General features: G+C 36.2%; 3 protein-coding genes across 4 annotated transcripts in view; 2 read left to right on the top strand and 1 right to left on the bottom strand.

Moving 5' to 3' along the window:
• Positions 1 to 39,604: 39,604 nt before the first annotated feature.
• On the top strand, positions 39,605 to 108,135 carry LOC112054611 (zinc finger protein 287). 2 transcript variants are annotated; one of them, XM_052885726.1, is made up of 3 exons: positions 39,605 to 40,143; positions 103,864 to 104,697; positions 105,097 to 108,135. In XM_052885726.1, exons 1-3 carry the CDS (start codon positions 40,059 to 40,061, stop codon positions 105,990 to 105,992), a joined length of 1,815 nt encoding a protein of 604 aa, XP_052741686.1. In that variant the 5' UTR covers positions 39,605 to 40,058; the 3' UTR covers positions 105,993 to 108,135. The 2 variants fall into 2 exon arrangements, with proteins under 2 accessions (XP_052741686.1, XP_023950224.2); XM_024094456.2 differs by having other exon boundaries at positions 103,864 to 104,781.
• A 13,246-nt stretch (positions 108,136 to 121,381) lies between these two features.
• LOC112054613 (uncharacterized) lies at positions 121,382 to 127,697 on the bottom strand. The gene is made up of 7 exons (XM_024094457.2): positions 127,534 to 127,697; positions 127,333 to 127,457; positions 126,377 to 126,602; positions 125,166 to 125,318; positions 124,178 to 124,365; positions 123,328 to 123,399; positions 121,382 to 122,176 (listed from the first exon to the last, which is right to left on the bottom strand). The coding sequence occupies exons 1-7, from the start codon at positions 127,561 to 127,563 to the stop codon at positions 121,921 to 121,923; spliced, it is 1,050 nt and encodes a 349-aa protein (XP_023950225.2). The 5' UTR covers positions 127,564 to 127,697; the 3' UTR covers positions 121,382 to 121,920.
• A 7,037-nt stretch (positions 127,698 to 134,734) lies between these two features.
• The window catches only part of LOC112054614 (protein PFC0760c), a 13,169-nt gene continuing 3,724 nt past the window's right edge, over positions 134,735 to 144,179 (top strand). Inside the window, exons 1-2 of the mRNA XM_024094458.2 lie at positions 134,735 to 134,892; positions 140,789 to 143,898. Coding sequence (XP_023950226.2) covers positions 140,826 to 143,898 — 3,073 coding nt within the window. The 5' untranslated portion in view covers positions 134,735 to 134,892; positions 140,789 to 140,825. The remainder of the gene's footprint in view (positions 134,893 to 140,788; positions 143,899 to 144,179) is intronic.

Below are 144,179 nucleotides of genomic sequence, written 5' to 3'. Positions count from 1 at the left end.
TAGTTTTCAGTTTTTCCACCCCCGCGCAAACACTTATCGCTTTTCTTAGGTTTTAAAAGGCGACCTAGATGTTTTATAACGACCTAGAACGTTAACAAGTACACGCGGCGGCGTATTAAAGTTTTTAATATTATCTATATTGCTTTTTTAATATTTTTTCTTTTTTCTTTTTACCATTGACTTTATAAGCTATCACGTTCAGACAAATATTTTATACTGTTAGACATGTTATGTGCCTACAAAATCACCGCAAAAAGTAATCCAAATTTAACTTCTGCACCTAGCGCACACACGCACAATTTTGTATTTAATTACATTATATATTTATGAATAAATAGTTTTTACACTTCCTGAACACACAACTCGACATTGTGGTCAAAATTTACTTATTATTTGTTTAAATAACTTTCGTTGTTTACTATGTGACTAAATGAAATTAAGACAATTAGCCGCTTTTTTTCGCCTCAGTTTCGACCCGCTAGTGACATATCTAATAGTATAAAATCTTCGTATTATCCGAGACAGCAGGCTAATTCACTATCTTTGGCGTATGCTAGTTGACATATAGGTACGAAATTGAGATTCCATGTAACAAATGTCATCCGGTGCTTACTGGTGGATATCACACTGTAAGTAAATGACATTTTGACAAAAGATTTGATGTCTATTTTAATAAGTTGATAATAAAGACCAAAATAGTGAATTAACGTGCTTTACGAGGCACGGGGGATGTTGGTAATAAAATTAACATCAGATTGTGATCGTGACTTAAAAATAATAATCACCCCTAAATATTTTACCCGCATTCTCATTAAAGAATGTTTGCTATAACTTTGTAAACATGACCAATATTCCCCTTCTCCTCCAGTTAGTCGGGAAAGACTGTGTTAAGAGTAGGTACGACCATAATGCAGTGGGCGGGGATCGAACCCACGACCTCTCGGTGTTGAGTCAGGCCTTTTTACCGTTGAGCTATTGAAACTTCTAACGAAGCAGCATTGTTGGTGTAAGCACCATATAAGAATATAGATCGTTAAATATAATAAATGAATCAAAATTTGTAGCTAACTGTACGTAATTTAAGCCAGTAAAAATTTTAGAAATGTAAAACTGAAAGGGTTTTGAAACCTTATACTCATATGTAGGTATAATGCTAAGACGATGCTTAACCTAAAATTGTAGGTTTTCTTATAAATATTTAACTTTAATTAGTGTAATTATTATCTGGAAATTGAACCGAAGATTGAAATTCAAGATTTAGGTGTAGTACATACCTACCATCATGGATGACCTTAGTACCATGCTGAACCACCTCAGCAGAGCTTCTCAACGTGTGGGCCTAAAAATGAACATGAGTAAGACGTGGGGTCTCAAATGAAAGCCTACTGAAAGAGAATTTTGATGACTTGATCGATAGTGTAATTAATAATTTCATGACCTTCAGGGGTTTTAAAATTTTTCAATTTTATGTTATAAGTAGGTAATGTTACTAAATTTTAAAACAGTACATATTTTTATTCTTTTTACAAGTTAGGCCTTGACTACAATCTCACCTGATGGTAAGTGATGATGCAGTCTAAGATGGAAGCGGGCTAACTTGTTAGGAGAAGGTTGAAAATCCACACCACTTTCGGTTTCTACACGACATCGTACCGGAACGCTAAATCGCTTGGCGGTACGTCTTTGCCGGTAGGGTGGTAACTAGCCACGGCCAAAGCCTCCCACCAGCCAGACCTGGACAAATTAAGAAAATCTCAATCGGCCCAGCCGGGGATCGAACCCAGGACCTCCGTCTTGTATATCACCGCGCATACCACTGCGCCACGGAGGCCGTCAAAATACATACATAAAATATATATGTACTGTTTTAAGATAAATTTTAACCTTATTACCTCATACTTAATTATCCACGGCCTACCCACATCTTCGGCTGTCCGAAAATTCAAATTTCGAATAGGAAAAAATTATGAATATCTTAGCGGGGGTATTCTACACTCGAATCATTTGGAATCGGTCGCGAACCGACCACGCAACCGGTCGGACGGCTTTTTGTGAGATTCCACCCTCATCTGAAGACCTGGCTTCATCTCAACAACACAAACAAAAACCAACCTTAAATCACTTTACTTTAGAGTCTAATTTCCAATGAGAGAATTTCGTTTTGACAGCCACAACCTGCGAAGAAGGATAATGTTAGGATGGATAAGTGTTATTGGATTTTGTGTTCAGTGGTAATGTAATTATGATTGTTTTTTGTGTGAATTGAGTCAAATGAATAACTCCTTTGATTTTTATCGTTCACTTGACCCGTCATGTCGAATGTCCTGGGAATGCTTGGATGGCGATTAATAATAATAATAGTTATTCGGGATCATAACTATATACCTGTGCATTTTGGTTTTAAACCCCATTGGCTCAGTGGTGTAAGTGCAAGAGGTCCTACGTTCGATTAACAGCGTTTGAAAAAAAACTTTAAATTTAATTATTTTTACATTCAGGTAAATTTTTGTATTCGTTGTCAACCCATATTCGCCTCACTGCTGAGATCAAGTCTCCTCTCAGAATATGAGGTTAGGCCAATAGTCCACCAAGCTAGCCCAATGCGGATTGACAGACTTCACACACGCATATAATTAAAAAAATTCTCAGGTATGCAGGTTTCCTCACGATGTTTTTCCTTCACCGTTTGAGACACGTTATATTTAAATTCTTAAAATGCACACAACTGAAAAGTTGGAGGTGCATGCCCCGGATCGGATTCGAAGCCACACCCTCCAAAATCCGAGGCAGAGGTCATATCCACTGGGCTAAAAAAAACCTACAACAAAATACACTATATATAATTTAAGTAAACACAAAATTGGCCATGTGTGCGCTCAGTGCGCACTGCGCGTAAATTCCGATTAGTTTTTGCGGTGATTATGTAGGCACATAACATATCTAATAGTATAAAATTTTCACACACATTGCATAAACGAAAATATGTTGAAAAACGTTGTAGAGACTCACTATTTGAGTGGTACACCGAAATACATAATAACCCTGCAGATTTGTGTACAGAAAGACAGTGGCGCAGTGGTATGCGCGGTGGATTTACTAGACGGAGGGTTCGATCTCCGGCTGGGTCGATTGAGGTTTTCTTAATTGGTACAGGTCTGGCTGGTGGGAGGCTTCGGCCGTGGCTAGTTACCACCCTACTGACAAAGGCGTACCGCCAAGCGATTTAGCGTTCCGGTACGATGTCGTGTAGAAACCGAAATAGGTGTGGATTTACATCCTCATCCTAAAAAATTAGCCCGTTTCCATCTTAGATTGCATCATCACTTACCATCAGGTGAGATTGTAGTAAAGAATAAAAAAAAACAGTGCAGCAGCAAAACCTACAATAATGTGGTAAAGTGCACTTTGCAAGCTAGACTTACGCAAGAACGGGTTCCATATCCGCGCGACGCTGGGTTGAACGGAGTACCTCGCTATTGACCTGACGAAGGTCGCACGCTCGACCTAGCGAAGTCTGTGGCCAATTTACCAATATATCCATGCCTATATTAGCGTGTACAGGGATTTTAATTTTTAACCCATATTACCCCACCCAAAATTAACCCATAATCGAGTCACTGTTGAGCACGAATATCCTCTCTGAATGAAAGTTGCTGATTGACAGACTTTACACATGTAGAGAATTAAGAAAACTCTCAGGTTTCCTCACGATTTTTCCTTCACCGTTTGAGATACGTCATATTTAATTTCTTAAAACGAAATTAATAAATACATGGAACTCGCTTTTAGGATTCCGTAGTCCACAAGGAACCCTTATAGTTTCGCCATGTCCGTCTAATTTTCCAAAGTCGTAAAATAAAATCTCGGAATTTTTTTTTTCCTTTTTCAGCAGGATGAGCGAGCGATATGAAATACGCCAGGACGAGACGAAGATTAACAAATTTTATTTATTGCAAAAAAAACTAATAAATAACAGACGAAGGTAAATATTCTAACAGATTGTAGACCATTATACGACACTATTTCGAATCTATTCTAGTCTGATCTAGTCTGAATGCAAATTAGACATGTAACCGGACTATCGGAGTCAGCTAATCATGCATGTAATGTCCGGCCGGCGGTCGGTCGGGTCGTGTTGTGGCAGGTCGCGCACAAGGTGACGCGCGAGTCGCTCTACGACTTAAATTAGGAACTTAGCATTCTAGAGGTTTTATTTATTCCTAATTTGAATGTGTCTATTTTGTCATTGGTATTATTTTTGGATTCAATCAATATTTTCATCATCATTATCCAGGGCCAGGCCTTTATAGCTTTTTTATTCTTCACTAGCGGACTTCGTCCGCGTGAAACTCGATGTAAACTTTCAACTACCCCTATCCTACCCCTACCCTACCCCTAGCCTACCCCTAGCCTACCCCTAGCCTACCCTTACCCCTACCCTACTCCTACCTACCCCTACCCTACTTTTCTGGTTGATTTTTTACAACTTGTGTCCGAAAAACCCAAATATCTTACGGAACCCTATTTTTTTTCAAAATAAAATTTAGCCTATGTTACTTGTGGATAATATAGCTTTCGAATAGTGAAAGAATTTTTAAAATCGGTCCAGTAGTTCTTGAGCCTATTCATTACAATCAAACAAACAAACAAACAAACATACAAACGAAGTTTTCCTCTTTATAATATTAGTATAGACAAGTTAGCTCTTGACTACAATCTCACCTGATGGAAAGTGATGATCCAGTCTAAAATGGAAGCGGGCTAACTTGTTAGGAGGATGAAAATCCACACACCTTTCGGTTTCTACACGACATCGTACCGGAACGCTAAATTGCTTGGCGGTACGTCTTTATCTGTAGGGTGGTAACTAGCCACGGCCGAAGCCTCTCACCACCAGACCTGGACCAATTAAGAAAACCTCAATCGGCCCAGTCGGGGATCGAGCCCAGGACCTCCGTCTTGTAAATCAACCGCGCTTACCACTGCGCCACGGAGGTCGTCAACAAAAACTCTGGAACTACAAAGCCGATTTGAAAAATTTTTTCACTGTTGGGATCCTACACTATCCGCGAATGCTGTAGGCTGTATTTTATCCCCGTATTCCTACGGGAACGGGAACCACGCGGGTGAAACCACGCGTCGTCTGCTAGTAATCAATATTTTCATCATCATTATTTGCTTGTTTTTAACGGCCCACGCCAGGTCTCCCTCTATAAAGGAGAGGGGATATGGAACTTGGACCCACCACGCTGCTCTAATGCGGATTGGCGGGCTTAGTGATAATATTAAATTCACGACTACTATTAGATATTACTATAGATTATTATTTAATTGAATAATACTTGTAATGTAACGTCTTAATTTTAAAAAGTAACACTAATGGGAATTCACTGGCTCCCAAGATAAGGATCTACTCTATTATTGTATTAGAAATTTGTTACTGTGTGATAAATAAATATATTTTTTTTATTTTATTAAATGGAAGGCACTAGAGGCAAGTAAGCAGGTACTGTAAACGTTGTAGTGAAACCAGACGGCGGCTTTTGGAGATCTACATACATTAGCGGACTGCAGTGCGCGTCGGTACACTGCCTGACAAAAATAGTTGCCCACCGAATATATGTCATATTATGTCATTTTGTTCTTATTTACAAGCTATGAAACAATAACAAACTGAAATCCCATTTAAAGATTTGTAATACTGTAATAATAAAATAACCCTCCACCTTAATTGATTATTGTTATAATCAATTTAATAATGTAATATTAATAAACTTGTTACAATCAATGTATTCATGAATACAGTAATTGTACCAAGTATCAAGAATAATTATGTTTTTTCTTTTGTTTTTAATCTTTTAGTCGTTTCTTTTAAATAGGTTTGTTTTTCAAGCAGTTTTCAACAGTAGTTCTAGTCTCTGTTCAGAGTTTCTGTTCATGAGTCATACGTATTTAAATAAGCAATTTCACAGCTCATTTTGTGATACAACCTAGTTGAATTATGGGTGGGTTCCATGTCTTGTCTTTTTCGTAGAATAAAGTCAAGCCTGTTTGTTAATTTCACTTTGCTGCAATAGTATATTCTTGTAATATTGTATAAAATATTATCTTTTACTCGAAAGTCATTTAATATTATGATTATAAATATATAGTGGTCTTAATTATTGGAAACGAATTAGCTAAAACCTAAATTTGCATTAAGTATTAAAATATTTCAACATACTGCCAAATTTTGTGTCTCGTGGTGTAATAATCCATCACAAACTTTTCCCATGCATCCTACGAAGACTGATGACGTAACTTGCAAGTTTCGAGAACGTACAAAAACTTAACCACAAATATATTGGTACTATCAACTACTGGGGATAGCTAAGGGAGTAACCACATTCATCCGTGATCGTTCGCGTTTCGCTGATGTATACATTAAATGAGATATTATTTTCAGCGTGCATTATTGTAAGTTTGTGAAAGGTCATTATAACATACTAACCACGCTTCAAACGCTTCTATCTATGAAATGATTAAGATTTTTTTGTGCAAAGAAGAAGAACGTGAATTTTTCCAGACCTATAACTTATAAGGTGAGGAAAGTCGTGTACGTGGGGCATAGTCTATGGTAAAAGAGATACGAACAATAAAAATCTGTTGTCTGTAAAATCGGTTAATTGACGATAGTTGAACGTGACAACGTCATGAGAAAATACTGTTGGAATGGTTCCATTTTTTAAAAGAAAATGTTCGTTTTCTAAAATACTGTTTAATAATCTATATAGACCAGAATGTACTTTATTTCTTGTAAAAAAAGTTGGCAACCCTAGAGCGAGGGAACGACGATTGACGTCATCTTTTTCGAGTGTGCAGCCGGCTCCATCAAATTATAAGACGTTGTCACGTCAAAAAAAATCATAATATCCGAGAATGGACTGAATATATGAGTGCCGCAAAGTTCTTTCGCCTCGCCAAAGAATATATAAAGGTATCCTTCGAAGCTGAACTCAAAGAAGAAGAAGAGGAAAATTGTACTCACAAGTTCCCCTCATTGAAGCACCATGGATCAAAGCTACAAACTCTCTCTCACAAGGATAGCTCTACTGTCGACCATTAAAAATTTGTTTATAACAATGGACAGTTGCACGCACGACATTTTTAACCGACTTCAAAAAAAAGGAGGAGGTTTCTCAATTCGACCGTATATAGTTTTACTGAGCTGAACTTTTATAACAGCATTGAACTTTGTTAGCACGCATGTGGTAAACACACTTGTCTTCATTTTAACCGCGAAATCTGAATAGACACGAGCTTTTGAATATGTTTACGCATATTCAAAGAGAACATCCATGTTATATAAACAGAGGTTGAATAGAGCCGAATAAATGTAGTTACTCCCTGTAGGTGACTTGTGAAAATATCTTAACTTTAAAAAATATTTTCTTTGAAATAAATACTCACGAAATAAAAGGATAAACAGATTTAATTTTTGTACTTGGTTTATATTTACAAATACAATTAAGTGAATTAATTAAAAAGTGCTGATTTTTTTTAGCTCCATTGGCATGATACCTCTTGTGCAAACGCCATGAATTTAAATCTATTTACTTAATCGAACCTTTGTAGCATTTGCAGTAAATCAGATTGCAGGGCAAACCTACTCGCGGTGCTATTCTAAACGCTTTGTTCGTCGTCGAATTCATCATCGAATACAATAAGATATTTCACCTCTTTTAAGTTTCTCTCATTTATTTATTTTTTCTTTATTTTAAAATTATTAACAATGTTACAAATACAAAATACTATTAAAAATTAAAAAAAAAAAAATTAACCCTCCTGTTCCGGGACATTTGAGTGGCCACCCAAGCAACCAGTGTTCAGGGTTTCAGAGTGAGTGATCACTGCCTTCTGTATCCGACTCTTGATCCAACAGTTAAGCGAAAGCTTCTTATGGTGTATGTATTAGACCATTGACTGAAACAAATATCGGACCAATAACATTCCACATGGCAGTAATCTCGTGAACTATTAAGTATTTTATGTATTATTATTTAATCATAAAGTGGTAGGTAACTATCTTAGTCTTCCAATCCCCATTGGGCCAGCGTGGTGGACTATTGGCCTAACCCCTCTCATTCTGAGAGGAGACTCGAGCTCAGCATTGAGCCGAATATGATTTGATAACGAACGAAAGTGGTAAGTAACTATACCCAGGATATAAAGATGCTATTGACTAAGTACTACAAAATCTACTAAAATATTATTAAATTGGCCAGTGCAATTAAAATGCATTTTATTTTTATTTTATTTTTCTTAAAACAGGCCTAGATAACATTATGCTTAAGAATTAAATCGCATAGCGCGTCCTTGAGTAAACACGACGATGCATTTGTAAGAGGATATTATTGTAATTACAAATTAATTATATACCTACAACTAATATTATATACTAAAATTATCTTATTAATACATTTTTGTAGATTATTTCTCATGTATAGATAAAATAGTTGAAACATAAAATACAATACATTACACACATACTACATAAAATAGTTGAAAACAAAGTAAACATTAAAAAATATATATATTTAAATAAATGGCAACAGTTATGAATAGGTACGATACGGATACAAATTTAAAAATTACTCGAAATGTTATAATACTTCGTATGTTTAATTACTGTTGATTCATGTTAAGCTCCGAAACTAATAAGCAAACTTTAGTGCACTTTATGCAAACACACACAATACACATCTATTTATGTAATTACGTAGGAGAAAAGAAGTGAACCTAGTGTTTAGTTTGTATAATTAGGTAACAATTATTTAGTTTATCTATCAAAATATTAATATTAGATTAGCTCGTCGTTGCGTCAGCGTTGACATCGTGGTTGTGCACAATTTTGAATAGCGATGCAGTATGAGCATAAATAAATTGGTGAGGGCTCATCGCGAATTCAATCGGACTTCATTTGCTCTGTTTGCGGAAGCCAATCAATTGACGAAAAAAATTACCGAACGTCAAGCGTGAACTACTGTTAACAGGTTCCGTAGCTTCCTCGCCAACTGAAAAAAAGATTGTTTGTCAACATACAAATTACTTTTGTATGTTGAAAAATAAAATAAAAGATTCCCACGCTTTTTACAAAAAAAAATTGTAATGAATAACTTTACAGAGTAGGTACGCTTATTTCTATATTACTGAAAATTATTTTCTACTTTAAATTATTTGTTTTTAATTTTTTTTTTTTCACCAAATTCATATTAAAAACGCGACTTCGTCCGGCAGGACCATAGAGCAGATAAGGTGCTACAGCTAAACGAGGACATCTTCACCACAAAGTGAATGGGTAGAATTTCCAAACTTCTTGGAAAGGAAAGTAATTTATGGTATAGTATAATTTACGTGAGTATAATTGGGAAGAAAGTTTATCAAAATCTTCCAAAAATAGGAATGTGTGTGGTTTGAATTTGCCATGGAATGTGATTTGTTTTTTATTAAATTTTCAAAATTGAAAATTTTCACACAATCTTTCATCCCCAATTTAACCTATTTAGTGGAAATTTCACATTGATGCTTAACATTTCAAGAGCGGAAAGGATTTTCTCATCCTCTTTTAATAGGATATTTTAAATGGCTGAAAATCATGTACAAAGATTTCGCTCCATATACGACATAGGTTGATAGAAAGATACAAATGAAACAATTAAATGCGTGTTAAAAATAAATACTATCAAAATTTCTCTACGGAACCCTCCTCAGTACCGCATTGCGCTTAATCGGCAAAATCAACACGACGCCGATTTCCAATCGACACAACTATACAACTAGCTATTATACAGCGTATGTCTATACAGTCACCCCTAGAGCTTACAATCCGCAAGTCCTGTCATCAGGGGTAGCCTGCTAGAGATTGTATATAGCAATAAGGCCGCCTATGCATGCTAATTTTTAGTTTCAATTATTATTTTTTATTAGTTAATTTGTTCAGTACTTTGTGAGCAATGAAGTATGTTTAATATTATAAAGTTGAAGAGTTTGTTTGTTTGTTTGAACGCACTAATTTCGGGTTCGAATTGAAAAATTGTTTTAGTGTTGAATAACCCTTTAATTGAAAAAGACTATAGGCTATAATTACCTGCATGACCCAGTGGTCTGCCTAAATGACTTTACACATCAGATTATGAGGCTATACAAATACTAAATTATTTTTTGTTCAGTTCAATAATTGTTTATTTACTGAGAACACATACATTCAAATGTATTCGGCCATTTCTGGCAAACAATTTATATTTATTTTATCCAATAGCAAATCTGAATATATAAAACTCAAAGGTGACTGACTGACATAGTGATTACTTTATTTAGCCCAAACCACTGGACGGATCGGGCTGAAATTTGGCATATAGGTAGATGTTATGATGTAGGCACTCGCTAACAAAGGATTATGATCAATTCTACCCCCTCTCTAAAGGGGATAATATAGGGGATGAAAGTTTGTATGAAATTTTGTCAATTTTAAACCGATTTGGCTGAAATTTAGAATGGAAATAGATTTTACTCTGTTTTAACATATAGGCTGCTTTTCATCCCAAAAAATCTACGGTTCTCGAGGGATTTGTGAAAAACTAAATTTCTCGCGGACAAAGACGCGGGCGTCCGCTGGTAATCAAATAAAATTAAATTTAAAAAGACTAACAGGTCTGTGTAGGTTGGTGTTAGTTACGAACGAAATTTCCCACAAGATTCTCCACCTCCATGCTTAGTATTGTATAAGCCAACCCAAGATTTGAACCCAGGGCCTCGTAATCCTAAGCCACATAAGCTCACCACTATAATCAACGAGCGAAGTAATTATAATATAATAATATGAAATGTTGATAAACAAAAAACAAGTCCCCGCGATGTCCATTCGCGGAGGCTACGAATAATCTCAATATGACGCACTAGTCGCACCGGAGCGGAGTCACCAAACTCATAGCGAGTTGTAAATATCACAGGGATTGCCAACTGTTTGAACTTGAGGCAATTACTACTTGCTCCAATCGAATAAATATATTTTTCACAAAACTTTTTTTTTTTTCAAAAACACTGTCATATTACCACTCCACAGCGGGGCTAAACAAGCATTTCAGCCTCTAGGGGCTAAACTAATTTTGTTTTTTTTAATTTTTGTCTGTTACGAGTACTAGCCAAGTACTAGCCTACTATAAAACGGAGGAGGTTTTATTCGAAAATAGAATCATCTTATTAGATAAAGCCCTGATTGTTTTGAAAAATAAATAAAAAACTTTAAATTGGAATGAAATGCAGCGTTCTTGTCTGTGGAATGCGTTCATTTTTTTATTTAATTTTTATTGAGTTGCGAAAAGAGCGAGATTTGAAGACATGGGACATCCTTTACGGTGTAATACCTTTGCCTTTTTCTCATGTGAAAAAAATAAAATTAAATAAAGTGAATAATACACACTTGATTTTTTTTCAGAAAATAATTGTAAATATGTGACCGTAACTTACATATTTTTCAACAATAAATGTTATTGTTGTCTTCATCTACTGAGAATGGTGATCCTAATTTGGAGATGGATGAAATTTTCAATCTGTTACCATCAAAGTCCAGACGCATTTACTTTTTTATTTAGAGTGTAAATATCACAGGGATTGCCAACTGTTTAATTTTTCTTTCTTTCTTTATCCAATGGTCTTCAAGCAGGATTACAAGTATAACTTTGTATACTTACTCGTAGTAGCTTTTGCGTCGAAATAGAAAGTAGGAGGTCTATAGTATCAGTAGTAACACGATACATATTCATTAGCCACGGAACGAAAGATCAACGCCGGTCATAAGGACGCAACAAGGTCGATGCAAATCTATGCGTTGCATCCCGAGCGATCTGTGGACATTCTGTACACATAAGTATAGAATAGTACCTAGAACAGTAGTTAGTAGGAGTAGAAAAAATGGATGTCCTCCGTGGCGCTGTGGTATGTGCGCTGGATTTACAAGACGGAGGTCCTGGGTTCGATCCCCGGCTGGGCAAATTGAACCTTTCTTAATTGAATGTATAATAATTTATTTATTTTGCTATCATCCGCAAAAACGCCGACCAAATACTCTACATCTATACCATAATAATAAACATCTCCTGAAGATGCTCCGGTTTCGGGGTGAAACGTACATATAGAGTATTTTGTCGGACCTGGGTGTCGCATGGGTTCGTCGGCTTTTCGCGGACGATAGCAAGATAAATAAAATATTATCTATTCATGATGAACTTCCACGAAGTAAAGCTTGCTTCTATCCAATATTTTATTAATTGGTACAAGTCTGGCTGGTGCGGAGGCTTCGGCCACCAGTTACCAGCCTACCAGCTAAGACGTACCGCCAAGGGATTTAGCGTTCCGGCACGGATAATTAACTTGATAGTTATTAATTGTAAAAATGCTCCGCGGATCCTAGTCTGGACTTTGGTACAGCGGCGAACTTTTTGAACAAGGAGAAACAAAAAAATATTTTCTTTAAGAATCATACCTAATAAAAAAAATAATGAAATACTTTTATTCGAAAATTATTTAACCATATCCTTATTTATACATAATATTTTATCAACTCCATATACTTTTATACAGGGGTAAACCAGGGTTCCCGGGGTTGTAGTGGCCGTTGGGCTTTCCCCTTTATGTGTTCAGCCTATCGCAGTACAGTAGTTGTCATAAGTCCGAAATAATTCTATCCTTTGATAGCGCTAAAGGTGATTATTAGGTATGTCTTGTAAATGAGTCACCAGGAGATGAGTTGCAACTCGCCTCCACAACACGAAGGTACATAAGGTATACACAGCAATGTCCTCACATACGCCTCCACAGCACGAAGGTATATAAGGTATACACAGCAATGTCCTCACATAAAAAGGTACAAAGTATAAATCCTTGGTCATATAACATTTTATACCTTCGCAAAAACGGTGTTCACTTTTGCAAAGGTGACCCAATTTTTTACGTACAAACACTTGACTTCCGTGCTTTAGATATTTTATGTGGAAATTAAGATATTTCCTCACTACTCCATCGCTGCCTTTTGAAATATATCTCCGCCGGAAAATGGAAATTAAATTTTCGAGTTTTCGCCAACTAATTTTGTTATATTTTGTAGCTACTTATTATATATTTTTTTAAGCTTGGAAACATACTCGTGTTATACAATAATACTAATATTAGGTTCATGTTTTTCTTTACATAATAATTATGTCCTATTGTATATAAACATGCCTCCTGTTTTGTTATGAGGAGATAAACCTGGCTTTAAGTCCGCAAGTTGTTTAGATATATCATTATAATGTATAGTCACCAAAGGATGTATAGAACAGGCGTAACGAATCCTAAAGTCCTAAGCTTACAGGAGTGTTCCTGTTGTTCAAGATTTAGCCCACACATACACACTGACAGGGCAAGTCCGGACGGAGGGAAATACCTGACTAATGAAAAATATTCTGGACAACAGTCTAGTCCTACTAATATTATAAACAAGAAAGTTTGTATGGATGTTTATTTTGATGTTTGTTACTCTTTAACGCCGCTACTACTGAAGGGATTTGGCTGAAATTTGGAAATTAGATTTTACTCTGGATTAACACATAGGCATTTTTATGCCGAATAAATCCATGGTTCCTGCGGAATTTGTTGGTTTGGATTGAAAAACTGAATTCCATGCGGACGAAGTCGCGGGCGTTCGCTAGTTTATATTATTAGGACACCCAGACCTTTTTGCTGCGTTATTTCGCCGGTGTAGGACAATGTTACGGTAAGGTCACAGCGCTTATAACAATATCGCTCCTCAGTCGTACCGAGCCGCGACCGAGTCGAACCGAGCTCATATATTAACGTTTCACGCTGGAACAGGGATTAATGCATCATTCTAAGCGCGTGCCGCTACTTACAGCGGGATGGGATTTTTTTTGATTTCTTAGGCTGCTCTGGTGGACAGAGCGGAGCGAAGGAGCGTGGCGGAGACACGGACTAATGTGCAGCGGAGTTGCGTACTGTGTCTGTCCACCTGAGCCGAGTTGCAGACTATGTTAAATAAATAAATGTTGATTTTTTTTATTTTTCCCGCTCCGTTTACCGGTTTCATATGAATTTTGAAACTAGCTCGCAAGTCCCTCTCCACTTAAGAAGAGCGGAGATTTTGTGCAAACCTATTGGTTAATATTTCTCCGTTTCTCGGATTCGTTGCCTCGCTCAGCTTCACTGCCCCACGGTTTTACCCGCGTAGTTGTCGCTCCCGTGGGAATACGAAGAAAAAATATAGTCTCTGATACTTGCAAATAACGTAACTTTCTATTGGCAAAACATTTTTCAAAATCCAGAAATGTAAATCCAGAGATTACCCCTACAGCCTCACAAACTTTCCCTCTTTTAATATTAGATGCTAAGCGAGTACTTACGCGAGTATCGCGGGAATCTAATAGATTTGGTTGATTAGTTGATTTGAATAAATGGAACAGCGGTGGGGAAAAAGCTCTTATTGTGGTTTCTGTATCAGGTAAATAGATATAGATGAAAAATCCTCTCTTTTGCTGCTTTAACAACAAAACAACAAAACAGAGTTGTGATACTCTTAGAAGCTATCGTGACTTTTTAAATTATAGTGTCTATCTTATTGTAGGAGTGTAGGTGTACGTATGTAAAAATGTAAGCCTCTCATAACATTTAAACGGGCCAACCGATATGAACGTAATGCGCAGTATTTAAAAAGATGTCACATTAATTACAATTGAATAGATTAGGCCCAGTAGATTTTAAGAAATATCATAAAGAAAATCTTTTTTTTACTCATTTTTAAACGGCGCTACCGAATAATGCTAAAAACTAATCATCTCTTTTAAGAGAACTTTAAAGATCTCTAGCGAAAGTTGCCACGAACCTCCTCATTACATTATGATAAAATTTTATCGAAAGTTCGCATTGGTAGTTTTGTGAAAATTCCGCGGTCACTACGGCCCCGCCCCAAGTGCAGGCGTCCCTCCCGGCGCGTCGCTGTGAAGTAGATGGATTACAGTCTTGAACATCGCCTCTATAACCATATTACACTTGTTGTAAACCAACACTAATACATTGGGTACCACTCTAGCTATGCAATAGATCTATATACTAGTTTTTCCGACAATATATCCATATGATAGTTGTTGTAAATGACTACTAATACATTGGGTACCACTCTAGCTATGTAGTACATCTATATAGTAGCTTTTTCCAACAATATATCCATATTACAGTTTTTATAAACATGTACTACTACTATAATTGGTACTACAGTTGTGTAGTAGATCTATATATTAGCTTTTGCCGAGAATATAACCAACCATATTACAGTTGGTCCACCAGGTGGACTGACGACATCAAGCGAGTCGCAGGGATTCGCTGGATGCAGGCGGCTCAGTATCGTGACGTTTGGAAGTCCCTACAAAAGTCCTATGTCCTGCAGTGGACGTCCATCGGCTGATATGATGATGATGATATTACAGTTGTCATAAACGACCACCAATACATTGGGTAGCACACTAGATGGAAGCTTTTGTCAGAGATATAACTTACTTAATGTTTTATAATTAGCCGTAATAGCCCAGTGGATATGACCTCTGCCTCCGATTCCGGAGGGCGTAGAATTGAATTCGGTCCGGGGCATGCACCTCTAACTTTTCAGTTATGTGCATTTTATGAAATTAAATATCGCGTGTCTCAAACGGTGAAGAAAAAACATCGTAAGGAAACCTGCATACATTGAGAATTTTCTAAAATCTCTACTTGTGTGAAGTCTGCCAGTCCGCATTGGACCATCGTGGTAATGGCCTAACCCCTTTCATTCTTAGAGGAGACTAGTGCTCAGCAGTGAGCCATAAATGGGTTGGTAATGATGAATGTTTCATTTTAAGTGAACACAATATGTTGTTAAGGTCAAATAAACTAAGGTCATGTGCCTGTACCTAAATTTCTCCACAGACCACTGCTTCCCAACTTTCTTCCCCAGAATAGAACTATGAGAAAAAGCTTTACTAACTACTGATAATCTAATTCATCATTAAAAATCCATTTTCGGCTCACTGTTGAGCACGAGTCTCCTCTCATGAGAGGGGTTAGGTTAGGTAGAGAATTAAGTAAATTTCCTCACAATGTTTTTCCTTCACCGTTTCGAGATATGTGATATTTAATTTCTTAAAATGTTCATCCAACTGAAAAGTTGGATATGGACTCGAACGGATCGGACGGATTCGAACCTACGCCCTCCGAATCGAAGGCAAAGCTCATATCCACTGGGCTATCATGAAATCTAATTGGCATAGGTTAAATACTTAACGTTATCTTTCCTCTGAGTATAGGTACACTTAGAAAATATATCTTAAATCTACCTTCCATTGATTTAGCTATCTTAAAATCTAGATTCTAGGTACAGATTCGATTCTTAGGTCTAATTTCAAAGTTAATTACCCTTTATCCTTTCTCAGTCATCTCATTCAGCTGCTAAGGAGAAGCCATCCATCTTCGTCAGAGGCAAGACACAGCTTGCATTAGCCAGGCGTTCGCAGCGGCAACAAAAAAAGACATAGCCGTCTCGCTTGTATCTATGTGAAATATGGTGGTTTATACCTCCGTCCCTGTCTACCACTGAAATGATTCAGCGGGTTGCAAAGAATGCATGTTGGTTACGCTGAAAGAAAATACACCTTGTGTGTTGGTAATAAAGTTGAAATTCATTTGTGGTGGTAAGTCTGAATTGAATTTCCTAAGCTTTAACGCTGAGTGCAACAATCTTTTTCTTATGAGTTAGGTTTCTGAAATTTGTGGTGTAGTTATAATTACTAGTATCTGTGGTCGAAAATTAAAACAGAATAGATAGAAGATTTTGACGGCCTCCGTGGCGCAGTGGAATACGCGGTGGATTTACAAGACAGAAGTCCTGGGTTCGATTCCCGGCAAGGCTGATTGAGGTTTTCTTAATTGGCACTGGTCTGGCTGGTGGGAGGTCGGCCGTGGCTAGTTACCACCCTACCATGTGATGATGCAATCTAAGATGGAAGCGGGTTAACTTGTTAGGAAGAGGATGAAAATCCGTACTCCTATCGGTTTCTACACGACATCGTACCGTAACGCTAAATCGTTTAGCGGTACGTCTTTGCCAGTAGGGTGAGTAGGGTAACTAGCCACGGCCGAAGCCTCCAACCAGTCACACCTGGACCGATTAAGAAAACTTCAGTCAGCCCAGCCGGGGATCGAACCCAGGACCTCCGTCTTGTAAATCCACCGCGCATATCACTTAATAAATTGGGCTCACGTTTAGATTTCCTCTTGTGATTGGTGATTATTTATTTCTCTATCAGTATCAGACTGATAGCTAAGTAACAGTGGAAATCATAGACGTTATGAGGGCGCTCAGGGGATCGCTAGGGGATCCCCTAGGGGATCTCCTAGATCGTTCACCCGCTGAGTGTCGAATATAAGTTCAATGCGTTTGAGATTTTAACACTCAGCGGGTGAATGGTCCCCTGGGGGTGCCCCTGTAACGCCTATGAACACGGTAAGATAGTGATCGGGATCAATAGCCGTGCTCTCTGAAGCACGGGGGTGTAACACCACCAACTCCCCAACTCCGGACTGAGAATATTTGGAATCTTTTTTCTTGGAAAGTTTCTTGGAATCAAGAAAAGCTCAATATTTTATAACCCAGACTCGAACCCAGGACCTTGTCATCTTTATCCAGAGACTCTAACCACTGAATCTACGAGGCAGTTCAATGTAGAAAAAGTGGTTTAAGTCTAACAGTTTTATTGCAGTTAAAAAAAAGTGTTAAAAAAACGAAAAAAAAAATATGATTTACAAGAAGAACAGAATATGTTCTCAAACAATACATTAACACATCCATTATGTAGATTAAAATTCATAATCCCCAATTACAAAAGTTGATTAAGACGCTGCATGCTAATGGGAAATATGCTAATAACACACTCGATGTGTGTGTGTGTGTGTGTGGACGATGCAAAAAGTCGAAAGAAAGTGAGACACACTCTCGTACACTTTGTGTTTTGGTCCAAACTGTAAGAATTCCGCGAGTATGTTGTATAAATTTTCTAAATTAGTTCAGGGTCTACTAGTAAACATCAGCCGTGGCTAGTTACCACTCCAAAGACAAACACGTACGTAAGTTATTTTTAACCGACTTCAAAAAGGAGGAGGTTCTCAATTCGGTCGGTATTTTTTTTTTTTATGTATGTACACCGATTACTCAAAGACGCCTGGACCGATTTCAAAAATTCTTTTTTTGTTTGAAACGGTATAGTCCCCATTTGGTCCCATTGCCATCATGTCAAGATCTGATTATGGAATCCTGGAGAAATTGAGGGGAACTTTCGAAAATTATATGGGTATCTATTGTGTTCGTAAACTTTTCCATTTAGTACTTTTAAGCACTACAATTTCATGAAGGTTTAAAATCGATCTGATGATGGAGTCATAAAACAGACGAGGGAACTCCTCGGCGATTTACAGGAGTTACCTTGTGTTTGGGCTTGATTAATTTGTATTAATGAGAACTTTCCACATAGATAGGTTGTGACTGTCATTTTGGGGTTTGGTGATGCAGACCAAGGACAATTAAGAGAACTCCTTAACAGTTTACAGTAACTACCTTGTGTTTGGCCTTGATTAATTCGTATTGCTGAGAACTTTCTACCTAGATGAGTTGTGTCTGTTATTAGGGGTCTGATGATGAAGACCAAGGTCAATTAAGGGCACCCCTTAACGGTTTACGGTAGCTACCTTGTGCTTGGGATTGATTAATTTGTATTGCTGAGAATTTTGTACCAAGATGGGTTGTGACTGTCATAAGGGGTCTGATGTATTTGTTTGAGATGAAATTTTACACTAAAAATGGAAAAATAATGAAAATTTTAATAAAAAAAATACAACCGACTTCAAAACCTAAAAACGTACCCACTAAACTAAAAAGCGAAAAATAACATCATAATATGTTCTACCTGCTGATCAGTATGAAGTCGGTGCTAAGCCGGTGTTGACTTAATTTAAGCCATTTCTGACAGGACCACATGAAACAACACTGTCTGCAAAATTTAAATCTATAACATGGCTTGAATTAATACATCACCGGCTTAGCACCGCCTTCATACTGATCAGCAGGTAGAACATATTATGATGTTATTTTTCGCTTTTTAGTTTAGTGGGTACGTTTTTAGGTTTTGAAGTCGGTTATATTTTTTTTATTAAAATTTTTTATAAAATCTGAAAGCTTAGACTAATCTACACTAATATTATAAAGCTGAAAAGTTTGTTTGATTGAACGCGCTAATCTCAGGAACTACTGGTTCGATTTGAATAATTCTTGTAGTGTTAGATAGCCCATTTATCGAGGAAGGCTATAGATGGTATATTATCCCCGTACTCCTACGGGAACGTGAACCACGCGCGTGAAACCGCACGGCGTCAGCTAGTAACCCATAAACCAGCACCTAACAATTTTTCACTCCAAACGTAAGTTACTTCTGTGACTATGTTTGCGTAAGAGTTAAGCAATTAGCTTAGTTAGCGCTTATTATATTTTTATTATTTATTATTATAGATTAACAACTCTTAATATGTTTTCTTTTCTACTGTGTAACTTTTAACTTCGAATATTTTTTCCCTCGCCGACACCCTCAGACCAATTATAGAAGGACCTGTATCGCACTCATTGTTACGAACAAAATTGTCTGTCATTTTCTGAGGAAAACGAGCTTAGATTTGGTATATATCTTACACTAAACTAGAAGTTTCTACCCGTTTTTTACACAATTCAATTACACAAAAAGGTATTTTTACAGAGCTCTTTAACCGACGAACACGATTACAACTATTTAACATCGATTCTATAGAGACAGTTTTTATAATCGCATTAGATCGTTGATCATATACTTTGACAGAAAAGTAACGTCTAGCGAGGCAGGTCCTATACAATAATTGGTCTGAGCCGACACCGGACACGCACACAAGCGTAATTATCGTAGCGTAGCGGTGCGTCAAGGGCTCCCATTTCGGGACACATAAAACAGCTTACGAATCCGGCGACTACACACTATCTAGGTATATTAAATGTATGGGTAATAAAAACGTTATAATATTTTAATTTGATACTGTTTAGTACGGAGAAAGACTTAAAATGCAGGCCGGGTTACCTTTTAAAAATCCTTACATATATATTCATTACTGTAATTAATAATTATGTAGGGATGTCTCAGACCAATTATAGAAGGACCTGTATCGCACTCATAGTCACGAACAAAATTGTCTGTCATTTTCTGAGGAAAACGAGCTTAGATTTGGTATATATCTTATACTAAACTAGAAGTTTTTGCCCGTTTTTTACACCATTCAATTACACAGAAAGGTTTTTTTACGGTACTATAGATACGGTTTTTATAATCGGATTAGATCGTTGATCATATACATTGACAGAAAAGTAACGTCAAGCGAGGCAGGTCCTATACAATAATTGGTCTGAGAGGGATGTGAATGACACAGAATTATTGTAAGTGGTATCAATTTCCTTTTATTTGGGACGGCTTACCTTCGTCAAAATTCCATCCTTCGCCACTGGTACCTACAATCAGTGTACACAAAGCCTCCAAGTTTCACACCCAACAGTGATCTGTATCACTGGGAGCTGCTAAACGGTAACCTTCACACTGTCTCGGGGACGTTTGTCACTTTTGTTGACTTTTGTTGACTTTTGTTCATTTTTCTCGGAAAATGTGTAACTTGTCTGCGATTTGCATTGGTAGATAAACAATACATTTTTTTACTAATATACCTGCCTACTTACTTGACGAAGCAAGACGGTTCAACTTACGTTAATGGGTAAAACGTCGCTTAAACTTAATTTCTTCTTTGACGGTAAAAAAATTTGGTGGTATAAGAGCACCATTTATATATAAATCAAGTTATTGCATGGCACCTTAAATCTATATTTATACTTCTATACTAATATATAAAGCTGAAGAGTTTGTTTGTTTGATTGATTGAACGCGCTAATCTCAGGAACTACTGATCCGATTTGAAAAATTCTTTCAGTGTTAGATAGCCCATTTATCGAAAAAGGCTAAAGGCTATATATTATCCCCGTACTCCATCAAAATCCGTTGCGTAGTTTTAAAGATTTAATCATACATAGGGATATAGGGACAAAGAAAGCGACTTTGGTACCCGTGCGAAGACGGGGCGGGTCGCTAGTTATACATATAAACCTTCCTCTACAATCACGCTATATAATAAAAAAAACCGCATCAAAATCCGTAGCGTAGTTTGAAAGATTTAAGGGATATAGGGATATAGTGACTGAGAGAGAGAAAGCGACTTTGTTTTATACAATGTAGTGATAAACAAACATAAAGCCGAATATAGAACCTCCTCTATTTTGGGCGTCTATTAAAAACTTGTAAGTGATGTCATTTCAAGGTCATCACTTACACTATGCATAGATAAGCGCTAGAGGACAGTCGTCCTTGCACGTCCACTCTCAGTTTCTACGCCCCCGTGGCCTATCGTACCAGTCCGACCGGATCGCTATCTGCATTTCTTATTAGAATAAATTATATTAATAAGTAAAGTTACATTATATTAATAATAAACGTGACGCATAGTGTGTGAATCAGGTGTCCACTTTTAGTTTCTATAGCATTTCTGTTAGAACCGAAAAATCACCTCCAGAGCACAGATTAAAGAATTAATACAGAATGAGTCTTTACAAGCAGAAAAGCCAGAGAAACCTATAAAAAAACGTCACGCGTCTCCTTGACAACAGCAATATGCAAACTTTTTTCATAATTTGTGTTTCAAAATTTAACACTAACAACACTTACGTAAATTAATATAATAATCAACCATCATTATCAACCCATATTCAGCTCTGAAATGAGAGGGATTAGGCCAATAGTCCACCACGCTGGCGCAACGCGGATTGGCAGACTTCACACACGCAGAGAATTAAGAAAATTCTCTGGTATGCAGGTCTCCTCACGATTTTTTTCCTTCACCGTTTGAGACACGTGATATTTAATTTCTTAAAATGCACACAATTGAAAAGTTGAAGGTGCACACCCTGGACTGGATTCGAACCCACATTCTCCGGAATCGGAGGCATAATAATCAATTATACCAATAAAAAAAATACTCTTTCTTATTTCTTTAGTTTTTGTGAAAAGTTTTTAAAATATTTAAAACGAAGACGACGCCATTCTTGAATAATATTGAAAATTACTGATGCGACGGTTCGTGTCGTACTGACTCGAGAATGTATTCGTTTTTGAATTTCGTATTTGGAGCGGCTACGACATTGTCGTATTCCGTACGCTCAAAATTCAAAATTCATTTATTTCAAGTAAGCTCAGTTTACAAGCACCTTTGATACGTCAGTTGACTATTTGTAAAGATTCTACCACCAGTTCGGAAGGCAGGTTTTGCTGAGAAGAAACCGGCAAGAAACTCAACAGTTGCTCTGTTAAAAAAACATATAATAATAAAATTTACAATTGATGACAACATTACAATATTTAAACCATTACATTACAATAGCTCCATCTGTATATTATTGATTAAATAATAAAATAAAAAAAAGCCTTTTATTTCTTGCATAATTTTTTACAGAATTTATGTTAGTAATCTAGATTAATTTGGTTATTAAAAACTTAAATTATGTTAGTACATTAATAGTTTATTTTTATTACGCAAGAACCCCAGAATGGGTGAAGGCCTCCTCCAAAGATGTCCAATTTTTCCCTGTCCTGCGCTATTTGATATGGGCCAGCTGTTTTTTTTAATTTCGTCTTTCCACCTTGTCAATGGTCTTCCTGTGTTTCTTTTGCCTAGTGGGCCTCTCCAGAAGGAAACTTTAAAAGTCCACCTTTGATCCTTCAGCCTAGCTATGATTGATTAATCAGTGTTTATAACTTACTGTACAAGTGAGAATAAATCGTCTGCGCATAAGCCAATCATGCATGTCTTGCACCACGCACGGCTCAGGAGCGGGCGTCCTTGCAGGACCACTCTCGGTTTCTACGGCCGAGTAGCCTAGCGAGCTCTAGCCTTATACCGGTAGGCTGAGATTTGTTTGGATTCTTATTTACTTCTTAAGAGCTTTGAGCCCAGCTGAATCATTGGGAAAAACCCGCCTAAATAGGCTAGTTTACATCTTTTTTTAATGGTCCTAAATTGTTCATTATCGTTCTACTACATTGAAAAAATAATCATACTTTTTGAGATGTGATTACATGAAATTTTAGTTTTTAAATATTTTTTGACAATAGTAGCCAAAACGCCTGTCGGTCATGAAGATATTTTAACTGTTAACGTGATGTATGACGTCACTATAACAAATCCCTTACAAACGGAGCGTTTGACAAAAATATTAGTTAATAATTAGTTTGACGTTTAGTACATCAAGTAACATTGTGACGTCATAAAATTAACGACAGTATTTTTGACGTTTGGAAAATTTGAAAATCTACATGGTTCTTAAATTAAGTCTTATAAGAAATCCTTAACTTTCATTAATTAATATCGATGTATTTCAAACCTTTATGGCATGTACTACTTGAAATTATTATTGTTTAGATTTAGTTTATTATGAGTCAACTACCCTGTTTAATTCATTGGTTTATACATGCAGAGCCAGGCGTCCATATAGGAGAGTGGATATGGGGCTTATTACCACTACGCTACTCCAGTGCAGGTTGGTGGGCTTACAATGATAATGATCAACTTTTTTACATCGACTATTCAGATGTTAATGACAACGCAAGGCTTCGAATTTTTCCTGAGAATTTATTTCGGGACATGAACCCCGGACCTGGTGTTCCGAAGCCACATAAGCTGTAATGTTTATTTCAAGCCTGTATTATCATTCAAAATAGGTTTAATTGTGATCATCATTATGACTTTTGCTTAAAATTGCTATTGGTAATCCACAGATTAAGAATAATAGGCAGATAGAGCGCACGGAACACGTCGGTGTCGTAGCCGTTCCAAATACAAAATTAAATTTTTAGACTAATTGTTGTTAGTGTTAAATTTTGAAATACAAATTATGATGACAAGGAAACGCGTGACGTTTGGTGTTTATGGGTTTCACCACGCTGCTTGTCAAGACTCATTCTGGATCATCTTTATACTGTGGTAATATAATGAAAAAATACGCCAGCACAACAATGCCGCCTTCATATTGGTACAAGCAATTTATTTCAGGAAACCTTATCTAATCTTTCTTATATTGCACTAGAGAATGTTCGCAACTTAGCTTAGTTTGTTAATAGTTTTTACAACAAATAAGACGTGCTTGAAGTTCCGAACAAGGATCAGTTTCCCGTCTATTTAACTTGCGAGTAGAATATTATTAATGCAAATGTAAGTTTTTCACGCTCAACTACGCGTCTCAATAACTCAAGCGATAGCTATAAAGATTTGCATACTGTTTGTCACGATCAACGATTTTCTACTATTATAGATATGTTACATGCCTAAACAAAATCGCCGCAAAAAGTGATCCGAATTTATCTACTCTACTTACTTTTACTTACATTAGGTATTTATTTTTGTAAAGAAATATAATTTTTACACTGATTCCTGAACACTCATTTCGACATTGTAGACAATATTTAGTTAGTATTGATTTAAATAACTTTTGTTGTTTACTATACGACTAAATGAAATTAAGATAATTAGCCACCTTTGTTTGCTTCAGTTTTGACGCGCTAGGAACATTCTTTGGTGTACTACTAGTTTTTTTATATTTTAATAATTATATAATGACATTTAATTTATGACGACATGTATTAGCTATATAAATAATTATGGTATTTATATAATTAATACATGTCGTCATAAATTAAATGAATAAATGAAATGAAATACAGCAATATTTCAACACGTCTATCTGAACTATAACTTTTGGATCTTTTAACCGTGGAGATTAGACTTAACTTAATTTACAAAACCTAACATTACTCTTTGCTTGCCTAATATAAAACGGTTTTTAACGAGTTTGTTCTTTTAAAACTTTTTTGGCAAATTTTTTCAAGCAGGTTTCTCTAGACATCGACTAGACATGCTTATCTGTTAAGTAACTTGTACACACTAAAGATTTGCTAGTCTTACAAAAAAATACGAATAGTTAACGCATATGGAATGACAGAAAATCACCTCATAGCACACATCCTGCAATTTATTGCCCTGTTTGAAGATCTTAAAGCGTATAATGTTAAACTTTACTTGCCTGTACGTATGGGTTGGTAACGTAACGCGTGATAGCTGAAATTGGCACGTTTGACATTTGCACTTGACCTAGGCAACTTTGGACTGATAAAAACAGAACGATTATAAATAGCATAGCAGAAATACGCATGGCACACTATGGAGTTGAGTATTCTTTTTGGAACTTATTTTATTTATTTTATAATAACTTCATTGCACAAAAAAGAAAATAAAAAAAACACATCAATTATTTACTTTTACACCGGCCAAAAGCTTAGGCAATGTGTTAAAGTCATGGGTTACTATAACTGTCTTTTTTCGGAGGAAGAAAACATCTCTTCGAACTCCTGACTCATGTCCGACGAAAACGACCTCCTCTGACAAGGTTGGGACGAAATCTCGATGCATTTCTTAATGACATCCTCTTGAAAAATGTCTATTCCTTTTCCTCTATCGTGAGAAAACCGGCATACCAGAGAATTTTCTTAATTCTCTGTGAAGTCTGCCAATACGCATTGGGCCAGCGTGGTGGACTATTGGCCTAACCCCTCTCATTCTGAAAGGAGATTGAGCAGTGAGCCGAATATAAGTTGATAATGATGATGATGTTGACCAACTGGATTCACCGTCAAAAATGCTTGTATAAAAAGTTTACTTTTAATATATTTTTTTTAATGTCTTGCTTCTGCAAGTGTGCACACTCACTAAGTGCAAGTTTTAGTTCCGTGTGCACAATTATCCCGCGAGTGCGCGCGGTCGTTAGGCGGAGTTTTGTTTAGTCACTAAGCCGGGCCTTAGTCTAGTGATCTACAATCAACACCGTGACGGGGTAATTCGTGTTTACTTTAAGTATTCGCTGTCTTTCAAACGTTTGATTCTAATCTTGCTATACCTAACTAACTCTACTAAAATTCTTATAAGTACTTACCTATATAATTTTTGTTAAACCTATATTCCGCTCACTGTTGAGAGAGTCTTCTCTCAGTATGAGAGGAGTTAGGCTTTAGTTCACCACACTGGCTAAGATTGGCAGACTTCACACACCGAGAGAATTAATGTGTGCACTCATTTCCTCACGATGTTTTTCCTTCACCGTGATATTTAATTTCTTAAAATGCACATAACTAAAAAGTTGGAGGAGCATGCTCGGACCGGATTCGAACCTACACCCTCCGAATCGAAGGCAGATGTTAAATCCACTGGGCTATTAAACTACACATATAGGTAATTAAAAATGTAATAAACGGGATATTCATGCAATTTTTACAGATGAAGCCAAAATGTAAGCTTTGTTTTACTAAAATGGGATGTAGGAAAAAAATAACCATGCAAATGGTGATTTGTTACTAAATATGAAAAGTGCATAGTACTTTGACACTACCCGAAATGGATGTGGAAAATACCTATTCCAGGAAAAGCACTGACAAGATACTTGTTAACGTAATAGGTTTCCCCGCAGTTTTGTAAAAGTATGACGGATCGTAGAGATGATTAAAAAGCCAATAATATCCGAAACTACTCTACCTAATAGGAAACAAAACTCAAAATAAACATAGACTACCTATTTGAATACATTCAAAAATTGAAGACTGATTCTTTTCGTATTTTTTCTATTATCAAGTAGCCCTTTACAAGTTAGCCCTTGACTACAATCACACCTGATAGTAAGTGATGATGCAGTCTAAGATGGACGCGGGCTAACTTGTTAAGAGGAGGATGAAAATCCACACCCCTTTCGGTTTCTATACGACATCGTACCGAAACGCTAAATCGCTTGGCGGTAGGTACGTCTTTGTCGGTAGGGTGGTAACTAGCCACGGCCGAAGCCTCCCACCAGCCAGACCTGGAGCAATTAAGAAAACCTCAATCGGCCCAGCCGGGGATCGAACCCAGGACCTCCATCTTGTAAATCCACCGCGCATACCACTGCTCCACGGAGGCCGTCAAAATGTTGGTATGTTTTTGGTCAAATCTGTAACTTAGTTTAAAAATAGATAATCTCAACCGATTTATATGAATAAGTTATTTTTGCTCGTTTAAGTATATGCCAATAAATTTATTATTGGTTGCAATGCAGAATACATCTAGTAATTTTCTTAGATTTTTGGTCTACAGGAATATTCTGAAAAATAAGACGTTTTCAAATTATTGCGTGACCAAGGTACAAATAAAGGATTTGATTTTAATAAAAAAAGAAAAAATGTTTCCAAAAAAAGAAGGAAGCTCTCAATTCAACGCGTATGTTTTTTTTAATGTTTTTTACCTCTTAACTTCGTTATTTATTAACCAATTTAGGTGTTCGAGCCTTCAGCTTGATCCACTTACGAGATTACCCTCCAAATTTTGCCCGTTTGCAGTGTTCCTACCCTACATTTCATTGGGTAAATGAGGTTTTGACATAACATCACGCCGTCATCCGCCGGCATGTCGCTTGACAGTTGTCAATTCAATCAGTACGTCTTCAAATTTTGTTAAGTGAGCAGTGTTAAATGTGAATATTAATAAATAGTGATAGTGCATAGTGAAATTTGTTGGAGAATATTTTTGTCAACGGTCTAGTTAGATGAGAGATTATTCTCAATTCTAAGCGAATACCCGCTCTCCGGACGGTAGACTCGCTGGATAGACCTAGTTACCAAATGAAGACAGTAACGAAAAAATCGTAGCCATCTTGTACGACCGATGTGTATTATTCGCTGTCGAGTGTCCACGTGACTCCCGACAAGCTTTTTCATCTTAGCGAATGCCCGCTCTTCGGACGGCAGACTTGCTATGTAGATCTATACTGAATGAGAGTTTTTCTCTTTTTCATCTTAGCGAATGCCCGCTCTTCGGACGGCAGACTCGCTGTATAGTCCTACTGAATGATGAGCAGATGACGTCCCACCTGGGACGTCGTCTGAGACGTCGGCTGCTCAGACGTCGGCTGAGACGTCAGCCGAGATGTCGGCTGAGACGTCGGCTGCTCAGACGTCGGCTGATCAGACGTCGGCTGAGACGTCGGCTGCTCAGACGTCGGCTGTGACGTCGGCTGTACAGACGTCGGCTGAGACGTCGGGTGTACAGACGTCGGCTGTACAGACGTCGGCTGAGACGTCGGCTGTACAGACGTCGGCTGAGACGTCGGCTGTGCAGACGTCGGCTGAGACGTCGGCTCTGCAGACGTCGGCCGCAAAGACGTCGGCTGCTCAGACGTTGGCTGAGGTGTCGTTTAATGGGACTTCATCTGAGATGTCGGCTGACGTGTTGTCTGAGATGTCGGCTGATTCGCTGATTGAGACGTTGTCTAAAATATCGGCTGACGCGTCGTCTGGGATGTTGACCAACGCGTCGCCTGGAATGTCGGCTGCACGGCTGATTCGCTAACTGAGACGTCATCTGAGTTGTCCGTCGATGATTTGGCTGAGACGGCCGGCGTTTACGATGCCTATTTGTCAGCTATTTGCTATTTGCTTGTCCTTTAAGTAACCTCTGACAGCTGCCTTGTCGGCTGCGCGCCTGAAGTCTAAGGCGCGTATTTGGGTACTTTTCAATTACCAGGGTCCCTGAACGTCAGTAATCAGCTTAATGACGATCTTTATAGATCATGGAATACATAACGTATGTAAACTCAAGTTAATTGGGAGTCTTTAAGAAAGTTATAAATGCTTGATGAATTTTTATTATCAATATTGAAGCTCCTTGGTAACACATCAAACCTGGATGTGTTCGAAGAAAAGATTTCAGTGGAATATGAAAATTACGCGTTTACTGCGTTTCACTATACCTACTCTCCATCTACCGCATGTTTATAGTGTCTAAAGCTCGCATGGGCTTAGAGAACGCAAAAGCATACTTATCATTTGAAGCTAACATAATTATTTAACTACTGCTGTGAGTCCTGATTTATTTCCTACTTTCAACAATGAAACAAATCTTTCTGATCGATGCATACGATAATAGGTTCTTTAAAACGGATGTTCTTTGTCCTTACTGCCCTTCCTCTATTTTGAGAGGCTTTGTATATTTTAAGAGATCCAGTTGATGGCCTTCCTTATGGACGAAGTTGCCTCGTCTTGACTGTATCGGAAGAAAAATTTACTTTGCACAGAAAGTTTATTGGAGCAACGTAATAAAATCTTAGAACCAAGCATCATACGATGTTATTAGAGTATATAAATACTGAATGTTGTTGGATTGCTCCCGTTCAGTTAGAAGATTATCTTAGCAAGACAAGCAAGACCAGGAAACTAATCTTTTTATTTTGATAAATACTTTATCTTAAAGCAAAATGGGACATGCAGTAAAAATTCCTAGCCAAGCAAGGATATCATTCCCAGAAGCTTCGCGAATATTCGAATATACAACAACAGTCCAGTCTTCACTTGACTGAAGATAATACTAAATAGTGCATTAGCAAAGATGACCCCGCGTTCACAGACAATCACTTCATAATGCAGTGACAGTGACAGTAAATGTTGCACTTCAGATACTCGTGATACATGACTGCACTTTAGATACAAAAAGGGTGGAAATCATACAATGCCTGAGACCTATATATAAAGCCTCAAATAAGAGATTCCACAATCTTTTGCAATGTATTTCACTGTACAACACCCATTTAGCCACCGAAAGTCAACTGGCTTTATCATATTAAAATGCAAGATGTAATAAATAAATATTTTCCGGTATGGGTTAGTCATTATTGGCTAGATACTTGGCTCACACATAAAGGCTCGGGTTCGATTCCCGGTACCAGACCCAATTAAAACAGGTCACTCCATAGAAGCTCTGGCTCGAGAAAATGTCCACGAACTAAATATGAGAAGGAAAAATAAATAAATTATATTTGAAGTCAGAAAAGATCTTAGTGCTCAAAATATTCATGCACTTAATTAAGTGTGTCTGGATCTAAAATTACACTTTGTTTGCATTTCTTCTCTAAGTTTGTCAATCTGTCATATATGATAGATTTAAAATTAATCTATGGAAATTTTTTCATATAATACATATATTGTGGGGAAATTAAGAGAGTTAGGAACGAATAAATATTTCCCTCTTCAAGGGGAAAATATGGCCGTATTAATTAATTACTCTTGCCCACAAAAGCTTATTTGATTTGCCGATACAATCATTCCGTCGCTTTATATATCTTGAATGTACAGGCAAAGGTATCACAAGCCACATCTTTCCCTGCCTCATAGACGGTTTCTGTTCTTAAACTTTTGAAAAATGTCTACTTTGTAGAATGATAACTCTGTATAGATTTGTTAATGGATATATATTTAGCTAAGTAATTCAGATTTCATCCTACTTATACTTAGTTACTTTACTTATAGATGATATTCTTTTTAACAACGATTCAAGCATACTGCCTCTATTCATCATATAGGTGGTAGATACAGCTACCCAATATTGGGTGGTATCTATATAAACTATCGAAAACTCAATCTCATGTCAACACAAATAGGAAAATCGCCTGTATGTCGCCAAAGACAGTACAAAAGAACAGTCAAGAAATGCTACTTACTCATAAAGAAATTTCGCTGGTGGGCATGGTGGCTTGCAACTGTTATAGCAGTGTATAATATTTATAAATTATGCATGCTCCTCGCCTCATTCAGTATACATTATACAATATATCTACATACGTATTAGAGAAGACCATCTACTTGAAATTTTATAACATCAGATGCAGTAGGATTCAGTAGAGAACTATAAGAAACTTAATTTTTATAAACAGTTTCTAAAATGAACGGCAACATGTTTGACACAAGCTTAAAGAGATATTATAGATTGTATTGGATTTTCTGTGAGAGAGAGAGTGAGAAAGGACCTTAGATAGAAAAAACTGTATGCAATATTTCAAGAAGATAACAAATATATAAATCTATACCTCTTTGCATTAAGCAGTAAATTCTAGATTTAGCTAACCAGCTTCAAATATACCTAAGCCAGGTACTTTTCTGGGATTATAGACGGGTCTATACCGATTATTAGAATTGCTAGATTAAATTCTAAAGTTACGAAGCTCTTCAGACAACATTCAAGGTGATGGAAAAACCAGAAGTAGACTTGTTACCAGTACAAGGGCAGTGATCTAACCAATCTAAAATATGATTGCTTTTCTAGTATTGCCCATTCGTCGACGTCTTCAGCAAAGACTTAAACTAAAGGCTGTGGTGGCCCTAGCTTATTTCCATCTTCAACGCTAGTACCTTCAATTCGAGACATCTTAATCACTGCTTGAGAACCTATCTTCTGGTAGCTCCAGATAGGAGAGAAAGTTTATGATATTCCTCTTCTCCAGGTCTCCATTGTACCAGAGAACCAAGAGCCAACCATTTACAATTAACAATCTAACATTTCTTTCGCGAGTACCAACAGGTCACATTCAGTAACATATTGTATGTGCTTGCTGTACTATTAAGGTCCTTGGCAACAGAGGACAGAATATTTTAGAAACAGCTTGGCGTAAATTCACAATTAATACGTGTAATCAAGCCTGGATATGTTGGAATGGGTTAACAGTTAGATCCTACTTCGGTAGGACTTCATTTTAGCAAATACTTAATAAATAAATCAGAACTCGTACTCAGAACTATTGATCTTTAGAAATCCTTAGTCAAATAGGTTTATAAACCCAAAAATTATCGAGTAGATAATTACCTAGGTACTTGATCAACCTAAAGTTAGACTAGCATTGAAACCAATTTTAAAACCAAAACCTCTAACATGGTTGGTCACCTATGAGTCTATTTAAATACTCAACTGATAGCTTATTTTAAGTAGCATGTCATGACTCCTTGTTTTTATCTTGAGTGGAGAGTTCATGTTTTGACTATACACAGTACGGTTCTGACAAAATACAGATCAAACATTGGTTTGGTTAACTTTATGTAGTCAGAGGGCTATATCTATTAGTACAAACTGATATTACAAATTTGTTATATTTGGGTAAAGAAATTATTGGACATGTCAATGAATCTGGTTTGTTTGTTATGTCTAGCAGAAGACAAAGATTAAAGTAGCTGCTCGCAGTTATTTCGGTATAACTGCGAAGCTTATTGAAATTAGCACGTTTTCAGCTTTCTCAGATAATTTTAAAAGCATCTGTAAATACAGATTTAATAAAATACAATAGAAATTTAAAGTAGGTAGTCAATACGCTGTCTTGAAGAAGTTCCTCAGATGTTTTGAGGTTTACTTTACTACTTTACAGCATTAAGTGCAGCATATTTACACCAATTTAAATGAATATATGGGTTGTATAGGTTTTGTTTTTACCATTAAATAAAATATCAATTAATAAAAATATGTGTGTTACTTTTGGGTGAAATCTACATTAATAACTGTGATTAATTAAATGACAATAATTTTAATATCAATTAAATTTGATATCTAGTTAATTACTTCAGAGATGAGAAAAATATTTTGTCTCTATGATAATTACTGATAATATACTGATTTATATACTGATAATTTAAACGTCGTTGATCATTAATTTACATGTATAATGATTATCATTTCTTTTACTATCATAAAAATGGTCATCACAGTACGCCTTGCCATCGCCGGCAGAATATAAACACATCTCGTAAGTGGATCAAGCTGAAGGCTCGAACACCTAAATATAACCGTTTTCCCCCCAAAGGGCAGAAAACGATTATTTAGGTTTCAGCCGAAGCTTGATCCACTAAAATTTTATGCCTTGCCGGCTTACGAGAGTACTGATTGACATTGACAACTGTCAAGCGACATGCCGGCGGATGACGGCGTGATGTTATGTCAAAACCTCATTTACCCAATGAAATGTAGGGTAGGAACACTGCAAACGGGCAAAATTTGGAGGGTAATCTCGTAAGTGGATCAAGCTTCGGCTGAAACCTAAATAATCGTTTTCTGCCCTTTGGGGGGAAAACGGTTATATTTTGAAAATTCTTTATTTGTTTCAAAGAGGAGGTACACTTCCAGATTGATCCTATTTATTTTTTTATGAAAATCGGTTAAGTAATTTTGTGTTAAAATCAAAATAACTGAAATACTTCTTTGAAGTCGGTTCAATTTTTATGTTAAAAAGATTATCTTATTAGAAGTAGTACTAATTTTTTTTAATGTATAAAATTTAAGTTATTCTGTAGGTCACATCTTCACTTAGGTACCATCAGGTGATGTCAAGGTCAAAGGCGAACGTGAAAAAATTTGCAGTGTTGTGTTAATAAATATTTATTTCTATTCTATTTTAATTTGTCGATACATTCTGGAATTACACGCTAAGCAACACATTTCGTAATTAAATTTTATATATACAAAGATATGCATCATTAACAACCCATATTCGACTCACTGGTGAGCTCAAGTCTCCTCTCAGTATGAGAGGAGGTTATGACTTGGCAGACTTCACACACGTAGAGAATTAAGAAAATTCTCAGGTATGCAGGTTTCCTCATGATGTTTTTCCTTCACCGTTTGAGACACGTGATATTTAATTTCTTAAAATGCACATAACTAAAGGAAGGCATGGCAAAGATTATTCATATAATTTTATTGTTTCTTGCCCAAGGGGAATTATTTAAACAGTGGCTACTATAAGCTCGCTACCGAACTTTCGGCTCACTTGGCCTCTTTTTTTTTTGTTTCACCGTAATAACATAGCATTTGGAAGATTAATACACCAAGACTAATGCATATCATTAGTTAGAGTGGGCCCTCTTAACCGAGGCGATATGTGACGTGGCCAGTGTCTTTTGACACGTTATGTTAGAACCTCTTTGGCATAGTAATTCAAATTGCCAGTACTATTGGCATGGTTTAAGTTTTTGACTATTTTTTAATCAACGACAAGTGTTTTATATACTTAAACAATACACATATCTAGCTCTAAAGTAAGCGTACCAGCTTAGCCAGTGTTATCGGTAGGTATTAAGATATTTTTTCATTCTTTACAAGTTAGCCTTTGACTACAATCTCACCTTATGGTAAGTGATGATGCAATCTAAGATGGAAGCGGGCTAACTTGTTAGGAGTAGCAAAAATCCACACCCCTTTCGGTTTCTACACGACATCGTACCGGAACGCTAAATCGCTTGGCGGTACGTCTTTGCTGGTAGGGTGGTAACTAGCCACGGCCGATGCCGATGGTAAGTGACGATTGGCGATGTGATTTCTCATATTATGCCGAGAAAATTATTAAAAAAAATAAGGTTTACGACAGATGGTTGAGGGTCTAGACCCTTGAAACCTGCTATCTTCCAAAACCATTAATTGGCTATCTTACTATGGTTCTAGTATGGGGTAACAACTTTTTTTACAGAATATTTATTATTGCCATATCTTTTAAATATGACCAATATTCCCATTCTCCTCCAAGTAGTCAGAAAAAACTGTGTTAGAATTGGGTACGACAAATAAACCAGCAGGCGGGGATCGAACCACCACCCCTCGGCATTGAGTCTGGCACCTTTACACTGAGCTATTGAGGCTTATTTTCCTTCCTAAAATAAGGTAAGTCTGGCTTATACAGGCTCTCGATCAAGTAGTTTCAGTTCAAGCGTGTAAGAGCATTAGCATTACATTCCCAAGTGTCAAGTTACGCTGGTCAATAAAAGTGAAAAGTAAATAATGTGGTCGAATGTAGAGCCATGGTGATTTGCCCGAATCTGTCTGTGGTCGCCATAGATTGTGGCTTGTGACGTTTACATAACGCGAGCTAAAGGTGCGCACGCATTTGGTAGCACCGCACGCACCGAACGAGCTGTTCTATTATTTTACACTCTGTGTAATATGTTGCAAAATTTTCGCATGTTTTTTGTAAACTAAAACTAACTAACTTATCCTTTCAGTCTCAGCTGAAAATTAGCGCCCTTGTTGTGCATAATTATGTTAACAGTTTTTCACCCACACCTTTTCTTTTTAATGCTGTGCCGTGGCCTTACACACTGTAGATAATATATATTATCTATTATAATGTACTGTTTGTTTCTCATCGAAACGAATTAACGAATATTCTTTCTTTCATTGTTTTTTTCCTAGCTAGGTTAGGATATTTAATTAACTGTGAAGTCATGTAGCCAGCGAACAACGACGAAATTTGCAACGATACTTTTTTGTTAAATTTTGTTAAGTAGTTATAAGCAAACAGCTGAATAAACATACATATTTATCAAAATCATATACCCACTGTCAGTAGAATAATAAAAAAAATATTGAAATAGGTCCAGGCGTCTTTGGGTAATCTTGAATTGAGATCCTCCTCCTTTTTTTGAAATCAGTTACAAATAAAAAATTTTTCTTTTCTTACGTTACGTTCGGTGCGTGCCATGCGGTCGCTCTAGTGTGCGATCAACTGCAACTTTGCCAAAGAGAGCGAAGAGAATTGAGGAAGTGCATTCGAAGGTTGTGCTATCCAATTTAAATTAAACTGGACATGTAGTGTTCGCAAAACACACTAAAAAAAAATTAAAATACATCGCTTACAAAACTTGGAGTTATTTTTTTTAATGCGGTCTATGTTATGTCTGCGGTATTATGAAAGTGACGCTTTAATCTAATACATTTCTAAAATTTCATCCAAGACTTATCAAAGATTTATGGATTTCATTCAGATTTTTTTATTGTTCTTTTTAAATTATTTTTGATAAGAACATAAGAATTTTGAGCTGACTTATCCCATTAGCTATCAGTGGCGAAGAATGGAATCAAGATGACGGTAAGCTGTCCCAAAAAAATGAAGAAATTCATACATCGCGATACAAACTCCGGATTTTCATATATCTAGATACAATAGGTACAACAATATGCATGAATTTTAAGAGGTAACCCGGTGGGAATCGTCTTGCATAAACTCTTCGCCGCTGGACAAATCAATCAAAAATTCGCAATAGACAGCCAGGCAGATTGTTGACAGATTCAATGAGGCAGCCCTCCTGTCATTAAAGACGTTTTGGACTTGATTATATTCTTCGTTTTTCTCAATCCCAGAATGAAACAACGGATGGAAATCATTTTTGAATGGCCTACTGAATGCTACTACTATAGGAGAGAGGAGTTCAAACCCACCATGCTCTATTAGTTTTAAAATTATGTAGTATTTAGTTAAAATTATGTAGTAAAGTTCATTTATTTCAATTAAGCTTACAATCACTTTCGAAACATCAGATAATAATATTATTAGATAATGGTGATAATAATTTGTAGATTTATATTATATATTTATATTATTTTAAGAAGAGCCCACACCAAGTTAAATAAAACTACCCGCCCGCCCGTAGTAAGAAATTAGTCCAACTGGACTATTAGATATAAATTTATTTATTTGAATAAATATTAAAATCAATTAAACAAATCACTAATATGCCAGACAATCACACTATCGTTGCTGTCCGTACGAATTCGTGTCTGCATTCAATTAAGGCATTAAATATGTCTTATTTTGTCCAAGAACGATGCTTACGCACTTACATATAATACTTGTTTTTTTTTTTATTCAGTCTATTTGAGAAGTTACATTAGCATAATAATTTAAGATGTAGATATATTTTGTAATGTTAAAATCTGAATGACTTTCCCGGCATTTTCCAAAAACAAAGATTGTAAATAGGTATTAAAACTTTATGATGTATTAACTAGTCGACGCCCCGCGATTTCCCTTGCCCGAGAGATTACGATAAAATATAGCCTATGCCACTCACAAATAATGTGGCTTTATTGTGGTAAAAAAATTATCAAAATCGTAGTAGATTCAGAGATTACCCTCTACAACACCACAAACCTTACCTCTTCGTATCAACCGTACCTATACTAATATTATAAAGTTGAAAAGTTTGTTTGTTTGTTAAAAAAGAAAAATAATATAGAAAAATAGTTTCAGTGTTAGATAGCCCATTTACCGAGGAAGGCTATATTTTATTCGCCTATTCTTACGGGAACGGGAACCACGCGGGTGAAACCGCACGGCGTCAGCTAGTCAATGATAATGGGCCTCCGAACTACAGGGGCCCCTTAAGTATGAAAGCTAAAAATATAATCCACAATATTTCAATGTTCCCAAACTCCAAACCAAAAAATAATATTACATCTTGTGTATTAAGTAGGTATGTTTCAACAAACATTGTCGGGATTTGCTCATTTATTGCGCAAATGATGATTAATAATTTTCCAATAAGTTCAAAAAGCATGAAACTTGTACGCAGCGTAGGTACATACGCTTTTATAATCAAATTAAAAATCCCACTCAAATGGTAATCACTTCCATTGGCAAAAATACACGGCGGAGCTGAAATTCAATCTGAAAATTTCTATATTCAAAAAGAGCACCCGCCGTATGCACAAAAAAAGCACCATACTTGAATATTCCGCATCAGATTTTCGAGTGTAGAAGTACCAATACCATTTCTATCTATCATTCATTAGCACAGCCAGAATCCAATACGACATTTTTTACAATCCCCGGCACAAAGAACGTCGGTCCTACCCACACACGCGCACCTCCCGTATAAACACGAAACCTGTGTGTGCGTAGAGAAAAACTTGAAAAAAATACCGACTGACCCGCGCACACATAGAAAAGTGCACGAAAAAAATCACCGACACAAAGAAGGTCTACCGAAAACTTCTATACCAACTTTTGTACACACACATAGACGAGGCACCCACACGTTGGCAGTTCACAACGAATTTGAGCGTGTGTGCGTGAGTGCACCTCGTCCCTATAAGGGCTAAACTTAGCGCTTGCGTGTGGGTGTGCCTACAGTTGCAAGAATCCAAAACTTCAGCAGGACACCACGCAACGTGCATGTTTATATTCACAGCAAATTAGACTTTAAAATGTGGTTCGTAAAGTTTAAATTCTTTTTTGAGATTTGAAACATGTAACTTTTAGTTACTGAGGGATACGATGCGCAGCGCGGGTAGTTTCCGTACTAAAGTTGCGGCGCGAGATGCAACGAAGGATATAGATATATGTGTGTATATCGCCGTCCCTCTCGCACCTCCCGCCGCCCGGGGCGGGGGAGAGGGTGGCGGGGTGTCGTGTCGCGTTGATGAACATTTTTCTCATTTTTTTCCTTATTTTTACGCGAATCGTTTTTAAAGGGTTTCATCATAATTGCGAAGCGTCCGATTATGTTGACGACCGATAAGCCCTTCCTTAATCCTAAGACTCTGTTGCGATAATTGGATTATACCTTCCTAAATTTCGAACTTAAAAATTCATAACAAAAATTTTAAATTTTAATTACTTCTATGTACCCGACCTACCTCGTAATACTGGCACAACAAAATGATACAATATAACATTTCATTAAAATGACTCTATTTTTAACCGATTTGAGTCAAGAAAGGATGTACAATTATTTTTTTATTTAATTTTATATTTTTACATTGAATAATTTGCTATTTAATTTTTTTTTTGTTTTGTCTTAAATATAAAATGTTTAAATGCCAGAAATGGCCGAATATATTTGAATGTACATAATATATATAATTATGTTCTCAGCAAATAACGAATTGAATTGAATTGAAAATTCTCAATACGTGTGACCCTATACATTTACAAAAAAAACAATATGTTACCTTTCAGAGATTTATTCCACTATTTGTAAATTTCTAAAACCTAAAACTGTAAAAAAACATTTTATTGCAAGAATATATTTAAATAATACAGCATTAGTATGCCAATAAGTTGCTCTCTAGTAAAAAAAAACAATTGAACTTTCGTATACTTTTTGAAATCTTAATTAACATTAACAAAAAACCTAATAGACAACTCTATACTCTCTCTATACTCTGTCTCTCCGTAATACAAAGAAGTCCCGTGAGTCACCATTAAAAAGTTCTCTACTCCACTGTCTTAGTAACGTAAAGAAAAAAAGAGGTTTTCCTTATCCAAGTGGCCGTAGACTTGTGTACGCATGTCTCGAGTGTTAGGTGCCACTGGCGGGAAACTTATTTTCCCGCCATTTCTGTACGCCGCCATAATGCAAATTGTTTTGCTAATACGAATCTAATTAGAATATTTTATGTTATAACATTATAAGTATTGTTTTATGCTTTTTAATTTATTCCTTTGTCAATTATTTTAGTTGAATCTGTTTACAAATTAATTAATAATTAAAAAGTTTTAATTTGGTTTTGTTTTTGTTTTTAATCTATGGTTTAATATCAACAGGATTATTCTGTAATTTTTATTGATCAACTAGGAATGATGAAATGTATGGGTGGTTATTCCTTAATATTTATGAGTTTTACGTATGAAAAGGGAGTATTTTTTTTTAAATAAAAATCCGTTAATAAAGTCGATCGGCTTATCCGTGCATGGTTCAGCATCCCGCTCGCAGGGGAAGTAAAAAAAACAGGTCCGGCCGCCAGTCTCGCTGACTACGCGGCGCGCGCCGCCCGCATCACCACGTTATTTAATTTTATTACATTTCTTCACGTGTTTCGTTTCGCGTACACATTCGGACGGCGGTTTCAACTTCGCGCCATGTGCACCAAATTGTGATTTCGGACCCCAAACAAAATGGAACATCGTGGTACATTTCGACATACAAAAACATTTTTCGGCAAAATTTCCGTCAACCGCAACTAAACGCAGTTCAAAACTAGGTTCAGTTTTTTCGGTTTTCTTTTCGGTTACGTTCGTTGATTTTTTCGTTATTCAGTTTTTTCACAAACTAATGCAGTTGAAACGGTTTAAGTTCGTTCTTATGAGTTCCTTTCGTTTCTAAATGAAACTGTAACACAAAACCAAGAAACAGTAGCACCGACAGACGGATAGAAGTAACCAGAAGGCGGCAGAAGTAGCGATGGCGTTGGCATCTTCTGTGAGCTTGTACTACTCGATCGTGCAGCGGGCGGCGAGGCATTATCTAGAAGATTATTGTCATACAGGTGCGTATTTTATTATAAATAAAAATGCCGCCATTTTTTGTTTTCATTTTCAGGCATCACTTTTCCGGCGCGCTTTTCTTTCATAAAAGTTTATTATCATTTAATATTTTTTATATGTTATTAAAATAATGTAATGTATAATTTTTATTCTTAATTCAAAATAATCATATTGAATTCTTATTGGATAGTTAAAAAAATCCTATTTTGTTAGTGAAGTTAAATTGCTTTGAATTTAAAATAAATCGCCCATAATTGCTGAAAGCTTTTTATTAATTGAGTTTTAACAACGGAAAAAAATAGCTTTTGTTTTAATTTTACGACGATTTGTCCATTATAAGACACGTACTTAATAATATAGTGAAAAAAAAATACTTTCAGGTTATATTGATATTTAATAGTAAATAAATATACATACTTAAAAATTATTGATAAAAAAAACAAAATGAAAATAGGGATTGGAATTTAATTTTAAAAAATTTAAAAGACAAGTTAATATATTTTACCGCCAAAATATTTTAGTCGCTTAAGTATACATAAAGATTTGTCATTAAATAAACATATAGTAATTATTTATTAATTTAAAAGCCTATTAATTTTAAAGTTAAGGTTTTAGAATATAGAAATATGCGACGGTAATATAATTATAGTGCACTTCTCAAACCCTCACAATTTGTAAAGCTTTAAGGTTTGATACGGAAAGACTTTACCTACATTAAAATATACAATACAACACGCTATGAAAAAATCATAAATAAATTCAGCCGTCCCTTTGCGGGACTTTTGAGTGCCCAAGCACCGGCGGTCAGGGCTCCAGAGTGAGGAACCTCCTCACAACTTTTTAAATTAGGTACCTGGTGCCTTCTTTACCCTATATCCTGCGTTGACAGACAGTTAAGTGAAAGCTTCTTTATTTCTCTCATAATTTACTTTTTTTTTAATTTTAAATAATGCTTATAAAAACACTATTAAAAATTAAAAAAAAATCCATCCCTCCTGTTACAAAAGGCGAAAAAAATACATGGACCTTGCTCACGAGATTACCGCCATGGTGAGTCAGCCATTGTTATTCTGATTGTCTTTTCAGTCAATGGTCTTACATCGAAAAGCTTCGACCAACATCTAAGGAAACTTTCGCCTTACTGTAGGATCAGGGGTCGGAATTCGGATACAGAAGGCAGTAATCCTTTAGACGGCGCGTATTGTGAGGAGGTTCCTCACTCTGGAGCCCTGACCGCCGGTTGCTTTGGCGAAAGCTCCTTTATTTTTATAACTGTTATTAGTTTGAGTTTAAAGACATATGTTATATTCAAAGGCATAGGTAAGGTAATATTTATGTGACACATAGTTATTAGCTTCTATAAATTTACCTACACGACGTGTAGGCGGAAAATTGGTACCTACAAATCGTAAACAAGTTTTTCCGTAAGGTTAAATAAAAGTTGAATATTTAATAAAAGACAGACAATATTCATTATAATCACTGTGTTCGAATAAAAATGTAAATTGAACAATTTTTCATCTCCTTATTAGAAAATGGTCGATTAATTTTGTTCATGCTACGATTGAGTGCATCGAATATATGTTTCAAATGTCAATTATTTTGTTCTATAGGGTAAACGCACGAATAAAATTTTTGGTAAAAATGTACAATAAATATTTTTTATAATTATTATAATTATATAAATATTATATATTATAATTATATAAATATTATATTATAAAATTTAATTACCAATTAAATAAATAATATTTTGATTGTTTACATATTTTAAAGTATTTATTAGCGGACCGGACCGACGCACGCGAAAATTTGCACTCAAACACAATTAAAGTAATCATTGCTCAAACATACAAAAAACTTCATCAAATTCAGTCTAGCCTTCCTACATTGACAAGCGTTGTATAAACTCACAGCACATACATTTGCTAAACCTAAAAATATTTTTTTTACATTATTCATTAAATTCACAAGCTAGATAGGTATTTAAAACACATCCTTCTTTCCTAACAAAACTTTATGTACTTACAAACAGAATCTACTACTCTTAAGTGTGTAGGATGCTGGGGATAATATTATACAGGATGCTAGGGAGTATTTTCCATAACTCAGGGGTTATATTCTTTACCGAAAATTAATTAAAAATGTTCGAGGAACATGTTCTAAAATTAATATTTTCAGGGTAAATACCATTTCTTTTGTAAATGTATCTTAAAATGTGTCCCTTATACGCAATAATTATGACGTAGCCAAGTTTAACCTTTTTTTAAGGCGTGTGTTACATGGATAGTCGGAATTATTTAAATTACTTTGAATGAAATAATAAAAAGGTTTTATTTTTTAGTTAAAAATAGGAATAGAACTAAAATAAATAGGTTAAATATATGAACCGAACTGCAAATATTATATATTATGCAGTTATGCTCCTATAAGTGGACTCGTCAACACTTGAAGTTATGGGACATACTCCCGAGCACCCTGTATTGTATACTTATAAGTTCATATAGCAACACATCGCAATAAAGTCTCGTACTGACTTAAGTGTTGACCAGTATTTGTATAGATATTAAAGTATGTAATAAAGTATTCATATGACAAACAAATGGGGTTTTACAAGCTCGTTTGAATAGTCATGTCAAGTTAACCATCGGTTTATGACTTTACTTATTATTATGCACACAAGTAACCAGAAGCATTCAGTAGTTATTCCATTGTAACTGTAAAGCTAATAAAAAAATAAAAAAGCAGTTAAAAATAAAACATATTGATTATTTTTATACATTACTTACTTAATTAAAGGCGCGTTGTGTGAACAAGCTTATGATCAATACCAAAGGTTCAAACTATATAGTTAATCCAAAAAAAATATACAAGATGGGTAAAATTTACAACACACTGGAGGACGCCCACGACTCCGAAACACCTTGTAATTTGTTAGTCAAACTTATACCACTTAAATTTTAAAACACTTGATTATCAACCTATTTTAACGGCTAACTATGGAACCAAACTTCCCTCCATATCACACTAATATTATAAAAGCGAAAGTTTGTGTAAGTGTGTATGTTTGTTCCTCCTTTACGCTGCGGCTACTGAAGAGATTTAGGTGGAATGAGAATAGATTTTACTCTGGACAAGCACTTTTCATCGCGGAAAAATCCATGGTTCCCGCGGAATTTGTGAAAAACTGAATTCCAAGCAAACGATGTCGCAGGCGTCCGCTAGTTGGAGAAGAAATATAGAGCAAAGATCCATCAACACTTAAAACACTTAACTGAATAAACTTTATATCTACCAGCTACTTATTTTATCTTTTTTATACTAAAATGTTTAGGATGTGAATGTTTGAAATTCGGCACTTCTTTATTACGCCCGAGACCATAAAAACAAATACGTAAGAATGCCCCAAGTTCAAGTTAAAAGCGACAATAACATTACAGCCTTTTTAAAGCTTTTTTGTAACTTATTTACGATCACGCAATAAAGCCGCGCCCTACCGGGGCTGTTCTGCCAACTTGACAAAAGAAACACGAATTCAAGAAAATTTTCCCCGAAGAAATGATAATTGAATAATTCCAACTGCATAGTGTTCGAGGTTGTTCTATCGACGCTTTTCTGTTTGTTAATGTAATGTACCTAATAACAATACAAATTTTATTAGAATCACTATAGCTATTATTTTTTAATTACAAGTTTTTTTTTAATATTGTAGATAAAAATTGCACATGCATGTAGGTATGTATACTATGTTTTTTCATTATTTTATTTGTACGTAATTGTTTTATTTTGTGCTATAAGAAGCATTTTATTATTTTGTGCAAGAAGAAATATTAAATATCAATTAAAAAAAAATTAGACGATATAAATCACATTACGCGATTTTATATCCATGGTGACAATCAAATGAATTAAAACATACTTTTAAACGTAATGTTGAAAACACATTACCCTCCTTCTGACGCAGTCGGGTAATAACTATAAATAGTTTAAAAAACTAAAAAAGTCTCTTTTAGCACGCACTAAAAATTACAAATATTGGATTTAAGTCACGTGACTATTTTTTTCGTATCCCTGACAGCAAACCCTTTAATTTGATATCCATATCATGGGGGTGGACTTCAAACAGCCAGTCCGCTTTCTTGGGGACGCCTCCATATTGGGTTTGAATGTCGTTTCTTAGCTAGTCATGTATTGTCATCAGAACTCAGAGCGTGTGCAAAATTTCATGCTAATCGAAGACCGGGAAGTGGGTCAAATTAAGATTCCAGGATTTTCTTACAAGTTACAAGTGTTAAAAATAAAAATTAGGAATAGTGAAAATAAATTTAATTACAACATACAGGTATTTTGTCAAAGTTTATTGATCATTAAGATATTTTTTGAGAAACATACTTTTATGTTTTTAACTTTTAACGTTAGCTAGCGGACGCCCGCGACTTCTCTCACATGCACTATAGTTTTATACGTCACTCTATAAACTCCTCTATCTTCCAGTGAAAGTATCCATGCAGCAGTTTCAATGATCCGAACAAACAGAAAGACAGACTGACATGCAAAAGTTTTAAAAAATCTTGATTATGTTGTACCTAGTATCGTCTATATAACTATTAGAAAAAAAAAACAACCAGACACTTAAAGTTTATTTATATGTATTGATATGACCAATATTTCTCTTCGTATCGTAATCGTAAAGCCTTAAAATTGGACGATAGTCAAACGGACAAAGATCGAACCTATGACCTCTCAATGTTGAATCATATACCTTAACCGTGGAGCTATTGAAGCTTAACTAATTTTTTGACATCTAAACTAATCACACTAGTTTAAAAAACCTTATATATTAAATTCATCTCTAATTTAATTCTATTTTATGTATCTTCATCATCTTAAATCTTTTAACTTCTAACATTTAAGGAAATTGCCTTAAAATGTTGAAAGACTAAACAACCATAATGCATCATAATCCAATATTCTTTGAGCTTTATTAATACCATAAAGATAATATATAAGTACAGTCACACACATATTTCTTATGTATTTTTTTTTGAAACGTCGGTCGGTAAATTTAGAAAGTTGTACATTTCATTGTACTAATAGTAATAAAATTAATAAGCTAGTAAAAATGACTTTATTTTATTCCGTATGGGTTTGCTCTATAAATTGCTGAGAGAAGCAAATAACCTTAAGCTTAGACAAATTGACACATCCATAAAAAATCTTGCAAAATCCCCTTATGCATTAATAACAATTAACATATCTAATACTAAATATTCATTTAAAAAACTTCTTGTGCTCATTTATTTAGTTTGGAGAATTGGTGTTACTTAATTATAATTACATTAAAAGTACACTCAAACAGACACTTAAATGTTAAAGAAGAAAATTATAAAAGTTATGAATAAGAAGAAAATAAACTATAAAGAACGAAGTAAAAACACTTTAACTTATATAACACAATAAAACTATCGCACAACTCTTTAATGATAACTAAACTTTGGTTTGTCAATACTTGACTTGCTATAACAATTATTGCATTACTTAAGAAAGTAATAAGCAATAACTCGTAAATGATAAAATTTCTGATAAACTGTTTGATAAATAACAAACATTCTCGTAGTATCACAGTAGAACACACGCAAATCACACTAAGAATAAATAACGGTGTTAAGTAGAAGTAGTTTCAATAACACCAACAAGCAATTTTTTCGTCGTATCAAGATAAAAGCAATTTCACCCAGAGTACCTGAAAATTAACAAAATAAAAGTACAAAGATAGTATCTAAATAGGTGTATACGTAAAATGAACAAATATAAACAGAGAAGAAAAGTAAATATTCTTTCAATGACCCAATAAAAAAATGAACTCTCGCACATTCTTCGTCATAGCTTATACTTTTCCACCGGAGTATGTGAAAAGCTCAAATAGATATAAGTATATAAAATAAACAAATATAAACAACGAAGTAAAGTAAAAGTCCTTCCAATAACTTAATAAAAAAAAATAGCAAACTCTCGCACATTCTTCGTCAAAGCTTATAAATACTTTTACACCGGAGTGTGTGAAAAGCCTAAATAGATATATTTAGATATATGTAATATAAAACAAACAAATATAAACAACGAAGTAAAGTAAAAGTCCTTCCAATAACTTGATAAAAAAAATAAACAGCAAACTCTCGCACGTTTCTTCGTACCGTACACGATAACACTTTTCTCCGCGAGCGTCTGAAAACCAGTTGCTTCGGAGGACTGGTTCGGCAGTCTGGCTGCATTTAGGTATTTTATATGCAAAGCCTGCATGCTAAAGGTCAAGGTCACGACTGTGCATAGATTTGAGCATATGCAATCAATTAGGTTTAATTTTAAAACTTTTAATATAATTTTACTTAATAATAATAAAATTTAAGTAAATAAAAAGCACAAACAACAAATAACCCAAGTGACTATTCATACAGCAATCGTACGAATTCATTTATAATTCTTCCAGTGACTGGATAAACAGTACATATTTACTTTAGTTCAGCAGTTCATTAAACGGATGACTCACTCGTATGGTGTAACGGCGGCTTTGTCACTAATATATATTTTTTTTTTATTAATGTTGTTGTAATTTAATTTATTAAAAAGATAAAAATCTTATATCTAACGAGTACGTGCATTTAGGCGAATTGTAAGATCTAGACAAAAGCGTCTTCGACGATTTTAGCGTTCGATTTCAATACAATAGAGCTTATAATAGAGCTTACAAATTGGTCCAAACTTTGTTTCCCCGTAAAAATTGCATGATGAAAATTCATTAAGCAGTATTGTAGATTAGCTTTAATATATGTAAAAATAATACATTTTTATTTGTATGACACTACTTCAATATTATAAAGGCGAAAGTTTGTGTGTAAGTATGTTTGTAACTATTTCACCCAAAGGCAGATGTATTTTACGAAGAAAATACTGAAAGTACCCTTCACCTGAACAAGTTTAACTATTTCTATATCTGTTAATATTAAGGATAACAGGGAGCCGCTGGTTGAATGCGGCTCAAAACATCAAGTAGGTACCTGTATTATGCTAAAGACTCAGTTAACAACGCTCTTACATTACTACTGATTGAGCCTTGCAACTACACCCACGATCCCATCGCCGGTTGTAGATCTAGGATACCCAAAACGAACGACAAAGCTTCCCCGGCAAAGACGAAGTCCCAGATATCTGACGTCACCCAGACGTAGGCTTTTTAACTCAAGATCGCTGAGGCGCCCGGACTGATACATTCAGGCCAAAACACCCTTCCAGAACGGCCCTTTAATCCGAGGTCTCAGAGGAGACACCCTTAGAGAGTCGTTCCCCATATCTTCTTCTGCCCATCAGGCGATGCTTCTGCGCTCGCCCAAAACCCCCGGTAACGCCGCTGAGAAGGAGCCTATGTCATTTACACTATCAGGATAATATATATAATACGCGTACGCCGTGTAAGTAAGCCTTAACGCCGGCTTGGAACCAAATAGAACCAGTCGCGTCTCAGGAACCAGTTCTGCAATAATCGCAGCCACTGCGTTTATATGCAAATGCAGTGCATCCCGTGCAAAGGTCAAGGTTGTAGGACACTTTTGTGCATAGGTGGGTGACTAGACTACTTAAAAAAAACTTTTTTTATTTTTTATTTATATATACAGGAAGAAAATTTTTTTAGTGCGGATATTTTTATATTTTGTACATAAACAAAATTTAATGATCACGTATTTTTTCTTTTTTTTTTTAACTCAAAAATAACAAAATTATCGTTAGCTAAAGTTATTTACTTTTGAACAGAATTTTAGGATCACCCTATTGTGCGTTTATTTTATTTTCGTTTGATACCTAAAGGACGTCACCAGATCACTTTTAAGCTGAATATATCTTGTTTAGTAATAATATGTACATTATTTTGTTATTTTAGAGACATAAATTAAAAAAAAAATTACATAAAATGTATCGAACTGTTTGTAGATTTATATTCTATTATTGATACAGAACCACGAAAAAAAATATCCGCACTAAAGACCGAATCACCCTGTATAAAAGAAAACAAGCAAAACAGAAACATCAGAAAAAGTAGAATACAAAAGGTCTCTTCCAGGCAACCTTAGGCTTAGGAACTTATTAGGACAACTGTAGGTGGTGTGTACGTAATAATAATGTACATATACATACATACAAATAACTACACACTAATACATAAACCATAATACACAAATTATACAATAATTATAAATATCATAAAATAAACTAATATATATAATATATCATTATGTCGTATGATAAATATTCTAATAAAATAAAATATGTAACTAGTGACTAAGATAATATGTCTTAACGGATTTTTTAAACATATCAAGGTATTTGGATTTCCGAATGTCGACTGGGAGTGCATTCCATAGCTTAATAGCACGTACAACAAATGAACACTTGTAAAATTTACTCCTATGGAAAGGCATACACAGAGTAAGAGCACGACATGTTCTTAGCTCTGATTGCACTCCCAGAAATGTGAATTTCTCCTATAACTATCTATTTGTTTAAAATTAACATTGGTTTAAAATCAACAGTGGTTCTCTCCCAAGTCTAGTTTAGAGGTAATTTTGGATCATGAGTTTTGGACCTTGGCCTCTCATTACCTTTACCTTCGTAAGTCCAAATTCGGTCCGGGGCATGCACCTCCAATTTTTCTGATATGTGCATTTTAAGAAATTAATATCATTTGTCCCAAATGATGAAGGATGAGAGTTTTATTAATTCTCTACATGTATGAAGTCCGCCAATCCGCATTGGACCAGCGTGTTGGACTATTAGTTAAAACCCTCTCATTCTAAATCGATAGTTTCGTAGTCGTGGAAAAATAGTTATCACCAAAACGAAGGTTTACTAACACTTTTGAAACGTCAGGTTACGAGTATGTTATGACTAGCCGACGCGGTGACGCTCCGAAGTTTCACGTAGTTCGCGTTCTCGTGAGAATACGGAGATAAATAATATAGCTTATGCCACTCGCAAATAACGTGGCATTCTAGTAGTAAAAGAAGTTTTAAAATCGGTTCAGTAGATACAGAGATTACCCCTACAACATCACAAACTTTTACCTCTTTAAATTATTAGTATAGATAATATGGTGATAAGTAAAATGGAAAACTTAAAATTAAAGTTACGAGGGTTCCAAACGTGCCGTAGTCCGAGAAGAACTTGATCGGTCTGATCTCCTGTCGACCTTTGTTCTTGCCAGAACACGTTTTCAGTAATATACGAGACGGTGCACTCAGCAACCCAGCAACTGCCGATAGTAATTAATGTCTTCGTCTTAAATTTTGCGATCGACACTATCTCAAAACGCAATAGGCGACAACTTTATAATGGAAAATTGAGAGATTTGAGACAGTAAAATCCATACTTACGAGTACATAGAAATCTATACTAATTTTTATAGAGGTAAAGTTTGTGGTGTTGTAGGGGGTAACCTCTGGTAAAAATTTTTTACTACTAGAAATCTACGTTATTTGTGAGTGACATAGCATATAATTAATCTCCGTATTCTCTCGGGTCTGTCTGTATATTATGATCCTAGTTCAGACTACTTTAGTATTTTAATCGAGTACCTACGAACGATTTTTGGGCGGTAGTCCGAACTAGGCCTTCAAAATTTTTTCATCATTCAATTTTAACCCTAAAAGGGGTTGCTTTGTTGATATATAAATCGGCCATTTGTCATGTTATGTATTTGAAAAATGGTGCATAAATCATCGATTTAACATTATTTTTAATACAAATTTGAGGGTTTGTTCCTTTGAAATCCACCACAGTTGAAAATTCATATCTATCTACAGACTGTACTGGGGCGTAGTTATCGCCGTCTCAATGAAAAGCTGACGCCGTGCGCCTTTACCCGCGTGGTTCCCGTTCCCGTAGGATAATATATCCTATAGCAATCCTCTATAAATGGGCTATCTAACACTGAAAGAATTTTTCAAATCGGACCAGTAGTTCCTGAGATTAGCGCGTTCAAACAAACAAACTCTTGAGCTTCATAATATTAGTTTCGATTCTCTATCTACAAGCGCTAATGAGCTTCTAGCCATATTACATATAATGTAAGATTGCAAGAGGCCCTGCCTGTACCCAAGTGGCACGTCGATTCTTTCTACAAACGCTAACGCATCGAAAACTAAAAAAATGGGAACGAGAGATTCGATCGATAACTTGATCGATTTGTCGATAGCAAATGTCATTCCCATACATGTTTTAGTTTTCGAAGCATTAGCGATTGTAGAAAGAGAATCGATAACATTTAATAGAGGCCCTGGTTACACAGCCTCATTCTATATTGCTAAAATGAAGTGAGACTATAAAGGAAATGGAAACTTACTACGATTTAAAATCAGTACCGTAATAAAAGTTCTCTACTGGTCAATCCTAACTACGAAACCACGTCCCAGTAATTGTGTTGGGCAACCGTGCCCAGCAGTGGGCAGAGTTAACAGCTGATTACCGGCGTACCGTGAAGCGTGAAACGCCGTTCTAATCTACATGCTCCGGTTTATCCCTAACCACATGCTCTAACTGTACACCGACAAACAGACTGTTGCAAATTATATCTATATTCATCTGATTTTTTTTTTTTAATTCTTTACAAGTTAGCCTTTGACTACAATCTCACCTGTAAGTGATGATGCAGTCTAAGATGGAAGCGGGCTTGTTAGGAGGAGGAAGAAAATCCACACTCCTTTCGGTTTCTACACGTCATCGTACCGGAACGCTAAATCGCTTGGCGGTACGTCTTTGTCGGTAGGGTGGTACTACCCATGGCTACTACCCATGGCCAAAGCCTCCCACCAGCTAAGATAAGACTCGAGCTCAGCAGTGAGCCGAATAACGGTTAATAATGAACGAAAAATAAATTATATTAGACTTCCGTTATTTCCTTTACGTACGGAACCGTAAAAATATAAAATCGATTTATTTTCTACGTTGTGGCAACTTACCATACTTCCTCAAATAAACACGTCTTTAAACTGAAATATAAGATCAGAAGATAAGTGACATCCGCAAGAAATATCGATAGTTTAAACTTTAATAGTGATGTTATCTCTGACTCAATCCGAACTAGTGGCGGGTACTTAGCGGGCGATTAACGAAAATGCACCTTCCGGGGTCATTCACCTTGATGGGAAAGCTTTTGCAATGATTAACCTTCATAATACGTAAAGTGTACTATTACTTTGATTTTTTAGAGTACGTATACACGGAACAGTTTGAAACCGTTTATTGTAATAATGAAAAAGACATTTTCACATCGATCGTAGATCGTTAGATGGGCCTCAAAGCGTCGCGGAATTGTCATTGGTTTCGCATATTGAGTACGTCATTACACGTAACACATTTCTCTTTTATTCATGTTGTGGTTTGTGTTTTACACTTCCAAGATGAACACGAAGGCATAATTAAGGGATTAAAATAAGAAAATCAAGTAAATACTTTTTTATGTCCACGTCCACTCACAGCATGTGCTTGTTACGTACTAAGATAAGATGTGCGTGCACGCCTTTGGGTAATGACATAAAATTCTATTATGAGGAGATTTATATCGATGCATTTTCATAGTAAAGCAATACCACACCCTAAGTTATGAAATTAAGTTGAAATTCAAATTCAAAATTCATTTATTTAAATTAGGCTTACAAGCACTTTTGAAAATCGAGTTACTTTAATTTAATGGTGCTTTTTTTTTTATTCTTTACAAGTTAGCCCTTGACTACAATCTCACCTGATGGTAAGTGATGATGCAGTCTAAGATGGAAGCGGGCTAACTTGTTAGGAGGAGGATGAAAATCCACACCCCTTTTCGGTTTCTACACGACATCGTACCGGAACGCTAAATCGCCTGGTGGTACGTCTTTGTCGGTAACTAACCACGGCCGAAGCCTCCCACCAGCCAGACCTGGATCAATTAAGAAAATCTCAATCAGCCCAGCCGAGGATCGAACCCAGGACCTCCATTTTGTAAATCCAACGCGCATACCACTGCGCCACGTAGGCCGTCGAATTCGTTTACAGATAGCATGGGTACAGACAGTTCATTTCACTCTTGAAAATTTGCCGCGATTCACGATAATAGTATGTATTATGAACGTCATAAGGCAACTGTCACCGTACCCATGCTACCTGAAAAACACTTTAGTAAGCCTACTTGAAGAGGGAGAAGTATCGACACATTAGCGCTAGAAAACAGTTATAACAGTTGTTATCGGCCACGTGTGCGGGCGCGCTTCGCAAGTTTACAAACATCTCGTGCGACATCACGTGCTAAGGTTTACAAACCTGCACACTTCCTGCCGCGATAACGACTTGTCGCGGACTTAGGGTCAGCGCACACCTGACGAGCGGCCTTTTATTTTATGTATTTTTATTTATTCTTTACAAGTTAGCCCTTGACTGCAATCTCACCTGACGGATGCAATCTAAGATGAAAGCGGGCTTTAACTTGGTAGGCGGAGGATGAAAACACTCCCTTCGGTTTCTACACATCGTACTGGAACTATTAAATCGTTTGGCGGTACGTCTTTGCCGGGTGGTAAGTACGACCGAAGCCTCCCAGCCAAATTAAAATTAAATACCTATTATAATTTATTTACATTTAAGTAAGCTCGCTTCCAGCTTAGACTGCTTCATCATCAGGTGAGATCGGAGTCAAGGCACGAACATATCATAAAATAAAAAAAAATATACTTAGTAAATTTCAAAATAAGCACTAGCACCTAGTTATACGAATATGTATAACCCGGCAAACGTTGTTTCGCCGGGTTAATTATTATTTGTATATAGGTAAAGGTATCTATAGTAAGTATAAATAGTATTAAATCATTGACTATAATAATAAAACAATTAACTTGTAAAACAATTCTTCATAAAAAGCTTTACCTACGTACAAAAAAATCTTGCAAACTAGTTTGGATAAGTAGATACAAGAATTTATCAAAAATTAAGATGTTTGCTTACCACTGGACCATCCAGGCAATATCTCAATATAGTATAGCTAGTCAAATATCTCAGGATGTTCAAATGACTCGGGCCCCCAAACAACGCACGTCCCACCCTCCTTATTGTACGCGTAAATAAAGGGGGTGGCACACCGCGCGGTGGGCCCAAGGTCACGGCCAAGTTCAAGGGCGACAGGTCCTACAGGTGGACTTTGCCCTTGTTACCACTACTTATTGTTTACTTTCTTTACTTTTTCTCATTGTTACTATTTGTTAGTTTACTTGTTTCTTTATTTTTTATCCTTGGCACTATTGCTCAGAGATAACTACATACTTTAGTTTTTCTCCGTGGTTTTTTTCTTTCATTCGTCCTTTTATTGAATTTATTTTTTTAAATATTATTCAAAATTTATCTACCGCTGCGGTACATTTGCGTGCTCAAGCAACCGGTGGTCAGGGCTGCAGAGTGAGGAACCTCCTCACAATACGAGCCGTCTCAAGAATCACTGCTTTCTGTACTCGACCCTTGATCCAGCAGAGAAGCGACTGAAACTTCCTAAGATGTTTATATACCCTTGTTATTATTATTTAGTCAGTAGACTACTTACTTTATTTTTGCCGTTGTTACTATTACTGAATTAGTTTACTATACTTTCTTTACCTTTGGCAACACTGTAACTTCTACTTAATCTGTAAGTGTAGATCCATATTCAATATTTAGTAAAATTACAGACAAATTGGTAAAGGATAAAATTATGAAACACATATTAACAAGTTTTATTATAAAAATATTTTTAATTTAGATTTTTTATTATCTCTAAATAAAATTTTAAACCAACTGCTATTATTCTTGAGATTTTTTTAACGTTTTATTTAAAATCAAGATAAAAACCCAGGACCTCTGTTGAAAAGTACAGAATACTTATTAGCATTACCAACTTTTTACCAATTATACTTCTTTATCTATAAACCAATTATATTTCTTTTATTATTATACAATTAGATATATTTTTTTATGGTACCATATGATTACGTATGCTATTAGTAGTAAAATTAGTAATTATTCACATTGTACCTAATATGATTACGTATGCTAATAAATCTTTGACCTTATAATCTAACCAAAAAATCATGCCTAATTCGATGCACCAAGGCATGACCTAATGCTTTCATCCCAACATATGTAAAGGATTAGATTACAATGCCTAGGCTCTCTGGCAAATAGACACCCCTTCGAAATAGACAACCCTCATAGAACTACCCTCTATTTGGTTTTGGCATGTCACAATATGGCTATGGAAATCTTTATTATAATTCGGCACACCCTTAAAAATTAGTCAAATTGTTATTGGAATTGTTTTTTAATTTAATTCTACGGTAAATTAACAAATCAGCTAAGTTTTTGATATGGATATTTATATATAAAAAAAACTATTTTGCCATTATACAGTTCGTTTCATGTAGGGTGGTGCGGGTGACAGTGTTTCACTCTTGAAAGATTGCCGCGATTCACGATAATAGTACGTATTATGAACGTCATACAGGCGACTGTCGCCGTACCCATGCTATCTGAAAAACACTTGATCTTTTAATTAAACTAACAGACGCCTGCAACTTCTTCCGCTTTCAGACTTTCGTTACTATATACAGGGTGCCCGGGAGTATTTTCCATAACTTTGGGGTTATATTCTTTACCGAAAAATAATTAAAAGTGTTCAAGGAATATTTGTGTTCTAAAATTAATATTTACGGGGTAAATAATATTTCTTTTGTAAATATATCTTTAAAATATGTCCCTTATACGTATCCTTATAATTATGACGTAGCCAAATTTGACGTATTTTAAAATGCAAGGATAAATAAAGGCGTGTGTAATATGGATAGTTGGAATTATTTGAATTACTTTTTATGAAAACATTTTTATTTAAAAAAAAATATTAGTTATGCAGTTCGACTCCTATAAGTGGACTCGTCAACACCTTGAAGTTATGGAAAATACTCCCGAGCACCCTGTATAAGTTGGAAGTCTGTCAGCCCATACTTTACTCGTACCATAGATAAAGTAGGTAGGTACTGTTACCAAAGCAAAGGAAAGAAAGCGCTATAACATATTCAATGCTGTCTTTAGGAGGTATCGAGTAACAAAGTTATAATTATAATAAATTAAATAAAATAAATAAATTAAATAAATCCGTAATGAAAACTGTAGTTTACTTATACTTTTTTTCTTTATATCAGTACTAGAATCATGTGTCTAGTAACAAGACTAAATAAGCAAATGGTTGCTTAAATATAATAAAATAAATATAATAAAAAATAATAATATTTAGCGGCTCACTGTTGAACACGAGTCTCCTCACAGAGAGTGGTTAGGCCAATAGTCCACCACGCTGGCCCAATACGGATTAGCAGACTTCACACACATAGAGAATTAAGAAAGATTCTCAGGTATGCAGGTTTCCTCACGATGTTTTTCCATCACCGTTTGAGACACGTTTTATTTAATTTCTTAAAATGCACATAACTGAAAAGTTGGACTGGATTCAAACCTACGCCCTTTCGGTATCCGTGGCGAAGGTCATATTATCCACTGAGCTATCACGGCTGGAGTGGTTGCTTAGTGGAAACTATTTGCCAGAGCGCCCTTAGAAGGCCTTGAAGTACACCTATAAACCCCACTAACTTTTACTTTCATATAAAATGAACTGTAAATTCGTACTAGGAATCTCGCTTTCAACTTTAAGTGACGTCATAATCAACTTTACTCATAATAATACTAAAATCAGTCACCCCTGCTATGAATCATAGCGAAATTCGCGATGGCTCCAAAACGACCGTAACCAACACATCATCGCATAAACTAAACAGCAGAATCACATAAATAAGCCATAACCGCCCACCGTTTACAGTTTTCGTCTATGCGCCGTTGATATAAATAAACCCTAAGATACACAGTTGTCATTATAAGGTAACAATAAACATAATAAGGCAACGTAAATTAGAAGATTTTGTGATATTAAATGCGCACTTATTTTAATTTTTTGAAATAATATTATGTATCTTTACTTTATTTACCATTCATCTATACTAATATTATTAAGCTGAAAAGCTTGTTCGTTTGATTGATTGAACGCGCTAATCTCAGGAACTACTGGTCCGATTTGAAAAATTCTTTCAGTGTTAGATAGCCCATTTATCGAGGAAGGCTATAGGCTATTATCCCCGTAGTCTCACGGGAACGGAAACCACGCGGGTGAAACCGCGCGGTGTCAGTTAGTTTTTTATAATAATCTAAAAACAATAGCAAATGTATCATGACTATTCAAAATTAACGTTGAACACGGTCTCACTTATTAATAAAATTTGGACTAACTTTGAAAAGAAACATTTATGAACTATTAACTTTCACAATTCTTCTTTATGTATAAAACTTTGAGGATCTCTGGCAAAAGGTTCTTATGGACGTAAGAATCTAGCGACTGAAATGACTTCTCAATTATCCCAAAGAATATATAAAAAAATATACTCCAATCATTGAAGGTAGACACATTGCCATTCCTGCTCCTAAGACACTATGATACAAAATAGGAGGCTGCGCTGACTTTCAGCGCTTATTACTGACACTAAACCATCAGTGTAAGTTCTTTCGGCTTACGTAAATCTCATCGTCATCATCATCATTAACAGGCGATGGACGTCCACTGCTCTTGGCCTCTTGTATGGACTTCCAAACAAAACGGTCTCGAGCCGCGAGCATCCAGCGGCAAACCCTCTTGACGTCCTTGGTTCACCTGGAGGGGCTCGACGAAGCTCGGGTGCGGGGTCGCCATTCCAGCACCTTGGGACTCCAACGTCCATCGGCTCTTCGAACTACGTAGATCTAGAGTTTCATATATCCATGATGGTAGTACAACGAAGTTAGTAATGCGATTTGATTCAAGTCTCTATGCAATGGGCATAAGAGCTTGATGCTTGAAGTTGGTCTATTCGTGAGGGTGGCGCGACTGCTAGCGTCGCGTGAGGTAGTAGTAGAACACGCCACTAGGTGGAGTATAAGTGACAGCGGATAAATTAACAATGTTCGAGTTCACAGTTCGACTTTTGTTTAGTGTATTATTTATTTATTCTTTACAATTTCTTGACTACAATCTCACCTCATGGTAAGTGATGATGCAGTCTAAGGTGGAAGCGGGGTAATTTGTTAGGAGGAGGATGAAAATCCACACCCCCTTTCGGCTCCTACACGACATCGTACTGGAACGCTAAATCGCTTGGCGGTACGCTGAGCTTTCAAAAGCAAATATTATAACAAAGGTTAAATCTATAACAATTGATTTAATTATCAACAATTGATTTTTTTTTTTTTCGTATAGGTGCCGGTGGTTAGTCTATGGGACTTCGAAGCACTGGGTCCTGGGTTCGAATCCTTCCTTATACAAATTTTCAATGAAAATTCTAACAAAAGAGTTAGGGAGTTTGTGATGTTACACAGTCTCGTGCACTTCATATATGCAAAAACGTACTGTGTACCCATTACGAACCTTGATAGAAGAAGGAGTTTTTCGTTTTGTGCAATTTGTACGTATAGTGCCTATTAGTAGGTAGGGGGTAATCTCTGGTTTTAAAGAACCGATTTTTAAAATTCTTTTACTATTAGAAAGCCACGTTAATTGTGAGTGTCATAGGCTATATTTTATCCCAGAATTCTCACGGGAACGGGAACTATGCGGGTAAAACCGCGGGGATTCAGCTAGATTCATAAAGCATCCGTAATTTGTAAGCATGGTATGTATAGCTTGGCAACTTCGTTCGTACTCCTGATGGACTGCGCGGGACGGGGGCGTGTAGCGATGAATGAAAAACCCACGACTGGTTCACCTTACTACCCCGCACACACCCACGCAGTCTTTCTCCCCGTCGCCTGCATTTCATGAGAGTGTCATCAATTTGCCGGACTATAAGTGAAGTTTTATAACCCCGCAAAAGTGGTTCAAGCGACGCAAACAACGGACAATGCACATATCACATAACAAGCAATGAACTTGGTCACTCGCCCCGCCGTCTGTCTGTCCGTCTGCTCCGCACATTGGTGTCAAGTGGTTGCGTAACGCGCGGTCAATGCCGTGGCGGCGGCGCGCACACTTGCGACTGTCGCACGACACGGAGACACTAAGAAGTACAAAGCTTTTAACTAGGGTAGACATACGTACAAAATGGATAATTCCTTCCCCAGTTCATAATGGGGTATAGGGCTAGGCACTGAATTATTGCATCTATAAAATGTACGCCATTGCTAATAATGGTCAATGAAATATGTACCCGTTTAAATAATATTCGTAATGAACAACCACGAAATAAGTTTCAAATCAAAATCAATGAAGTTTTGTGGTACCAGAAAAAATAAACAACACGCGTATAGCACGCAAATTTTCCATTCTGTAAATTCAGAAGAAAAAGCATCATAAAATAAACAAGTAAGAGACAATTGGATTGGCATTCTTCATACAGGGAAATTGTAATAATTAATTGCGTATTTCTTAATAGTAGGTACTTTATTTTGTGAAGTTTATAGTGACATGTTTGGTACAGGTATATTTAACGAATTCACCAACCACCTAAGAGATAATAAAAGTATAAAAGTTATAGACATCTAGTCAGAATTAGGATAAGTTGACAAATTTAAATTTTGACTATGAGTAAGTTGAGCTATGCCAATACAAGCAAAGAAACTCAAAGAAAAAGATAAAAATTATTAAAAAAATAGTTACACATCTTCAAGTTACATTACACATCACCTGTCACTATTATTTGTACCACTTACCACTGATGCATAAAAATACACTAAATCTAATGAACAAGACAATAAATCGTAAGACAAGTCTCAAGTGTGTACATTTACTGTTAGCAATAAAACGCATACATTTGCATACATATACAATACAGGGTGCGTGTCTTGTAAGAATGGCGTTAAAAGTTACGAACGAACTGACCGCGAAAAGTAAAGCTGCCAAGTGGGAGTTTACTCACAAAATAAAATTGACAGCTTTTGAAGCCAGACTTTCGCGAAGTGTGAAACGCCCTTACAGAAGCGTATTTTTATAATCTTCACAAGTTAGCCCTTGACTACAATCTCATCTGATGGTAAGTGATTATGCAATCTAAGATGGAAGCGGCTAACTTGTTCCGAATACGATGAAAATCCAGACCTTGCGATTTCTACATGACATCGTACCTGCTGGACACTAAATCGCTGGCGGTACGTCTGCCAAAGACAAAACTGTGTTTCCCTCCACTTACAATCTGAACACCTTCAAGGCATCAGTGAATAGGCACTTTCTAAGCCTATCCATAATAAAAGAAGTTTGTCTGTCATGCTCCTTCCATAAAGTAGGCAACAAAGTAAATGCAGTTGGCAACTGCAGAGTTTGGATTTTGATGTCTTTACAAGTTTGGTGTCTTAAGGTGCCTCCGAAAACATTTTTTTTCTCGACACCATATTGTGTAAAATCAGGTCTCCAGACGCCAGTCACTTTTCTTCGTGGCAACTCTTCGAAAACATTGCTTAAGGGCAAAAGGATCTCTGGCCATAATAAACAGACAAACTTGACGTTTCAAAATTACTTGTTAACCAAGCCTTTATTTTCTCCTCCAGAAGTTATTGCGAAAAGACAAATAGAAGATAATTTTAAAAGTCAGTTTTCTTTATCACTCTGATTATTTGTCGTTTTATTCTCTCGTTAAAACTTTGTCAAATCAAAAATGTATACATTTGAAAACAAACATATAATCAATCAAGTACCTTCTGCATACGTCCCTGACTTCCATGCTAGTCAGAATAAAAAATCTAGGAAATATAATGGTTGTAGAAAGAACACAGCTTCAAAAAAAAACGTTGTAAGTACTGAATGTATTAATTTCAATTTAGTGTAAAATCTATCTTGGAAAATATACCAAGTGCTTATAGATTAGTTTCCGCTCGGGCCGAGGCGGCAAGTTCGCGTTTCCAAGTTGTGCGTAATTAGGGACGGAAGTGCGTGACGTCACGTCCGGGGCAATTGAGCCACTTGTAGCTATTAGCGAGGTCAGGGTTTGGCGCGAACAGTAACTCGTACTGCGTGGATTCTCATTGACATGTTTTTAAGTTAGGTTTAGCAGTAGCGTTCACTTCATAGACACAAAAATTAATCTTCCCTGTGAACTCATTCATCGTCATCATCATTGACAACCCATATTCAGCTCACTGTTGAGCGCGAGTCTCCTCTCAGAATGAGAGAGGTTAGGCCAATAGTCCACCACGCTGGCCCAATGCGGATTGGCAGACTTCACACACTATTAAGACTTCACGCAGAATTAATAAAATTCTCTGTTATGCAGGTTTCCTCACTACTACAGTAGTATTTTATAGGCGTATGTTTCTGTGTATAAAAATGCAATATATATAATAAGACTTAGGTTACTATTCTTATCCACATATCCTGCAACAGTTGGAGTGCAAAACAAAAATTTATTATTTTTAAGTAAACACTAAATTGTCCATGTGTGCTCAGTGGAGTAACTGAATTTGGACTATTTTTTGCGGTGATGTTGTAGGTACGTAACGTCTGTCATATCGTATCTAATATTAGCCTCAACAGCTCAACGGTAAGAGCGGTTAGACTCATCACTGAGGGATGGTGGTTCGATCTCCGTATTATATCCGTATAGCCCCGCAGGTCTATTGTCGTCACAGTCTTTGTCGATTAGTTGGAGGGGAATGGGAATATTGGTCATATGTAAAAGGTATGGCAAATATTCTTTTTATAAAATAATAATAATACTATAATTATTCACATCAAATGTTACAAATAAAGTTAAACAAATGTTATACACCAAGAAAAATACAATGTATACATCAGTTTGAATATATGAAATAATAACATTTACACTGTACTGCTCTACAAAAGTACTAAACACCCGTTACATTAGACTCGCGAATCTCTATGGAAGTTAATATTGGCCTAACAAACCGAGATATTCGAACTTACGTACATGGATTTGCAGTTTGTCTATTTGTTTGTCTTTCACTGTTCCATGCCCTGATATATGAACAATGAATATTAATCTATACTAATAATATAAAGCTGAAGAGTTTGTTTGTTTGCTTGAACGCTCTAATCTCAGGAACTACTGGTCCGATTTGAACAAATCATTCAGTGTTAGATAGCCCATTTATCGAGGAAAGCTATAGGCTATATATTATCCTCATATTCTTACGGAAACGGTAACCACGCGGGTAAAACCGCGCGGCGTCATATTTAAATACAGATGGAACATAGTACGAGTATGTAACTTGGAAACCCATTAGGAAAACGAAACTATTAACTACTTCCAAAATAAGTAGGTACGAGTATCTTTCGAGATAATTTAAACGAATCTAATTTTATATCATCTCAAAATCCAATTAAATACACAGCTTTATACCCAGATATTAATACTAATTCGTGATTAATATTAAGATAGCTCAAAGATAGCAGAAACAAGTCCGCTCCGGCGAAGGCGGAACAATGCGAAGATGCGGTGCGCGTATTACAATTGAAACTCTTCATTAAAAAGCCCAAAACGAGCCGGCCCACGATTCAAAACCGTCGCCTGGCAACACTGAAAAATGCATTCGGGAGACAAAAGCAGGCTATTACGGCCCCAGGATTAGCCCTATTGACACTACGTTACCAATTAAAAAGGGAGGGGTGCTTTTTCGTCTCGGTTTTTTCAGCAGACACTTTTTCAGGCCGCGGGCGGTCGGCCCCCCCTGCTCCAGAGCTGTAGAGAAAAATCAATAACGCAGCACTTTTTTCCGCGCGTAAAGCATGCACCGACACGGCGGTGTCGATGTGTGTGTGCCGCACGCACACACGGCCGCGCTGCATTGGGCTGTCAGCTTTTTTTTTCTTTTTAGCATTAAAATTTGTTGCTCTGCGCTCCCGTCACAAGTACGTGGCTTTGATTAGGATGCACCTGAAGCCTACGCAATATGGGAGCCGTTTTCGTGTTTGGGGACTAGAGTGGATGTGACGGCCGAGGCTTTTAGAGGTTCCGCTGCAAAGGGAACAATTGGGAGTTCCCGACTAATATACTCTACTTGATGAACTCCACTGCAAACAACGGTATTTTATTTCTGCAGTACTGTTTTGCCTTCGCTTTTCGTGCATATTACTTTCGCCTTCCCCCTTTGGAGTTACTGCCAACCGAAAAACGCAATAACTTAACAAGAAGTTCATAATGTCAATAACTTCTAATTGAAATGGAGGCAAGAAATCCTATACTCATAAGTGACGTAGTTAAGAAACAACCAATCGTCTCAAGTGTAGTCAAATGAACTAATTTGTTGCATACTTCAAGTACATAAACATCAAATGCACTCTTTCTCCCTTCTTCTTTAGTATTTTGCTAATTATTACATCTTAATTCAGCTGTTTCTAAGGTACAATTTTGGTTTATAATGCTTAATACCTATTAATAACTACGAGTAAATGTAGAGAAATATGCAAAAATAATGAATACAGGTCATTTCTTAATGCAACTTTTGGGGTGCGCTTTTATCTTAATTACAGGCAAACGTCCAACATAAGAAGTCCCGACGAATTTTTATTTATTTCTCAGTTTCCAGCATGAAACAATACTCTCATTATATTTAAAGCATGGCCATATCTACTCCAATTTCGCAAAACGAAACAATTTAAAAACATTTTATCGCGAAGCTTTTGTAGTTACTTTTTTGTTTTTTAAAGTGAAGACGGCCATATCTCTCTTCGCTAAAAGGATTGCAGTTAAATGAGATATAGGAAAACAGGCTCTTTTAAAAGTACTGACGTCATTATCTACAAGTAATATCGGTCCGGCTTAATTCATAAAGTGCCAAAGAACTGCCGACCTTGGACTCGCTTCCGCAATCCATAGTCTGAATAAACATCAGACAAAAGCTTTTTAAGCTCCGACGAATTGTGTGGGTACGTTTAGGTACTCCATTTGCATATATTCCTAATGCTCAATATTCGACGACCGCACATCACTAATTGCGAACGCAGACTACCGTAAAAAAGCATCACATTCTAAATAAAAAAGAAACGCTTTGCACATTTTTATTTCGCATCGGCCGCGTCAGAAGTGGTTCCGTCCCGCTTGCCCCCATTGTTGCGCGGCGCACGGGTGCGGATCTCGTCATCAGTCCATCTTTGTCTGGCGTTCTTTTTTTGAATGTGCAAAAATATAAAAACGCCGAATCGGGTGGGGGTGGGCCCGCGGTGCCGCTGCAGTTGTGTGTGTCATAATCGTTGTTTAGAGTTGCCCGATCATAAGTCAATATGGGTATTAGGGCAACTAAATGTTGTATAAACAGGAAATTATTACGCTTTCTGTCAAGTGCATACATACTTGTACTGCACTTGAATTACGAGTATGCATGCATAAGAGATTGTTTTAACGTTCACCTCCGTATAAATATTATGTTGCTCAAAAGTTACTTCAGTACTGTGTATCAAATCGTAAACGTAAAAATTCATTACTGCAAATAGCAGCAAAAGTTCACAATAAGAATTAAAACGCTTTTGAAGTTTTATACCAGCTATTGAATGTGCTAAATACTATACAAAAACGCTCTATACTTCCCCAGTTTATACTAAAATGTTCACTCTTCGATATCATATATAAAAACCTGACTTACTTTTACGAAATAATTGAATAGATTTGGATATAGCTCAAACACCAAATATCTCCTAGCGCAGTGTTGGTCGACCCCCACTAGGGGGACTGATGACATCAAACGGCGGCCTCCGTGGCGCAGTGGTATGCGTTCGATCCTGGGTTCGATCGCCGACTGGTTGAGGTTGTCTTAATTGGTCCAGATCTGGCTGGTAGTAGGCTTCGGCCGTGGCTAGTTACCACCGTGCTGGCAAACGCGTACCGCCAATCGATTTAGCGTTCCGGTGCAATGTTGTGGATTTTCATCCTACTCCTAGCAAGTTAGCCCGGTTCAATATTAGATTGCATCATCACTTACCACTTCAGGTAAGATTGTAGTCGAGGGCTAACTTGTAAAGAATACCATGACCATGATATATGGGACCATGGTGGAACTTCAAAACACCATGGTCTCGATGTATGGTATACCTACTTGGTATTTATGGTAGCGTAATTCCAGTGCAGTAAACGGCCATTGCCTGAGAATGATATTGATGATGACTCCTTGTAGGTGAAACAAATATCAACGAGATGACCTGTTAGGTAAAATTATTTAGATACAAGTGTATTGGAAAGTGGTGTGCATTTAGAAATCTAAATATTAAAGGCTAAGTAAACATATCTGAGTTATACAAGAGGAGAAACCTAACTAAAAATACTTAACATTAACCTGAAGTACCTCTAGTTAGTATATAGTCTGTGTCCTTCAAAAAAAAAAAGAAAGTGCATCAACAAAATGACACTAAATAAACATAATCTGTGCATTAGATGATATAAAAGGCGCCTTTCTCTGCACCTTTCACCTGTCTGCGATTAGCGCTCTGTTAATCATAGAGTAACAGGTGGCCAGTTTTTTTTTTTTTGCTAATCCAAATTGAGCGTAACAAGATCAATGTACCTACTCCGCTACTGATTCGTGTTGCCATACAAAAAACGTGCACGTAAAAAGGTTTTAATGCGTTGATGGGCATCAATGTTGCCACACTTAGAAAGATGTTTATGTAGATGGAATGGTTATTAACATTGATTACTTAATATCATGTTGCTATCGTCTCTCTGCTTTTTTTAGAGTGGATTTGGAATCATCTTAGTATATAATAAATATCCTACTAATATTACAAACGCGAAAGTTTGTATGGATGTTTGGATGTTTGTTACTCTTTGACGCCGCCACTACTGAAGCGATTTGGCTGAAATTTGGAATGGAAATAGATTTTACTTTGGATTAACACATAGGCTAGGCTACTTTTTATCCCTAAAAAATCCATAGTTTCCCGAGATTTGCGTAAACTGATTATTTTGATGATATCAATGTTTGTTACCTTCACGCCTCGACTACTGAACCGAATTAGCTGAAATTTGGTGTTGAGATATATTATAGCATGGATTAACAAATGGCTACTATTTATCTCCGAAAAATCCATGGTTCCCGAGGGATTTGTGTAAAACTAAATTCCACGCGTATATAATAATTGATAAGGCAAGCTATTTTAATTTTATGATTCGATATATCACTCTGTTTATATCAGAATCAATATTCCAATTTTGACGCAGTATTTAGTTTAGAATGTATAATTTTGTAATCAAAAGTATATTAAAGAGATAGTTTACGGATTTTTCTTCTCAAAAAATAAAGATGAATGTTTGTCTAGCCATGTTCCTTCTATAGATAAGTAGAGTTTGCAACTATGGAGGATAGACTGCTCTAGAAATAGAAGTGATTTGACAAAATTTTCATCTTTTATAAAACAACGAAGATCTGTTTCATTAAAAAGACAGAAAAGTTATTCAAAATACAGAATTCCACAATAACATCAATTATCAATAACATTTTTAACCTTTTCTTTAACGCGGAAAATCCTCATGGATACTTCCACTCACTGGAAAAGCAAGAAGTTTACAAAATACAGAATTCCACGATAACCTAATTCCGTTAGGAAAATCGTAAAGAAACTTTAACCGTTTTTTGACGCGGGAAATCCTCATGAATACGAGAACCTTTCCGTACGTAGACAGGCAAGAAGATTATGTCGTACTCCTAAAAACTTAAACCCTACGCTGTTCTAACTCGTCTTCTGGTAACTCATGACTTTCAAAGAGGTTGAAGGGAACCCAGAGTGTTTTGAAACCAGCGTCGTATGTTTTGAAACCAGCTTCGTATAATCAGGTTTTTCCGACGGCAACGGAAAAACTTGTCGTTCTTGTGATTTATCCATACATGTATGTGTGTGTACATCTTTGACGCAATAGGGATGATGACAGTTTATTCAATTGTATATAAATTAAGAGTATGCTAATAGTAAAGCAATTTTGTAGGGGTATTTGAAATCATAACTTTCGGACCTACGGGGATTTTAAAGGGTCAGATTTGCGGCGCTGCCACGGATCCCTGAAAAACCCCCCATACAAAATGGCACGAATTAATAAGGTCATAGGTACATAATGATAGTATGGGCGTTCAAACAAAATTACCAATATCTTTGTTATTTGTGCGTTTATGTTTATAGTTTACATATTAAAAAATGTCACATTTAATGTAAGGAAGCTAAAACTGTATGAATTTTCATCTACTTAATTACGATAAAAGATTTTTAATAGATTTTGAAATTTTATAATCTTATTTATTTTGCGAACATCCAGGCAATCTTTGCTTTTTATGTATAAATTAGTTAACATTGACCTTATTTAACCCGAATGTATCATAAAAACCATAATTTGCAAACCTAGTTATCATCCCCATTGTTTATGCTTCGCTTTATATCGGAAGGTCTTCGGTTAGATTCCCAGATCAATTTAAAAATGTGAAAATGGAAGTAGAAATATTTATATACCTAAATGCAATTCTCCGCCAAAATCGAATAAATATTTTTTTACATAAAGGTCGTAAACAGATCTCCTTTTTTTTAAGTTTTTTTATAACTCATCTCCTTTCTCATTCTGTTATCTAATATTACATATCTCATATACATTATTTGAGTGGATATACCTAAGTCATCTAAGTTGCGTTAAAGCGTGACGTAATCACATGTGAATGGCTCTCCACATGAACTACCACTAATAACCGGAAAGGCTTCTTCTGCTCTCAACAACGGATGTAATGACTTAATTACCTATTTGAATGTGTATCTTCATTACTTCAATGTAGGATAATCGCAGAATAGTTAGTTATTTATAATATTTTAGTTAAAATTAGCACAGGCACTCATTTATTTATGTTATATCATATTAGAATTTACCAATTACACCAACTAGATAGATAGGATATGACCTCTGCCTCCGATTTCGGAGGCTGTGGGTTCGAATCCGGTCCGGGGTATGCACCTCCAACTTTTCAGTTGTGTGCATTATAAGAAATTAAATATCACGTGTCTCAAACGGTGAAAGTAACATCGTGAGAAAACCTGCATACCTACCTGAGAATTTTCCTAATTCTCTGCGTGTGTGAAGTCTGCCAACCCGCATTGGGCCAGCGTGGTGGACTGTTGGCCTAAACCATCTTGTTCTGAGAGGAGAATCGTGCTCAGCAGTGAGCCGAATATGGGTTGATAACCTACAATGATTATATTCGTAATGCCGAAAAATTGTGTAGTGAAAGTAAAAAAAAATCCCAAAATTATGATAGGACAATTAAAAAGAGCATTAGGACATAAAACATTACTCGTACAAATTGTCTGTCTGTAATTTGTGCTAATCTCTGGAACTAATGCACGGATTTTATTGCAATATTCAGAAGTAAAATAAACAAAGTCTGAAATAACATGTACTTAAGTTTAATTAACTAAGTTATAAAACCTGGTTTTTATTTTGCCTCATAGTTAATAAGCATTATACAATATGATTATGAGCATAGAAAACGCTAAAGCTAACGCTTTAGCAATGGCCTGTTCACTAACTTTTTTCTATTAGTCACCTAATATAATTCGCCATTTTTGCATTTGTTAACGAAAATTGGAACACACACTGATTAGTAATTATTTTGATTCATCATAGCCAAATGCAGATTGGCAGACTTCACACACATAGATAATTATAAATAAATCTCCCCCGGGTTTTATTTTGCAACTTTACAACCCTTCCAGCCCAAGTAAGTTTAAGTTCCCATAGGTTCCCAACTTCTTAAACCGTCAGATTTTCGAAATGCACACTTTTTAGCTATTAAATAACCCATCTTATTACTCTAAATAAGGTTGAGTATTTTTAAAGCATTTTTGGTCTTAAGCTTATACCAACCAATATTGTACGCCCATACCTAGTGAAATTTAACCTTCAGTTCCCCAGTTTTCAATACTTTACAAATTGCGCGGTATTTTTTTTAAAATATCCCATTTATTTTGTCCCTGACATAATATAATAATAATAATAAAGCCTTTTATTTTCCTTATACTCTAGTGTTACAATAGTTTTTTTTTTTTTTTTTAAATCTAGTGTTAGTACATTTTATGTTTTAGTTTGTTAGTTTTAGAAATACATTGCTTTATTTATTTATTTTTCTTTGTAGTATTAGATTTACTTCTTTTAAAATTATAAGTATCCCTCATAGGGTATAGGCCTCCCCCAATTCCTTCCACTTATTTCTGTCCTTTGCCATGAACCTCCACTGTTTTCCAGCTATATGTATAAGGTCGTCACACCAACGGGATTTTGACATAATATACATAGAATAAAATATAATAAATTAATATAAAAATCCCACGAATATCGTTAAAAGGAGGTTTCCTTCTCAACATCTTCCCCTATATTGAAAAAAAAAATGTCCGTAAACTTCAGCTCGCCGTCTCAGCGCGACTCCGCCGCGTCGTTTTATTGCGATCGTGCCAGATACGACTCCTTACCTCATAACACAGATTCCGTTTGCTTGCTACAACCATTTATACTTCTTGGTTAAACCTCCTTCCACTCTCATACTTATTGTGGCTCCAGATTCGAATTCTAAGCGAATAATCTGATTTATTTTGACTGACTTCGACTTTTTGTTTGTTATTTTGAATTGGTTCATCATCATCCATCATCATCATCATCATCATCATTAGGCAACCTCTTCTAAACGAGAGGAATCTCGAAATTTCCATAAATTGGAGAAAAAGTTTCCACATTATTTCCATATAACACTTGTTTAACACAGTAGGCTCCTAGTACAGGAGGCAGGCCTTCAACTTAATTTGTGTTATGGATAAAGATTTATTATTTGTTTGATGAATAAAGATTTATTATTTATTTATTATATATCCATATTGCTTGTTATTTTCACTTAATAATGCGGATTGGCAGACTTCACACACGCAGATATTTAAGAAAATTCTCAGGTATGCAGGTTTCCTCACTATATTTTTCCTTCACCGTTTGAGACACGTGATATTTAATTTCTAAAAATGCACATACCTCACTGAAAAGCTGGAGCTGCATGCTCTGGATTCAAACCTATGTCCTCCGAATCAAAGGCAGAGGTCGTATCCACTGGGCTATCTCTCTACTATTAGATTGCACGCATACATTCAATAATATTGTCAATATGGCTAACAATATGAGAGGATTCTTTCCTTAGAGGACTTGCTCTACATAATTCAAAAAAAATCAAAATTCATTGATTTCAATTAGGCTTACTTTACAACTTTTGCACTTTTGAAAGGTCAGGTTTACGTCAAAAATTGATTTAATCTAATGGTGGTAATAATAGTCGAAAACTTAAAATTAAAGTTACGAGGGTTCCAAACGCGGCTTGGTCCGAGAAGAGCCCACAACAAACTCAGCTAAGGTTAATTTTTTTTTGTTTACCACCATTTTACAAACTTATTTAAAACTAAGCACACAGGACTTTACTAAAAGCTCGCGTGTAATAAATAATCGTCGATAACATTGACATTAATATTGCGTGTGTACGGGGTTCCTAAGTTAACCCGTAACAAACTCAGCTAGGTATTATTTTAATATCACAAAATGTAAACATTTGTAATGGTAATTCAGTAAGATTCAAAATAATAATCGTCGGATAAGTTTCCCGACCACGTGGTCGTACAGAAAAACGTCCATTAAAAGTTCCGGTCTCCGCGCACACGCGCTATCTTTTTATTTTTCTTTTTATATCTTTTTATTTGGTCCTCCCTCGGCCGACTCCTTACCTCGTAACACAGTTTCCTTGGGTTTTCTTCCCTTTTTACGTCTCGTCTATCGTTTATTCGCACTTATATTAAATGAGAAAGTGAATTTGTTTGTTACACTTCCACAGATATATAACTGAACTTTTTTTTTGGAATATTTGTCATTTATACAGGGTGCTGGGGAGTATATCCCATAATATAATATATCTGAGCATATATTCTTTATCGAAAATTAATTAAAAATGTTCAAGGAACGTGTGTTCTAAATAATGTTTTTTTTTGTAAATATATTATTAAATGTGTCCCTTATACGCATCCTTATAATTATGACGTAGCCAAGTTTTACGTTTTTTAAAATAAAGGCGTGTGTTATATGGATTGTCGGAATTATTTAAATTATTTAATTTTATGCGAATTAGGTGATACCTGTAAGGCTAGTTTTAAGTTATGATGATAATAAATAAATAAATAAAATAAAAAATGAAAATTTTGTACTAGCGGTCGCCCGTGATTTCGTCCGCGTGAACATCAGTTTTTCACAAATCCCGCGGGTACCATGGATTTTTCCGGAATGAAAAGTAGCCTATGTGTTAATCCAGAGTTAAATCTATTTACATTCCAAATTTCAGCCAAATCGCTTCAGTAGCCGCAGCGTAAAAGAGGAACAAACATACTTACACACTTTCACACTTACACACAAACTTTCGCCTTTATAATATTAGTGTGATGCAGTTCGGGTTTTATATACTCCTCCTAATATACTCGACCTTAAAGTTATGGGAAAAACTCCCGAGCACCATGTATAATTTCAATATGAGTATTAGGTAATATTCCCATTCCCTTCAAATTAGTCTGATTATGTGTTAGGAGTGGGTACTACAATAGTACAGCGGGCGGGATTCGAACCTCCACTCAGGTTCGTGAGACCGGCCCCAATATGCTACTGAAAAGCTACTTTATCAGCGAATGAAATATGCTATATTTTATCCTCATATTTCCACGGAAGCATTCATTTATAATCATCATTAGCCGATGGACGTCCACTGTTGGACATAGGCTTCTTGCATGGGCTTCCAAACAACTACCAGCAACGAGTGGTTCTCTGCAATCTGCTTGATATCCTCAGTTCAACTAGTGGAAGATCGACCAACACTACGCTTTCCGATGCGAGGTTGCCATTCCAGCACCTTGGGACCCTTGACAACGTTTTATCTTTGTACTAGCTGACGCTGCGCGGTGTCGCCCGCGTGGTTCCCGTTCCCGTAAGAATGCGGGAATAATATATAGCCTATAGCCTTCCCCGATCAGTGGACTATCTAAAACTAAAAGAATTTTTAAAATTGGACCAGTAGTTCCTGAGATTATCGCGTTTAATCAAAAATAACTCTTCAACTTTATAATATTAGTATAGTAGATATTACAAAACAAATTCCTCCGCTCTGTCTGTCTGTCTGTTTGCGATAAACTCGAAACTATTGCACAGTAATTTATATAGTTTCCATGACCCTTTTAGTATCACATCACTTGTTGGACAACTTGTAAGTATATTTTAATATTTTTTTTTCTTGTCTGTGATGTGTTTTTAAAATATTTTATTATTTAGGTGTGTAGTTTGAAACATTTTAAAAGAATTCGTTGCCAAATAACTCTGTCTGTCTGTGTATTATAAGTAGCAGATTGTGGTATCAAGAGAGGTCTGGGGAGACGGCAAGCGACACCGAGATATAACGAGCATAGACAATCGGAAAACTTTCATTAAAAACTTTTTGGTCAATTACCGGATTTATTATAAGTAAATGTGTACATTCAGTCTTAAGAAAAACCGGCAATTCATTAAATTGCTGTAAAAAAAGGAAATTTCTTTTGAGCATTATAATTACGGCTTCGTTAAATTCTATACTTTGCTGAGTAAAGTAAAGGCGCTTTGAAAGGACGGTTTTAAAATTGAAAACGGAGCTTAAAAATACGTTTCTTAATTGACTTTCAGAACATAGTATAATGCCCACTGAATGGAGTTTATAAAAGTGAGCTCCTTCCTATATGAACTTTTTGCTCAGGTACACTTTGAGCTTCGCATAATATTTCGCTAGCACAGACATTTTTTAACTTGCTCCACATCGTATTTTTAATATAGCAGCACTTTTATTTTTTTTAATTATATAAAAGGTTTTTTTTTCACCGAGTATAATTAAATCGCAATCTAATAAAATAAACGCATTTTTAGTTTAATTTGAATTTAGAATTCTTTGAAAGACAATACAAATGCAATGCTTTATGAAGTTTGTGCATTAGAAAACACGTTCCACATTTGAAATCTAAACGGCATACGAAACAATCATGCAGATAATTCGAAATTTAAAACTAAGTATACATGACACAAAAGGGGACCGAGCTACTCCCTATTCAGTATTGACCAGTATAGGTTGACCTGTACATAAAACAAACGCTCGTCCGAATGATCTATTTGCCCAAGCGCAGGGGGAGGATGGGAGGGTCATAGATATTGGTGTGTAGGTATAATGCACATTTTTGCATGGCGTTTTGCACGCGATGAGGCTTAGTTCGAGCTCGATTCTGCAAACGTGCACACATCGACCACCGTGCATTTGTAAATATACACGCACACCGACGCAATATTTAGGGTGTTTAGGGCATAGATAAGAGACCGTGGACCTAAATGTAGTTAAGACTTCTTTGTTATTGTTTTGTTTGACGTTTCTATTTTGTACAGTTCTGAAAAAAATCTTATACTTAAGCATGAAATTTTATAGTAATCGGCTAAAATTCAGTCAAAGCTAGGCAAAATAACTCACGTTAATATTTATTTATTTGTAGTACCTGTATTATTATGCTATTGGTAAGTTGCGATCGAATATACTATTCGATGCAACTTACCAATAGTGATAGCGTAGAGGCTTGTAGAACTGCTACTAATAGTGTACCTACTACTCGTAGAGCGTAGCACGCGCGTAACTGTTTACCTCAGTATACCATATTTTTATATCATTTTACTCAAAATTTAATTTCTTGGAAAACTTGCGAAATAAACTATATAATCTACAAAATCGGTCTGAAATGATGTAAAACATTAAAATTAGTTTGATCATTTATTTGTATTTCATTGATATTTCTCATTTACTATTTTATTTTAAACTAGCTGACGCCGCGCGGTTTCACCCGCCTGGTTCCCGTTCCCGTAGGAATATGAGGATACTATATAGCCTTCCTTGATAAATAGGCTATCTAACACTAAAATAATTTTTCAAATCAGACCAGTAGTTTCTGAAATTAGCGCGTTCAATCAAACAAACTCTTCAGCTTTATAATATTAGTATAGATTTATACTTTAATGTTGAATTAAAAATTATGTGTTAAATTATGTAAGATTTGTTGAATCTTCTACTTTTTAAAATCTTAAGCTTTGTATATTTCGTAAAACAATTTTCCTGCCATTCAGAAGGGATTATTAATTTATCTAGTATATATAGAGCGTCTTGCTTCTATATATTTTATTATAATTCATAATATTTAATGTATTTTGATGTTAACGTTATAATTTTTTTTAATAAAACAATGACAGGGAAATAAAGTTAAGAATAGTGCTTCCAGAGGGGGAAAGGATGTACAAAGTGGTAGGCCTATCTAAGTAAGTTTCACTTCAGTAAGTGGTGGTAAGTTAAGGCAGGTGTAATAGGGTAGCGGTAGGTTAGGGTTAGGGTAGGGGTATGGAACAAGTATGTGCACGTATGTCAAAGCAAAGCTGGTCCACTAGTCATGATAAATATAATACGTAGTACGTAGATAAAAAACCTTCTTATTCTACCGATTACAGCAAAGATAACAATACTGTAACGGTGTGCCTGTCAGATCTTCAGAAAATACAGCGATGCTTGCGGCGGTTATAGTACATCTCTGTTGAACATTATAAAAAAAAAATTTAAAATATTTACATTTTTGGAACATTCGATCTTGAGTGGAAAACCGATATCTTCACTTAGCACAGAAAACATATATACATACAAGTACTTAGCTATTCGTCCTACATAGTGCACATGCATATCTAGATAAAATTTGTCTATTGTCCTTATAAATTGGTTTTCGTTGTGAAATGTTTTGGTAATAACTTAGTGTTAAATACATTATTATTTAGATTTATAGATTAATAGAATTATACATTTTTTTTATAATTAGATTTATAAAATTATAGACCTAGCAATTAGTTTAAGAGGTAATTAGGAAAATGTTCGTCGACTCACCTACAAAGTGCTTGTTCAGTATGGCGAGAGAATAGACTAAGGAATAATTGTTAAGTTAAGTTAAGAGCTGTGATAGCCCAGTGGATATGACCTTTGCCTCCGATTCCGGAGGGTGTGGGTTCGAATCCGGTCCGGGGCATGCACCTCCAACTTTTCAGTTGTGTGCATTTTAAGAAATTAAATATCACGTGTCTCAATCGGTGAAGGAAAACATCGTGAGGAAACCTGCATACCAGAGAATTTTCTTAATTCTCTGCGTGTGTGTAGTCTGCCAATCCGCATTGGGCCAGCGTGGTGGACTATTGGCCTAACCCCTCTCATTCTGAGAGGAGACTCGAGCTCAGCAGTGAGCCGAATATGGGTTGATGACGAATATCAATAAAATAAAAAAAAAAGCGCTACGCCCTTCAACATCGGGGCTTATACCTACAAGTCTCAGGTTGATATACATAATAATGTATAGCTACATAGCTATTGGATTACTAGGATTATTGTTTAAGCTCATCATATATTTACAGTAGGTAAGATCCGTGATAGCCCAGTGGATATGACCTCTGCCTCCGAACCCGGAGGGTGTGGGTTCGAATCCGGTCCGGGGCACGCACCTCCAACTTTTCAGTTGTGTGCATTTTAAGAAATTAAATATCACGTGTCTCAAACGGTGAAGGAAAAACATCGTGAGGAAACCTGCATACCAGAGAATTATCTTAATTCTCTGCGTGTGTGAAGTCTGCCAATCTACATTTGGCCAGCGTGGTGGACTATCGGCCTAACCCCTCTCATTCTGAGAAGAGACTCGAGCTTAGCAGTGAGCTGAATATGGGTTGATTGGGGATACTTTGAAGATTAGGATTTATTTTTTTATTCACAGTTGGAGGATTAACTGGTATAATTTTAGTTAATTCTTCTATTGATTTGCCAACGCCACATGTGCCTATAATTACCGGCACCGGCAACCATACCACTCAGATCGAAACATTATGATGCTATTTTGTGGTAAAAAGCAGTTTAAAGTTAGTTAAATAAATTATATTTATTCAAATTAATTTTATGTTTGACCATGACCATGTTAATAAGTGCAGATGTGGTCTAAGGTGGAAAGCGCTTGCTTAGATTAGACTACAAGCCCTTGAACAAAAAATACCTGTAAAATGAACCAACGTGAATAACGCTTAGAAAGCTGTTACTCTTCACTCGCGTTTTCACCTGTACCGCTCAGAAATGACGGCATAGTGCTCAGAGTTATTTTCTGATACAGTAACAGCCTTCTAAGCGTTATTCATGTTGGTTCATTTCACATGTAATTTTTGTTCAAGGGTTTGTAGTGTAGATGTCAATTCACTCTTGTCGTGATGCTCAAGTTGTAACAACTAGGAAACACAGACTTCTAGGGCTTTCTGTTTCGAATTCATTTCTATCTCTCTCTGTTTAACACGATACTATACAATGAGAAAAATAGAGGTGAATTCAAAACATCATTACAGAGTAGTATAGCTGGAAGAAGTTCCAAGACTCTGACTGTCCTGAAAGACTAATACTAACAACAGACAATAAATAAACAGAAAATATCACGTTACAAATTACAACCAATACGCGAAACCGGTATATAATGCCGATCATTATTATAATAGGTACCGACAGTAGTCAGTGCCGATCGGGGGTGACGTTCGAAAAAATCACATCTCCCCGCCTAGGGGGGGAGAAACGGGAGATAGGGGGGACGGGTGATGCAGGTGGGGTTGCCAGTGTTTTTATTTTTCGATTGGCGGATTGCAAGCTGTAATGATCGATGGAATTAACGGGCGACTGTACTGGCCACCTAGACGATCTGAATTTCGAATGCTGCATTTTCCTGTTTTGGGCTAAAGACGTATTGGGTTTATGGTTGTTTTTTTTTTAATTACAATTGTATATACAAATGAGATATTGTCGACGTCCTACAGCTAGTATTTTACCAGTATCCATATTTCATAAACAAGAACATAAACAGCGACAACATTGCCTTATCACTTTCCTGAATCTATATTATACTATATGTTTATATTATTTGTATAAAGCTGAAAAGTTTGTGTATGGTTGAACGCTCTAATAGGAACTGCTGGGTTGAATTGAAATATTATTTAGTATTGGATGAATTTATCTTAGAAGGCTGTACATGTAATATCACGCTACGACCATTGGTAACGGTGCGTCTGTAAAAAAAATACAAAAACGGAAAAATTATTGTGCTTGTTGAGTAACTAAATAAAATCAAATAGTTTAAGTGTCTGATTTTGATTGCGCTCGAAAAAAAGGAGTTGATACTGGAGTGCTCAGACCAAAGATTAAATTAATATATACCCTATATATTAATCAGACCCAAACAAATAACATACTCGCATCAGCTGCGTCTACCAGTTAGGCCATGGAGCGAGCTATGCTTAGGGTTTCTCTGCGAGAAATACGGAGATCCGCAGAAGAACCAAAATCACTGACATAACTCACCGAGTCGCGAAGCTGAAGTGGACCGCACTAGGTGGACCGAGGACATCTAGCAGGTTGCATGGACTCGCTGGATAGTGGGAGCTCGAGACCGTTTTGTTTGAAAGTCCATGCAAGAGGCCTATGTCCAGCTGTGGACGTTCGTTGGCTACTCAGACTATGAACCAGTATCGCAATCAAAATCAAGATTTTTTTGCCGTTTTTTATGAAATTCAACTACACAAACCATTTTTAGGAAACTCTTTCCACGACGAAAATAATTACAATAATGTAACATCGATTCTATGGAAAAAGTTTTTATAACTACATTCGATCTTCGATCTTACTTTAACAGATGGGTAATTTCTAGCGAGGTAGGTCCCTATATAATTAGTCTGAGATCGGTTAATGATGATGCGTATTTATACAATGTATAATACATGGCTAGTTCTATAATATAGATTGGATGCTGCGGCCGAAATTCAGTCGGGAGTACCAACAATAAATAATTAAAAAAAAACTCAATAAGAGAACCGCCCTCACACCACATCGGAAACTACCCATATACATCAGTATATATAGGTATATACTGAGTACGTTGCCAAAAAAAGCCTTTCACCGTCCGTCCGCATATAATTTTTGCGATGCACCCTCCCTTTGGATAAGCTATAAATGTTCCGATACATTTTCCGTTTACAAATTAAACACACCCCCAGTACATACCTGCATCACCCATCACCCCACACATATGTGCTCGCCATGATTTATATACGCCACATACATTTGGCATAATTGAAAAATGGCCGAGTGAGTTAATGGCGTAGCATCGTCCGACAACGCTCGCTGGCTGTCGTATGAATATGGATGTTGCCACTTCAATAATTTTGTCCCCGTGTTTGTGATAATGTACCCAAATCATATATTTTTACCGACAACGTTAATACTTACGTACCTACTCGAATAATTATAAAAACCGGACAAGTGCGTGTCATGCCACGCAGTTTCGTTAGATTTGATTAGTACTACAAAACATAATACAGTAAAAGCTCCTTATTTACGCTTCCTTTATTCATGTTTTCACTATTCGCGGATTAAAAAATTGCATCCTACATTCGCGGCTAAATATTTCGTTATTCGCGGATCTGACTGACGAAACTGACGCAAATTTAAACTTTAACTTGCAAATACCAATTGCCGAAATTGCGGATGGTTTAAGAATGCCACTGCTCAAGATGACTCTGAATAGAAGCTTTTAAATAATATCAAGCAAGAAAAAATTTCTAAATTCTTCAAACTATTGTCTAAGACTGAAGATAATAGTTAATAAATGAATGAAGATAATAGTTAATGAATAATGAATAACTTAAACTGATTTTTTTTCTTTTTATATTTGTTTTTTATTTTCTCACCCAAGAACGTATCCCATAGAATCCCATATAAAATACCATTCCATATTCACGATTTCTGTATTCGCGACACATGTAGAGAACGTATCCCCCGCGAATAATGAGCTTTTACTGTATTGCACAAATTGAAAATGGTGCACTATGTAGGTTAAGTAATATATACTTTGTACTTATAAGTTATGTTATTTACAAGTTTAGCTAATTTATAAGACTTTCATGTAGGTATGTAAAGTTTCCCACTTAATCAACAAAACCCAACCCCCCAGCCACCCCAATTTCTTTAAGTAAGCCTCTATGTATAACATTTATCGTGAGTATCCAACCAAAGATTTTTTACTATTAGATATGTTACGTGTCTAAAAAATCACCGCAAAAAAATATCCGGATATAGCTACTCCACTGAGCGCACACATTTTTATACTTCTTAAACACGCACCTCGACATTGTAGACAATATTTACGTCATGATTATCAACCCATATTCGGCTCAATGCTGAGCTCGAGTCTCCTCTCAGAATGAGAGGGGTTAGGCCAATAGTCCACCGGCCCAATGCAGATTGGCAGTCTTCACACACGCAGAGAATTGAGAAAATTCTCTGGTAGGTTTCCTCACGATGTTTTTCCTTCACCAATGCACACAACTTTTCAGCTGTGTGCATTGGTGAAATATGCATGCCCCGGACCGGATTCCAACCCTCACTCTCCAGAATCGGAGGCAGAGTTCATAATCACTGGGCTATCACGGCTTTCATATTTATGTATTATTTGTTTAAATAAATTTCGATGTTTACAATGAAATTAAGACAATTAGTCACTTATTTTCGACCTTAGTTTCGACAAATGACATATCTATGGTATAAAAACTTTTTTAGATTATCATTATCAGATGAAGTTAAAATAGTGTTATGTAACACAGTAGTTTAAATAATAACGGTTAGTGAGAAACAAAATAATGCATTAACGTTTTATTAATAACCACCACGGAAGTTAAGACGGAATGACGTCTGTCAAACTGTCACACTTGATGGCAGGTGATCAGTTAAATATAACAAGATTTACGTTAAATGTTCAAGATTTATGTTGAAAATCAACGTAAATCTGAATCTTTAAAGAATTATGTATATAAAAATATGCCTATTATACATAATTGAACAGTTTCATTCATTCATTTAATGTAGTAATTTATAATTGATATTTTATAGGGTAGGGATAGGGAAGGGGTGCACATAAGTCAAAGCGAAGTTTGACCGGGTCAGCTAGTTATATAATGAACGCTATTGACGATCAATTATTCTCACGTTTCTGCAGCACCCGCGACTATAACTGATCGCGTATTGGTCGCTGCGTGAATGACGGTTCGACTTGTGAAACGTCTTCGCTGCAGAAACGTGAGAATAATTGACCGTCAATGGCTGACTTAAAAGAAAATCGTGTTAGTTACACTATTTATAAATCAAGAACGACTGAACCGATTTGGCTGAAAGTTGGTGGAGAATCAGGAGACGGAAATAAGATACATAAGGTAGGGGTAGTGTAGGGGCAAATTAGGATTTCACTCACACATAACTTGTGTTATGGGTGCTAAGATAGTTGATATTATAATATTCATATACATTTATAAACTACATATAAATATTTATATAATGTATAAATACACTGGAAAAAAACCCATGCTCATCACACAAATATTTTTCACATACACTGGAAAAAACCCATGCTCATCACACAAATATTTTCCAGTTGTGGGACTCGAACCCACGGCCGTCGATGCAGAAAGCAGGGTCACTACCCACTGCGCCACGCGGCCGTCATATCAAACAATCCAAGCCAATCTACTCACCTATTTAAAGTATAAATAAATAATTAAGGTTTTCACAACATAAAAAATTGAATTATAAAGTACATTACCCACCATACCATTCTCACTTTCTCATCGTAACCGAATCTCTCAACCAAATTGAGTGGACGCGAAGCACTTACATTATCCATAGAAAAAACCGGTTATGTACATTAGATTAATTAAATGATAACGAGTTAGTAATCAATAGTGATCCGAATTGAGGCTTTTTAACCGACATCACAAAAAGGAGGAAGTACAAAAATCCAATGATGAATTTTGTTTATGTATAAGATGATTTCTCTTAATTTATTTTGCATTATTCTTTTTTAACTGGCAGAAGCTTTCGGTAATTTAAATTAATGTAATTTAATTAGATTCGTTTCTTAATAAAGGTTTCTTTTAAGGTTAGTAGGTGTAATAATATGATTACTTTTTTGTAAGTACATTTCAACAATCCAACATGGAATTGGGTTTCTAGAAAATTTTTCTAGAAACCCAATTCCATGTTGGATTTTACATTTACACAAATTAATTTATTGTTTAGTTTCATCATCATCATCATCATCATGTCATCCGATGGACTTCCACTGCAGGACATAGGCCTTTTGTAGAGACTTCCAAATATCACGATACTAAGCCGTCTGGATCCAGCGAATACCTGGGACTCGCTTGATGTCGTCAGTCCACCTGGTAGGGGGTCGACAAACACTGCGCTTTCTGGTGCGAGGTCGCCATTCCAGCATTTTGGGACCCTAACGTCCATCGGCTCTTCGAACTATGTGCCCCGCCCATTGCCACTTCAGCTTCGCAACTCGTTGAGCTATGTCTGTGACTTTGGTTCTTCTGCGGATCTCCTCATTTCTGATTCGATCACGCAGAGATACTCCTAACATAGCTCGTTCCATCGCCCGCTGTGTGACTCTGAGCCTTCTTATCAGGCCCATAGTTAGCGACCAAGTCTCGGAACCATAGGTCATCACTGGCAACACGCACTGTTCGAAGACTTTTGTCTTCAGGCCGTGCGTTATATGTTGCCAGGTCTAGTCGTCGGGGTTGGCAGCGGAATCTCTGCCGGAGATTCTTAACACCCCTTGCCCCGCCGTTACCGTAACCGCTGCCAGAGCCAGGAATAGCGGGGCTGCCGGGGACTAGGGGCTGTGTTATGTTTTTGTAGTCCATACTAAGTTTTGCCCAGTACTGACCACGCTGAGCATGCGGGTTGGTCAGCGCAGTGCTAGATTACTCGCGCCGGTGTCGCTGCTGCCCGACACCGGCCTGAGGCATTTCGTAATCTAGCCTGTGGGAATGGATATACCACCATTCGTCGGTCGCCAGAGCCTCGTCGGTCCATCTGCAGGGTGCACCACGAGCAGGTGAGGTTGGCAGTTGAGGAAGACTGACTGGTACTAGCCTCCCCCTTACACCCCAATATAACCCTAGAGTTATAGAAAATACTCAGTGGCATGCACTTCATAGATGCATACCCTGAGAATTAATTACGTACCTGTATTGGAGGAGGAATTTTCCATTTTGTACCTGTAATGCATACCCTAGTTAAAAGCCTTGTGCACGCCACTGGAAATACTCCCGAGCACCCTGTATAGGTTGCAATGAGTTTACCTGCCTATGGCCTTTGTAGGGTCAAGAAAATTAAACCACGAAACAAAATAGTTACGTTTAAAAGTATAAAACAAAATTGTACTCAAGGCTTCAGGAAGTGATGGCGTGTCTCAAACTTCTGAAACGCGCGCTTTCAGGGGCCATTCACCCGACCAGACACTCGTCTTACAAACTTAACCTGCGCACTTATAACAAACCTTATTGTTAACACCGCAAAGTACATTATAACTTAACCCGACCACCCTCGAAAGTTTGCATGAAAACAAACTCTTGTGCAACACAACTGTTACTTATGTAAAGGTGATAGAGTTCTTTTTTGATTACCACAGCTTAACGTGTAAAGAATCGCCTCGGTTTTTCTTTTGACGGATTTCTTTTGAAAATACAGAATGTATTCCAGTTGAAAGAAAATGCTCTGTTTCGAACTCTTTGTTTTAATTGGTGTCTGATTTTTCGAACACGACACGAATGGTCAACGACTCCAAGGGTCATTATTTAAATTTTTTTAAATAAATTATACCTAAAACTTTAGCCCTAATAGCGCAGACTTTTTACAGACCAAAACAGACGGGACCTAGATTAATACTAGTTAGTGATTAACAGCGAGCTAACTTAAGTTTTAACATTAGTACCGTGCTAATTTTTAACTTTTTTTTCAACCCTTAACCTAACTCGACATCGTACCGGAACGCTGAGTCGCTTTGCAGTATTTTACGGTCTTTAATGTAATTGTAACAAGCCACTACTACCTTCATAGTCTAACACAATTAAAAATCATCATATTCGGCTCACTGCTGAGCTCGAGTCTCCTCTCAGAATGAGAGGGGTTAGGCCAATATTCCACCACGCTGGCCCAATGCGGATTGACAGACACACACGCAGAGAATTAAGAAAATTTTCTGTTATACCGGTTTCGATGTTATTCCTTCACCGTTTGAAACATGTGATATTTTAATTTCTTAAAATGCACACAACTGATAAGTTGGAGGTGCATGCCCCGGACCGGATTCGATTCCATACCCTCAGGAATCGGAGGTAGAGGTCACATCCACTGGGCTATCACGGCTCAGTTAAGAATACCTAGGAGTCGACCAGTTGTAAATGTACCCATTCACCACTGTGCCAAAGAGGTATTCAATAGAAATGCATATAATTTTAGCAGTAGAAATGTATTATATAGAAGGAATACCCAAGCGTTCCACAATACTAAATTAATTGTATCCAATCTTCAAGGTTTTTTGACCAATTGGAACGTTCCAATTGGTCAAAAAACCTTAAAGATTAGATGCAAATGTAAATATTATGTATGTTTGTGTTTGAGTGTATTCTGTCCTTACCTAACGTTTTTATTCAAATTCAAAATTCATTTATTTCAATTAGGCTTAGTTTACAAGCACTTTTGAAAAGTCAGGATTATGACATAATTTAATTTAATCTAATGGTGGTTTAAGTAATAGTCGAAAACTCAAAATTAAAGTTACGAGAGTTCCAAAAGTGCATTGGTCCGAGAAGAGCCCACAAAGATCTCAGCCAAGGGTTAGAAAATCGCACACATACAAACAATACATTATTGCGGTCGAATACATAACCAATTACAAAAAGTTATAATTATTAAAAAAAATCTAAATTACTACTAATAATATACCAACTAATATAAAGCCTCTTTTGAACACAAAATAAATCTATCAAATTCTACATAATAAATGTATTCTTTTAAGCACCAAATAGAACAAATCTATCGAATAAATTTTCGCTACAACCCTCTAAATATCTAAGCCTTCAAAATATGTTTCATGGTTTGTGAGCTTCTACCGCGTTATCTTTCGTAAAGCTCGTATGTGCCACGAAACTAGGCTGTGCAGTTGCTACGAATTATATTCTTTGAAGCTTTTTAAAAGCTTCAATGGTGTTGCCACAGCACCTGTAATATAATAAATTACAAGCGGACGCCCGCGACTTCGTCCGCGTGGAATTCAGTTTTTCACAAATCCCGCGGGAACCATGGATTTTTCCGGGATGAAAAGTAACCTATGTGTTAATCCAGAGTAAAATATATTTCCATTCCAAATTTCAGCCAAATCGCTTCAACAGCCGCAGCGTAAAAGAGGAACAAACATACTTACATACAAACTTTCGCCTTTATAATATTAGTATGATATCCTACTAATATTATAAACGCAAAAGTTTGTATGTATGTTTGGATATTGTTTTCAGTTTTGTTTGGTATTTTCTTTTATGTAATGAACGATTTTTTTTTAATAACAGCTGAGGGTAGTTGACCATAAAATTTTCAGTTATAAATTTAATATTTTTTTATTGTTTGGTCACGATTTAACCAGACAGACAATGTAAAATGAGTCAAGGTGAATATTATCTATCTTTTATTTCTAATCACAATGGGGATGATATGAATATAGATTAGAATAAATTAAATGTGACATTTTTCATTACATGAACTATAAACATAAACGCACAAATAACAAAGATATTAGTAATTTTGTTTGAACGCCCATACAAATGTAACGATCATTATGACCTACGACGTCATTAAATCTTACCATTTGTATGGAGCGTTTTCCAGCAATCCGCGGCAGCGTCGCAAATCTGACTCTTTAAATCCCTGTATCTGCGAAAGTAATGATCGCAGATACCCTGTAACTTTTACAAAATTGCTTTACTATTAGCATACTCTTAATTTATATACAATTTAAAAAACTGTCATCATCCCTAACGTACCTTAGATCATAAGTAGAGCCCGTCTAACTGCTTACCTACGCCTGAAATTAACGGAAATGAGTTTGAATTTAAATGGTCATATTTATACCATCATAAAAGTATTACTTTAAGTAGTAGTGGTAATAAAAGTTAAAGCGATAATAGAAAAAAGGATAAAAAAGTATTATATCAAATGCAATAAAATCGATAACCAATCACGTGATCAAAGGTTAACTCAAAACGCCATAAGCCATAAATCCTTCCCAACAAGCACGTTAGACCACCTTTTTCTTACGAACATAATTGATCTTTGTACCTAGTCTAGTATCAACGTGCATATCCTAACCGATGCACGGGATCGCGTGCGAGGCGCCAAACGAATTCGTTCGTTGATCCCGCCATATTTATTACTTTTACTTTTTAATTTATTGCCGGTAGGACATGCGATGGCACCGCGAACTTCGCCCAACTTGCACTCCGCATTGCAGTTTGTCTGACATTCGGGAAATGCATTCTTCGCCAACAACGTTACTTTGATTTTCGAACGGCGATAATAAAATTGTTTCTCAAAATATGACGACAGTGCAACCGTTCCTCCACGATATCCGTATCCTATATCAGTGGTGCCCTTTTGTTTAGGGTCTAAAGTACTCGTATCTATGAAAAGTTTATATAAACTTGATTTTCAGCTAGATAGGTACCTGAAATTTCTAAGATAAAAATGTAAATGTAGAACACTCTTTTAAAGATTGGTAATCTTTTAACTGCTTTTAGTAATTTTATACATTTAACTAATAATTAATACAAAAATATGGTAATGAATGATGAAAATTAATGAATAAATACATACATAATACCGAAATAACAATTAATTAGATTTGATGATTTAATTTAGACAGTATACGTCGTTATATAAACATTGTCAAACAATTCCCGCATGGGCCATTAATAAGGGCAGCCTAAATTAGTTCTCACTTCACACAAGTCGAGCGCAAAAATAAAAAAAAAAAAACTCACAGGCATTGTGACCAGCCGATCTTCAGCACGCCTCAGCGTGGCCCGTGCATAATCTGTTAAAAATAGAGCTCCTTGTCTCTGGTCGAGAGCCGTTGTCTACCGCACCACATGTTGACATATCCTCCACTCAATTCGCAACCTTATTTTAAAAACGATAAGAACCATCGTGACTGAAGTGCATCGCTTGCTGCTGCATTCTTTTTTTTTGTACGTCTCAATGATGCTTTATTATACAGCCATGATAACTAATACAATGATGCAGCGGGTTTTTTGTTTAAGAATTTTACTATGTCGATACAAGAGCAAAAGTATGAAGTTGTTGAGACGATTTTTAATAAATAAATTCCTGAACCGCGATATTCCCAGCTATGTTTGAATATTCGTAGCATAAGAACCCTTACACACTGTCGTGTCTCCAGCGTAGACGTTCGTCGAATGCTCGCGTAGCGTAGATACGCTTGGACTACGAAAACCAAGGTTAAGTGGTAAGTTTTGATACGATTACGAATTGTTTAACGAAATTTGTTTGTTTGAACTTATAACCTTAATATTCTAGTTCTGTTTTATTTCAGTGTCTCGTTTTGCACTATATGTGTCGTTTAGTGTGGCTACACATCAACGTCCCAGACCTGGCTATGCCTACAATTTTTTATTCAAAATAAAAACCCGGGGTTGGGAAGATGGTGGTGTTAATCTAACTTCCGTGCCTCAGAGAAACCTGTTAATTATGGTTCCCGATCATAATTTTATATTAGTAGTAGGTGTGTGCCTCACTGATCTTTAGAAATTTTACTATGATTTTAAGCCCATCATACCGAATTGGAGCATTATAGGAGTAAGGTCCAAAATCCCTCTCTAGTTTCTAGAAGAAGAGCTCATTTGCGGCATTTAGTTGACCTTTAAAGTATTGGCTAATGATGATGTATTGATAACTATAACTAGTGGTATCTACGATGAACATGCTTTAGACGAACGGCTACGAACAAGAAAGCTAGTGTAAAGGGACTCTTATATCTGAAACAGATACTAGTAGAGTAAAAGTTACTAATATGTTTCTTTGCAATAATACCTTTTATTTTATTTATATAATTACTATTTATTGGTACGATTAAAAAGGCCGGAAACCTAAAAATTAATAATATGTAAATTAATGTTTTTTTTATAATTTGTGATACCTACTAAAGATCGTAGCAGTGGCTCAGTTCGTGATGTTTGGAAGTCCCTACAAAAAGCCTATGTCCTGCAGTGGACGTCCATCGGCTGATATGATGATGATGATAAAGATGATGAATAAAGATCGCTGCACGACTTTTACAATATATACTTTGTTGTTCAGCGTTTTATCATAGATTTGAGAAAGGTATCGTCGTTATCAACCCATATTCGGCTCACTGCTGAGCTCGAGTCTCCTCTCAGAATGAGAGGGGTTAGGCCAATAGTCCACGACGCTGGCCCAATGCGGGTTGGCAGACTTCACGCAGAGAATTAAGAAAATTCTGTGGTATGCAGATTTCCTCACGATGTTTTCCTTCACCGTTTGAGTCACGTGATATTTAATTTCTTAAAATGTACACAACTGAAAAGTTAGAGGAGCATGCCCCTGAAAGGATTCGAACCCACACCCTACGGAATTTTAGGCAGAGGTCATATCCACTGGGCTATCACGGTTGAGAGATGTATGATTTATATGAATTCCATGAATACTACTAGCGAAGTAACATAGCCAAGGTATAGCAACACATATAGCACATATATCATGTATTAGAATAAACCACATTCCTATGGTACGTTCCTTTCATAATTAGTCCGAAATAGATCTGTCTCTCTCCGAAGCGGCGCATTTACATCATGCCTATCCTCTCGCACCTCGTAACGGCTAATTATGTACGAAAAAGAAACATTATCTGCTAGACGGCCTCGTAACTCTGTCGCTTCTTCTCCTTTGAAGGTTAAACGCAAGTTTAACTGTTGAACTTTTTGGTGTATTTTCAGCGTTTATCATTCTACCGTGTGTATCGTCATCATCATAATCTTCACCAATCCATTATTATCATAGTGATCATTATAATTTGAACGTCATAGTATAAAAATCGTGAGGAAACCTGCATATCTAAGAATTGTCAGTGCGATTAGTTTGAAGGCGGTACCAAGTTAGTAATGTATTAATTCAAGCCGTTTAAATCATAAAGATTTAGGATTTTTAGAAAGTTCTTTCAGAAACGGCTTTAATTAACACAGCACTACATTTTTTTATTATTTTTTTTAGTATAGATAGAGATACTTCGTTTAATTTTCGCACTAACCTATTAAAAAACATTAGTAACAATTAGTTACTAGGTCTCGTCCGACAAGTTGCATCTGACGATCACATCTGATCGTCTGTTGGTCGCGATCGGCATGATGTCATGCATATCGTTACCAATATACGATCAATTTTATCGGCTGCCGTTAGCACTGCAGGCATGTGAGCTTATTGGATCGTCAGTGACTGACTTTACAAAGTCGATAAATCTACTTATCATAATATCTATAGGCACGCGTTAGGACAAAGCGAGTTACATTTGAAATGACTCAGTCACGGCCACGGCTCTTCTCGGAAGGATAAATCGGTTATAAAATAATGCACGACTGGTTTGAGCTTCGAGCTACTAAATTAAAACATATGACCAGCGCTTTACTGAGATTGTGATCAAAATTATTTTGATATTGAATAGTTAATAATATTCATTTTTAAAACAGGTGCTATAATCGATATTTTAAAGTTGTTCGAAGGGTAAAGTCAACCGAGCCTTTTTGAAATTAATACTTTTTTAGCTTTATTATTTCCCTTACGGAGAAGGCAAAGGTATTACACCGTACAGCCATGTCTTCAGTGTATTAAAAAAATTCATAAACCATCCATCGTCTGAAATCTGTCTCAGAATATTCAGAAATTATCTCTTTGTCATTAAATAGTAGGTATTTAGTATATATAGTCGCAGATAAAAATTAAAAAAAGCGTGATAGCCCAGTGGATATGACCTCTGCCTCCGATTCCGGAGGGTGTGGGTTCTAATCCGGTCCGGGGCGTGCACCTCCAACTTTTCAGTTGTGTTCATTTTAAGAAATTAAATATCACGTGTCTCAAACGGTGAAGGAAAACATCGTGAGGAAACCTGCATACCAGAGAATTTTCTTAATTCTCTGCCTGTGTGAATTCTGTCAATCCGCATTGGGCCAGCGTGGTGGACTATTGGCCTAAGCCCTCTCATTCTGAGAGGAGACTCGAGCTCAGCAGTAAGCAGAATATGGGTTGATAACGAGATAAAAGAAGAATGAAAAAGTTGATTTTTGTGTTCGTGCAACTAATAGAAACTCGCTAGTACTTAATAGAACCAATCGAACAATAATTTGTTTTTATATACTATGTTTTTTTGTATACAAACCATCTTGATTCATATTTTTGTAACGGACTAGTATATTGTTTAAATCAGATCATTATAGACATAAAGCTAGACCTTGAAATTGACGCCTTTCGCGTACATTTAAGTATGCAAACCGGAAGAATGTTTTGCGGTTTTATTCGACCGTTCTTAATTCTTATTAAATGCTTTTTAGAGATCATTGAACCTGCCAAAATAATAAAATATTAATTACCTACCTACTGAATTGACTACATGTTTTGGTATTTATAAGTATATAGGAAATGTGCTATATAAAAATTGAAGTCTTAATGACTTGAAATTCAAATCGTTTAATCACAAGTATTTTTGAAACGCAAAGTAATAACGACCTACCTGAAAAGAATAGGCGAAAACTCAACAGTTGCTCTTCTTAAATAATTTAAATCTCGAAAGATTATTTTAAAACTAGCTGACGCCGCGCGGTTTCACCCGCGTGGTTCCCGTTCCCCTATGAATATGGGAATAATATATACCCTATAGTCTTCCTCGATTAATGGGCTATCTAACACTGAAAGAATTTTTCAAATCGCACCAGTAGTTCCTGAGTTTAGCGCGTTCAACCAAACAAACTCTTCAACTTTATTATATTAGTATAGATAGCAACTTTTGCTTTTAATTTTTATATTTCATTGCAAATTGCAAATATTACAAGTGGCTATAACATAAAAGTTCACATACGTTCGGTATTATTCAAGAGGGTATTCATACGTAAGTAGAATCGGAAAATCCGATGAATGGAATGAAGACGTTTTGTAAAGTCAAGTAGTGTCAACATCGCATAAAAAGTGGAACGTAAGTGGAGCAGCATTCAATTACACGGCAATAAAAAGTGTGCCGGCAACATTGCTGTGTTTGTTTCAATTTAAAATGCATTAGCTCGCACAAATGCAGCTACGTGCAGCTTGCAGCTTGGAACTTTCAACTCTCTGCTTGATGGAACGAAGTGACAGCTCTTTCGGCGGGAATTTAAGGCGGTAACATGACAACACGCCATTTTTCCATTTCATATCGTGGCATTTGCAGGTTTTTAATCCGATTAAACGCTTTTCTGGTCGATTTTGGTAAATTAATTTATAAAGCGGATATAGTTGTTTTAATATAAAATCCATTAGCCGGTACAGGTTAAAAGCTCGTAGCTACAACAATTCAACTCTATGACTTAAAGTGACAGCATATTTTGAGGAGAACGTGACTCACGCCATTTTGGCAATCGGTTCTTCCGATTGTTAAATTAATTTAATTTAATTTTGACGGCCTCCCTGGCGCAGTGGTATGCGCGGTGGATTTAATGACGGAGGTCCTGGGTTCGATCCCCGGCTGGGCCGATTGAGGTTTTCTTAATTGGTCCAGGTTTAGCTGGAGGGAGGCTTCGGCCGTGGCTAGTTACCACCCAACCGACAAAGACGTACCTACCGCCAAACGATTTAGTGTTCCGGTACGATGTCCTGTAGAAACCGAAAGGAGTGTGGATTTTCATCCTCCTCCTAACAAGTTAGCCCGCTTCCATCTTAGATTACATCATCACTTACCATCAGGTGAGATTGTAGTCAAGGGCTAACTTGTAAAGAATAAAAAAAAACACTTTTCTCATTTTCGTAATTAAAATAGCATACTGAATGTAACTTTAATAATAGCAAGCTTTGTTAAACTTTAAATTTGAAGCTCGATAATTGGAAATGATCGTTTTGTTGTGATGTGAGAACTCCACTGACTTATCCTCTTCCTTCTCTTCAGACTGCTACTGAGATTTTATAGAAAGGAAAAATTGCTTTAATTAATAGCCCAATTATTATTTTATACACTAGATAATATCGTTGTCATAGCCTGAATATATTTAATCTTTGGTTAGAGGCAATCACTAACCAGTGGTTCACCAAAGAAGTAATTTATATAGATAACTAGTCGGATAAGATTGTGTCATGACAATAGTCAATAGTCCAACGGACAGTGATCGAATCAGCTTTCGGTGATGAGTCTAGCCTAAAATTGAGCTATTGAGGCTTCAATTCTAATAATTTAAAAAACCTTGCTTAAAACGAAAACACCTTCTACAAAGACTCACGATACTGCTTTCAGATTAAATCAAACAATTACTTTACCATAGTCTCAATTAAGATGACAAACATCTGATAATCGGTAGCAAAAAAAAAAAAAAAACGTCGAATCGTAAAAATAACAGTCAAATAAATCCCTTCGCGGCGCATCCCTAATTCCTTATCCAATCGACATCGGTACCGGTTGTACGCACGACACTGTCGCGACAATTTATTTCGGTGCGGGGCAATGCACTTCGCACGCAGCCAGCCCTGAGGTCGAGCGAATAAACGAGAGTAAACACGGCACGTTAAAAAACAAACGACAAATCAAGGCTATTAAAATTAGTTGACAACGCACGAAGCGCGCGCGCCGTTTGAACTGCGAGCGGTCATATTGCAAATTGTGAATAACCGCGATGTTCATTCGCACTGACGACCTCTTTTGAGTCTTTACTGCTTTGGTAGTGGTTCTAAACGAGGTTCAGGTGGACCCCCAGGGGTCTATGGAAGACTCGGCGGGGGTCTACGTTAACGTAATATTTGATTGTTTGTTTGTTTGCATTGAATAGGCTCCGAAACTACTGAACGAATTTGAAAAATTCTTTCGCTGTTGGGAAGCTACACTATCCCCGGATGCTAAAGTCTATATTTTATCGCCGTATTACTACGGGAACTGGAACTACGTGGGTAAAACCGCGCGCGTCTACTAAGTATATTTTCCAAATCGGTTCGAATTCACATATTATACCCACGAGTTTCACGTAATACGTGTGAATGCCAATGTGAGTATTTTTACACTTGTATGTGTAAACCATTCTTCCACCAATGGAAAGCTACATTATCAGCGAGGAATATACGCTATACCCATATTTGTAATGGAATGGCGGCAAATACGCGGTTACTACTACTATTACTTAAATAAATTAAACGGATTACGGAAATGGAGCAGTTTACTAACGCGTAGGCACTGCGTTTACGGGTATACGAGGTGCCCACCACCGAATATAAGTAATAAATCGTTGTAAATGGATTCGGTGCGTAATTAACGGCGCGTTCGCGTCGCGTCGACCAAAGAATGGCGGCACGCAATAAAAGTTTAATACACCCGACGTTACATGGATGCACTTTGTTATTCCTGAAATAAATGGACTGGACGCAGGATACAGTGGACGCGCCCTAAATCGCACTGCGACACGGGAAACCAATTTAAACACATGCTAATTAAACACGGTCGATGTGGACGCAGTGTTTTTTTAAAAAGCTTTTTAATATTGAAACGGTGGAACTGTACAAAAAAGGTTTTTATATTGACAACAACGAACGTGGATGCTGCATTTTTTTATCATTGTAAATGATATGATGATCAAATGCTGGTTGGTTACAATAAGGATGCAAACAAATATTACGTTTAAATAATATAACCCTCTATTGGCAATAAGGAAAAGTAAAAGGAAAAGTAAAAGATCCGAATTAGAAACGACCTTCCCCGATCTCTTTAATGGATGAAAAGTGTCTTATATCAAATTTAGTACGTTAAAAAATATATTACGAGTAGGTTGCCTATAAATATCCTGGGAAAACTATTATAAACTATCATTAATGATAGTTTGGTCAGGTTTGGACATTTTGGCTGTCTGGAGAGCTTGATTGTATTCATCATTATCAGCCTATTTTAACTGCCCACTACAGAGCCAAGCCTCCCACCCTTACAGGAGAGGGGATATGTAGCTTAGATTCACCATGTTGATCCAATACTCAAATGGCTTAGAGTGAAAATGTTTTTTTAATGACTACTGTCAGATGTTAATGACCATGACCAGGCTTAACTGACGCGATGGCTTAACGTGGTCATCGATTCACCAATTCGATGAGTGTAGAACCACCAACTCCTTCAAGAATGGTCGTTAAGATACGCTGATAATGATTACGATTGTGTAGCCCTGCATTTTGTAAAGTTACATTGCTTGTTTCCATGGCAACTTCGTTGTTAGTGACATTTTAATTTTGGCACCCTATAAACATAGAGTCCAAATTCGAAATTGACGTGTTATAGGCGAAACGTTCGTCATCGAGTGTAAAATAGTGGAATTGCACCTCAGCTGGCCTTTTCATTATTTTGGTCTTTATTATCAACCTAATAAAATAAATATCAAATCAATTGACAAAATGTCATTTATCTACTGTGTGATATCCACCATTAAGCACCGGATGACATTTTTACATAGAATCTCAGTTTCGTTAATGTCGGAGGCCACTAGTTACTAGCTAGGCCGCTACACAGCATCTTCGCCGGCGAAGACGAGGTCTCCGATATCTAACGTCACCCGGACGTGGGTTTTCACGAACTTGGAGGCGTCCAGATTGATTCACTCAGGTCAAGGTTATCCTTTCCTGAACGGCCCTCTATGCGTCTATGCCAAGGTCCGAGTCTCATAGGAGACGCCCTTAGAGAGTCGTTCCGTCCTCTCTATATTTCAGCCTTCGAGTCTCATCAGGCGATGCTTCTGCCATGATTGAGTAAGAGCCATCGGCACTTACTCAAACATGAAAAAAAACTCTTCTTCACTAGCGGTGTACCTACTAGAGATATTCAGTGCGTGCATACGACAGGTGATTTGTCACATTTCGCGGCGAATGTGACGCGACACAAATCTTCGTAATGGCGTTTGGACGCAATTAAAGTGTAGCTCGCAATAACCGATAGCGATGGTGAGCGGTGACGCGCCGCTATTTCTGTGCGGCGCCCCTGCGGCAAATGCTAACGTCCTCTAGGACTCCAGCCGCGGTGTCACTGCTGTACGATTTATACACACAATCTGGCTATATTTACCCCACCGTCGGTGCAGGGTTGATTTCGTGTATGCAGGTGTTTGTGTTTGTATATCTGTTATAACATATTGAATTAAGCATTAAAACCTACTATCGTTATTAAATGTACGTGATAGCCTAGTGGATATGACCTCTACGTTCGAATCCGGGGCATGCACCTCCAACTTTTCAGTTAAGTATATGCATTTTAAGAAATTAAATATCACGTACCTATCTAACGGTGAAGGAAAAATATCCTGTATACCTGACAATTTTCTTAATTATCTAGGTGTGTGGAGTCTGCCAATCTGAGTGAGATGGTAAGTGATGGTGTAATCTAAGATGGAAGCGGGCTAACTTGTTAGGGGAAAGTTGAAAGTCCACACCCCTTTCGGTTTCTATACCACATCGCTTGGCGGCACGTCTTTTGTCGGTAGGGTAGTAACTAGCCGCCGACCCAGACATGGACCTAATTAATTTAAACCTAAATCGGCCTAGCCGGAGATCGATCCCAGGACATCCATGTCATAAATCCACTACGCCACGAAGGCCGTCAAAGTGGCTTTTATTATTAGGACATTGATAGGAGCGGCATAAAAGTAGGCTATGTTTGTCGTTGCTCAGACTAATCTCTGAGAAGGCTATACGCACAATGCTTACCCCAGTTAAAGACCTTGTACACGTCACAATTTGAACTTAACAAAGTTTACGCAGTGCATGACTAAGCTCTCAGCATCCTGTTCCCATTGTGATCGGCGCAAGTGAACAAGTTCCATGATCCGTGAATCACCCTCTAAAATAACCAGTAACCAGCCGAAGCATCAGTTTTAAGTTTAATCAACTTTAATTTAAACGTTATTGCCTGCTAAATATCGAATTCGCTTAGCGATTTAGTTTACTTAAGTAACTAGTAGACGCCGCGTGGTTCCCGTTCCCGCATGAATATAGGGATAAAATATAGCCTATAGCCTTCCTCGATAAATGGGCTATCTAACACTGAAAGAATTTTTCAAATCGGACCAGTTGTTCCTGAGATTAGCGCGTTCAACCAAACAAACACGACGCCTCCGCGGCGCAGTGGTATGCGCGGTGAATTTACAAGACGGAGGTCCTGGGTTCGATCCCCGGCTGGGCAGATTGAGATTTTCTTAATTTGTCCAGGTCTGGCTGGTGGGAGGCTTCGGCCGTGGCTAGTTACCACCCTACCGGCAAAGACGTACCGCCAAGCGATTTAGCGTTCCGGTACGATGTCGTGTAGAAACCGAAAGGGGTGTGGATTTTCATCCTCCTCCTAACAAGTTAGTCCGCTTCCACCTTAGACTGCATCATCACTTACCATCAAGTGAGATTGTAGTCAAGGGCTAACTTGTAAGTAATAAAAAAAAAAAACAAACTCTTCAGCTTTATAATATTAGTATAGATTTAAGAAAGAAAGATCTTTATTTTTAAGTAATGCCACATATTACATTATTAAATTCCAAATTGTATTATGGCCGTCCACTTAAACAGTGGAGCAATAAACAATAAAAGAATGCACTGCAATATGTGTCATAACCTAGAAAAAGGCCCCAAAGCAGCATTTTGCTACATACAAGCAGTGTTGCATACCTTTACAAAAAAGTATGCAGCACTGATTTTCAGTAAGACCCAGATCAGGTGCCGCCACGTACACAGTTCAATGTAGGTAAATTGATTAAAAATAAGGATTCCTTTTATGTACTACGTACGTACGTTCGGAACCCTAAAACACAGAAAAAAAACAACAAATAAAGTTAATAATGATAATAAAATCACCTGCAATTAAAGATTACGGATAGATAGCTATCCTCGATTATCAGTAACAAACAAACTATCTTTACATAGTCAAACTATCTGTCAGTAGGTTATTGAAAACAGATAAGAACAGATAGATAGATTTTCTTAACTTTATTAAGCGAAATGGCGGATAGATAGGTTATTGAAGACGGCCGTAAGTAAACTAAGGTGTACTACCTATAGCTAATTATCATTAACAAATCCCTTTATATATTTTCTATTTCCCGTAATTATCGTATTTTTCATTTTCTCATCTAAAAAATATTTTCTCTTTTGCAACGGAAAAATTTAATATTTCTTAAAGAATAACAGATTTTCCCATAATCTTTCAACCCTATTTAATCTCCTTAAAGAAAAGAAGACCTTGTACCAATTAAGGCTATAATTACCGATTTTAATATAATATTTAAATCCCACTTGAATGCCTATATTTATTTTATAAAGTAGCTAAGCGGATTGACTATGAATATATATTGTTTAGATTAGTTATTCGCTTGTTCCTTTGAAATATCCATGTTCCTTTTTGTTTTAAACCAGCCTTATAATATTAGGTAATGCAAATAAAATGATTAATTTTATATGTAAGACAAAAAAGAAGAAAATATGTACCTACAAAAGATATTCAATTAAAGTAAAAATTGGTGACAAATATAAGAAAGTTTTTTTTCTCATAAATAAAACCTACAGCATGCTACTGTGTTGAAAAAAATACTCTGTTGGCACCGCCTTCAAAGTGATCAGGAGGTAGCACATATGATGTTATTTTTCGCTTTTTAGTTTATTGTTGTGATTTTGAAGTTACTTTATTTTTTTTTTTTTGTTAAAAAGCTTATAATTTATCATAAATAAAATCACCCTCTATTATAATAGGTGCTAGTATTTCCCTTAACTCTGGGGTTCGCAAATATATATATATATATATTCTTTACCGAAAATTAATTGAAAATGTTCAAATATAGTCATATATTATACCTACATTATAAACACCGGTTACAATAAAGATGAGTGGAATCATCTTAACAGATTGTAAGTAAAATGCGACTTTGCGATGCGCGTATCCCACTTTGAGAAACCCTGGCATAGACAAAATAGATCATAATAGTTCTCCGACCACATCTCACACACCACTCGTCACTCCAACCGTTCGACGATAGTAATCATATATAATTGTCCAAAAAACCAGTGGACAAACCGCAGAATCACAAAAACTCATGTAGATTATATTATTTCACCCGTTCGATTCTCGATCTCGATGACAAGGTTACAATTGCTGTCGTAAAAAGAAAATTTATGTTTTATGCTTTACACAATAAGTGTTACTTTCGATTTCGTTGGCAGTGTACGTAAGTTTGTTGGCGTTTAATCCAGTGAGCTGCGTTGTTCTCCGGGTGACGGCTCGACCATCCGTGAACTTTAAGTACGGTGGACATGTAAATTATTTACAAATATTAAAAATAAAAATATTCAGACTTGAAGAACTCTTTGATAGTGGTAATAGAGCTTCTCAACAGAAAGGTCGAGGTCGATTCTCAGCTCGGGTCTGTTTAGGATTTTATTATTCCTAAATTGTCTGAAAAAAAATAAAAATTGTTTGGTGATTGGCATCGACTAGTTACCATCTGACGTATAGTCAAGCGATTTAGCGTTCCGGTACGATGCCAAGTAAACACCGTCAGAGGTCTGAGTATTTTAGACTTGCGAGTACCTTTTCTAAGTAAACACACTTTCATCATTAACTGTATAGTCACTTAACAGCATGTAAAATTGCAATCAACGGCTAATTTGTCAATTAATAAAAAAAGGTTTTTTTTATAAAAAATTTTAAATCAGGTTTGGTTGTTGAAAATCAGGTTGTTGAAAATCAGGTTTTACCATTGAATTTATATTTATATAGATATATTTTCCCCCTTTCTTTCATTAGAATATTTTGTTTTTCTTCGAACCTTCAGAAGCCTGCAGAACCCACATAAACAGCATGAGTTGTCATTTAAGGAAGACTACCCGATTCTATGGCAGGCTGCTAAAAAATGCAGTAAATTAGAAAAAAATAAACTGAAAATCTAAACATTTTAAAATTGGAAATTTTATACTTCTTTCATACAAATCAAGTATGTCAAAGCTTGTCTTTTCAGAAAAATATATACATCTTTAAATAGTTAAAAAGAACTTAAAAACACGCATTTAGCACGCACTAAAAATTTTGGATTTAAGTCACGTGACAATTTTTTTCGTACACCTGACAGCAAACCCTCTCATTTGATGTTCATATCATGGGGGTGGATTTCAAACAGCCAGTCCACCATCTAGGGGAGTCCGCAATATTGGATTTGTAATGACGTTTCTTAGCTAGTCATGTATTGTCATCAGAACTCAGAGCGTGTGCAAAATTTCATACTAATCGAAGACCGCGAAGTAGGTCAAATTAAGATTCCAAGATGTGATTTTCTTACATACATATAGTTACAAGTGAAGCTAATATAAAGCGTGTAAAAATTGTACTTTTCTTAGTAACTCATTAGTTGTTTTGCTGTCGCTACCCGAAGGATCAAACGCAGGAAGGGGCGGCTCGTCTCGGACCAGTTTGGGCCGCACTCGATCACCTCGCTGCCTTACATTCCTGCAACTTTTAAACAATTCAACAATACAACACTACATTGTAAACAATCATTATTTTTGCGTTTAAACTCTCCTAATTGTTACTTGGACGTTAAATTATGCTACGGCTAAAGGAGGCAATTTATATACATAAAGTATATAAATTGTCTCCTTTAGCCGTGATAGCTCAGTGGATATAAATCTGCCTCTGATTCCGGAGGGAGTGGGTTTGAATCCGGTCCAGAGCATGCATCTCCAACTTTTCAATTGTGTGCATTTTAAGAAATTAAACATCACGTGTCTCTATCGGTGAAGGAAAACATCGTGAGCACTGCATACCAGAGAATTATCTTAATTCTCTGCGTGTGTGAAGTCTGCCAATACGCATTGGGCCAGCGTGGTAGACTATTGGCCTAACCCTTCTCATTCTGAGAGGAGACTCGAGCTCAGCAGTGAGCCGAATATGGGTTGATGACGAAATGACATAAATAGCCTCGTTAGCCCAGTGTATGGCTTATTTGGTTGGTTTCGGGTTCGAATCCTGGATCGAGTTGTGAAATACCAAGTATCTTTCAACCCGGATTATGGATGCTGGCTGGGGATGATGCTTCATCCCTGTGCCTTTGAGAGCACGTTAAGCCGTCGGTTCCGGTCAAAATGAAAAGTCAGTGTTTCACAAATCCCGCAGGGTTAATTTTTCCAGAATGAAAAGGTGCCTAAATGATGCTTGATAGCCTTCTCTGTATTCCTGGTAAAGACCCATTCAAATCAATTAAAACAAGATTAACAAAGACATAGTACTGAAAAACAGGCAGACAAAAATTTCATCAAAAGTTAGTTTGTATCGTGTAATAAAAAATGGCACTTGAAGAAAAACAGTTATTTTTAAATCAGTTTGGAGCCTAAATTTTATTTACGAGTACATTTAGAGATATCATGTTTTGATTCGTACACTAGAAGTGTGGAAAACCCTTCCCTCGTCCTGCTAATTATAATTTCAACACCTTCAAGGCAAGAGTGAATATGCACCTTCTGGGCAAGCGCGTTTGACGGCCTCCGTGGCGCAGTGGTGTGCGCGGTGGATTTACAAGACGGAGGTCCTGGGTTCAATCCCCGGCTTGGCCGATTAAGGTTTTCTTAATTGATCCAGGTCTAGCTGGTGGGAGTTTTCGGCCGTGGCTAGTCACCACCCTATCGGCAAAGTCATTCCGGTACGATGTCGTGTAGAAATCAAAAAAGGTGTGGATTTTCATCCTCCTCCTTACAAGTTAGCCCGCTGCCATCTTTGATTGCATCATCACTTACCATCAGGCTTAATTTGGCCTATATTGTAGGCAGGCAGTTGTAGGCCTATATTGCAAAAAAGGCATTTTCGACAAAGTTTTAGAAAATAAAAATTGAGAAAGATGTCGGTGAAAAGACATAAAACACGAAACTCTAGCGTTCAGTCTATTTTTTTTTAATTGCTCATATAAACCATATTAGTTTTTTTACACAAATTTTGTGGCGGCGGGATAGAAATACTTGTACCCTAATATTATACGTAAGTATATGAGTTGTTCATAAATAAATCTTATTATAATGAAACTTTTATAGACACTAATAATTTTATGACACAAAACATTCTCACCATCTGCAAGCCACTCTCGTTAAACAGCGCTGTCACTCATTGCATCACCAGTAAGAACACAAAAAAACCTTTGCGTCACATCTTTAATTAAAAAAAAAAACAACAACAACGCGGGAAAGTTAGTCGTAACCCAAGAAAGGGGTGCCTGGATTCCCATACCGACCTACGTCATACGAACGCTATAATTTAAAAAGGGTTAAGACAAAAAAATCTTAATTCGAAATGACACCCCACATGTGAGGCATCCGGCCAAAGATACAAGATTTAAAGTCGTACTACACGTCATTAAAACATCGCTGTCAAGTGAAGAAATCATTTGGACCGTCTCGCGTTTCCTCCCGTATTATTTATCCGGGGATTATTAACAGATGTTATTCGGCTATAAATCTTTGTCTCATGGCACATGAAAAGATGTATGTACGGTGTTTTAATACGTCAGTTTTCGCTACACGAATATTTCAAGTTTAATGTTCCTCGGAAATAATCACGCTTTTAGCAAACTCTTTTCTTTTTGGGAGTTTACTTCTAAAGAATCTATTTTCATATACACCCTGTAATAGTCAAATAGAAGGCATATTCAAGCGTTCCTCCTGTGCTCTTTAACGGAGCCTAAAGTCTCAGACCAATTACTTTTGGACTTGTATTGTATCGCACTCAAATTCACCAACAAAATTGTCTGGCGTATTTTGAGGGGGACAAGGTAAACTCACACATCGAAAATACTTAACACCAATCTATACTAATATTATAAAGCTAAAGAGTTTCTTAGTTTGCTTGTTTGATTGAACGCGCTAATCTCAGGAACTACTGGTCCGGTTTAAAAAATTCTTTCAGTGTTAGATAGCCCATTTAACGAGGAAGGCTATATTTTATTCCCGTATTCCTACGGGAACGGGAACCGCGCGGATGAAACCGCGAGGCGTCAGCTAGTAAATATATATTTTGTAAGGACACAGGATATATTTATTGGTGTTAAATATTTTCGATGTGTAAGTTAACCTTGTCTCCCTTACAAAGGATATATTTATTGGTGTTAAATATATTCGATGTGTGAGTTAGTTTACCTTGTCTCCCTCAAAAAACAATTTGTTGGTGAATTTGTCTGCCAAAGAGTTAGGTCACGATCATCTCGAATCAAATTACACTTGTGTGTATTACGATTTAAAATTATAGTTGTTTGTAGAGTAAAGACTATACAAACAACTATAAAATTAAATCGTGTATGGCCGAACACACAAGTGTAATTTTTACACTATGAAACATCGAATGTATAGATGCAGTTGGTATAAACACGTTAGATCGTGATCATATACTTTTGACAGAGGGATAACAACTAGCGAGGCAGGTCCTACAGAAATTGGTCTGAGTCTTAGGTATTGTGTGTTTATATTGCTGTAAAATTATAAAAATATCCGCTTGTGAAATTCGATAATAAAGTCAAAGTAAGCGATCGTTCCGAGATAAAGCAAAGGCTTGTAAACTAATTGGATATTTTATACTGCCAAAGAGTTAGGTCACGATCATCTCGAATCAAGATATCGACAAATCGATAGTGGCCACGATAAGAGTGTAGTAGCACGATTTTATCGACCGCTTAACCCATCCGAGAAGTTATTACCGAACGATCGGCCAACATTTTTGAAACGGTTCCATCTACAGCAGGACTATTCTATAACGATGTTTTGTATAACTCGCAAGTGCGAGTGTCGAATTCACCTCTATCTCTCTGTGTAACACGATACTATAAAATGAGATAGATAGAGATGACATCAAAACTCGCACTTGCGAGTTATACAAAACATCGTTACAGATTAGTCCTCCTGAGTAAGAATAGGTACTATATAATCTATATGTAATAATCTACTTACCTACGTACCTACTTTAAATAACAATCAATAATGATCCCATCGTTCCTGAACGTTGCTGGCGCGCTTTTGAAAAAAGAATAGGCAAGTCCTGTGGGATGGTAAACTGCATCGTATCGTAACGCGTTACAGCGCTTCTCTGTCTGGCTTCTTTTCTCTCACGCAAACGGCAGCTGCAATGCTATTTCGTAACGATATTTTGTATAACACGCAAGTGCGAATTTCGAATTCACCTCTATCTTTCTCATTGCGTAGTATCGTGTTAGACAGAGAAATATAGTAGTGAATTCGAAACTCGCACTAGCGACAAAGTAAGTAAGTATCCATACAGAATAGCACTCCAGGTTCAAATTATCACTTCTGTCGACCGTCCCGAGACCCACACATTTTTTTTCCAATATTTTTTTAAAAGTGAAAGTCTTGCAATGGGGTCTAGGTGTTATATAGGTCCTTCTTAGGTTCCTACGTTACTACTACGTAATTTTTGTAAGAAAAATTTAGAATAATACGAACATATCAGGTTAACATTATTACAGATGCGAAAATTTTTCCATAGGAGTTTTAGTGTAGGTAGTTTTTGAAAAGACAGAATACAAAACCTTACCTACATTATAATACAAATCTACCATAATATCATTTTTATCCAAGTCATTCAATTGAGTAATTCAAATTACTAGATACCCACAAAATCCTCCTTTATATTTCAGATATTATAACTAAAACGTTAACAGTCAAATCACTATACGCCATTTGCATTTTCTTTAGTGCAAGAAAATGGCCGCCTTTTCCCGCGTTTTTATGCAATCACAATCTATTGAGAAAGTAAATCATTAGAAATCGTGGCCATTTCGTGTTTCCTTTTTTGTGTCCGACTTAGGTACCTACCGTTTATAAATCTATTGATTTCGAATATGTTTACAATATTTCCTAATGGCCAGTAGGTACGAGTATTCACTATTCAGTATTTTTAGTTTTCATTAACTAGCGGCTTATTAATTTCATTTTATCTATAATTATAATAAAACTGGTCGAATTCTATACATTTATTCGCAATTTGAGATTTTACTTATACCATTTTTAACACCAAACGTTACCGTGGCATAACGGATGCCAGCGCCATCTAGAATCTATACTTATAATACGAATTCTGTACATTTTGTACATTCTGTACATTGAAGATATTTTAAAAAAAATTGTTCAAAAGTCCTTCATTTTTAGAGTTACAGTTTTAAAAATTTGTTTATAAATCATTAAAAAAATTCGAAATATTTTTCAAAATTCAAAAATTGGAATTCAAAATTCAAAAATTAGAATTCAAACTAGAGCCCTAGGCTCCAGCCTACTCTCACTACTGGTAAATCCTCCATTTATTTTCACAGTAAAGAACAAATAGGTAAAGGTTTCGTTATAGATTTCATATTTCACAAGTGTATCATAAAACGGTGTAACCATCAAAAATGTCTCACCCGGTGCGGAATGTGACATTTTATTAAATTCTTATATTTTGTCCGCGGCGGCACGCGACGTCGCGCGACGGCACGCCAGCGCCGTGTATAGCAGAACAGCAAACACCCGATTTACTATCACATTGTGATGATTTAAGTCTCGCTATTATCACCCTTTGAAGCCTCAAAGATACCTTAATGGTAAGGTAAGGTTGTAAGGTAAGGTTTTTACCCTTGAGGTACAACGGTAAAAAGGCCGAAATCACGCCGAGAGGACATGTATTCGAACCTGGTTCACGTTCTTTCCAAGGTCGTTGCCAATTCCTAACACATTTTTCTGCCCTGGTTGGTACTGGTGGTGCCTTTAGACCACGAGATCTGTCTAATAAGTGCTGTGATTTTCTTTATTCGTTGTTTTGGGATGTTGGTGACATTCCAACCCTCTGCTTCGCAGACCACGTTAAAATATTATTGTCTGATAGTTGTACTCGAATATTTTAACAATACCACTCTAAGTACGCCATCCTCCTCTACTATACGAATAGAGGCTTAGCCCTGAACTGAGCTAATAATAATCATTCATCATCATCATCATTATCAACCCATATACGGCTCACTGCTGAGTCTCTCCTTTCTGAGAGTCTCCTCTCAGAATGAGAGGGTTAGGCCAATAGTCCACCACGCTGGCCCAATGCGGATTGGCAGACTTCACACACGCAGAGAGAAATTCTCTGGTGTGCAGGTTTTCTCATGATGTTTTCCTTCACCGATTGAGACACGTGATATTTAATTTCTTTAAATGCACACAACTGAAAAGTTGGAGGTGCATGCTCCGGACCGGATTCGAACCCACATCCTCCGAAATCGGAGGCAGAGGTCATATCCACTGGGCTATCACGGCTCTCTAGCTAATAATAATAGTATCCAATAAGTAGTAAATATTCTGTTTTTTGTTTGCAGACACGACAGCGCCCTACGTGCTGTACAAGGATGGCGTGGAACGTGCTCCGCCGGGCACGCAGTGGGGCGGCACCGTGCTCGACGGCGGCTACCAGCCGATGCAGCATCAGAGCCCGGGCGGGCCCTCGCCGCAGCCCGAGCCGCAGCTGGCGTCGCCCGCGCCCTCGCCCTACCCGCCCGCGCCGCCGCCCACCGACCCCGCGGCGGAGGAAGCAGCGCAGCAACTCGCACAGCAGCAAGCGCAGCAACAGCAGCAGCAGCAGACCTCCCCCGACCACATGCAGGTGGAGCAACAGCTGCAGAGTCAGTCGCAACCGCCGCAAGACCACCTGGACCGCACGCCGTGCTTCGTCTCCCAAGCGGATCTACAGCAGCAGTACGCCACGCCCTACTTCAAGGAGACGCGACCCACCAGCCACATGCTCGGCACCGGCGGATTCCCCCTGCACTACTTGAAACAGAACGGCGGAGTGTTATCGCTAGAGGGCCCGCTCGACCAGTACGCGGCGCCCGACTTGCGCCACCTGCCGGATATCGTGCAGCCCGAGCCGCCCAAGCCGCGCAAACACAACCCCAACTCCGAGCTGCGGCTCTTCAAATGCCTGACGTGTGGCAAAGACTTCAAGCAGAAGTCCACGCTGCTGCAACACGAGCGCATCCACACGGACTCGCGGCCGTACGGATGCCCCGAGTGCGGCAAGCGCTTCCGCCAGCAGTCGCACCTCACGCAGCACCTGCGCATCCACGCCAACGAGAAACCGTACGCGTGCGTGTACTGCCCGCGCTCCTTCCGCCAGCGCGCCATCCTCAACCAGCACCTGCGCATCCATTCCGGTGAGAAGCCATATACGTGCGGCGAGTGCGGCAAACATTTCCGCCAGAAGGCCATCCTGAACCAGCACGTCCGCACACACCAAGGCGAGCGCTATTCACACATATATGCCCCGCCCCGCCCCCCGCGCGCGGCACCCGCAGCTGCCCCCTGGTACCTGCCGGCGCCGCGCGCGCTCCCCGCCGCCCCGAACCCGTTCGACTCGGTCTCGCATCCATTGGCCTTCCTTTCAGACAAATTCTCGGTCCCCTCGTCGCCCGCGCAGCGGAGGGCGCTCGCGAGACGCGGAACCGATCGCCGGACGCTCCCGTAACCATCCTCAGTTCGATTAACCCACTCGTCGACGATCCCTTCGAGGACCGCTCGGACTAGCCACTGACCCGAATGTTCAATTTTTGCAGACGTGTCCCCGCACCTAATCTTCAAGAACGGAACGACGCCGACGTTGTGGCCGCAGGACGTGCCGTATCCGCCCGACGAGAACAAGGAGGAGGTGCAGTCGACCTTCGGCGACGACGGGCCCAACGGCGACCAGCGGGGTTCGTGCTTCTCGCCCGGAGACACGGCGCAATACCCCGCATACTTCAAGGACACGAAGGGGCTCAACCACGGCGTCTTCGGCTCGAGCCTGTCGCTGCAGTATCTCAAGGGCGGCAAACTCCCCGACGTGTTGGGCGGGCGGGCGATGCCCCTGTACGTCCGCTGTCCGATCTGCCAGAAGGAGTTCAAGCAGAAGTCGACGCTGCTGCAGCACGGCTGCATACACATAGAGTCCCGGCCGTACCCGTGCCCCGAGTGCGGCAAGCGCTTCCGGCAGCAGTCGCACCTCACGCAGCACCTGCGCATCCACACCAACGAGAAGCCGTACGGCTGCGTGTACTGCCCGCGGTTCTTCCGGCAGCGGACGATCCTCAACCAGCACCTGCGCATCCACACCGGCGAGAAGCCGTACAAGTGCACGCAGTGCGGCAAGGACTTCCGGCAGAAGGCGATCCTGGACCAGCACACGCGCACGCACCAGGGCGACCGGCCCTTCTGCTGCCCGATGCCCAACTGCCGGCGGCGGTTCGCCACCGAGCCGGAGGTGAAGAAGCACATCGACAACCACATGAACCCGCACGCGGCGAAGGCGCGGCGCGCTGACGCCAAGACGCCGCGCCCGCTGCCGCCCGCCGCCGCTGTGGTGAAGCCCGAGCTGTACTTCCCGCAGTGCTACGCGCCGCCGTTCCAGCAGTTCCCCGCCGCCGAGTTCAAGCCGGCGGTGGGCCCGGCCGGCGCGTGCCTGCCCGCGCAGTGACCCGCGCCCCCGCGGTGGCCGCCCCCGCCGCACGCGCCCGCGCCGCACGCGCACGCGCCGCACGCGCCGCACGCGCCGCACGACCTCTACATCTCGGACCGCCTCTACAACTAGCCGGCGGTATCAGTATACGACTACCCGCAACTCGCGAGTTGCATCGGATCGCTGTAAAACACGCTTCGATCTGTAAATACCGATTACTTTATACTCTGTCGAAGGTCTGTCGCGATGTACAGTTGAAGACTGCGTACACCATTACCAGTGTTACCGTTCAGAAAGCGAGTATAGATAGCATTTTTGCCCCGTAATATTAAGTTACCACGTAAGAGTTAGGTTTCTCGGCGGTTCTCAGTCGATACGGTCGAAATGTCCGTCAAAATCTAAGCGGATCGAACCAGAGATTAGAATTAAATAAAAACTCTTCGTTGAAATATAAAGAAATAAGATTTGCTCTTTTACCACATTACAACAGTATTTCGCGATGAATGCTTTCGGTACATCGTTGTGCCTATTTGTAATAAATATACATATTTTTTAGACATTACGTTAATTTTATTTAGAAAAGTTAGGTTTATACAATCTGGCGGTGTAGTGGGGTGTGAAAATTGAAGAAACGATGCTCAAAATTCCTCTTAAGTTAAATATAGTTAATCGTTAAAACTTAGTCCAGGTCGTGTCGGGAAACAAAACAGTACATATTCAGCGGATTAGAGCGAGAATATAAACCAAAAACGTAGGTTACCTGTTGCCATCATACATAGTTTTTTGTTATACGAATATTCTGTTACTTATGACGCAAGAGAAGCCCGTAACACAGTAGGTGCCAAATAAATGTAGTGACTTGAGTTTACAGTAATACTAGGCCTAGTTTAGGTTGTTACCAGTTTTTTCAACGAAATGACATATTGAGAGATGCATTTAGGACGTGGAAAGGGTCAGACTGAGAAAGGACTGTGATAGCTAGGTAGGTTAGGCGTCTATATCGCTCACTTAGCATATAATCGTGATTGTGAATCCCTTTTGGAGTCGAGTGAATGTTTTAAATCGTTTTGTTTTCGTTTTAGCTTCCTATTATTGACGTCGACTCGAAATTGCCAAACTTAAAAAATAAAACTTATTACGCACGTGCCGAACTTAAATGATTTCGAAAAAAATCTTATTTTAAACAATTGTCTAATTACAATTCTTGTTATATGAATATCACAATTTCTTATAACAGGACCAACTAGAAGGTTAACCCTTACAAACGACAAAAAACTACAATCGTTTATGCGAAGCAAATCACGCTTTCCACCTTTTGGAATTAATTGTAAATAAAAGTACAAAATATATTACTCGTAACATGACAAAAAAAATTGTGAATATAAAAAATATCCTTTGGAAGGCGGATAAAATTTTTTTGTTCGGCACGGGCGGTCTCGACTGGGTATAATTGTTAATTGGGTTATACACAAAACCCTAAAGTAAACTGATTTGACTACTGTAAAAAAGGTGTTACATACCGTTAAACGTGTCAATTTAGTGCAGTTTACATAACCGAATTAACGTTAACACCAGTGTACGATTTTCGTTGTTCCTAAATTATAATTGAAATTTAGCATTTTTGTAGGAGCCAACCGCACGCTACGAGCGTCGGTTGGTGCCTCGACTGATTCGTAAAGTGTAACTTGAGTGAGATTAGCGAATTTTACCAATTACGTGACACACGATGTCGCGAAGTGCTTATTGATAGGTGTCGGTTTTGGATTGTGGGAATGCCAGAGAAATGTTTTACTTAATTTTAGCTTAGACTATCTATCGGATTACCAAGCAATTCGATCATTCATCGCGAAATAAACTTAATTATAGGAAGAATAAAGATATATATGAATTTGTGAGCTTGTCGGAACGCACGCCGCTGGACGAGGCCTCGGTCATTTCGCGTCCACAATAGGTACAGGTAGGCTTAGAACTCCAGGTTTTTTTAATTACTATTGACTGCTAATTGAAATTTACACAAATCTCTATACTACACCAATTTGATATCTATGCAATAGAACTCTTTTTATTCCATAACAAAAATGAAAAAAATAGCGCTACTTCTAAATAATTTACACGATATTTATACTAGATACAGTCTGCGAATCGATGACTGTCAAAAAGCGAGATCAGCATTTATTGTGATCATACTTTTACAGCCAGTTTTTTCATGTAAAGCTAAAGTAACAGTAAAAGTAGTAAGTAGTAAAGAAGACTTTATTTTACCGTGATTAAGACCGTCACTTTTGCTTTATGACGTTACTTTGACTGTTACTTACGACGATGAAACTGGCCGTTAGACCTGTCAAATTAGTGTATTTCAGAGATTTGTGTAAAATCAAATTAGCGCCGGTGTAATATTAGTTTCGAGCAGAGAAATGATATATGAAATATATCAGCTTTGTTATAAATGTTGTACAAGCGCTCCTCCAAGTCTCCGTGACTATAAACTGCGTGACGGCGGCGGGCGCTGCGACAGGCTCTTTGACGTTTTATCATCTCTATTTGCATCTATAGACGACTTATATAGCTTATTTTTACGATATTATTGTGATGGTTTCGTTTTCCTACCGCATAAGGAATGTTACGTATTAACTAGTAGTGTAATAGAGTGCAAGTGGGAGTATTGGAGTCACAGACGCTCGGATGAAAAATTATTATGATTTGTCACACGTGACACGCAATATTACTTTTAGTGGAATGTGTAAATTAAACTCTTATCAAATTTGCGCTCATTGGACAGTTATGAAAAATTATACGCTGACCAGTTTTGAATCACAACTCATTTTTTGTTCACAACTACAGTCTACTTTTGGGAGCAGTAACTTCTTACTGATAATTAGAAAGATAAGACTTGAAACAAAATTACACACTTCAATTGTTATTAAACCTGCTATAAAAAATATGATTTGTTCAGTGTTCAATAACTTGATACTATATTGGTATCAAGTGACATAATTATGAACATACCAAAACACACTGATGACTTACACGTAATTATGTAAAATGTGTCTAATACCTATTTTACCACAAGAAATACAGTTTAAAGAATAAGAACCCCTTCAGGGTCAAAAATTTCGATATTTGAAATGATGTTCCATCAAACTTAGGCTTCACCTTTGGTTAAATCAAAAATCATATCTATAAAATTTTAGCTTCCAAATTATGTAAAAAAAAAAAGTTTACTGACATATACTTATTTGATGAGAATTTTATTTCATTGACCAGTAAAATACAAGTAAGAAAAAGCTAATGCAATTTTCATGCCCAATGTGAATTCAAAACTGGAAGGCAATTCCGTAAAGTTTACGTTTCTGATTGTTTTTCCTATCAAACTTTTGGAGGTTTACAAAAACGACAAAAAAAAAACACCATTATAGAAGAAAATTTGATACAGTTATCTTCCGTGACTAAAATTTTCCACAGCATATAATGTGATCCTCCTAAGGACTAAAGTACCGCTCCCGAGGTTTACACAAACAATAGACTAGGAATCAGTTTTTAAAGGTCTCAATTTTCTCCTCTGGCTGCGTTTATACACGTTGGTAGCATTTGAAGAAGATTCTAACAAATATTCTTCTTATATCATGCTTGTACTGAAATCTACAAAAGTACAAAGTACACTAAATTGACTATTACCTGTCAAATTAGAGTAACATCAACGTATTGCTCTGCGTACAGTTCTGTCAATTTAGTATCACATACTTGTAAATGCGTTTAATCAAAGCGAAGTTAATCTTATAGTTCAGCAATTTGTTTCAGAGTTAAAGAAGTAAAATAGCAGAAATAAATTGTTATTCGTAGCCTCAAATATTTAATTCGTTTTTCGCTTTTGCGATATATGTCTACCGTACACAAAATTGTCAATATATAATATATAATACACACGACTTTACTAAATACTGTAAACTAAAAACAAACAAAACGGTGTATTCTCAGGAGATATATACGTCTTAAATCTTTGGGGCGTAATTAAGAAATGGAACTATGAGCAAACTATTCGTCCGAATATAACCGCCAACAAAAAATGTGGCCAGACGAAAAAATTCGACCTTATATATTTTAATTATACCTACCACAATACAGCAGCCTTAACAATAATAGCTATAAGTATTTTTATACAGTTTACGATGATATATTTCTGTTAAAAGCCGTCGGGAGCGGCGCTTGGGGCCGTAGCAAGTTTGAATACATACATACAATACAGTGCCATAGCCGAGTAATAACCTCAAATTTATACTTATTAGATTTTTATACCGAATACAAATGGATTTAATTTTTAAATATAAACAAAGGTGATTAAGTATACAGAGATTAAAGATGATATTTTATACATTTATTACAAACAATATTATTAAAGGTAAAATGTGGAATAGTCTTAAATTATAGTGTCGTATAGCCCGTATTGCAACATGCTAAGTACCTAAGTATCTTGGAAACAGATATCTTGTAAGTTAGGCGAGACGCGAGTGGTGGAAAATTGTATACCAAAATTTCGTGATGGCAATTTTTCTCAACTTCCCCTGTCTCCATACAAAATAGGGTACGTTGATTTTAGCGGTGTTGATTTTTATCATTCTGATTATTGTAAATACATATCACATTTCAACAGGCAGTGTTGCAAGCTCAAAACGTCATTATTGGTTATTTTATTGCAATAGTGTTGCAAGTGTAAAGAGGTTGATAATTCCCGTATATAAACGATTTACCCTCATTTCATTTTCATAATAAAATTCATTTTCAGATTTCTATTCCATTCAGATTCATAGATATTCTTATTTCAGATAAGTTCTAATATCTCCATCGGCGCGTATTGATTTTCTAATGTAAATTTGTATTTTCCATACTGACTTAGTTAGTTTGTATCGTTTTTTATCGTGTGGAAATCCTCTAAGACATGACAACACAGAAAGACGCGGAGATTTTATTGGACTCTTGAAGACTAAAACTCACAAAGTTCCATATCTCCTATTATTATTTATCATTGTGAATCTTCTCGTATCCCTTTATCAACCTCTTTTTACTTACAGCAATGTTGCCCACACCATTTTCCTTGTTAAAAGAATTTATTTAAAACATGTAAACAAAAACAGGCGTCGTTATCTATTTTCTTAAAAGACTTAATTTACGATTACACATTGTATTCTTAATGATTCCGTAGATATTCTGTTGGCATTTGCTCACTATTTCGTTACGTTTTTTGCTCAATTACCCGTGTATTGGATATACCTTATACTTTTTTAGCGTTTAGACTGTATATGAATTATAAGCACGTCTGAAACTAACGAAAATTGTCGGTATTTGTCCGGAAAATTTCGATCCTAAATCATCAGCTACGACATGCGATAATTTGATGATTAGGAGTTTCTTGACTAGTTGGATGAAGGCCGACCAATATTTCAGGCATGTTTATAACTCAATAGAACCTTATACTATGCAGTTAAAAGTGTTAGTTTATCGTCATTTATCTACCATTTAAATATTTTTGTATAATACTTATTAGAGAGCACGGTTTTGCTTTTCTTTTGATACTATTTGTTAAGCTTGAGTTATTCTTGTCAGTGAGAAATTGATATATACCAGTAAAAGATTGAGATTTTATTACCTCTAAAAATGCAAATTTTAAAATAAAGTGTCTCTTAAGCAATTAATGGGAAATCATTCATTTTTAGAAAATTAATGTAAGTCATACAATCATTAAAATAATTTCTTTTATAGAGGTAATAACATCTTGAACCAGCATAGGTCGTTTAAAAATGAGTAGCGATTTTTTTTTAATAGTCAAAAGCGATAATGTATTGGAATATTTTTGCTAAATTATGCATTTGCCGTCCGTTATTATTTTTTTTGGCGAAATTTTTTTGTCTCGATCATTATTCATTTTGAATCACGCTTATCTAATTCGCTGGAGTCGTTAGCACTGACATTTAGTTAGGTTCGTACCATGTTCCTAGCATTAAAACACGTAATATTTATTTTTAGCACCAGGCTCCAGTAGCCGACACCTTTAAAGCTTTGGTGCGATGCGGGCAAAGTTCGTAGAGTAACCAAATTGGGCAAAGTTAATAGACTAGGTAAAGAAGACAACTTTGTATATTTAACAATTTTAAAATTCACGATTAAATTGTAAAAATATGTGACAAATCTAAAACCCTGCCACATGAGATATAGAAATCTATTGAGAGATTAAGAAATCTAAAACTTTTTATTGCTTTTATTTTTTAATTTTGCTTTTCCGAAATAACTAACGTACAACTTGATTGTCGAAGTGGGATAAGCTCTACGAATTAAATACTCAGTCAAAGCTGTTACGTTCAAACTTAGATGAATTTGTCATTATAAGTTTCGTATCCTCCTTGGGGTCCTTGTTGTATCCATAAGTAACTATGAGCTTGACTTTGTAAATAGATTACACTTTACAATACGTACTTCTACCTGCTCAGTTGTTAGATTACTTATCATTAATGCACTATTTTTTTTTACTTCAAATTTTTTTTAGAAGAAAATGTTTAATTATTTACTTTATCCAGTCCCGACTTTTTAACTGTACGAACTATGCCCGTAGCAGATTTATTATGGCCATTATAATTTATACTGTATCCTATTTTTATTGTGCTTCTATAACAAATGGAATCAAATTCCGAAGCAATTTCTATGTTAACTGTGCTTAATAGGAAGAAAACTCCAAGTTATATCTTACTTTATAGTAATAGTGAGTGCTACCCAATTATGTATACTTACTTATATTTTAAGTTGTTAACAAATAAAAGGAGAGATTAAGATTGCATTGTGAAAACTATACTTTGCATTAAATACTTATTATTATCAAGAGCGTCAATTGTATCAAATACAATGTTTAAGTAAAAAAATATAAAAATAATCCGTGCTAAGCTTAAAAAATAATTTAGTTAAGTGTCTTAGATTAATAATGCTTAGGAAAAAATAACTTTTTGCATGTGTGTGCTGTGTTTTTTTCTGTATTACGCATACATATGCAACAGTGTTGCCATTGAAAAATGTTTACCTAAAATCGAGGAAATTAACGAGACGTGTTTAACTATGAAGACTGACGGTGCAGGTTGTTTTGAGCCATAAATGGCTTTAATAAATTGTCAAAATTATTGACTAAGCCTTATTAACCTAAGTTAAGAGTATAGATGATTTGGAAGTCATTGTGTAGCGAAATATTTTTCAAACTAGTTGCCTACCATGACGAAATTTGGTCCTAAAAGTTAAAAGTTTAGGAACTCATAAACCGTGCAAAAACTCACATGTTGAAAGTAAATTTAATGAAAAAGAAATGTCACAAAATGGTAGCCGGCTAGTTCAAATTCCTTTATAATAAAATGCATTTATTAGTGATCTCAGGCGTATAAAACTACTCATAAGAACCTTTTGACAAAATTGTAAAATTATGAATGTGTTTAATTTTTAAAAGATTGTTTTGGATTTTTTTTAATCATTGTATATGACTGCTTATTAAAACACTGTTTCCTTATTTATGTAAAAGACAAAATGAAGGTTATATTGCACTTGTAAATAAATAAGCAGTCTTTAAAAAATAGCATGGTTGATCGATTATTTTCAAAATTATCATCTTATGTAAGTATCTGCAGCACAGCAGAGCAAAGCTTCTGTTAAACACAACTTTAATTTTCGCAGCGTATGTTGTTAGTCGTCAATATACTTTATTTGAATATTTTTAGTTACTTTTATATAACATTATACAATACAACATTCATATGTAATTACAGTAAACAAAAAAAAATAGAACGATCATATACAATCATATAAATGTAAAATTATAATTGTATATTTTGCTACTAAATTTAAATCACGGTATATTTTGATTTTCGCTTTTTTATATACAAAACTTTAGTAAAACTAAGTATTTAATTAGTACTAAAAGCAAAGCCATCCTTTTCACTATTTTCTCTGCGGAAAAGAGCAACTTTATTTTTAGTTCATATTAGTTTTGTTAAAGTTATGTATAAAATTTAAATATTTTGCAGTTTCGATCAACCAGAATGTATTGATAATTTTGATTGTTCATTCATTATACAAAAAATAATTGTGCATGCGGTTATATGTGACAACCATTTACAACTCTTACTAGTTAAGTATATAAAATAATATTTTATTTTACCCACTTTATTATCTAGAGAAAAGATTAATAATATTTTGCGAGTTTAAAATTTTTAAACATGGCAATACATTTTCGTGAACGTGCACAATTTATTACATGGTAACCCTTTAATAAATCGAATGTAATTTAATCTATCTCTAAATATAATATACAATCCAACCACGCGTAGTTAAGTAAAATGGAACGTATTTTTTTGATAGTTGGCTACGAATTATTTCATTGTCTTCCATTTACGATGTAGTCATTAATACCTTAATGAGGTTTTATAATATGTTTCAACTGTTTATCGATTATCGTTTTCCGGTTATTTGCACTACACTATAATATAGTTTAAAAAAAAAGAATTAAAATAACGCAGCCACTGCGTTCGAGTGCAATACAAGTTTGTTTCAGCGTTATATTGTGTATTATATTTTAAAACTATTATTATTAAGACTACTTATTAATTTTTCTAGAACCGTTACAGTTGCCACTCTATACAATTATACATTTTTAGTCACACGCGCTATTGTTTTCTGTAAAATTCTTCTCAATAGTTACTTACATAATCATTTACTTTCTGAGGTTCAAACGTTAATCTTGAAACTGTTTGCGTAGGATGTAGTAGGACTGGCTGCTGTGACGGTTCTGGTCGTAGCTACACAAATAATTGGTAGCCAACATGGATGGCCTATTATTTTTACTGTGACGCGACCGTCACGCTTACACTGCCACTCTCGCCAACCGCTGTCACAAAATATATGAAAACAGAATAAATAATTAAATAATTAATTTTTATCACAATAGAGACTTGTTGAAACAGTTCCACAATAAAAATAAGACGTTGTTGAATTTTTTATAAAAGATAAAACATATTAGAATATAATGATCTTGTAGTCTGGAATGATTTTTTTGTAAAGATTCTATTGCGTAGTATTCATAGCGTCCCGGACGTGCGTCGCCCATTCAGCTTATTTTTGCTACAATTATTTACTAACAATAAATGTTTACTTATACCGATATAGTACAATAGTTATACAGATTTTACAAGATATACAATAGATTTTTATACAACAAAGCCGTGATATACATTAATTACAAAGATTTTGTTTTTTAATATGAAGCGTAATAGGCGACGCAGGTTGGGCGTACGGTTTCAGTGAAATGGGTGCTGTTATATATTATTACTTGTACATATTTATTGTAATATACGACAATAGACTGGTAATTTTACACTGTTGTTAGGTTTCTACAGATGTATCCACCGGGGCTGGAGGGAGGCGACGACGTTCGCTCGACATATTGTGATCGCGTTCATTGTCTTCCATCTATAGTTTTTTTCGTGAATATGTCTAGTATCGAGAGATTCTTTACGTGGTTTTTAAAGAAACATTTGCTAGGCTTCATCCAGACAATGAGATAACTAACAAAGCTCTCCCTTTTAAACAAACGCACCTACTCTTAAAAATAGTGACGTAAACAGTTTTGAACTAGAATATGGAAAAGGCAAAATAAAGAAACTAGTATACCTTTCTTTGATATGATTACCGAGAATCTTTAAATTATGTGCTTTGAAGAATGTTATGGCTCAAAAGTCCATCTTAGTCGCGATTTTGTAAGCCTTTCCATCGACAAGACACAATTAAGTTGATTCTATTTTCACAATAGCTAGTCACCATTCCATCATCTTGAATTATTTAATTGCAGCTTACCAAATCACAAGTCTTTCGTAGTACTAATATATTTCATTTTCATTTAAACTAATATCGTAATTTGAGATATCTATTGGGTTATTTATTCCCTAATTTGATCGCTTTGAGATATCAAATGGAAGTAACCGCTTTCTATATAAAATAAGCAACGACATATTAAGTGTTATTTTTTGTATGACTCCCTGAAGTTGCAATGTAATGGCGTCTACTGATTCGCGCATCAAGCGGATTTTAGCATTCTTTGTATAAAAAGTCATACAAGTGTGTCCACCGATCCGCATCGTACGGATTGCATCGAACGGATTTTATCTACCGTAAAATTAAAAATCCGTTTGATGCGATGCAGATAAGTGGACGCATACGTTTAAAGGTCGTTCAAATTAACTCGGTTGACTTTATCCAAGACACCGAATAACTTTTCACAGTTTAAAAATTGTATCGGCCTAACAATTCGTCTTCCTCAAGCCCCGCCCACATGTTACAATAGAATATATTTTCTTACATACAAAGACACCGAAATAGACTATATGAAATTGATTTTAGACAATCCCAGAATACAAGATCGAACTTTTTACACACAACAGTTCAAACTGAGATTTTTAATTTACGTTACATCCATATTATTTTTTTCAAAAGCAGTTGGTTGCGATATGGTCACAAAGATCCAGGCGAAAAAAATTAAACGTTGGCATATTTAAAAAAAAAAAAGTAAAAATTGTAAATATTTTTTCTAGTTCTTCCAAAATGATATCAGTATTAAATACAAAATTTGTCTTTGGTTAGATCAAAAATGTATGTGTGATCTGTAGGGAGATTTTAATTAGACCTTCTCGGTGTAATTTTTTATAATAATTAATTAATTACATATTAATTTTTTTTTAGTTACTTATAACGTTTATTTTCATTACGGTATATTTTAAACTAAATTGTATAACGATCTTGCCTAGATTTGCATTTATGTTAGTTACGTATACGTTTTGAAGTTGATACCATCGTATTTATGTATATTATTATTATTATTGTATTAAGGGTTTTGTTTGTTTTTTTTGTCATTAATAGAAGTAAAATGTTGTAAAAAGTAAGCTCGTTGTATTTTATCAAATAAACACTTTTTAGTCCAACTGAAGCAATATAGTGCAGTTTTATTTCTAATTCTAATTCTAGTTTATACCTAAAATCTGTTTAAAATGCACAGGTGATGTATACACTCGTAAATCTGAGATGCAATCTAAGCACAGTACCAAAAGATAAACACAAAAGATTTTTAAGGAAGCTATAGTCTCTTCACCATCATATAATTTAATGGCAGAAAAGGAGAGGGAATATGACGTGATAATCTTCAATAACCATGATATCCCAGTGGATTAGACCTCTGCCTCCGGAAGGAAGTGGGTTCGAATCCGATCCGGGCATGCACCTCCAACTTTTCAGTTGTATGCATTCTAAGAAATTAAATATCTCGTGTCTCAAACAGTGAAGGAAAAACATCGTAAGGAAACCTGCATACCAGAGAATTTTATTAATTCTCGGCGTGTGTTAAGCCCAAACCGGATTGGGCCAGCGTGGTGGACTATTGGCGTAACCCCTCTCATAAAGAGAGAAAACTGTAGCTCAGCAGTGAGCCGAATATGTGTTGATAATGAATCTTCGACGATATTGATAATGACCCCAAGACTGAGGGCTCAACGTTGTTCTGTACGAGACGCGGGGTTGCAAAATAATTTCCTAACTTCGGGCTTGGATTTTTTACTAAGAATTTCTTGGAAGGAAAGCTGAATTATATTTCATAGTCCGACCCATGACCATGTGATTTGTAACATTGGCTTACCACTAGATCAATTTAGTTCTAGTTGTACTAGGTATGGGCCATAATAGAAGGCTCAAAGTCACTCAGCGGGCGAAGGAGCGAAATATGCTTAGAGTTTCTTTCTTTAATCGAATCAGAAATGAGGAGATCCGCAGACGAACCAAAGTCATTGAATTGAGTTCAGCGAATCGCGAAGCTGAAGTGGCAATGGGCAGACCATAGTTCGAAGAACCGATGGACGTTGGGGTATCAAGGTGCTGGAATGGCAACCTCGCACCGGAAAGCTCATTGTTGGTTGATCCCCCACTAGGTGGACTGAGGACATCAAGCGGGTTGCAGGGAGCCGCTGGATAGTGGCGGCTCGAGATCGTTTTGTTTGGAACTCCATGCAAGAGGCTTATGCCCATCGATTGTTAATGACGATAATGATGATCTACATTATAAGATTCTTGTATTCTAAACCCTAGCCCGTAGCCGTGTGCTTGAGAAAAGTAGACGCAAATGTAAATGCAAACCGCAAAAGCAAATTATGCACTAGCCCTGAAGAAATTGACAACTTAGGTATAAAAAAACACCCGGTATCGTGGAGTAGAGAAAGGAGATACACGAGTCCCAGAGCACTATCTCTGCCAAACTGGCAACTTTCCACTGATGTTCAAGGTAGCTCGGCGATCCACAGCATCTAAAGCAGCCAACTGGTATTTTGCAGAGCCATCAAAAAGATGGTTCCAGTTCCCCAAGCCAAGACCAGATATATAGTAATAAATTTAACTTGATGATATGCAATTTAAGTGTAGACAGGTACGACAAAATTATTTTTCTTCATAATTTTATTTCTTGAATTTTCGATATAATAATAGTTATTCTGCTATTAGGGACAAAAAACAATCAATCTAACAAATCAAAGATCATTAAAATTGGTCCAGTCGTTCTGAGTCTAAATACCCGACTTTTACGTTTATAACCTGTGTACCGCGAATCACGCTTCTAGTTCTTGGTGATGAACCATATAAAAAATATCTAATAAATTGAACAACAAAACGGGGATCCCCTGGCACAGTCCCTCGATCATTTTCTTTCACCACTTATTCCTATAGAAAAATATTCACCTAACTCTTGCGGTCTATAGTCTCGCATCTACAGTTGGTAAAATGTGACGCTTATGTTAAAAAAAATTGACAAGCAAGGACATAACAAAAATATTATGTTTATTATAAGTGGACTGTGGAGGATGAATATAAAAACCAGCTTGTAAAATAGCATAATGTATTTTCAATCACATTAAACTAACCATTGGTTAGCAATTCCGCACAATAAACTATTTGTTTATAATCTAAGTTTTAGTTCAATCATGATGGTTAAACCCATTAAATTGAAATTCAACATTGCATGCATAACATGCATTGGTCCAAAAACAACTACTATCACAATCATATTGATATCAACATCACTAAACTAATTTGAGATAAGAGCTGTGATAGCCCAGTGGATATGACCTCTGCCTCCGATTCCGGAGGATGTGGGTTCGAATCCGGTCCGGGGCATGCACCTCCAACTTTTCAGTTGTGTGCATTTTAAGAAATTAAATATCACGTGTCTCAATCGGTGAAGGAAAACATCGTGAGGAAACCTGCATACCAGAGAATTATCTTAATTCTCTGCGTGTGTGAAGTCTGCCAATCCGCATTGGGCCAGCGTCGTGGACTATTGGCCTAACCCCTCTCATTCTGAGAGGAGACTCGAGCTCAGTAGTGAGCCGAATATGGGTTGATGACGACGAAACTAATTTGTAACATTCATTATATTATATTCTCCATTTAAACAATTTAATCTTCATTCTTCGGATGTGACAATTAGAGCCAACAACAAGCATTGGTACTCCTAATATTCCTATTCTTTTGTTGTTTGGTTTCAAAACAACCCCTTTCAGGAACATGCGTTTCTGTATATATTATTTTTCACTTATTCTCTGTTTATACAATTTAATCTTCATTCTTCGGATGTGACAATTAGATCCAACAAAAAGCATTGGTACTCTTAATATTCCTATTCTTTTGACAACTTAGGTATAAAAAAAAACACCCGGTATCGTGGAGTAGAGAAAGGAGATACACGAGTCCCAGAGCACTATCTCTGCCAATCTCTGCCAAACTGGCAACTTTCCACTGATGTTCAAGGTAGCTCGGCGATCCACAGCATCTAAAGCAGCCAACTGGTATTTTGCAGAGCCATCAAAAAGATGGTTCCAGTTCCCCAAGCCAAGACCAGATATATAGTAATAAATTTAACTTGATGATATGCAATGAAAGTGTAGATAGGTACGAGAAAATTATTTTTCTTCATAATTTTATTTCTTGAATTTTTCGATATGATAATAGTTATTCTGCTATTAGGGACAAAAAACAATCAAAGATCATTAAAATTGGTCCAGTCGTTCTGAGTCTAAATACCCGACTTTTACGTTTGTAACCTGTGTGCCGCGAATCACGCTTCTAGTTCTTGGTGATGAAACATATAAAAAAAAATCTAATAAATTGAACAACAAAACCCTGCCACATTCTTTCGATCATTTTCTTTCACCACTTATTCCTATAGAAAAATATTTACCTAACTCTTGCGGTATAAAGTCTCGCATCTATTGTTGGTAAAATGTGACGCTTATGTTAAAAAAATTGACAAGCAAGGACATAACAATAGTAGATTGTTATACAAGGGGCTAAAAAGACCCATTATATACGAGGTATTTTTAGGGCCCGAGACGAAGGCAAGGGCCGCCTAAATAGAAACCGAGTTTATAATGGGTTTAGCCCCACGTGTTACACTCTGCTTTTCACTACGATTGCGAGAAAATAAAATAGTTTAGTACAATATTCAATGATTTATTTTAATTGAAAATTAAATGTACAAAGTCTACAATTTTGGATATTAAGGGAGATGCTTTTACCCGGTAACATAATTTCCGACTACTTTGAAGATGAATAATAAGTAGGTATGTAAGATAAACGTGGGAGGTAATAGTTTAAAAAACTCCTTTCGTAAGTGAATCCATTCGTTGTTGTTTTCTCCACTTATAAAATTTTTCGTAGGTATCGTAGGTAAGTATTTAAGTAGGTAAATGCGTCTCGACTTTGATGGTAACAGATTGAAAATATCATCCATCTCCAAATAAGGATCACCATCCTCACTAGACGAAGACAAAAATAACAATTATTGTTGAAAAATATGTAAGTTACGGTCACAAATTTACAATGAATTTCGGAAAAAAAACAAGTGTGTATTATTCACGCCAATTGTTTTTTAAATTCTCGCTTTTTAATTTTATTTTTTTCACATGAGAAAAAGGCAAAGGTATTACACCGTAAAGGATGTCCCATGTCTTCAAATCTCGCTCTATTCGCAACTCAATAAAAATTAAATAAAAAAATAAACGCATTCCACAGACAAGAACGCTGCATTTCATTCCAATTTAAAGTTTTTTATTTATTTTTCAAAACAATCATTGCCTTACCTATAATGATTCTATTTTCGAATAAAACCTCCTCTGTTTTATAGTAGGCTAGTACTCGTAACAGACAAGAAAAAACAAAATTACTTTAGCCCCTAGAGGCTAATATGCTTGTTTAGCCCCGCTGTGGAGTGGTAATATGACAGTGTTTTTGAGCAAGAGTAGTGAAAAAATATTATGTTTATTATAAGTGGACTGTGGAGGATAAATATAAAAACCAGCTTGTAAAATAGCATAATGTATTTTCAATCACAATAAACTAACCATTGGTTAGCAATTCCACACAATAAACAATTTGTTTATAATCTAAGTTTTAGTTCAATCATGATGCATGATCACATTGCATGCATAACATGCATTGGTCCAAAAACAACTACTATCACAATCATATTGATATCAACATCACTAAACTAATTTGTAACATTCATTATATTATATTCTTCACTTATTCTCCATTTAAACAATTTAATCTTCATTCTTCGGATGTGACAATTAGAGCCAACAACAATCATTGGTACTCCTAATATTCCTATTCTTTTGTTGTATAGTTTCATAACAACATCCTTAAGAAGCATACGTTTCTGTATATATTATTTTTCACTTATTCTCCGTTTATACAATTTAATCTTCATTCTTCGGATGTGACAATTAGATCCAACAAAAAGCATTGGTACTCTTAATTTTCCTATTCTTTTGTTGTTTGGGTTCAGAACAATCCCCTTCATGAACATGCGTTTCTGTATGTGTATGCATGCTCAAAATCATTCTCCACGCTTCAGCAGTTTGTTAATACTATCCTTATTCATGTAAATGCATACATCCATAAACGTGAGAGCCAACAACAGACACTGTCCCAGCATGTCCTTCTGCAAATCTTTTTGGTTTCTAAACATAGCAACCAATTTATCAGGTACATGTACTTGAGAATTGTTCTCTCTGTTTTTAACCTCTTGCAGCAGTGTCTCCACGGTTTGGTCGGTTGACACTCTTTCGTTACCAACAAGAGTGCCGTACAATCTAAAAAATATAATTTGAATCGTAAATTGGATTCCTTAACATTGAATTATAATCAACTAGCGGACGCCCGCGAAATAATCCACATGCAAAACAATAGAAAACTGCGTATCCATCCTCTTGAATTTCTCTATCTAATGATTAAAACCGCATTAAAGTATACGAACATAAAGACAACGGGAAGAAATATCTATAAATAATGCTTTTTCAAGGACAAAGAAAATATATAGAATCTTTAGAAGACTAGCTTAACAATTTAATTCTTATTTGTATTTACCTTTATCAGAATGGGAATGACAGGGAACATTATTTAGCGGGATCGTCACAAGAAAATATCAAACTGTCTTACAACCATTTGACTTTAGACAGTAAATTCTAAGCCCTTTTCTATTTTTGTCTTCAAGAACTTGACATAACCTGAAGGGCTAAGGCACTTTAGATGGTGGTTCATCACAATGACAACCCTTGGAAAGACAGGCTGCACAAAAGAGGCAATTAAAATCTTGAAAACTGAAGAGTTTTGCCCTGAATTCGTAGTTGCTACCCAACCGCGTTTACATTGCACGATAAAAGCTAAAATCGTAACGCGATAAATATTAGAAAGTGGTATTTTTAACAGGTTAGGTACCCAAAAAATTTATTACTAAACAAACTCAGAAATTGAGTTAAGGTACTGTATAGGTTCATAATATTCATTAGGTTTGCTAGAACCATAAATATTAATAGTCACTACCTATTTAATGTGATGAATTATTACGTATTTGGAAAAATCGGGATTGGAGAGAGATTGAGATGATAATAGGTACCCAAAAACTAAATTTGATCGCTAATGCAACATATCCCGGAAAATGGAAACCAAGTGAAAACGACTTCGTTTCATGTGTTGGTTACGTTAAATTTAACCAAATTGGTGTCAACCCAATTTTCAACACCATTTTTAGGTTATGAATAATATGGATATGGATGTCAGTCTAATAAACGTACATTCTAATAGACTAAACAAATTAAGTATATAAATCGTAAAATTGAAGATTGGATAATGGCGTAATAAAGCCAACCAACGCCATCTAGCGGAGAAATAAAAAGACATAATCTTAAAACTGTTCACTAGATGTCGCTTATCGTAAAAAATCGCTTAATATTATGTAACTTACCTAAATGGAAGTGTTGGTCTGAGGAAAAACACTTTCTGTTTCAGAGTATCGTTGGCTTTTTCTTCAGTTTCCCTGTTAAAAAGATAAAGTGAACTTTGTGAAATAAACAAAGTAATTAATTGAATATTTTTGGATTTATTCCAGAGATATTGTAAATGTAACAGTTTCAAAACACGCGTACAGATAGCGTACAGATCCTTTATCTACGCTAGAGCCATTCTGGCGGGTATGTTGCGAATATATGATATCGCTACACTGCACTTAGTTTTTTTGTTATCTTACTTAATATTTTGGTTACAAGAAAAGAATAATCTACAAGCAATCTAGCGCTGCATTTTTTAATACTACGCAATGACTTACCTAACTAATATTTCTTTTTTTATTAAGCTTAATAAAGTAAAAAATCCAGTTTTATAGAAGTATAATAATGGAAATATAAGACGTAAATTGAATTAATTTATACTACAATATTAAAATAACATAGAATAAAAATAAAATAATTGTGAAATAATTTATGTTGCGACATCTTTTTTGTTTAAAACAGCATCTCTAGTACATTTCGCTGCAATTCATTAGACAAAACTTTACCTAAAAAGCCTAAATTGACGATAGTCATCATACCACATTTCGGCTTTGGCCGTTACCACCGGCCGGCAAAGACGTACCGCCAAGCGATTTAGCGTTCCGGTATGATGCCGTATAGAAACCGAAAGGAGTGTGGATTTTCATCCTCCACCTAACAAGTTAGCCCGCTTCGATCTTAGATTGCATCATCACTTACCATCAGGTGAGATTGTAGTCAAGAGGTAACTCGCAAAGAACAAAAAAAAACATCGTATGTAGTACGTACCAGTCTGCACAAACAGTTTGTCTGGCATTTATAAGTGCGACGATCATTGCTATGAGTTGTGACTTTTGTAAGTTAACACTCAACACTTTGGGGTTGTTGGGGTCGCTGCCAGCCGCTCGGAGACTGCTGGCCTCGGCTTTCATAACATAGATATCTGCTGATGGCAACTTCTTGGTGACATCCCATGCCTGCGTCGGAAAAACGGTTTGACATCAGAAGCGTATTAAAAGAGCAAAACACGATTATTGAACCTATTAGGTGTATAAATTCCAATTAAAAATGTCACCAATAAAGTTGCAGAGAATAACCATGAGTGGAGTCCCGGAATTGTGATTGATGTGCGTAGGGTTAAAAACATCTTTTAAAACTAGTAACCACTCCTCTTCTCCACTCAAGTCATTCTCCCCGCCTATCCCAAAATAATCCTAGAATAGCATTAAATATAGGATTCATATAAATGAAGGATTATCCAATAAAAGGTGTGGACGTCACGACAAGAATGAGATAGTCGCCTATATAGCCAGCACTCGGCTTCCCACTACTCCCCATCTAACTAACAAAACACTTCGTACTTTCTCATCATCGTATTACACCAAGGATTTGATGAAATAATTTAACCCTACATAACAAGTAGAAGTACCCTAAATTTTTTTTTCCAAGATTTTATTTAATGCTGTATCTGATTATTATCATTTATACCCATAGTACTAAACAATTACAATTTTTGAAACATAACTGCAGGCAGATACACAGACGTTATATTATGACATTGGCTACAGAATCCTCTGAAGACTAAAATAATAAATAAAAGTATAAGTGAATGTGCGCTATATAAAAACATTATATATTTGTGGATGTCTCTATATGTTTTTTGTTAGTGTACGTAAATAAAGAAATGAATAAATAAGAATAAAAAGAATTTTACTTAGAAACACAGATATACCTAGAACCATGAAAAATGTTACAATCTGTGGTAAAAATTACTTACAATATCCAGAATATTAGTGATTTGCATCTTATTGCTCTCTGGATACTCAATGTGGTAGTACTTCCACTCCTGTATCTCGTAGTTGTCCCTGTCAATGAGTGCCCAACACACTGAGTTCACTGTAGTGAACACCGCTACCACTGATTTGCAACTCTAAAACAGTATAATATTATAATAATAGTATAATATTGATTGTAGTATAATTGTAAAACTTTGCCTCTATAAAAGACTTAACAATATGTAGAAATTATAGTACAGTAAAAGAATTTTATTTGTGAGGGATACATTCTGTAATTTTGGAGGCTTCGGCTGTGGCTAGTTACCACCCTACCAACAAAGACGTACCACCAAGTGATTTAGTGTTCTGGTACAATGTTGTGCAGAAACCGAAAAGATTTCGGATTTTTATCCTCCTCCTAACAAGTTAGTCCGCCTCCATCTGAGACTGCATTATCACTTACCATCAGGTGAGATTGTAGTCACGGGCTAACTTGTAAAGAATAAAATTAAAATAAATAGATGTGCCGCGAATCCTGACACTGTGTATATGGAATGGGAATATAGGAGATATGTTCTTGAATGACAAAATAAAAAACAAATGTTTAAAAAAAATCAATTGTTGGCCATATTTGTTTATCTTCAGTCTTAGACAATAGTTTAAAGAATATTGTAATTTTTTCTTGCTTGACAATTTTTGAAAGCTTCTTTGATCCAAACAATTATCAATAGCATTCTTAAACCTTCACTTTACAGTCACATTATTGCATTGTCTTATTCCATTCACAATTTCAGCAATATTTGTAAGTTCACTGTAGCAAGTTCCATTGTCAAGGAACTCCTTAAACCTACGTCCTTTGGTCACACTCCAAGACTCTTGCTTGCTTGGAGATTTTCTCTCTGCCATGCAATGGACCAGATACCCGCATACTGAATTCATGGAACGCTAAGTTATTTGTCTCTCTAAATTTTTATATTTTACACCATTTTCGTCAGTCAGTGAATAACGAAATCTTTAGATGAAAATATAGGAATTGGTTTGCATTTTTTATTCTGTGAATAGTGAAAATGAGCATAAAAGAAGCGTGAATAAGGAGCTTCTTACTTATTTTACTGTTTTCCCTTGTATTGTTTTCAGGGTTTAAGCCCAATTTAGGGCTTACTACAAAAAAAGGGGAATCAACTTACCTATGTTCTAAAGCATGGAAAAATACCTGTCTCAAAGTTTCACTCAAGTGTGGATTCAATATTTGTCCCTTGATTTTTTTACTGAGATTCTGAACTTTTTTCTGTGGCCCATTTATTAAACTGTTGAACAGTTTATCAGCATGTTTCTCTGTAAAACCATCAATGGATTTTATATCTGACAGTGACTTTAATTGACCATTATTTTTTAACCATGACGAGATGTTCTTTAATCTTGCTTTAGTGATGTCATAACTGCAATACACAAGGTAAAAGATATTAGCTTAATTTTAAATCTATATCTATACTAATATTACAAACAGGTAAAGTTTGTGTGGTTGTCAGGTGTAATCTCTGCATATACTAAACTGATTTTAAAAAATTTTAACCAATACACAGCCACATTATGTGACTGTCATAAGGCTATATTTTATCCCTGTATTATTTCTGCATTATTCCCTAAGGAATGGTAACTATTTATTATTCATTAAAAGTTAGCCCTTGATTACAATCTCACTTGATGACAAGTGATGATGCAATTTGTGATGGAAGCGGACTAACTTGTTAGGAGTAGGTGTTTATTCGTTAACGCCGCTACTACTGAAGCGATTTGTCTGAAATTTGGAATAGAATTAGATTTTACTTTGGATTAACACATAGGTTATACTTTTATCCCGAAAAAATCCATGGTATCCCAAGATTTGCGAAAATTGATGATTATGATGATATGAATGTTTGTTACTCTTTCACGCCTCGACTAATGAACCGAATTAGCTGAAATTTAGTATTAAGATATATTACAGCCTGGATTAATACATAGAATTACTTTTTATTCCTTTAAGAAAAATTATTATTTCTATTTATTTCTTTTAAGAAAAACTAAATCCCACGCGGACGAAGTCGCGGACGTCCGCTAGTTCGAAATAAAGCATTTTAAACATATGTTTCACCGCGATACTGGATGAAGAATGTAGAATAACTGTACCTTGACAAACTGGAAGTATTCTCATTTATAATTTGCAATATCTTTTCTTTCTGAGACTCTGAATATTTATTCTCCAACTCGACGCTGTAACATCTAGTAAACACTGCAAATACCCCACGGGGAACCTGGAAACAATACAAACTGTTGACAAATCTTAAGAACAGCAAAATTTAATTTATCTAATTATGGAGTACTTTTTACCCAAAATTTGTGGTTTACTAAACTAAACATTTTCTTTAAATATAAGATTTACTTTCTTTTTAATTTTATCTCTTATAATAACACTAAAATACCACTTTATATTTAAATTTTTAAGGTTATTTGCAGCATCCTTGTGATCCTTGTACTTTGTTTACATTTTCTTCGAAGTGACACTGACAAGTGACAATAAAAATAGACACTGACAATGACAACAACAGAGTGCTTTTTTAAGGGGCAGGGGGCAAAATATCATGCAAGAAAAAAAAGAAGATTCGTATTGATGACCTCCTCCTTTTTTTGAAGTCGGTTAAAAATACAAGAATAACACACACAACGCAACGGTCACACCACCGTGTGGTGATGCCGATTTTTGGGTGCCGGACAGTGTAAAGCTAGTGTTTTTGGAAGCCCAAAAACCAAAAAAAATAAATCTTTACATCTTCAAAAAAAACATACCGACTTAAATAAAAAGCGATAAATAACAATATATTATGTTCCTGCTGCTTTGCAGTTAAACCTACTGATCAATTTAAAGGCGGTGCTAACCAGTTGTTGTATTAATTCAAGCCATTTAAAGATTTAGGTTTTCCAGACAGTGTTCTTTCAGAAACAGCTTAAATTATACGTCACGGATTTAGCAGTACTATTAAAATTTAATGGTAAAAATGTTGAGATAAAAGTTTTGCGTTTTAAAATATAAATGTAAAGCGGGACGGGTTTGGTCTCCTTAGTTCATATAGTATGCGCGTTATCATCTGAGTCGTCCGGTCATAAAAGTCAAAAAAGATAGGAATGTGCAGCGCGCCTACCTGCGCACCCTAATTATCGATAAACGGCTACCTGCGCACGTGCTAATGATGAGTCAATAATGATTTGGACGATTCTGATTGGTCGGTTTCTAATGTAATTGCATTGCGTATTTTTTTTGCTATAAATGTGTTTACTGCAATTAAATAAATACATTCATGTGTTACTCGTTGCGCACTATGGATACTTTATTTTCTAACGTTGATCTGAAGAAATTACATGGCGATATTAGCCCTCAAGCTCGAACACTGATTCACAACGTATTCCTGTTTCTCAATGAATTGAAAAGTGATCCGAATAAAGTGGCTTCTCTAAATTTCAACAAACCACGTGAAATGGCCGCATTTGTTTGTGGTGTGAGCAGAGCGACAGTGGACCGAATCAAGACGGAAGTATCACAATCAGGCAGTACCTGTATACCAAGAACAAATTTTAAGAAACCACAAACCGTCACTAATATTGACGATTTTGATAAAAGTGTGTTGAAGCGAACTGTAGCTTCATTTTATGAGAATGGAGAGTATCCATCCGTGGCGAAAATTTTAGAAAAATTCCGTGAACAATTACCCGATTTTAAATGCGGCAACACTTCAATGAGAATACTACTGAAGGAGGTTGGGTTCCAGTATAAGAAAAATAGCGAAGGACGTAAATATTTAATGGAAAGAACTGATATTGTTTGTGCTAGAATGGACTTTTTAAGGAAATTGGATTTACTTAGAAGAACTAACGATCAGCGACCACGTTTCTATCTAGACGAAACATGGATTAATCAAAACCATGCAAGAAAGAGGATGTGGCTTGGAAGCAACGATGAAGGAGGTTTCAAGAATCAGCCTGTGGGAAAAGGCCAAAGATTAATAGTTTGCCATGCGGGTTCTGCAAGGACTGGCTTCGTTTCAGATGCGAAGCTAATATTTAAAGCGGTGAAATCAAAGGATGCTGATTACCACACAGAAATGGATGGCGAAACATATATGGCATGGTTTTCCGAATTCCTGAATCTACTTGAAGAGCCCTCAGTTATAATTGTCGATAACGCAAGCTATCATTCGATACAGTTGGAAAAGATACCCACAAGAAACACGAGGAAAGCTGAAATTCAAGAATGGTTGACAAAGAAAAAGATTCCATATTCCAGCAACGAAATTATTGAAGAATTAATAAGAAAAGTAAAAGCCAGTAACCCGCAGAAGGTCTACGCTTTAGACCATCTGGCAAATGAACGAGGTCATGAAGTAATAAGGCTCCCTCCATATCACTGTCAATATAACCCAATAGAATTAATTTGGGCACAAGTAAAGGGAGAAGTTGCGAAGAATAATAATACCTTCAAGATAGCAGATGTCGAAAATCACCTCCACCGAGCCATAGAAAATGTCACACGAGAAGACTGGGCCAAATGTGTTAGGCATGCCGAAGAACTTCAAAACAAAGATTTACAAAAAGCTCTAATTAGAGATCACGCGCCGCTTATAATAAATTTGGCAGAAGACGAAGATTCTGATGATGAAGACTCAGATGAAGATTAATTTTATTTAGTTAATAATTATATAATATGAAATATGTATTATATTAAATCAAATATTGTTAATTTTTTTAATTTTGTGAACAAGATACGATAATAAACTTTACTTATCGATAATATGTCTTTCATTGTTACACCCTTCACTAGACGGCTCCATAAGACCCATAAGTGCAAGCGAGATAGATATAGAGAAATGATTTATGGCCCTAAGACTCAGTTGTTAACGCGCGTACTATAGTGGGAGTGGTGCCGTAGGCAGGACCAAAGATTACAGTGTATTATTAGGCAGGACAAGTGGCATGAAACGCGGCAGGCCGAGTAACGTGACCGCACAACACAATGTCTCAGCTTACTTTCCTCGCTAAAGGCGGTTATGGAGTATGCGCAGTAAGTAGGTATATCCTATACTAAAATTATACGCAATTGTAAGTCTGTCTATACCTTTTTACGGCCAAACCGCTGAACTTATTTAGATTGATTAGATAGCTAGATACAGTAATAAATGGGACCGATCATTAAAAGTAAGGAGTCTTTCATTTTTTATGGTTCCGGTCAAAAGGACCCCTTAAAGTTTCGTCATAAGCCGTATGTCTGTCAGCAGTTTAGCACAGAGACAATGTAAAGTGGTGATGAATTTTTTTAAACGTTTATTTCATAATGGGGTATCGGTGGATAGATCTTTAAAAGATAAGAGAAACAAGGAAAACTATAACAGCTAAGTAGCAATTGCTTAAAGTATATTATTGGACCAACATAAAAAATCGGAAATCCAATTCCGTTGTTTATTAAAAAGTTTAAGTTGTCAGTAAGCTTAGTCTGTTAAAACTAGAAAGAGGAAATTTGGTATGGGCATGTATTATTTACGTCTTTAAAGTGGTAAAAATAAAAATTGGAAAAAAAAATTTAGGGTTTCTCCCCTACATGCAAATTGAGGACGATTTTTTATTGTCCATGGTCTATCCCATGGTGTGGGATAGATATCTTTATCGGTATGTTTGTGCAATACTTTTGGGATTAAAGTGCTAATTTAATCTATAGAACCCTACACTGCGCGTGGCCCAACACGCACTTGACTGGTTATTTTATGATTCTATCCTATGGATATATTATACCTTTTCTTTTTTATTTAATCACACCGCCATCAAGTAAGTCTTATATTATCTTTATAGTCTTTATAGTAAGTCATAAGTCTTTCTAGTGCCATCTATAAAATCTTTACAGAATTAACTGAAAGTAATAACATTCATACTTTCTTGGTTTGGAACGATGATGCCATCATGCAATAGATGGCGCTGAACATTATTACGATCATGCAGGCAACTACCGACGATCACAATGTTTCAGTGTACTACTTCTCTATAACAAATTGTTATAGAGAAGTATGTTGTTATTAACAATGATATATTTTGTGATTAGATATATACCGAAAATATGGTGTAAAGATGTCAACTGAAATACCTAACAGATGTTTTTAAGATTTAATCAACGAAGTTTATCAACTACCTTCACCCGCTAACACCGTTAAAATAAAAATAAAGAAATTGTTGAAAAAAAAGATTTACGCATAGGTACCAAACATAGGAATCCCAAAATATGTATATATTATGTTATCAGTACTACCAACACTATCTATCTATCTATCTGGCTGATACCTGTTTTATTTTATGAATTCAAATTGACATTTCCTACGATCTGTTTGGTGTCAAAATGGTAGGTACCTACGTAAATAGGTACCTACAGTACCTACTTATCGATTAGTCTAAAATAAAACTTCGAATTTATCCTTTTTCAATTAACTTTTACGTAAAATATGGAGTAAGTACCTACATAGAAAACCAGATATTGCTGGATTTGACGAAGGCGATAAGAAAGACAGAGACGAGTATATGTTACGCACTGCTCAAACTCGTGCAAGTCTTTAAACAAAATGGCGGCTGATGCCGACCGAGTTGAAAACGCGCTCGCTTGTGCATTCGATCACCTCCTCTATATCAAGATACTTCAACTATTGTCGTTCGAGACGGAATAATTTGATGTCATTGACTGTTGAAATGGAATCTTGCTGCATGATGACGAACATCTAAGAGGATTGGTGAGTGCTAATAATAATTTAAAAAAATATATTTTTATTTCAGACTTCTGCCACTAATTCTGAACGAGGGCTGTGCTGTCTTCTTATTTTTTAACCCTCTACAGGTTTACAGCGTTTTATTTTTTGACAGCCGTGGAAGTATTTTCGGAGCAGTTCGTTATCATTTACCTACTTACTTCTTTATCTTACGTCCTATGATAGGTGTATCACTAAAAAAAAAAAGAAAAAAATAGTTTAAGTATTTCAGTAACATCAATCGTTAACAAATAATTAAAAGCTAGAGTCTTCTTCTAAGAGTTGTGAACTCCTGTGACAGAAGAATTATGACTTCAAAATAAAATAAGCATAGGTAATTTTTAGTTCACAAGACGAATCTCCACACTCTGACCGTTAGTAGCATCACCATTAGGCAAAGACTTTTAGGCTGAATTGTATATTTAGCAATTGAAACCTGTAGAAGTTTATTTTATTGACCCAGCGCTGAGATATGAATGCGTCACGGAAAGTTACTGATAGGAACCTACTTTCAATTGCGGTAAATGACAATATTTAGGATACTAGCAAAAATTCAAGTTGTGGATTTTCTCAGTAGCACAGTAGTAGTAGTAGCAGTAGTAGTCGGTAGTCTACCAGGTTATCACAAGTATCACAACCCATTTTTTTGTAACCTCAACAATCGATGCTGCCATGACTTGATAGTAAGTGTGGCAACGTCGCATTTTGCTTCGTTGTGGAAGTAAAACGCGAGGTTGACGGCTGGTTGGCAAGCGCATATTATGTCGTGATCGGTCGGCCACACACAATTTCAATGTGTTGTGTTATGAATTCACAGTTCACACATGATACTATATGCTATCGCTATCCCCAAAACACCTTACCTGATCATAAATTCATACTGGGTGTTGTCTAATGAGCACGCACTGCTTATGATTTTGATGCCCTTGACCCAACAGCATAGCAGTAGTCTTCGGTTTGCCAGTTTCAATTATCAGCATTTTTATTCTTCTGTACCTAAGTTTGATGTCCGCAAGGTTTTAAAGAAGCCTCGACTTATAGTCTTGCAAACATTAAAACTATATTAAAAATAATACTTTTTTTATTTGTCAATGTTATAAGCCCACACTATTTCAACGGCATACGTTCTTATGTCTCAAACTTGGGTATTCAGTAAAAAAACAAGTATTTATGTATTGAACACCTATCTAAAAGTTAAAATATTCCGATGTTATATAAAGTGATCCGCCATTTTGTTTCCGCGCGCACCGTCGCAGTCGACCAAATACCTATCTATTTTTTTTTTACCTTTCTTGGATATGCAAGACACTATAAATATACCTCATACCTACCTACTTATCTCAATTTTTAAACCATAGATATACAATCACAATTATATACCTAGGTACCTATTAGTTTAAAAAATATTTATTCTATCATGATTTGACGTAAAATATTGAAAAGATAACACTTGCCAACCTACTAGTTTACTAATTTACTAGCAAAAAATAATAAGAAGAGAAAACGCATTCTTCTTCTATTTAATACTGAACTATTTTTAGAATCACTGTGCATCCTTCTGTTGTAGTATATCTATACGCAACACATCCATTGCTGGCGTAGAGATTCATTGTATAAAAGCGAGGACAAGATTAAGCAGCATTGTACTATGAGCACATTTACTTTCACCAATTTGAATGATACAAGTTCAGAGTTGGAATTTATTTTTTTGCTAGTTCTGTATGCAGGAACCGTATGTATATGTATTTATTTATAAAATCTTTTTCCTGAATTCGACTGACTTTAAGATTATGTTGTTATGTTACTAATTACATTAAAACTTATGAGCTAAGTACCTAGGTAAGGTAGGTAGTATATTTTTGTGATAAAAATGTTAATAGGTATATTTTATTTTTGGGGTACCTCTCTGCAGTCGTTCCTTCATTACTGAAGGTCGTGGTCTTGGTAAGATCTGAAGATAAGACCTGGTCGGGGTATCTACCTACCTATAAAAGAAAACAGAAAAGAGAGTTGTTTTATAAATCCCAAGAGTTTATCATAATTTGCTGATGAACTGCTTTATGCTATCAGAAGCTGCTTATTTTAGTGATGACGTTGTTAGTTGACCCGGCGAGACAGTGCTTCGGTGATAATCGGCCGCGTTCGTTCGCTTTCGGCATCTAGTCAGCCAGCCCACTCAACTCCCGAGGTGCCCTTCTTCTGTGCGGAGCGGCAACGTCGCATGATCTCAATAAATTAAATACAATTTTCTCTACGTTGTTTTGCTGTTTTTCAATCCTATGATAATATTTATTATAATAATTGTTCATATTATACAAACTAATTAGGTATTGTGCCAAACACCGTCTACATATAACAAGTACTTAACATACTTGTTGAAATAATACCTATGTAACTGTTCTTAATTTTCGCATATCTTCCTGTAGGTACTTATTATGTTAATTAAATTATTTTAACATAATGATGGTGCTAAACAATAAGCAAGGAAGAGATCCCACTAAACGTAGAATAATAGAGAATGAGATCACGCTTTGGAGTGTGTGTAGAAATCGTACAAAACATTGCACAGAGTAATATGTACAGCAGACATCAAAACTCGATTTCGACTCTACGGCCGTTCACCGTCTCTTTTCTGTGGATGACCAGAGTATATCGGCGTCTCGTTCCCGCGGAGATTGTAACTTACCGAAGTGGCAGTAAAGTTTTCTCTGGCCGGAGCGTATTCTATATTTTTAGTTTTTAGTCTTGCCATGAGTGACGGTGACGTCGCCACTATGCCGGCGGCCATTTTCTTCTTTCTCCTTCTGCCAGTCAGTTTGGTCATAATCGTGTTTGAGTGCGCTTGTGTCGATGGATAGTGTAATCTTCTCAATTGTTCTTCTTTTTCTGGAATCTCTTGCACAAACATAATTATTAGGTGAGTTCTAGATGTAATATTTGAAATGTTTAATTTGTTTTGTATTTCTTAGTTTCCTTTATTAGGTAGAAGTAGTTATTCGCCGTTTAGTATTTTTATAACCTAATTATTTATGTATGTATTTTAAAGTTTTTTTGTAGCATTTACTATATTTTAGATATTAACAGAAATTGGATGGTTGTATTATAGTTATTTTTATGGTAATTTGTCTACTTTAACCGCTGGACTAGTGGTTGCCCGCGGTTTTGTCTACTTTATAATTTGTAGTTACCCGACTCGTGTTATAGGTTTAGGTATTAGCTTGTGGCATAGGTTTTTTATGTACCTATCTCTTTTTATAGCTTATTTTCATAAAAAAATTAAAAAAAAAAACAATATTTTTGCCTAGATGTCAAAATCAATTTTTTTATTTATTTAATAAACAGCCAAACTAAAACCAAAAAAATATAAAGTCGTAAGATATAAACATTGTTGTTTTTTATGAGCCTTTATTTAAATAGCCTAATTTCGTAAAAAAAAATATTATTTTTATTTAAAATTAATGTAAATCAAACAGACACACAAACTACTTAAAACCTAAAAACCATAAGGTTGAATTAATATTTACTTACAGACTGACATATGTATAATGTTTTTATAGGTATGTTTTGTTTAACGTTTTGTATGACCTTCGTTATGGTTGCGAACTGTCAAATTTCAAGTCAATTGTGACATTTGCATATTTCACAGCAGATTTTGATGTCAAAATTTTTTTGGTATAGTTGTCAAGTTAGGGGGGGGCTTGGCTCCATTTTTACCCAGTAGGGTTTTTACTGTCACAAATCCCACATTTCTCCTAAGAAAGCGTGACTTTTCTCTCCTTACCTTTACTATGAACCTCAAATAAGAGAATCATCAAAAAACCTAAAATAAAACCAATGCGCGGAGGTCGCTATCGCTAAAAGTATGGATTCTATAGATTTATGTCATAAAATGAAAATATGGACAGCGCTCCTTTCGGTCAACTGGAGAAGCTCTATTACGTTACATAAAGCAACATTTTGGATTAGGTACCGTCCAGTTTTGTTAACTCAAAATAAATATAGAGTGGATGCCCTAATCTAGAAAATCCACGTTCGATAAATTAGCAGTTCCACCTTCACCTGATTTTTGTCTAACGCTTTGTCTCTTTCTTGCTCACTGAGCGCGAATAGCAGCGAGAGTTGATAGCACGATAGCCTCTGTGACGTCTACGAAGGATTGGCCTATCAGAGTGCAGCTCTCTACTCCCCACGAGTACAGCAACTGCGGAATTTATTCCGGTATCCGGGCGCAGTGAACCGCTGTTCGGTTCGGCGCCATTTTGTTTTTTAGGTTATTTTTGCTGCGCTTAGCGATTTTCGTTTTCGCTGCGTTATTAAAAAAAGAAATCATTACTCGAGTTTTTTTTTTAATAACGTCATTCTATTTTTGGATTCTCTTAAATACCCATGTAGTTTTATATGTATTGTAGGTTTTTAGGTTATTCAATATTTAGCTACTCGTATGTATGCAAACAATATTTTTAGCATTTTTAGTTTGTATTTTGGCGACCATATCTGTTTTGTAGATTAGGCCCTATTTTAACTACAGTTTAAAGTTTTGATTCAAGTACATTTTTTTCGGAAATATTACGTCGGATATTATAATAATTAAATAAATTAATATTAGAGTTACGTTAAAAATTATGAAGACGAAGTAGCTAAGACAAAATACACCCATGTCCTTTTGAGAATCTCTTCAGCTTTTCCTTAAGTAAAAAAAGTTATCTTGTCATCCTGTCAAAAGTAACATTGCCAACCCTAGGTACCTAATTGGACGATATTATTAACCGAATTTTGAAAAGGAGGATGGTCTCGATGCATTTTATTTTTATGTACGTACCTATTTACAAGTGTTTTTTGGCCAATTTTTGTAGCAATCAAGAAAAATTGAGTTGGAACACGTATATAGGGGAAAAAAAAACAAAGTTATGCGGAAAGTCAGTTTAATAGGCAATTAATTAAAAAAAATTGGATTTTTTGTTGAAATATCTTAAAAACTAATTAAAGACTTTTTAAATAAAAAAAAGATTCGTTGCAATCACTGTACATTTTAATATAAGTAGGGTTTAGTATTATACTAAGACTAGGTTTCACTATACATTTCTTATTTAACTTTAAGATTCTCTTGTGTATCTTCGAAGTCGAAGGTCCAATGTTAGTGGAAAAAAATGGCACCAAGTTTGAGGTACATACATATTCAATCAAACAATCATCAAATCATCAAAATCGGAATAAAGGCAGGAACAATAAAAAGTTAGGCGATCGTATTATGAACCTCCTCCGATTTTTCACCAGTTTCACTACTTTCGATGGCCGAAACATTATACCGAAACTTCGAATCACCACTAGATGGCGTGGAATGTTGGCGCTTTGCTCTTTGTCACAACACAGCGACTATGAAGCGTTTAAATAGGAAAATCCAAAGTCTCTCTTCCTCAGTGTCTGTACATATTCGTAGAAAATATATAGATAGAGTTTAGTTTGTATACTCCGCAGTCTACACTAAGAATACCTACCTACCTAGAAATTACGAAATAAACGCAATTCACTGATATGTGGATGACATTGCAGCGAAAACGACCTGTTTCAGAAACGTTTTAGAAAAGTTCATATAGTCTCCACGAGATGGCGTGTTCGTGTGTTGTTAATATAAAGTGACGCTTGCACTTTGCCAGTTAATGATTTATATATTACCATATAATATGTTCACACTTTTAAATATTGTTATTTGTTACACGTAAAAATATGTTTAAACTGAATAATAAGTTTATTTTTCCAGAGATGGTGGGATAAACCGCTCTGCAGACTTATTAGAGAGGAATTTATTAGTACCTTTGCCACAGCTGCAGAGTGTTTTGTTTGTGTCAGTTTGCTGGCTGAGGGAAAATGGGAATCAAGCCTTTGGCTACAAGCAATTCTTTCGTCCAGCACTGGTACCTTTCCGTATCGCCACCTGCCTTCACTAGGGCGCTTTGTGTGTTTCTCCGTATTGCTGAATCTATGGGGAGGTACTCGAATTAGTTAGTTAATAAACTCTGACACCGCTGTCTTTCATTCAGTAGGGAGCGCTGGCCGTATTCCGCGGCACTAACCTAACACAACGTCATCCGTCGTGCTTTTGTCGCCGCCGGCATGCGTTTTAGAACCTAACGGCTAGGCGCGTGACTATGGCAAGAGACCAGACGGCATGTCATTGATGCGTTGGAAAATGGGTTTGGTACGGTGTGGCACGCTACTTGCGTGGACACCCATGCGCCGTTTGGGGTCGAAAGAACACTAGGTCCATGAAGTCCGAGTACTTGCTTTCTTTTCAAAGAAATTGCAAAGCGATTATGCGACGCCCTCCCGTGATCAGAAGGCTAGGTCAGCCAAACTCGATGTGGAATGTTTATCAATAAACAAATGAAAAAATAAAAACAGTCCAAGTGCGTGTCGTGCAAGCGCCGCGTAGAATTCCGTAGATTAATTTAGCATTTTTTTCAATTTTTAATACAGAAAAAATTTAGAAATGGTGTTATCTCTTCTGCAACATTTTTAAAGGAACCTATATATTATTTCGCATGCCCGTTTGTCCGTCCGTCCGCCTGTCCGCGGTTTAGCCCAGAGACTATTACTACTAGAAAGCTGTAAATTAGCATGAGTATGTGCATTAAAAATGTGAAGAAAGCCAATAATTTTAATATTGAAAAATATTTTTTTAGGGTAAAGCGGTGATGATTTTTTTTTACTCGTTTATAATATAGTGTGTGGTATATTTCAGGTCTTTAGAGTATATGAGAAGTTTTGTACCAATATTTTTCGATTTCGGCATCCGTTTGTATAATGATAATTTTTTAAGCAACTTCAAAAAAAGAGGAGGTTCTCAATTCGACGCGTATGGTTTTTTTTTGGTGTTAGAGTCAAGTGTCCCCACCCTCTACCGACTAAACGGTTGTTTATGGATACGTGGAAAAATTCACGAGAGTAGGATATATAATGAAATTACAAGGAAAACTATACAGCTAAGTAGCGATTGCTATTTAAAAAATAATGGTCGACGAACTTAAAAAACTTAATTAGAAATCGAAAATTGCATACTAATTCCGATGTTAATTAAAAAGATGATGTTGTCAGTAAGATAACTCAGAGTCTGTTAAAACTAGAAAGCTGAAATTTGGTATTTTAATTTGTATATTATTTACGTCTACACAATGGTAGAAAGAAAATAAAAAAAATGGGTTTCCTACCCTACATGCAAAGTGAGAATGAATTTTTTATCGTCTGTCTCATGGTGTGGGTTATCGTTATCGATATTTTTATGTATTATATAAAAGATTAAACTGCTCATTTAATCTACGGAACCCTACACTGCGCGTGGCCCGACGCGCACTAGGCCGGTTTTTATTTAAAATTTTGCTTTTTACACACATGATGACAAAATACACCGATACCAAACTTCACTTTTCTAGTTTTATCCACTCGTGAGTTATACAGTGTGTTTTAAAATACTGTCCGATCCAAAATGTGCGTGTAAGCATTTTAATATTATAAACAGAAAAAATATTTAAAAAAATATTATTCAATAATTAAGCATTTTTATCGTGATAATAAAGTTTCTAATTTTAAACATAAATTGTCCCAAAACTTGGAAGATTTAAAAAGTGACAACACTGTACTATCAATTATGGTACGTAATCTAGATTATTACCTCCTACCTACATATCTGTGGCACAAAAGTCGGCAAAATTGAAAGCCTTTTGACGATGCCGCGCCGCATATCGTAAAGGGTAGGTAGTAGGTACCATCGTTTTCGGCGCCCACTGTCTTTGAAACGCCGCGCCGCCGTAATGCTGTGTTTAGTTTGCTTGCGCCACTCGCCCAAAATGCAGACTTAAATTAGTAGTAGTAGATCTATTTGCGACAGAGCTATTACTGTGTTCCAGAGTAAAAGGGATAGTTTTTGGTGTAATGTATGTTCTAGGAGTGGAAAATGTGGAAAATGATCCACTAACCATTAATTCATCTGCCATCGTCCATCTGCGTAAATTAACTTTTCGTGTTTACACACATCACAACACGCTAATTATGCAAGCACGCATGCATGCTTGTACATAGCACAAGATGATAAAGCACCTTGACAAACCCATCACCTTATTGTGTGTACTTGTGTGTTTACTTGCCCATTCAATACCGCTTTGAATAGAAACGTGTAAACGCAGCACAAAACATAGATGGCGGCGTTTCTATTTTGTAGTAATGCCTACTAATAATTAACCTATCTCAACTTTTGTGTTGCCATGTAAGTTTTTATAATTTTGAATTTTTTTATGTCAATTTCGTGCAGGGAAAAAAATGTATTTCATTAAAAATAAGGACTGCATAAAAATAATGTATACACGATACCTAAGTACACCCTTAAAGGCCGGACGGTATTTCCTATAACACACTGTATTAGTAAAGACTCGGTGAGATGAAAATACTGGTAAAAGTAAGCAAAATTATTAGCGCAGTTTTGTTTTGGTTTTTTGGCACGTGTTATATCAATACACAGCGCCGCCCCACCTTGGGAACGTTGTAACTTGTTAATGTGGACAAGACCCAAACTTTCGTCATACACGCGTACTTGGCTGTCTAGTCACAGCGACTGAGTTGTAACCGACATCCTAAAAGGAAGCAAGGAGGGTTCTATGTACGGCTGTATGTGTTTTTCCTCGTATTTTTGCGTGGACACCCTTGCGCCGTTTGGGGTCGAAGGAACACTAGGTCCATGATGCGACTCAGTTAATCAAATGACGACCAAATAATTATTTTTATATAATTATTATAAAACTAAAGATGTTTTTTTTTCATTGCAGATAATCACTTCTCGGAAGTATATGGAAATGCTGCATAATGCAATTAATAGACACTGAAATAGACATTGGTGTTAATTCGAAGATGTCGACTATGCAACCTGAATCTCTTGAAAAGTTTAGCCTTATTGACAATGTTTGCAGTGCTATTACCAACGGGAATGATGAATGTACAAATGATCAAGAAGTAGTTGATGAGGGTGAAAGGAGTTTTGAGAAAAATGAAGAAACTAGTCAGTGTACAGAGTCTACACAGGGGCCTTTTATAAATAGAGAAAATAATGTGGAACTAAAGAGTGGCATATGTGACAAAGTATCTGAACAAAATACTGACCACAGCGAGTTGCGAGCGGAAAATGATGAAAATGTTAGGGAAAAGAAGATAAAAGAAAAATCATTAGTCAATAATTTAACTGAAGATGCAAGAAATAGTCAAAATAAATATCAAACCGAAATTATAGAAAAAAGTGGTAAAATAAATATACCAGATAGAAGTAATACTGTGCCAGAAAATATAATTGAGGCACAAAACAAAAAAGTCATAATTGAAAATAAAATAGATCATTTACACGAAAAGAACACTGCGATCGATGTTACTTTGAATGAAGATGATATAGAAGAAGAAAGCTCAACAGAAGATAAGATTACAGAAAACAATATAAGTGACATAGACGAATCGAATAAACTTGAAACCGGTGATAAGGAGATTGATGTCACATTTAACGAAGAGAAAATTTTGAACAAAAATTTTACAGAAGATATCATTGAAGAGGAATTTAAAGAAAATGCTATATCAGAAAATAAAAATGAGCAAGAAAATGATGAAAAAGATACTGAGATGAACGTTATACCCGAAGAAGAAGAAGATAAAGTGAAGAACAGTTTAACAGAAGATAAAACTAAAGATATCACTAAGGAGGACAAGGATATTGAGATGAAAGTTATATGTGAAGAGGAAGATAAGGTGAATGATGGTTTATTAGATGATAAAATACAAGACAATGATATTGAGATGGAAGTTACATTGCAGGAAGAGGATAAAGTGACAGACAGCTTAATTGAAGATAAAACTAAAGAAATCGTTACGGATGACAAGGATATTGAGATGGAAGTTACATTTGAAGAGGAAGATAAAGTGGATAATGGTTTATTAGAAGATAAAATAAAAAACGCCGTTAATTTGGAAAATGATGTTGAAATGGACGTTACGCTACATGAAGAGGATAATGTTAACGATTTATTAACAACACGTAATTCTGAAGACAACGGAAAAGGTAGTAAAATAGACCATGAAATAGATAATCAAAATATAGACATGGGTGTTGAATCTATAAGAAAAGAACATGGGGACCAAAATATATTGGTAAACAAAAGGGAAGACGAAGGCAAAGTTAGTAGTGAAATAGACAAAATAAGTGAACAACAGAAAGAGGAGGATGTACAAATGGATGTTATAAATGAAGAAGTTGAAAATAAACAGGTTGATCTACAAAACGAAGAAAACGAATCTAGTGGGAATATACCAGCTGAAGAGAAGCACAGTCCTACACAAGACAAACCTGAGGTACAAAATAAAGAGACTAACATGCTTTCTAATCAACAGGACAACGTAAATTCCGAAGATAATGTCAAAATGGACCACAGTGTATCAGAAGAAAACCGTGAGACGGAAAAGACTAGTGAGAAGGTGCTTGAGGCACCAGGAAATAGACATACAATTGAAAGACATGCTATGGGCATTGATGAAATAGATAATAGTGAGAATGAAAATAAAAAAAATGTGGATAGGGAGGTTTCTGCTGGGTATCAGGATGAAGTAAACGTTAGTTCTATAGGGAATATAAATGAGGATGGGGAAGTTAAAATAGATGCTAAAGTAAACAATGAAACTGAGGAGATTGTCATACAAAATGAAATCACGGATCAAGATAACATTATAGCGAATAGAGATAGTATTGAAGAATCAATAGAAGATAATCTTGACAGTGAAGATAAGTGCTCAACACATATTGAACTAAACGATAAGGTTGAAACGAAGAGTGAGATAAATAAAAACAGTCTGATAACTGAAATACCAAATGAGCATGCTGACAAGGAGTGTGAAATAGTAGATGTAGTGGACGCACAAAATAATGATAATTTGCCTTTAATTAAGAATATTAAGCAAACACACGTCCAAGACAAAAAGGAAAGTCTCATAGAGGGTGTCGTTACAGAAAAAAGTGAAACATATAGCAAGGATAAAATCAAAGACCATGTCCCAATTATTGAACCAAAAGATAATAAAACAACACAAGTTACGGAAATTTGTGAAATTGTTCAACAAGATCGTGGATATAATGAAAAAGTTATCAACATAAACCAAGAGGTTACAAAAAATGAATCGAGTGATGATAAAACAAACAGTAATACTCAATCCGATAAAAAACAAGTGCTCGAAAAACATGTAGATGAACATGAAAATACAGTAAAAACTAGTAAATCTGATGAAAATATGGATGTGGAAGAGAAATCAGCATTGCAAAATGATGATAAAGAAAGTACAAATAGTTTTATCTGTAAATCCAATATCTCAAGAGAGACTGAAATAGGAAACGATGAAGTTATTAACATTGCTGATGAGAAAGATGATGAAATTGATACAAGTGAAATTAAAATGAAAACTAATAATGTAGATAAGATGAACACATCAGTAGAAAAGTCGTCGACTGATACACAAGCAAATCAGTCGCTTCTTAAAGATACAAACATACAAGAAATAAAAAATAATAGTTCTATAACTCAACTTGGCAAGAAGAAAACGTTAACACGTGTATCTAAACTCGCTAATACGCTTGATATTTTTTCTGATGACGATGAAGAAGATATACAAAAAAATGAAAACGAAATTCAAAAAGATGGTACTGTTCTTGAAGAAAAACAATGTACAAGTATAAATATAGACGATGATGATGATATTATGTTGATTGATGAAGAATCAAATTCTGTAAATGATAAAAACAAGGCTAACACTTTACCAGAATCAGAAAACAAAATATCTCCAGATAAGGAGGATAAAGTAGAATCTAAAGATGTTGAAACGAAGTGTTCAGAAGTTCTCGAAAACAAAAAAGGTATATTTATTTTTTCATACATCCACATTCATATACATACAACATGACTATGTTGGTTTTTTTACGAATTTTTACTTGACCATCTCATTGTCGTAAACCTTCAATTGGGTATTTAATTACCTTTCAATAAATTGATTTTCGATTCGGGAAAATTAAGTCACTAATAACCAATTTATACAAAAAGAAGTTGCCTGGATATTTATAAAACAAATTGAAAAATATATATTTTAATGAAAATACATTAGGTTTTTTACATTCAATGTGACATTTTTTGTAACTCT

This window comes from Bicyclus anynana, chromosome 15 (assembly GCF_947172395.1).
Source record: "Bicyclus anynana chromosome 15, ilBicAnyn1.1, whole genome shotgun sequence".
In the NCBI taxonomy this organism is placed as follows: domain Eukaryota; kingdom Metazoa; phylum Arthropoda; class Insecta; order Lepidoptera; family Nymphalidae; genus Bicyclus; species Bicyclus anynana.
Note: the sequence above shows the minus strand (reverse complement) of the source record. Positions and strands in the feature narration are given on the sequence as shown.

What these genes read in the sequence shown, in the direction of transcription:
- LOC112054611 (XM_024094456.2), top strand. Translation starts at nt 40,059, where the DNA reads ATGGCGTTGGCATCTTCTGTGAGCTTGTACTACTCGATCGTGCAGCGG. An exon ending in AGAAGATTATTGTCATACAG is followed by an intron (nt 40,144 to 103,863) that starts GTGCGTATTTTA and finishes TTTTGTTTGCAG; the next exon opens with ACACGACAGCGCCCTACGTG. An exon ending in GCACGTCCGCACACACCAAG is followed by an intron (nt 104,782 to 105,096) that starts GCGAGCGCTATT and finishes CAATTTTTGCAG; the next exon opens with ACGTGTCCCCGCACCTAATC.
- LOC112054613 (XM_024094457.2), bottom strand. Translation starts at nt 127,563, where the DNA reads ATGTTTAGTTTAGTAAACCACAAATTTTGG. An exon ending in TAGTAAACCACAAATTTTGG is followed by an intron (nt 127,458 to 127,533) that starts GTAAAAAGTACT and finishes TATTGTTTCCAG; the next exon opens with GTTCCCCGTGGGGTATTTGC. An exon ending in AATACTTCCAGTTTGTCAAG is followed by an intron (nt 126,603 to 127,332) that starts GTACAGTTATTC and finishes TGTGTATTGCAG; the next exon opens with TTATGACATCACTAAAGCAA.